Source organism: Amblyomma americanum, chromosome 7, assembly GCF_052857255.1.
Source record: "Amblyomma americanum isolate KBUSLIRL-KWMA chromosome 7, ASM5285725v1, whole genome shotgun sequence".
In the NCBI taxonomy this organism is placed as follows: domain Eukaryota; kingdom Metazoa; phylum Arthropoda; class Arachnida; order Ixodida; family Ixodidae; genus Amblyomma; species Amblyomma americanum.
Window position 1 is genome coordinate 119,228,929 of NC_135503.1, and position 144,179 is coordinate 119,373,107.

At 48.0% G+C, this 144,179-nt stretch overlaps 1 protein-coding gene across 2 annotated transcripts; it reads right to left on the bottom strand.

Moving 5' to 3' along the window:
- Positions 1–13,801: 13,801 nt before the first annotated feature.
- Positions 13,802–93,680, bottom strand: LOC144099514 (uncharacterized). 2 transcript variants are annotated; one of them, XM_077632870.1, is made up of 3 exons: positions 93,134–93,680; positions 39,392–41,746; positions 13,802–17,265 (listed from the first exon to the last, which is right to left on the bottom strand). In XM_077632870.1, the coding sequence occupies exons 2-3, from the start codon at positions 41,531–41,533 to the stop codon at positions 17,215–17,217; spliced, it is 2,193 nt and encodes a 730-aa protein (XP_077488996.1). In that variant the 5' UTR covers positions 41,534–41,746; positions 93,134–93,680; the 3' UTR covers positions 13,802–17,214. The 2 variants fall into 2 exon arrangements, with proteins under 2 accessions (XP_077488996.1, XP_077488995.1); XM_077632869.1 differs by having other exon boundaries at positions 13,803–17,265; positions 39,392–41,749; positions 93,134–93,473.
- Between the last annotated feature and the right edge of the window lie 50,499 nt (positions 93,681–144,179).

Consider the following 144,179-nt stretch of genomic DNA (forward strand, 5'->3'; position numbering starts at 1 on the left):
AAGAAATGCAATAACAGCAGGCTAGAGAACTCTCAAGGCACTCAAAGCAGCAGTGACTGCAAGAGAAATAAAACCAGATTCCCAAAACTTGTCTGTGCACTAACCTGCAAGGTGTAGATTTGAAGTTAGCTTCTGCGTGCGGCACTGTCACTGCTGCCAGTGAGCAGATCGTTGTCGATGTCCGGGCTATATAGATGTCGGTCGTATGTCACGGGGTCCATATTGTCACGTGGTCCGGCTAAGAGCGCTTGACACGATGATCACACCAAGTATGCAGGATGTCTAGCTGATGACACGATGATGATTCCCGTGCTTGATAGCATTGCTTTGCTATCAAGTGAAAAACTCCTCCGGATTTCCTGCAAGGTGTAGATTTGAAGTTATTTTCTGCGTGCGGCGCTGTCACTGCTGCCAGTGACTGTATTTGTGGAGGAGAGTCTGTCAATCTGAACCGTGCGATGAGCTTCAGTTAGTTTTTGTAGTGTATTGTGTACTCCCATGCGTAGGCGATGGGTGGTGGGAGCTCGTTGTGGGAGATTTAAGGCTGACTTGTATGCCTATCTTATTAGTGCATCTACCTTCTCCTCTTCCGCCTTTGTGAGGTAGAGGTAGAGAAGGGAGTAAACCATCCGACTAATCACGAATGCCTGCACCAGCCGCCTCAGGTCATGTTCACGCACGCCTCGGTGCTTGCTGGCTATTCTTGTAATCAGTCGGAAGGTTTGAAATTTAGTTATTGTTAGTTTGGATATGGTCTCCGTGTTGCGTACATTGTTTTGTAAGAACATGCCTAGGATGCGTATCTTATCAACCTCTGGCACTGGTATACCATTGACCTCGACGTGTATGGAGGGGTTTTCCTTCCTGTTGCGGTTCGGGGTCGGGTGTAGTAGCAAGAGTTCAGACTTAGCAGAGGAGCATGCGAGGTCTATAGTGGCTCCGCACTCCTCTACCGCGTCCGCACCTGCTTGAAGGGTTTCTTCCATGGTCCCATCATTGCCCATGGTGGTCCATAAGGCAATGTCGTCTGCATAGAAGAAGTGGGAGAGGTTTGGGATGCGCTGTAGCTTGCGAGCCATGAGAATGAGAGTGATGTTGTAAAGTAGGGGAGATAAGACTGACCCCTGGGGCGTCCCCCTGCTGCCCAGAGGGAAGGAGGAGGACTCTATAGGGCCTAGTTTGATTTCCGCTGTGCGGTCTCGTAGAAAAGCTGCTATGTAGGTGTGTGTTCGAGTCCGGACTCCTAAATTGGATAAGGCGTCTAGTATGGCAGTGTGTTGGACATTGTCAAACGCCGTAGTGAGGTATAAAGCTAGCATGCTCGTGTGCGTTTGCACTGTCCGGGATGTAGGATTTCTTCTGAGATCTGAAGCATTACGTCTTGTGTTGATAGATGGCTTCGGAATCCTAGCATTGCGTGGTGAACGAGTTCCTTTGTTTGCATGTAATTTTGCAGTATGTTTAGGATTACATGCTCAAATAGCTTTCCCAAGCATGAGGTGAAGAAGATTGGCCTGAGGTTAAACAGGCCCAGCGGTTTTCCGGGCTTGGGGATGAAAGTGACCCTCACGTGGGTCCACTCGGAAGGAAGAGTACCTTCCTTCCAGTGCTTGTTGAAAAGTTCTGTTAGGGCTTGGATGGAGTTCTCGTCCAAATTTCGTATCGCTTTGTGATCCTGTCTGCTCCTGGCGCAGACGTGGTGCGAAGTTTGAACATTGCGTCTCTAACCTCTCAAGTTATGTCCGCGTCGAGCTCGGGGTTTTCTACGCCCAAGTAGGAAGGGAGGGGTAATTTGGAAGTTGTTGTGAGGTACGTGTCTTTGAGATTCTGGATCTGGACATCATCATCCATACCTATTCTGTGAATGAGGCGCGTTATATTACGCTGTTGCGTGCTCTTCGTGTTGTGGGGTTCAAAGAAGCAGCGCAGAAATTTCCATGTGTCTCTTAGGCCCAGGCTGCCCTCCATGCGGTTGCAGAGCTGACCCCATTGCTGACGGGTTAGTTGTGCCGCGTGTGCCTCTATTTCCTTGATAAAGGCTGATATCCTTAACTTGAGTGATCTGTTGTGTTTGTTACGAAGCCATCGTTTCTGCAGGCCAGAGTGAGCCTCCCACATGTGGAGTCTGCTGTAGACCGCGTCCGATTCGCGATTGTCCGGGATCTCAGATGTCGCTGTAGCGACGTCCTTTGTGAGTTCTGCCACCCACCTCGCAAGGTGTTTGATTTGTGTGGGGGCGTCGTTCCGGAGGTTCCGAAACTTAATTGTCCCAGTCTGTGCTCTGCAGCTTCTTTTTCATGAAGGGGGTGATTGAGTTTATCGATAGTGAGGTTTCAATTATGTAGTGGTCGCTGCCTAGGGAGGTCTGCGTGTGCGACCACTGACATTGTGTGACGTTCTTTGTGAGTGTGAGATCGAGAGTGGTGTTTTGTTGCACGCTGTTACCGATGCGCGTATGTTGTTGCAGATTATTGACGAGTGTGAGCCTCGTTCTGAATTAGTGTCCAGAGCTGTGCTCCTTTCCTGCAGATCAATTTGTACTCCCAGCTTACGTGTCTGGTACTAAATTCACCAAGCATTATAAGCGGGTGTTTAGCGCTTATATGGAGCGCTTTGCGTATGGCTGCGAGGAGGGGGGCTGCTTTGCCTTTCGGGCTGCTGTATGTGTTGAGTATGCATAGGCTAGTGCTATTTCTAGTTTTGGGAAGGAGCTCTATTAGGTGACAATCTATGTCTTCAAACTCTATGGGGTGATCTGTAGCGGTGTATGCTCTGTGAACTAGGGTTGCTACCCTTTGAGTGGGTTTGTTCATTGACGTGTGGGGAGTGTAGTTGACTAATCTGACAGGAGCTTGAGCCACCTGTAGTGCGATGATTGTGGGGACTTCTGTGTCGGAGAGAGATTGAATGTGAAGTTGCAGATTTCTTCGCTTGGAGCGATATCCTCTGCAATTCCACTGCCACACTCTAAGTTCCTTGTGGTTTGCTGCCATCATTCAATGGTCTTAAAGCAAATGGGTTGAATTTGATTTATGTGGGCGGAAACACTTGGTCTATTTTTCTCTGCACCTGAGCAGCGATGGCGTCGTGGGCGCTAGGTCTCTGCTCGAGCGTCGTCATTCTGTTGGCTGAGATTGCTCGTCCACGTGCTCATGCCTTTGATCATGGCTTCGAATTTCTTTTCCGTTTTCTGTTCAAGAATAGTGATCGCGCTAATCAGGGTTCCTGACGTTGTGACGTCCTCAGTGGTAGTGTTTTCTTTTTCTCTGCGCTTGGCAGGTGTGCTTTGGGTGGGTGAGTTCGATGGGCTAGCTACCGGGGTGAGAGAGGGTATATCTTGAGGGATATCCATTTTTCTGTTGGCTGGATTCTTTGAAGTAGCAATTGAAGTTGCTTGCTAAGGCTATCGATTTGTTGAATCTGATGTCGGATTTGCTTGTTCTGCTGTTCGAGCTGTGCGTTAGTTGATTATTCTCACGGACACGGGAAGGAGATCGCGGACCCCAGCTCACCTGTTTGTCAGATATGGACTCTCCGGTCTTTCCTTGTTTCTCAGACGTGGGCTGTCTGGTCAGGGGTGGGAAGGACTCGGACCGGGACCGGGACCGGTGACGGGAGTTGGCGTGGCTTCTCGAGCTTGATCGCTGCCTGCGGCGGGATTCCCGGAGGGTTGAGTTCTTTGCCGTATAATCTTTCGGTGTCGGCCTTTTGTTGCTCGGTCGGTTGAAACGCAGCTTGCAGTCCTTGGAGCCCGTGAAGTGAGATTCATCGCAGATGATGCATTTGGCAGCGCATGTGGGTGGCTCGACTGGGGAATGAGGCTCTCCACAGCGCTGGCAGAGATTTTGCTTGGGTTGGATACATACGTCGCTCTGTGACCGGCTTTCGGGCAGTTGAAGCATGCCTAGGCTTTCGCCACGAAGGGATAGCGGTTATATACGGCTCCGTAAAAACGTAGTTGCTTAGGAACCGACTTTGCGTTGTCGAAAGTGACGAGTATGGACTTGATCTTGGCCAAACGTCTGGTGTCCGTAATGTCATACGAACTACTTTTGTTGAAAGCCTGAAGTTCCTGAACTATCTCTTCAGGCGTCTGGTCGTAGATAGCGTTGTAGAAACCGCCTCGAATGGCGTTGTCTGGTGGGGCGATGTAGGCCTTTAATGAGTAGGTCATGTTGGAGATTTGAAGAGACTAGCCTAACGTAGCGTTCCGCTCTGTTCTCTGATGGGGTACTGATGGTGAAGGAGTTATTTCGAGGATTTATGCGCATGGCGTCTTCTTGACGTACTGCCTCTATGGGGAGTTTCAGGGCGGTGCATACGAGGGATAGGATGTAGCCCTCATTTTGTTTGCGGAGATCTAGGCCCCCACTCGGGCGGTAGATGATTTCCAGGTCTGAGGCGGGTAGCTTGGGTAGCGGAGCCTGACGCATTATAGTTGGGGGCGGAGACTTGCCTTGCTTGGGCTGGGCCGGTGTGGCGGGTCCGTTCGGTGGCTTGAGAGGCGAGCTCGAGGTGGCGGGCTCGTGGAGCGGTGCTGAGTGCGCCAGTTTAAGGGCTGTGAGGGCCCTGGTCTATCTAGGATCCGTAGCGAATTCTTCAGGCGAGATTGCTTCTCCGCCAACTTGGTATACCCTGCTGCTGCAGGCAGGCTCGGCGTTTGGTGGAGCCATGTGCGCACTGTGAGGCTAGGCCTAGCCTAGCCTAGGCGCGGCAGGTTCCAGCTAGGTCCACTGCGAGACCCAGCGAAGCGTCTGTCGCTCTGTGTCAAGCACAAAATTCGGACTCCGTAGTCCCGAAAAGTGAACGAAAATGGTGCACAACACCTTCACGAATCGTTTGCAGCACTTTCAGTTCATGAACAGTCGAAAAAACGCACAAAACAGTAGAAAACTCCGGAGCCGACGTAAGACGCGTCCATCTGCTCCGGCAGCCACCTGGCGGTTTCGTAATAATAATAACAATAATCATTGGTTTTGGGGGAAAGGAAATGGCGCAGTATCTGTCTCATATATTGTTGGACACCTGAACCGCGCCGTAAGGGAAGGGGTAAAGGAGGGAGTGAAAGAAAAAAGGAGAGAGAGGTGCCGTTGTGGAGGGCTCCGGAATAATTTCGACCACTTGGGGATCTTTAACATGCACTGACATCGCAAACCAAACTCCTTTGCGTTGCGCTTCCATTGAATCGCGGCCGCCGCGGTTGGGTTCGAACCTGGGTACTCCGGCTCAGTTGACGAGCGCCTTAAACATTGAGCCACCGCTGCGGGTGCCGGAGGCCTGGTTGGATTCCCACCTGCAGCACATTTTTTTGTTTGTTTATTAATTGAGGCCGCCTCAGGGTCATATCTGCGATGTTCAAGGTCATTCTCACAGTGAAATCGGTTCTTTTAAGCTAGTAAAGCTTTCGCTTTAAAAGCGAAGATTTCTGCGTTTATGAAAGGAGAAGAAAGGGTCAGGAGACGCGAAGAGAAAAGTTCGTGGTTCATTTTGCACGGCGCCATGAATGCCTCGAGGAAGCAGCAGCGAGCCAGACTGCTGCGGTTAAAACACAGCAGGATCATCCTCGCAAGCAGCAGGCCACAGCCAAAAAGCGACAAAAATATAATGGACGCCTGCAGCATCAGTCAGCTGAGCTGTCAAATAGCCTTGGCCATTCGGCCGCGGAGGAAGCTCGATTGTGCTTTGTTTGAAGTCGTTTTTGATCACTTGGGCGCGGTTTTGCGCTACGGGCCCGAAGACCAACCGAGAAAACGAGTGCATAAAGGTGTTTACTTACAACGCTTGGCGTGCATGCATTGCAAAAAAAGCACACACATACACGCGTAAGAGGCGTACACGTATACACGCATAAACATACAATATAAGACGACAGTGGTCCTATAATGTCCTAGTAATTATTACGCAATTACCGGACCACATTACTCAGCTCGGACAACAGTGAATGTGTCCGCCTGCGTGCTGCCGTCGCAGGAAGTCGCCGCGTGCAACATACCAGCAAAGGCCAGGTAGTCTTGGAGAGGTAACACTTCGCTCTGTTTGCGCCCAGAGACAACTGGAGCTCCCCGGATTTGTCCCTAAGTACTATTAGTTCCCGCCGCGATGCCGTGCCACTAAGTTCGTCATGAAGTCAACATGTTTATTCCAACAAAGAGTGTTAGCCCTAATGGTGAGGCTAAAAATGAAATTGATTTGATACTATGCGCTCACTCTGGTATCGTGCAGGATGTGGAGGTCCTCGCAAAGGTGCGTTGTAGCGACCACAGAATGGTAAGGTCTCGATTTAGCTTAGACTTGAAGAGGGAACGGAAGAAGCTAGTAAAGAGGAAGTCCATTAAAGAGCTAGCAGTAAGAGGGAAAAGAGAGGAATTCAAGATATCGGTGCACAACCGATATACAGCTTTAACTGAGGAAGACTATCTTAATGTTGATACAATTAGCGATAATCTGACACTATCAATAAGGAGAGCGCAGTAGAAGTCGGCGGTAGGATGGTTCGACAGGATACCGGCAAGCTATTTCAGGAGACCAATGATCTGATTGAGAAACGCCAAAGCATGATGGCGTCTAACCCTACGGACAGAATAGAACTAGCAGAGCTATCGAAGTTATTAAATAAGCGCAAGGTAGCCGACATAAGGAAGTTTAATATGGAGAGAATCAAGTATGCTCTTAAGAACGGAAATTAGGCCTACATAAAAACCAGATATATGCGTTAAGAGAAAAGGAGGGCAATGTCATTAGCAATATGGATAAGGTAGTTAAAGTAGCCGAAGAGTTCTACACAAATCTATGCAGTAGCCAATGCAATCAGAACATTAATGATGGAGACAGTAGCGCACAGCAATGCGTCATCCCGCCAGTAACGAAAGAGGGAATAAAGTCTTAGGGGCAATGCAAAGGGGAAAAGCAGCTGGTGAGGATCAGGTAATAGCAGATCTCTTGAAAGACGGAGGGGGGATTCTGCTAGAAATACTAGACGCCCTGTATACGCAATGCCTTATTACCTCGATCGTACCAGAAGCTTGGAAGAACGCAAATATATAAGAACGGAGACGCCAAAGACCTGAAAAATTGCAGACCGATCAGCTTACTGTCCATTGCTTACAAGGTATTTACTAAGGTAATCGGTAATAGAGTCAGGGCAACTTTAGACTTTAATGAACCAAATGATCAGGCAGGCTTCCGTAAATGATATTCCGCAATGGATCATAGCCACAATGTAAATCATATGATAGAGAAATGCGCAGAATATAACCAACCCCTATATATAGCCTTTGTGGATGTTGAGAAAGCATTTGACTCAGTGGAAACCAGAGCAGTCACACAGGCAATGCGTAATCAGAGTGTAGAGGAGCCTTATGTAAAAATACTGGAAGATATATATATATATATATATATATATATATATATATATATATATATATATATATATATATATATATATATATATATAGTAACTGCATAGCTACCATAGTCCTCCATAAAGTCAGCAATAAAATTCCAATAAGCAAGGGCGTCACGCAAAGAGACATAATCTCGCCAGTGCTATTCACCGCTTGTTTGCAGGAGGTGTTCCTAGGCCTGCATTGGGAACAGTTGGGAATAAGAGTTAATGAAGAATACCTAAATAATCTGCAATTCCCTGAGGACATTGCCTTCCTGAGTCACTCAGGAGGTGAACTGCAAATCTTGATCAATGAGATAGACAGGCAGAGCAGAATGCTGGGTCTAAAAATTAACATGCAGAAAACCAAAGTAATGTTCAACAGCCTAGCAAGGTAACAGCAGTTCACAAATGGAAGCGAGGTGCTGAAAGTGGTAAAGGTCTACTTAGGGTAGGTAGTGACAGCTGATCCGGATCGTGAGAGGGAGATAACTAGAAGGATAAGAATGGGGTGCTGCGCATATGGCAGATTCTTTCAGATCATGAATGGCAGTTTACCAGTATCCCTCAAGAGAAAAGTGTACAACAGCTGTATCTTACAGGTACTCACCTACTGGGCAGAAACGTGGAGGCTAAAAAAAGGGGTTCAGCTCATGTTAAGGGCAACACAGCGCGCCGTGGAAACGAAAATGATAGGTGCAACGTTAAGGGACCGGAAGCGGGCAGTGTGGGTGAGGGAACAAACGCGTGTTAATGACATCCTAGTCGAAATCAAGAGGAAGAAATGGGCTTGGGCACGGCATGTACTGCGAAGGCAAGATAACCGCTGGTCCTTAAGGGTAACGGAGTGGATTCCAAGAGAAGGCAAGCGTAGCAGAGGGCGGCAGAAGTTTGGGTGGGCGGATGAGATTAGGAAGTTTGCAGGCATAAGATGGGCGCCGCTGGCAAATACAGGGTTAATTGGAGAGAACTAGGAGAGGCCTTTGCGCTGTAGTGGGTGTAGTCAGGCTGATGATGATGGTGATGATGAGGAGGAGGAGGAGTGTCAGTGACCCAGAGCCCTAGATATTTATATTTTGTTACTTCTGGCAGTGTCATGCCGTTAATACAATAATCGAAATGTAATTTAGACTTTCTTTTTGTGAGTGATTCTCATTAGTGCAGTTTTTTCAAAGTTAATGGATATTTACCATGTTTCCCACCATGCGAAAAATGTTTTCAACGCGCTATTAAGTAGTAGTTGATCGGAGACAATTCTTACTTCTGTATAAATAGCACAATCATCAGCGTAAAGTCTAATTTGCACAGTAATGTTAGCGACAATATCATTAATACATATTAAAAACAACTGGGGCCCAAGAACAGAGCCCTGAGGGACGCCAGAGTGAACTGTAAGCCTGCCAGAAGAATATTCATTAAAAACAACGAATTTTTCTTTCTGTTAAAGGTAGGCTTAATTTCATTTTACTAATTGTTCGTTATCAAAGACTGTGTCCAATTTATAAATTAACTCTTCGTGAGTAACTTTATGAAAAGCTTTCGAGGAGTCTATAAACACGGCATCAATCTGCGTTCCATTGTTAATTGACGAGAAAAAATCATCTAGAGTTTCGACTAGTTGTCTACAAGTTGAGTAACTCCTCCTGAATCCATGCTGATACTTAGAAAAAAAATTATTAGCTTCGAGAAAGTTTTATATGTGACTGTGAATTATATGTTCAAGTAGTTTATAAGCAGTCGATGTGAGTGAAAAAGGGCGGTAGTTCTTGATCAATCGCTTGTCTCCACTTTTATGAAGCGGTAGCGGTTTCACTCTAGCGGTCCCCCAGTCTCTCGGAATTTGGCCTTCATTTAAGGACCTTGTAAATAAAACAAACAAATAGATGCCCATTGTGCATATCTTTTTAAAAATACATTAGGTATGTTCTCTGGTCCAGGTGATTTTCTTATATCAAGGTGAAGCAACATGTTTAAAATGCCATGCTCACTAATTACCAAGTCATCCAGAGGCGGCAGTTAAGCTTCAAATTTTGGAAAGATATTATTGTCATCAGTAAATACGGACCTAAAATGTTCATTGAATACATTAGACATCAGTAAAGCGCTAGAAGATCTGAAGTGGGAACGGAGAGCTGACCTTAGAACGTTGAAAGACAGCGTGAAAAACTGCAATGACATCTGTGATGACGTGAATGAAATCAAGAATGAGATAAAAGAGCTGCGAAAAGAAGTTCAGGTGCTGACGAAAAAAAAAACGATGAGTTGACAGCAGAAAATAAAGCTAAGTCAAAGGATAGAAGCGCTGGAACAGTACCAGAGAGATAATAATCTTGAAATCAAAGATGTGCCCGATGCCGGCGACCCATGCGACGCTGTCAAGAGAATTGGAGCTTTCCCAGATGAACCAGTAACTGACTCCGACATTGATGTTTGCCACCGCGTCCCAACATTCAAGCGAACAGAAAACGCATTGTTGTTCGTTTTGTACAACGCACTAAACGTAACAAGATTCCTCAGAAATTCCGGAAAAAGGGGCCAACAACTAAAGATATTGACTTCGGCGGGGAAAGCTGCCTTGTGTTCGCAAATGAGCACTTAACTGGCTCGAACAAAAAACTCCTGGGTGCTGCGGTCGCCCGGAAGAAAGTAGTAGGATGGAAGTTCGTGTGGACCTCCCGTGGAAAAATTTATGAGACTGCAGATGTCATTAGAATTGCCAATGTGTCTAATCTGGAGAAAATAGGAACCTAAGCGAATCCTACAGCAATGCTCCAAACGCTCACTGAACATTTCCAATGGACATGACCGAGTGTTTCTATTATGACTCTGAAGCTTTCAACAAAGCATATAAAGCAAGAGCACGACAGCTTACAACCACTCATTTATGTGCAGCATAAAAAAGCAAGACAGATGATCTAGAAATATTCCTGCAGTCCCTGACCATTAAATTTGAAGTAATAGTTTTAACGGAAATCTGGTTAACAAATGACGACATCCCGCGTTACTTTCCAGGTTGTACGTGCGAAAGCATATGTAGGGAAGAAAAAAGGGGAGCTGGAGTAGCTGTGTATACTGAGGAAAGTATGCGGTATGAAGTTCCAGATAACTTGACCAGAAGTGACCAAAACACAGGAAGATTGTTAAAATATCTGATACAGCGCTTGGAGCCGTATACAGACCGCCGTCTAGTATCGTGTCCGATTTTTGTGACTTTTTTGAAAGTGCATTGAGTTTTGTAGGAGCTTCCACAAAATCGTTTATTATTCTAAGAGATCTGAATATTGATACAATATCGGACAGCACGAATGCAAACGAATTCCGTGACATTATGCATCTGTATGATTGCGCACACGATGTAACAATTCCGACAAGGGTGACTATTGATAGCGCAACATCCCTTGATATCTGTGTTACCAACATGAGTCGTGAGGATATTTCTGCGGGTGTCATGATATGCGTCCTCAGTGACCACCTTCCAGTATTCGGCTTGGGCCCCCCGGTAACTGGCAAACAGAAGCAAAAAAGAAAGGAGCTGGCATCACACAATTAATAAACAAAGCCTGCGGCATTTTTGCAGCCTAACCGAGAAAGTAAGCTGGGATGATGTGTACAAGGAAACCAATGCTACAACCACCGACAAGATAATCCGGAGTAGTATGCTGCACTGCTATGATGCAGCTTTCCCCTTGTGCGAACATAAAACAAAACGAAAAAGAATGCGGAAACTTTGGATGACTGTGGACTTGCACAAACGAACAAGAGAAAAAGAAAAATCAGGAGTTTCATGCTTTTCTTACATGTCGAGTTTAAATCCTACAGAAACAAATTGAACTCAGACCTGAAGAAAGTGAAGATCGAATACTTTCAGGTTCAAATTCTTCGTCCTCGCAATGACCATAAAAGGTTATGGGAGATAGTTAACGATGGTAGTGAACAAAAGACGCCCAAGCCAGTGTGTAACAGATATCACAGTCGATGGTGAACGTCTCTCTGGTGATCAGCTTCCAGAAGAAATTAATCTTAGGTTCATTAGCACAGGGAAGTACACGGCCCCCTTGCTAGCATGCACGACCATACACATACAAACAGTCCGGTGAGCTCTATCTCGCTTTTTCCTAGCAATCCAACTGAAATTTGCAAAATAATTGGAAGCTTGAAAAGTGACATAGCGCCTGGAGGTGACGCTATAAAGGCTTTGCCAATTAAGCATGCCGCAAATCATATTAGTTAGGTGTTGTCCAATATCCGAACAATCAACCTAATGCTTCTCACTGGGGAGTTTCCGGATGACCTAAGGATAGCTAAAGTAGCTCCCGTGTATAAGGGTGCGGTGCAGCAAATATGATTAACTACCTGCCAATATCTGTTCTAACTGTATTCTATAAAATATTTGAGCGCGTCATTAATGATAGACTCACCAGCTTTTTTCAGAAACATTATATAATAGCTGATGCGCAATATGGTTTTCAACAAATAACTCTACGTAACAGGCCCTTACACATATAAAAGACAAAATTATTGAAAACACTGAAAAAAAAACTCTTAACCCTTCGTTTATTTATAGATCTTAAGAAAGCGTTCGATATTGTGCAACATGATATTTTGACAAAAAAAAAGCTGGAGATCTGCGTTATTCGGGGCATTGCGCTGGGGCTACTGCGAACGTACCTGAAAGACAGATCACGATATGTAGTCATGAATGATCGCACTTCGAGCAAAATGGAGATACAACACGGCGTCCCTCAAGCATCAATTTTGGGGATTTTACTATTTATTATATATGTGAATGATATAACTATGATACCAGGATCCCTCAGTTAATCATTTATGCTGACGACACGAATATATTTTTTACAGGAACAACAAGATGCCTTAAAAAATCGGTTAATGATTACTTATTAAAACTTTCTAGGTGGCTACAAGCCAATCGCATTACTCTAAATACAACAAAATCAAACTACGTAATTTTTAAGCCCACAAGCGTCAGGTATCACAGCCCTATTAGCATCAGATATGAAAACGTCCTGTTGGGCGAAGTCACTGAGCAAAAATTCCTGGGTGTATGGTTTAGTAGTGATCTGTTCTGGAATGTCCACGTTAGTTGCCTTAACTCTGACTTATCACCTGTTATTGGTTGTCTCTACAGAACCGAACACTTAATTCCATCTTGGATGAAGCAGACGCTATATTACTCTCTATTCTATTCCAGAATAAGCTTTAGTATTTTAATCTTGGGTACAACTGCTTCCAATTACAAAAAAAATACTTTACAGAAGAATTTATTACGCATATGCGAAAATTATCATGGCAAGTAAAGGGGACTAAGAACGCATCTACTTTTTACAAAGTACACTATGCTGAGGGCAGATAAGGTATACCACTTTAAGTTGCTACAATGGATACATAAAAATCATTTGTATGTCACATCCATAGACAGAGTAAGCTAGTACGCTATCAGTGACCTCAAAATAAGGATGCCGAGAGTAAGAAAAAATTATGGTCTTGAAGTATTGTCTTTTCAAGTTAACAAATTTCTCAAGAGAAGAGAAATTACTATAAATTACAATAAACACTTTTTCACTTTCAAAAATAAATGTAAGAGAGTTCTTTTCTGTAGCGATGTCGCCTTTACCGATCACTAAAATTCCTCATGCAAGCATGTCATAGCCCATTTTTTTCACCCTTAGCGATTTTGTGTTCGCGTCATTGTATTCTTGTCAGATCTGTTTATGTTTATATGTCCATATTGCCTTGTTTTTCAGTAGGCTATAGAATAGGCTCTAAGTAGAACCTCATTGTTGATATAGTGTTTCATGTATATGTATTGCTCTCCTTATTTATTTATATTCTCATCGTCGTAAATTTACGATGTAAATTGTCGTCAAGCGCTTCGGTTTTTTGCTAAGTGTGTATGTATTTTTGCTATGTGTAATGCTTACTTACTTTTCTTTGATTTCGTTTTATGTCCTTATCTACGATACCGACCTGTCGGACTTTTGTATTTTACATGTTTGTTTGTCATGTAGCAGGGGGCTGAGGCTCTGTCAGGCAACATTGCGTATTTAGCCTCAGCCGCCTCTTAGGCTAAAGTCTACGCAAGAAATAAATAAAAGAAACAATATTCAGTGCCCATCTATTTGTCAGTCTGAATGCAAACAAAGCGCCTCCCCTTGCGGCGATACTTGATTTTTTTCCCCGCAAATGTTATTTCCCCTGTCTGGTGTGCGGCAGTATGAAAGATGCCTCAGAATTAGAAGAGCAAAAAATATATACAGCGCAAAATGAATTGACCACTTTGGCGATCATGCTCCAAATGGGAATAATCTTGCTCGGTCCTACTAATATCATTGTTTCAGAGAAATTAGGAGAAGGCTCCCTTGCCTGGTTTCCGAGTGGGTCGACGAAGTGACACGCGGAAACGTTCGCAAAATTTATTTAAATTCGTCCATCCATCGACTGATGACAGTTGCAGGCCTCACAAGGCAGGACCTTACACGGCGGTCTTACACGAGCGAAACATGAAAATGCGATCATTGTTCAGGTGACCGCGTTTTATTGTGGATGCACACGCTAAGCAGTGCCACTACAGGCCTGTTTCTTCATGCGCTGAGCCTTAGAAAATAACCTATTTTCCATTTTCAGCAACTAGTTCTTTATTTCATAAAACTCAATACAAATGCACTCTAGAAACAAAAACGGCAGAACAAACAACATAATAGCGCTCGTTTTTTTCACAATATTAAAGGAGCTTCGTGAACGTCTACGACCGCTAGTTCACTCTCATTTCAACAATGTTCATTAGCAGCACCAAAGCTCCAAGCCCCCGTCAGACTGTACAGTTACTTCGAGTGCTAGAGCGAATAAGCGTTTTGTTGCGCTCAGCACGGTCTCATTCGTATAATAATCAAGTTCCCACTTCTGCGTGCCACAGACGCTATAGTCTTGCAGTTCTGTAAACAGGATATTACTCCTACAATGACCTTCGAGCGGCCATCGCATCAAACTGACCATCTTCTACTAGTGAGGTTAATATGTACTTTGTACCGGTTAGATCATTTCAGGGGCCCGGTTTGTGATGATGCTTGCTTTTCTGTGCAGCGCGCAGAACGAAATTTAAAAAGTGACCGGCCGAGCGCACTCCCAAGCGACATCATGTGAAGCGTACAGAACAGGAGTGCCTCGCGTGCCTTCATTGGTTTGTGGATGATAACGGAGCACACGCTTCACAAACACGTTTGATCCGTCGCAAGAGGCTTTCATAGGTGACTTTTGGATTCATGCTCAGGGATAAAAACATGAACCAAGTCCCTGCGAGATGCCGCGCTTGGTATCTCAAAGGCGCAAACTGCGCGGTCTCTGATAATGACTGAGATGGAGCACAAACCCGGAGCCGCACAGATATGGTTGCGTGGGAAGGTCTCGCCTGCAGAAGTGTCTATCCCGACGAAGTCTTCGCGTAAAATGTGGATTGGCGAACGGCAAGTATTTTAATAGAAACCACAGGAGTGATTGAGGGTTATTTGTGCGTGTACCTCCTGTCGCAAACATTGGTGTCCTGCTAAAATGGGCTTGTGTTTTGCAAGCTGGAACGCACACCAATCACTCGGGTTTGCAATGCTTACTATTTTCGGGACACGTGACTAGTCCGTGGCTGTCGAGAACTGTCACTGTACTGACAGGTGAGTGAGTGCGTATGATATGTAACACCTTTATCGCAGAATTGGCATAGCAGAGTGCAACCGCATTTTCCTCGCTTCCCCCCTAACAATACAAATATTTAGCTCTCATATAAAGTGGAACAAGTATTGCGTTATTGGTACAGGAAATGTCTCGTCAGTACCGGATTGCAGGCAATTCCAGGTCCTAAACAGATACCTGACTTCTCTGCTGTTGAACCATTCGTCGTTACATTGTTTCTCTTTCCAGCTTGATTACTGATGTGACCTGCAGTCCCACGATATAACACATATGCTCGCTGAAGTGGCCGCAATGAATGCAAAGCAGCCCTTGGAATGATTTTCTCGATGCCAGCGTATGCCAATTTTCGGCTTGTATACACATACCTACACCATATACACACGGCTGCCTGTCTTCTCGGAAGGTTAGCATACTAAGCGCTCCTAGTGCAGTTTGCCTTGAAGTTGGAATGAAGCTATGTTCACACAGTGTCAGCGCAGTGAACAGGAAGGCCACCGGCAAGATCTCCTCCAAGCTCGCATGGTTTTCGTATGCTTGATATAGGAAAATTGATAAGAATGTCCGGCGAAAAGTAACGCTCAATGTCAATGCGATAAAACCTTGAACTTTAGAAATTTACAAAAAGATTTGTCATGAGCGGCAGCACGGTAGAGTGCGGTGTCTGGAAATGTCCCGAGTGTGTTTATGCTATAAGCAGGGTTCGGCTGGTCAGCCAACAGCTTTTCAATTCAGCACAATTTTACTGTCAGAGCCTCCCTTAACGCTTTATCTCCTCAGAAAGAGAGAGAGGTTTCAGAAGTCCTTTGCTCAGCCCATAAACGTTGCATAAAACAGTTGGTTCAGTCCTTGTCTTTTGCATCGATCAGCCAGCGAGGTTTGAACTTCCGCGCTCTAAGCTCCCCCTCCCCCTTCCCCGCTACTCCTCGCCCTCACCAAGACTCGTTGAGAAGGGGACGACCACCGCAATGAGTGAATTTGCTTTATTTTTATCAGAGGGAGCTAATGGTGCTTACGCTGGTCTGCTGGCCGTAGCTTCTAGGAAACGTTGCTTGACAGGGTAACAAAGCTTTCCTTTTTTTTTACGCACGACGAGTGGAGCTCATGCAAGGAAAACATTGTGAACTGCTCACGTCCCGTTCCCGCACAGAGGGATAATTTATGCTCGGTTTCGTTGATTGCGTCATCAGGCTATGTCCTATGCTTTCAGATACTGGCTGTCAATACACGGTCTGACAACGTTTCAGGAGGCCACAGTGGTCTGGACAGCCTGTTCTGACATGCATTCTGTAAAACCAAAGTGGTTTGTGCAACTTCTGCGCATTGAGCAGCCACAGCTGGGCCTATTCAGTGATTTGTGAAACAGCGCATGCGCTTCCTGAGGGCGCGAAGTATTGAATATGACTGCTAAGTCAAGTGAGTTACGATGTTCCATGCAGCAAATTCAAGAAAACGCTGGAGAGAGGCAAGCACCGGCATCAGGTGCCAGGGTATGCCGGCCGAAGTGCCGCAGGAGCTGCGAGTCGCCGTGCACCGAGCAAGAGCTCGTTAATGGTGCGCGAAACTCCCGCTCGCTGAGCGTGAAAATGTGACGAGACGGTTTTCCGCTACGCCTACCGAGTCGCTTGACATCACTTGTGGGATGCGGTGACGACATGACCCGCATCGCAATGACCTCGCGTTTTCTGGAATATAGGAACATTTGGCAACTTGCCTAGCTCCAGTTGTCCGCCATAACCAGAGAGATTTATTAACCAGAGGTGCGCCGCTATTAAGGTCACACCGGGCGAAACAAACACAAGGATAACGCGCAATGGGATAAGCAAAAAGGGCATGTCCATAGCAGCACTGTTAAAAATATCTGCATAGCCCGGCAGAGTTCATGGCTGTAAACACTTCATTAGCACGTGTCCAGGCCCCGAGACACTTTAATGCAACCAAGGTCGTCGCTGTACACAGCTCGCAATGCACGATTCCATCGAGTATGTACACAATTTTGCCGGGACTGCCTTCTCGATTATTAGAATGTGCAGACGCTGTCCCCGGCACCGCAAGTCTGCACGTGCAGGAAAAGGCGCAGGCATCCGTTTCCAGCCCGGCCATTTTTCGGGGAAGCACTCGCCGCCCGGGAGTCGTCAGCCATCGTCCTGCGAAGCCATGTTGAACGTCGGCTCGGAGTCCGTCGTCTGCGCAGAGAGAAAGAAAGAACACAAGAGAGTTCACTGCCGGAACTCCTAAGCTGCAGTAAAGTGCGTTTTTGGTGCAGCATTTAAATACTTAACAGAGGCCCCTATTTCGCATGCCTTATGCGTTAGCAACGCGATAGCATTAAAAGCTGTTGGTGCCTTTAACCGATGTCACGTCCCTTGCCTTCAGCTTAATTATTCGCTCTGGTCACGCCACTTCCCTCAAGGAAATGGGAATTACCACTCTGGTGACGTCACTTATCTCCCGCCAGTGCAAACTATCCGCTCTGGTGACGTCACTTTCTTGCAGCCAATGGGCGAATTTTATAAACGACGGCACATTTTGGCATTTCCCCTCTGAGGCGACCTTGTCCGACTGCTTCGACATGGAGTCCCAGAGGGCCCTGGTTCAGAGAGCAAGGGCAGCGGCTATTGCCAATGGTGTCCCGGAATGAGGACTACCACACAGGCAAGGAGCGGTGGAACCCTCCACTCTCCTCTAATACCCACCACAGTGCATCCAATAAAGTTTTACCACCACCGCTGAGGCTTGCAGTGCCGTCGCATTATTAAGTGCTAAGCGAAGTACTATGAATCTTTTAAATACAGAATCACAGCGTGCACTGAACCCCCACACTTGCCAGTGTGACCAGCGGTCAGTCAGTAGCGCATCCTCTCGAACATTTTCGACAATCTCGCGAAAGACCTAGCAGTCTACACCTGGCACGTCATTGCAAACGGCAGGCTCCGACCTTGTGGCCCAGAGCGGTATGCACCAGGCTGAAACCAGCGCCGGCGTCAGTGTACACCCCAGAGGCAGTTTCGCATGCGCTCTCACAGCAAAACAAACAAATAAACACATTCGTTTTCTAATACGTTGGCACAAAGAAAGTAACTGAGGCTACAGAGCATGTATCAAGATCGTTGGTTCCAAAGATATTACGAGTAAAACCACGATTAGAAGTGGCCTAAATGCTCTTTCTGGGAAATAAAGAATTTAACTAGATGGGACTGAAACGGACTACAAAAAAAAAACAATGCCTCCGATGGTCTGTCCTTCGCTGTAACACAAAGTGCACAGAAAAAAACGTGCTTCTTCGAAGTCCGAAGAAAGGAGTTCCGGGGCCCAATTTTTGTGAAGCCTAGCGGACTGCACAGCATAACAAAAACAAAACAAAGGCGCTTTTTCAAAATCTAAACAAGATAGTCCCAGGATCCTATTTTTGTCAAGTTTAGCGAGGCGCATAGGTAAAATCAGTAGAAGTAAATGCGTCTTTTCCAAGCCCAAACAAGAGTTTCGGGGTCCTATCGTTATAAAATTGAGGGAATTGGATAAAAACAAAAACAAACGTGTTTCCAAACAAACGTGTTTCAAAGAAAAGTATCCCGGGGTACTACTTTCGTGAAGTTTTGTTTCGTCTTCCTTTCTCTGGGTCCGCTATCTTTCGTTGCGGCTTCCCGCTGATTTGGGCCACGGCGGACGACACCAATGACAAAGGGCAAAGGGAATTGGAAACTGAAAGAAATGTTAAATAGTACGCGACCCCTGGTGATCATCTCTCCTGCTTGACCAGAAGGTTCCTCGGTTGTATGGGTTCTTTCTTTTATTCATCCAGATGCTCACTACATAATGGCCGCGAAGGCACCGCCGCAAACCGGTCCGCTGCCTCACCAGACTGCTTTGCTTTCTTTCACAGCTGGCACTTCTGCCTGCGGTACAAAGAGTCCACTTCGAGAGCAGGAGGTCGCGACGCTGTTCAGCTTCCCAATGCTTCGGGCTTCCACGATATATTTCCTGAATCATGCGTTTTCGTGGATCAATAATTTTCCTCCAAGACTGCTTCTGCGCCTCCCGTTCATACGATCGCCTCTCGAGGCTCTGATATCGACCTGTTTTCCTCGTCAGCGGCGGAACCGTACCGACGTTTCAAGGTTAATAAGGCTGCTTGAGGCTTAAGAGATTAGGAACCGCGGCGCCAAGGCGCCAAGAGGGTCAAACAGGCCGGCAGCCGACAGTATAAGCGAGGATGATCCCAGTTTTGCTCCACATTTTCTGCAAGCACACAAGCACGCTGCTGGCACCGGTTCACGGGCCAACAGAGGTCACACACTCGCCGATTGGCCCTCAGAAGCACGTGTGAGGCCACCTGGGCTAAACATCACGCATTTCGAACGGAAATGACACATTGCGAGCCCGACTCCGACCGCAGTGATGCACGCTATCATCTCACGCAACGAACCCTTGAACTCCAAGCATATACTTGATAATGTCAGTTAGAAGTTAATGTTGGGGTAATGATCGCGCAGGTAGATGCTTTTCGTGATATTACATGAATATTCTGAAAAGAGAGGCCAAATGGCTTAATCGGTACAAAGACGATACACAAACGGACACAGAAAAATATTTTTGATTAAATAATTTGGAATTAGCTAGAAAAGGGAGAAGAAAATGTCGGTGGTGTAGATGAAATCGCACCAAGGCCTTAAATCTAAAGAGAACGCGCTAAATATCCACTAATTCCGGTAACCAATCCCATTTTTGTATCGCAGTCGTAAAGATTGGTTCATTAAATGCATTAAAGGAACAACGATGTCGTTGAACACTCATGATTCAAAGCTTGAAGTTGCTGGCATTAGTAAGGACTAACGTGGGCTATAAATGCGATATGCATATTCGAACCTACTAGAAGAAAGTTCCATGCGCCAATTATCAGACTGCAGAAAGGGAGTGAACAGGGAACATTGAATAAGGCCGAAATGTCGTTCCCTAATAAAAAATAAAGTGCACATACTATCTGCGGAAGCGCCTTGCGTTGATAATGGCAGTGGGTTTTTTATTGCGTTGTTCTTAAACAAGGGCACACAAAGAGCCAATCTTTTGGCAGTAAAGATAAAACGCAAATAAGAGCTGAATCATCATGAATCATTGTTAGCGGCATGGCGTTGCGTTGTAGAAATGGGAACTCCTCGTTTTGTATCCGGAAGTCTGATTATTAAGTTTCTCCTCTTGCTATACAGCGGTACGGCGGTTAACTTGCCAAGATCGCACCCAATTCTAGACTGGTAACGGTCCACACACGCACGGAACGGAATAAAAATGCGCAGAGAGTGAAGACAGAATGCCGTAAAACCTTGCGGGTGAAATCTTCACGAACACACGCCTGACAGCGAAGTGACCAAGCAATGCAGTGGTGATTCTGAATGAAACTCAGTTCGTGTGAGCACACAATGCTTTTCACAGGAGCCGGCTACCAAACTGGCTCACTAAGGTACTTTAATAGCCTACCTGGATCATAGCAGTTCCTAGAAGCGCCAGTGTCGTGTTAAGTGATACTTTCCTTCGTCCTGTTGTGTTTGCGCTAAACTTTCAAAAACATTTATTTAGATGTACGCTCTGTGTGATATGTTAAATAATACGACATTTATATGCGACAGCAATTACGACTGCTGTTATTGTGATTTCTTTTAATCTTATCTCAGAAAAGACGCTTTTACTTATGTTATCTCTAGTAAACATTCCATCTGTAATAGCTAGTATCACGTAGTTTACTTCATTACGCGCCTTGATCACACACTGTTATAGTTATGAAATACTACTTTGGCAAAGAATTTAGATTTATGTGACTTCAAGGGAAATTTATTGAGATCAAGTGGTTCTGTATACAGTTCCCAAACTCATAATTAGGTTGCATAAACCTATTCTAGGCTCTGAGCAAGGACCATGATGAATATAAATATTTTTGCTTATATTATGTTTCAAAAACTTTTTACAGAGGGCGTACTTGCGTATGCCTGCCGTTGTGCAGATGGCAATAGAGCTCACAGCGGCCCCTAGTCAATTTCCGCGAATGACGACAAATAGACTTACTACGAGCATATCACCGCATCTGTATGTTTAGTTGCAGTTGAATGGTTTAAAAACAAAGTCGCTTTTATTAATGCGACAACTTCATTTCTACAGAATAATAAAAAGAAGGCTCGTATGAGGAGTCTGAATTGTTCTACGCAAGAAAAAGCGATTTAAACTGAGTGCGAGCTGTGCAGTACAATAGAATGAACTGTTGAACACATTCCGAAAATGGGCAAGTTATAAGTAGCTAACTTAGATAAATATCGCAGTCGCATTGAAGTCACAAATCTCCTAGAAAAGTTACAAATAACAAAGAATCCCGAGCCCCTAAAGCCACAGTGATCATCTGTGAAAAATGGAAGATGACGTTAAAATATTATATTTAAGACTGAATCAAAGTAGTTCTTTTATGTTATTTTAATACCATGAAATTTTCAGTGTGCTAAAAGAAGATGCTAGCGTTTTAAGAAATGGAGTAGAAATAGGCAGTCTCTGTCGCATAGTTAGTGCGTCCCAGTGCTTAGAGTAAAATAAACATGTCTGTTAGTGCTTTCTGTTGAAAAATCTACAAGTTTTAAATAACAATCTTTTTCTGCTTGGAAATTTTTGAATTTTACAATCCACTGGTTACTTCATTTGTTCGTTAAGGAGCTTATTCTGTATTCTCCCGATTTTATCGCTTTGTCCAAACATTTCTTACTAAAATAACGCATGCCCAGATTACATGGGTGGAAGTTAGGGGCGTCCTCTTTGTAGCCGGGTGGTGGCTAGTACCACCACGCTCAGTATTTCCTTTTCTTTATATATTTTGCTAATTAATCTGTCAAATATAGCGGTATTGACATTAAACTCGGGATTTTTTTTTGGACTATATTACGTTTGCCGAATTTTTAGTCCTGAACTAGCATTCTTACGTAACCGCCCTGCTTCTGAGCCACCAATGTTCCAATTGCTTTTCGCTAACGTGCACCTCTCATTAATTCACGTTAGATTAGTTATCTCTAAACTCAAGGGCCTCAGAAAGTCGACTGTGCTTGTACGGGCATCTCGATGAATGCTGCCACATTGTAATAAAGATCGTTCCATTGTTGTTGCGGATTTACCATACACTGCATAATGTGTGGTATTTGTTAAATTTATTTTTGTAGCTTAACGTTGTAAGACACTCCGATCTCGCTTCGAAGAGCAGGGCGTTACATGCTGAGTGATCGCAGATAGATTCCTTCCTGACTTGCCTTATCCATTTTTCTATATAGTTCTACAGTAAGCTTTTTCTCCATTGGAGTAATCCAGTTTTTACCCTCTGCGTTTTCGACCTGTCGTTTAAAGTTTAGTACTCCGACCTGGTTTCTTGCATTCTAGCTGGACGTCATCAGCTAGCGCCGTCTGTCGCCCGCCAATGGCTAACACTGCGTAACTCAACGGGAACAGTTTGATTTGTAATTGACCGACAACTAAAGAACGCAGTGAGATGGTGTGCGAAGATATTGATAATGATGGGTTTGCTCTCCCTACGCGCTGCAGAATCTGATTTATAAAACGCTTTCTGCACTCGCACGCAGTGGGTCTGAAGGCCGTAGGAAATCAATCGGTTGGTCCAAACTCTCAAGATTCCCGCAGCGATTTTTGATGGTTAGTGCCATGCAGCACGTGGCGAGAGTCGCGCAAAGTAGGTGCGTTTGTCCAGATTTCCTCGGCTTGTTTAGTTCACTTAAGTTTTGCTTATTCTTAGTATCCCTGTAATATCCTTTCATAAGCTCAGCTCTAAAAATTCTCTGCACAACGCTTGTAAATAATGTTTATTTTTTTTGTTGGAAGGTTTCATTCTTTCATACAGGATAATTATTCGGATCCAATATAAAAAAAAATAATCTAAAGAACGAATAAATACGGGCTGATTGAGTTACTATGCATCAATGCCATTTCTATCTTAGCTTTGGCGCAAGCGTTTTACAGTGTACCAAGTAATTCATACATTTCTTTGTACTTTAAAGGGCTACTGAATCCTTAAATTTTAATTAGTGTGTACAATTTAAGAGTGCACTTTTTGGGGGGGAGTCGGTCGTACACACCTAAGCAAGGGAAATGCGCTAACAAAGAGTATGCGCCCGTCCTTGTGCTCTTCTCGCCCGAGTCTTCTTTTTTGCGCATTTCCCTCGCTTAAGTGTGTCCACAATGGCGCCACTGTTTTTCATGTTGTCTGCGGCTTAAAACTTGTTTCCTTAACTTCTACCTAGTAGGATATATTTGTTCCACCTGCGGCCGAAATTGAAAAGTACAAAGTTGAACTTTCAATCTTTTTTGAAATTGTTTTCACATGAAAGTGGCTGCACATTCGACCAATGTGCAGCAAAGTAGTGGAATATTGTTTAATATGCGAAAAAAGCCCCTGTTTGACGTTCGCGTTTGCATTAGCTGGCATGCAAGAGGTAGGCCTATTTATTACCGGTTGATATCCTTCTGTGCAAAATTAGCGATACTTATTATACTGTACGTTATTGGAGTCACTAGAATCATGCGCTGTATATTTTGAGTCGCATCGCATTAACACTGCGATTTTGCTATTCCTTTTTTTCATAACAGTCGAATTCGTCCGGTTTTACTTCGAGATTGCGCACACTGCCAAATTCGCTTTTAAAAATTTGATTTGTATCACAAGTAATTACTGCGCTGTTGAAAAAAAAATGACGAAATATCACTGACGTCCGAGAGAGTGTGACAACTTTAAGCATCCTACGAGATTACTGAGACAGCAAAGTATCACATGATTGCTTTGACGGATCCTTAAGTGTTGTCCGGCAAGTTGAAGTGTGTCGTTAATAAGGCGGACGACTAAAAATACATGCAGGAAACACCCGAGCGTTGACTTCCAACTTTACTTCGCAAACTACGAGAAGGCAAATCTGCAGCATTCCGGAACACATCACGCTGAGGAAAAATCTAATCATAAGACACTTGTCGCATTAGACTAACGATATATACCGGAAGCACGAAGCAAGCCAAGAAAAAGGCAAGCGCCAGCGACTGAATTTTTGCCGGAAAACGCAGGATGAAAACCAAACAGGATGACTTATATAAAACTGTCAGAAAAGAGGGAAAACGTTTCACCGAAAACTTCATCAGGCTTCACTAACGTAAAGGTCACCTTAAGGTGGGCACAGCAACTGTCCACAACAGCACTGAAAGAGCAAAAGAAAAGAACACAAAAATTGTCAAAAGCTCAAATTAGGTTTAAAACGATAACGAAGCCCATACAAGTAGCAGGCGTGCACGCCCAAAATCACGCATCAGCTCGAGGAGGCTTCAACAGAGAAGCCATCACAAAGTGAATAGGTCCAAAAACCCAGAGCTTGGCCTAAACAAGAATCAGCAACGTCTTGGTTAGAACCGAACTAGAGCAAAACAAAAGAAACTGAAACCATTTAACGAAAACACCCGCTGTGACATAAAAGCCATACAGCGGTAGAATTAAACACCAAGCAACGGCCTTGAAAACTGAAAAAAAAAAAACATTGCAGCATCAAAACTAAGCACTTTTCCCTCATTACTATGAAGTTTTGTTTGGAACTTTAAAAATGCCGTGGGCGCAGTAGCGTGTTTCCTGCTTTTCTTCACTGTGGTTACAAGCAAGTAACCGAAAAAAGCACTTTGTAAACGGCGGCTTCCTTTTAAGCAAAGAATGTCGGCGAATCCTTTCTGCCCTTTTTTTTTTTTGTGAACGCTTCTCCCTGTATTTTTTTAAAGCCGATTTTAGGACCGGGTGTGTTGTAGAACAAAACACCGCAAGAGCAGCACACGTTATGGAGGAGTGCTTTTCGCAAACTTTTTAGTCGCAAGACTTAGTTTGTTTTGTTACTTATTTATTTCATGTTTAATTTATGTATCAATTCTTATCTTTTGTTTATATTTGTTCTTATCTTGCTCTGTTGAAAGGCGTATATCTTCATGCACATATAACCTGAATTGATACAGGCAGCTTTAAAAATGCACACAAAGAGTTATCATCGACTGCATTAAAAAAGATTAATAACAGGGTGAAGTTTGGGTCACTGACCAAGTCAAAAACAGGAATCAAGGCTCCCTTCATCATATCTACGCAAAAAGATTAGGAACAATCCTGAAGACTATATAATCCCGCCTTCTTCTTCGACAGTCTTATTGTGAACAAGGGTCCCGTACGGGACCCGAAACGTCATTTTCGTTTGTTTTTGACTTGGTCAGTGACCCAAACTTCACCCTGTTATTATGCTTCATCCTGACCAGACGGTATTCCGTCGAACGTTAGACTACATTAAAAAAGATTGTGCATGGTCTGCTTCAATTCTGCTAATCATGCTCATGAACAGGGGGTCAGACAGTCATGCGATTTCTGTTTGGACATGATTGGTTTAAGTTACTTGAACGAAATGTTTTACGTCTGGCTATGAAACCAACAAGCCCGGCTCCATTCACGGTGCGTTACATTAAAAAAGTCATAGAACTGAAGCTCTTGTCAGAAATCTGATCTGTGCGAAAGCAAGTGGACACTGGGAAGATTGGTCGAAGGAGGGTATAGGGGGGGGGGGGGGGGGGCGCTGTCCCCTCTGGAGAAACATGGGGGGGGGGGGGAAGACCGCCTCCTTTCTATCGCCTGTTTTGGGGTCACCTGTCGAAAATAATGACCCGGTATAGTTACACTAAGACGAAGTTCCACTGTCCCTTCAGTGAATCCTTCAGCCGTGCTAGCGGTCACTGCTTTAACAGAACTCGTGATTCCTAATACACAAACTTCCGTGGAAGGAATAACTGTCCGCGCGAATCAGCTGTAACTCCCACGTTCTGATTCCTGTATCTAAAAATAAACAACTAGCAATCGTTCGCCAACACTAGTTTATAACTGGGCAAAATAGGACGTCTTAGTGAAAAGTAGTAAATTTACCGCGGAACTGTAAAAACGTTTTAGAGATTGGCGCTTTGCGCGGCTGCGGAGGTGGAAAGAAAGAAGAAAGAGACGAGAGACAGAAACCTGACACCAGTGAGCAGAAATTTCACCCCAGGCCAGTGCAGCACTGGGCGGCTTGGACATCGCTCATCGCCTTGTTCCAGCGAGACAGCACAAGTGACACGCACAACGACACAAAGTGACAGCGACACGGGCGTTGTCGTCTTTCTTTCTTCCGTGCCGTCTCTTTTTGTTTCTACATGTCACATGACTTCGTCGCCGTGGAACCTGTACATGCGTTCCGTAGATGCGTCGCTAAACACGAGCGGTGAAGGGGCACTAGCTGGGATTAAGGCTGGTTGATTGGCTTGTGCGGCTGAGCGCCACAAAGCGACTCAGGCTATGAGGGACGCCGTAGTGAAGGGCTCCGGAAGTTTCGACCACCTGGTGCTCTTTAACGTGCACTGACATCGCACAGCACACGGGCCTCTAGAATTTCGCCTCCATCCAAATCCGCGTCTTTCGGGTCAGCAGCCGTGCGCCATAACCACTGAGCTACCGCGGGAGCTGTGAAAAAGTGAATAATTCCGAGGTGGTCGAAATTATTTCAGAGCCCTCCTCTACGGCACCTGTCTCTACCTTTCTGCTTTCCCTACCTCCTTTATCCCTTCCCTTACGGCGTGGTTCAGGTGTCCAACGATATATGAGACAGATACTGCGCCATTTCCTTTCGCCCAAAACCAATCATTATTATTATTATTAATTTATTAATATTAATTTTGCAATCTTCTGATGGGTACTAAGATCTTTTTTTTTGAAGTTTGTACTGCACTAGCACCCAGTAGTTTAAACTGCCACTGAAAGCTAATGGGGTGAGATTTTTACAATAAATAGCAGAAACTGCAAGCGTCGCGAGGAGGGACCTGCGCATATATTAATCGTTACGATGCAGGTTTACGATGTGAGCAACAATTGCGCTAACAAACAATTTTGCGTTGAAAAATGTCCTAGTCCATAATTTCTGCAGGTATGATTCTCTCAGATCAGATAACGAAAATTAGACTTGACTAAGTAGCATTCCTGCGAGAAGTCTTTCAAGACATAAGGCTAATAAAGGCGATTACCTTTTTCGTTCAGATTCTGTAATTCCTACAATTCTTGAGCTCTCTAAGGCTTAGGACCCACTTGGTCCCAGAACACTTCCCGAAGCCAAAATATGCTCGTGTAGCAGCTTTGCCACGCCCTTAGTCCAGCCCATGGAAACGTCAGCATGGAGCGTTCATAAAATGGTTCAGCTAAGGTGCAAGCGGCTACAGTGCACGCCGAAGTTGAGAACGCTGGATTAATTTCTGCCAGGTGGAGTTGTTTACCGTGCACAGAAATCTGAGGACAGAACCCTACTTCTGTTTTCTTCTACCTGAATCAAATTCCTGCACGATGCCGCAGCTGCTGAGCTAGCGCGGCCCATACATTTACGGCACTAACCCTACAGCCCAGCGACAGGGTTTCTGTATATAAGCGCGCACGCACAGCTACAGACGGACGAGACTGTTCCTGTGCCACTCTGTGCATTGACTGACTGCACTGCACTAGGGCTCCAAAATTTATCAGGAGAACAAGAGAAATTGTTAGGCCTAGTCACCACACCCATTAAGGTAGCCGAGCTCATAAGTTCAAGTGCGCGATAAGCAACATAATCATGCCCAACCCAGCCACCCCGCGTAGGGAGGAGAGAACTGCCACGAAGGACCTTGCACGCCCCCGAGTTTCGGTGCGGAAGCCTGCATATCTAAGTGGGCATCAATGAACACTGGGAGGGCTTGTGTCGTTCTCTTTAGTACGCCCCATCGGAAGAAAACGCGCTGCGTACTGTGTGGCTTTGACTGGACTGCGTCGCAGTGCCATGTTTTCGGGTAACTAACCTTGCAGTGCACATCAGCGTGACAGCCACACCAGCAAGGCGTGCCCAAGGTAAGTGCTGCTAGCGTAGCGTACAGAGCCAGCGGGCCTGGCTCTGCGTTGCTGTCTGAGCTGCCGGGTACACCGCACTGGCTCAGCAATGTTTCGCCAAGTTGCAATTTTTTATGGACCGAAGCGTGTTAGAGACGACGAATGTCGATTAAATTGGTACAGAAGGTGGTCCCAAAAGCGAAGATGGCAGGGGGACCTCCCATTGCAGAACGCTAAATACAAATACGAAAAGCTGGAAGAAATACGGGGGTTCAAAAACAGCTGATGGAGTCTTGTAGCAACGTACCTCCGATGTGGTATTTCTGTTTTCCGCCATTGAAAGGATCTTTACGAAATATAAAAATGTCAGCGGATTTGGGTAATTATGCGAAATGCGGATATGTGCGCTAGCATGACGTCAATTGTCGGCGGGAGCTACCACTTACTAGGTAATACCAGGCTACCACCCAATTACCACCCCAACTTCTTATTCCGTTTAGCTACTGTATACAAGCATCATTCGAATCACGTTCTCCTCCTAACCGCGGCTCCTCATTCCGCTTAGCTCGGCGCGCTCAGGGGCGGTGCCGCCTAATTAGCGCCCCAGGTTCTCGCCTGGTTACCACCGGCTACACATTGGTAATTAAGCCACCGGTGGGCAGGTGTGCAGTGGCACAAGGCAAGTGCTATGACAGATGGTGCCATCGGTGTGACTTGGGTTGCTTGGGTTGGGCTGCGACCCAGGTTGCTCTTCTCGAGCAGCCTTTCACGATTAAATGGACTGCCGCCTGACACGATGGAAGGGTTCCCACCCTCCGGTGGGCAGGTGAGCAGCCTGCCAGAAAACCGGCTTCAGACAGACAGACGGACGGACGGGCGGGCGGGCGGACAGACAGACAGACAGACAGACAGACAGACAGACAGACAGACAGACAGACAGACAGACAGACGGACGGACGGACGGACGGACGGACGGACGGACGGACAGACAGACGGACGGACGGACGGACGGACGGACGGACGGACGGACAGACAGACAGACAGACAGACAGACAGACAGACAGACAGACAGACAGACGGACGGACGGACGGATGGACGGACAGACAGGCAGGCAAGACAAGCACACAACGCCCAGATGCGGGCAATGGCCACAATATATGCGCTAGAGCACTAAAAGCCATTTTACCGTGTTCTCGCGGCACCGTACTGTAATGCTACCAAGCGTGTTTTGAACGAAGAAAGCGGGGGTGCTGACCGTGTTCAAGTGAGAGGCAGCCGTTCACGTCGACGGGATGCACAATGATAAACACACACACACACACACACACACACACACACACACACACACACACACACACACACACACACACACACACACACACACACACACACACACACACACACACACACACACACACACACACACACACACACACACACACACACACACACACACACACACACACACACACACACACACACACACACACACACACACACACACACACACACACACACACACACACACACACACACACACACACACACACACACACACACACACACACAACGGTGACTAGCTTGAACCACCTGACTTTATCGCTTTCCCTACCTCTTTCTGTGTTTGTTTTCTGCGCGATGACCAAATAAAAGCTTCGTCTCAGCTGCTTTCGGTGGCCTGCCTGTTACTTATCTAAGACGGCGGCGCGCGCCTTCCGTGTTGAAGGTGCTTCGGTCCGATGCCACTAACTGCCACACGGTCAGCGCGCAGGCTTTGTTCGTTCAGTGCACGGTTGAGGGCGCTACAATACGATAGCGCAAGAGCGCAATCAAGTGTTGTTTTTCCTTTTTCATATTTCGAGGACGTTCTTCAAATGCCGAGATGAGGTACGGTGCCGGCAAAAACTAGATCGTCTGCTCCTGAACCCTGTCTATAGGTTAGCTAAACTTATTCATGGCACTCATATAAGTACTAAAATGATTGCATAGTTAGTTCACTCTAGTTAAATTATCAGGCGAAATTTGAAAAATATCAGTTGCGCCACACGACGGCAAACGGTATGTCGTTGTATTCACACAGCTCCGTTGTTCCAATTTAATTTAAACCTTTGCTCAAGTTACGTGAAACAGCCTGTCTGTACTTTCCTGCAGGCTACTGACTAAGTGCTATTTTTTTTTCGCAACAGGTGAGTACACGCCACAGTTGACATCCTAGTTATTTCTCTCATGCGGTCCTCATCTTAAGTCCCTGGTAAGCGTAAACAGAGGCACTTTGCTACTTTGTTTCCTTGTCAGATGATTGAAGGGTGGTTTAGCTTCCTTCCTATAAATTTTAAAAGCCACCATTATACGTATATTAGTGTTAAGGTCGTCAGTCATGGGCTGCAATTAATACCCTGTACCCTGTAATACGCGGTACTCTCATCCGTCATGGAAGCACGAAGACGGCATCGAGACACAGATAGGGCGCATCTTAAATCGCATGCACGGAAGAGATCCTAGACCGCCCGAAGGCTGCGCCTTGTATAGGGGCGCTGCTGCACCCGGCTCTGCCCCCCGAGAGACAAGGCATCGCGTAAGGCCCCCAGAAAAACTGGCTGCGCGCGACCTCGGTGAGCGGTGAGCGAAAGCTCGAGCTGGGGCAGGTTGTGTGACACGTTCCCCCCCTCGGGGCGCACACGCGAAACAAAGCGAGCCTCTCCCGCCCGGCGATAAAATCAGCAGGGCGGCGAAAGAGGGGGCCAGCGCACAACTCTCCAAGTGCGGGCACTTGCTTTCCCTCGACACCAGGAAGAAAGGTCCGTATCGTCGGCGCTCGAAGTGATACCGCAGTGCTGCACTGCTTTGCGTCCGGGGGCGAAACTGTCCCGTCGTAAGCGGCGCGTATCTTATTTTAAAGCAGGTCACGGCGAGCGGTTGCGCGAAATACGTAACGTGGTCGACGCGCGCATTTTTCGAACGGAAGTTGTTTACGAATGCTCGAGATGGGAGAGCGAAATCTGAAAAGGCAGCCACTCACGCCAAGTAAGCGCAGTTTGAGGCGCACAATGCAGACTAGCGGTTCATTACGTCTGTTGGCCCACAAGTGTAAGCGACAAGATCAAGGCCCTGTTTTTCGAACGTTATAAATTAGTGCACTACTTGGTCGTAGCTGATTGCACTTACCCAGGTTGCATCGAACACTAGAATAATGCTATAAACATGGTATGTAAGTTGCAGTAATCGTATATGTTGCATTGTAAAGTTATAGTTAAAAATCAACGCGTAACGTTAGAAGTTACATAAAAAGATGACTTCAACGTTCCAAATAAACATTGTTTAAATATGGCCTTCAAAAATTTATTATAATGTTAGAGTGATAACTACAAACCAACATTACAAATATATTTCAAGCACTGGTTCCTAGAACTTTTCCCACTTGTTACGTAAAGATATTTCTCGAATAGCAGTGTATTGTAACCACATTTCTTAGTACTCGCCATAGACTGCATACACAGCCATATTTTTTCAAAGCGGTGGCGTTAAGGGTCCCGTGTCGTAGAAAAGCCGATGCGTCCCCGGCGGCGTTGGCAGTTAGCGGAAATTCCCAGTAGCATGAATAATTAAAATCGAGTAGGAAATTGGTCGAGTTGGGAAATCGAGCCTCGGCCTCCGAAGCGCGAGACGAGCACGCTAACCGCTCCGCCACGCCAGCTCGCTTGTTTAGAATGAACAAAGGCGCGTGTAGTGAATACGGTGTTGTCTTAGAAGGGTGCTTTAGAGACATGTACTGCGGTGTATAGTAGTAATTATGAGCATTGAAATTACAGCAGTCGCAGTTGAGCGAGTAGCAGAGTACGCTTCAGCTACTTTTCCTCTTCGCTTGGCGCGCACGTAGCGCCTTCAGACGGCGCCCACTAAAACCACTTCCTCCTCCTCGTCCTCGCAACGTACGCCACTCTCCCAACAGATTGCGCGCGACGGCAGCGCCTCCTAGTGTTCCTGTATATGCTTCCGCAGGGTGCTCCCTGCGGAAGCATATAAAGGAACACTAGTGCCTCCTAAAGCCCCTTGATTAAATATATAGTGCGACACTCTCCTCCGCGCGGCGCTCTCCTCCTCGTTTCTCCTCGCGCGCAGGGTCCCAACGCTGCACACGAACACGCTTTTTCGCCCAGGCGCCCGTAGGCCACCCGCAGCATTGAATGCTGGCGCGTGTTTTGGGGCTGGCTGGGGGCCTCAATGATTTAGCAAATCTTCATAGATGCTGCTAAAAAGCGTTGGTAACGCTGGAAGTTACTATGTGGGTACTTTCGGTTTCTGATTATGCCCTCTGCATATGACGTTCTTATGCGAAACAAGTTGTTCCGTAAATTTGAAGCTTCATGAACATTCTGTGCCACGAAATAAGATGTTGAATTGTGTGTATCGAACTTAGTATTGCCATGTATTTTTATTTTTGTTTTTAATTTATTTTAATTTACTCATTTTTTGATTTTGTTCTCATATTTTATTTTTCTGGTTTATTTCATTATGTATTCATTGTTTAAGAACGGTTCCTTCATCAACTTTTGCGTCTTTGTTTTATTTACCACATTGACAGTTCGTGCGGACAACTTCAGCCTGCATGCACCTTCCGTCCACTCCACTTATTAGCCAAGAAAGGCTTTCGCCTTAATAATAGTAGTTGGCACACATGAAATGCTGAATTTTATTGTGGAATCGTTTCATGGACCATTCAGTGGAAAAACCGGCGCCGTGCGTTTGATGGCGTTGGTTGAGTGTGGTGACACCATGGCGAGTGTGATGTGATGCACAGAGAGAAGCATAAAAGCAGTATGGAATAAAAATGCTTAGATAATGAGTGAATGAGTAGTGACTGCTAATTAGTGGCTTTTAATTTCTTAAGTTTAAATGGCGAATGAAACCGGCCAGAACGCCAATGCACTGAATGGAAATGAAATTGGTAGTTTTGAGTAGAAGTCAAAGTTGTGACCCCTGATTAGTGAACAAAACAGCTAAAAATGCTCCGTAATAAAGCGTGCACCAAATGGTAGTACCTAATTACAGACCCCTAATTAGTGGGAAGAAATTAGTCAAATAAATGTCCAAAATGCTCCGACTGTAATAAAATGAACAGTACCTGAGCTGGAGGTAGTAAAACACTAAATAGTAACACTTAATTACAGACCCCTAGTTAGAAGTAATTAGTGAATGAAACTTCTAAAAGTGCTCCAAATGTAGTCAATTGGGCAGTACCTGAACTGGAGATAGTAAAGGACTAAATAGTGACACCTAAATACCGACCCCCTAATTAATGAGAAGTAATTAGAGAATAAAATTACCGCTATGCTTCAGGTGTAGTCAAAATTAACAGTGCTTGAGCTCGACGTAATAAATGACCAAATAATAGTGCCTAATTAGGGGCCGCTAAATAGTTAATAGTAATTACTGACTTAAACAAAAATTTCCGAATGTAATCAAATTAACAGTACTTGAACTGGTGGCAGTGAAGGACTAAATAGTGACACCTAATTACCGACCCCTTATTATTGAATAGTAACTAATGAATGAGCTGACTTATACTGCAGGCCACTGTGGACTGATGACAGAATATTGGGAGTGGCCAGGCCCAAATTTGTGTGCGACCATCGAACTGGGCGTGGTCCATTATACTTCGATATCATTTTTCAGGTGACCGGTGCCAAATTCTGGGGATGGCCCGGTTCTAATTTCGGCGCAACCAATTAAACCGAGCGTGTTTTATTATACGTGTATATCAATCCTGGCACAATTTGGTCGAGGTCAATTTTTGGGTGAACCGTGCCGAGTTTTAGGGATGGCCCGGGCCACTAAAGTCTAAGTTCAAGTCATGGCCGGGTCATGACTGACACTGGTTGTGTCTATCATGAATAGGCAGTGTCATGACTATACTTGGCTAAATGTTATAGTGTTCCTGTGCAACTGTTGCTATGCAGCTGCTTCACAATTACCATGACTTGAACTTAGACTTTAGTGGTCCGGGACATCCCTAAAACTCGGCACGGTTCACCGAAAAATTGACCTCGACCAAACTGGGCCAGAATTGATATACACGTATAATAAAACACGCTCAGTTTATTTGGTTGCGCCGAAATTAGACAAGATTATGCTCCGTGTAGCAACCTCCGAAATAGTGCTTTCGCACCAAAAAAAAAAAAAACGGAAAGAAATCCTTTCACAACCGGAGTGGAAGGCTCACTTCGCGACTCTGTCAACAGAATAAAGTAACTCAGCCAAACGCAAACTGCAATCACCGCCCGCTAATGCGTAGCCGCGGTATTCCAAGCAGATGTAACAATACGAGAAGTACAACGTGGAATAGCTAGCGCTAATCATCCCTTCATGTAAGGGATGCAGATATCGGAGAACAAGCTTGAAATGACTCCTCTGTAAGGCACTGTTTGGGTTTCAGAAAACGAGTTCTACCATGTTCAGGAAAGGTGTGCTCAAGCTCATCTATTCAAATGCATGCTATTCACAGTACAATTCAGTATCTACGGTGCTGTTATGAAGTTCTTATCTGAACGAAGTCTCTGCGAGCGTTATCTGCGAGTGCTGTGAAGCCACTGCTTCTTCTGCAAGCGATCGCGCTTTCCTTGCGGGATCATAAAAACGGCGAAGCCGTCCTCACGCCTATTACTGCAGATTAATGCACAGCAGGGCGGCATAACGCGAGAGCACAGCACCGAAACCAATGCGCGCTACGTCCGCTGCGCCCAGGTTAGGCGAAAAATGGCGCGATCCGGAAAGACAATCACAAGCAAAAACACCAGCTGCGAGCGTTTCCATGGGCAACGGCAGGGAGACCAATGGGCGTGAAGCAGAGCTCGGCGTGCAGCCAATGCCTGCGGCCCGGCAGCGCGGAGACGAGGAGGAAGCGAGGAGGTCGCGAGGCGGCGGCGAAGTTCTAAGAGTGGCGGTACTTTCAAATTATCAAGGGACTTCAGCGCCTCCCGCTCGTCTCGTTCGGGCGCAGTGGGGCCGTGCGGGGACGCAAGAACCACGTAGTGAGCGGCGAGCAACGCAGTGCCCATCCAAGGCGCGTTCACCACGAAGCTTGCGTGCGGCTGGCTGCCCGTTCGTTCGGCGCGAAAGCTACGCTGGCGTTCGTGGCATCAGGTTTGTCGAGAACGATGTGCCGACGAACTACGACTGCAACTTGAGTCCCGCGCGTTTCGGCGGAGGCATCGATGAATGTAGAGAATGACCTTCTGCATATATGGGAGTTAACCCATTACGCTATCGCGTCATACCCTCAAGGCGCAGCTTGAGTGTCCGCTGCAATTGTATTTTGTTAAAGAACGTTGGTCATTACCCATTTACCACTATCAATTACGGGACACCCCTCAGCAACGGATATATAAGCTTGTGTCCATGGTATCTGTCCGGATGTGAGTGAATACGAGCGGCATGTTGTGCTGTATTGTGTAGCTCAAGTGTCAGTGTCATTGTTGGTCCTTGAAAAGGTGTGCCGTGGCAACTGGCGGGTTTTCAATCTTGTGCAAGGCTGCTTCTCTATTTTCGGAAATGCAATATTTATATCACATATATGGTGTTTCAAATGTTTCATTAATGTTTGGGGAAGGTTATTCTAACGTCTGTCTCTAAGTTTACAAAAATTTTAGAGAAAATGAAATTCTGCTAATTTTCTTCTGTATGCTCGTTAATGCAGCGAAGCCCACATAAACGATAACATTGTGTAAACGGACACTGTACAGATGCGTATGTAAGTTAACTAGTCTTGTTTCTGACCAAATTTCTGAGCTGGAATATATTACAGTAGGAAGGCGGAATGCTAGACCGGTTGATTTTCACCGGAGGCGTAAAGAGCGCTCTTGGAAAGTCTTAACAGACCCCACCTGTATTTGCTCTCCAACCGACAATATTTTTTATTGCTTCTGCTCGTGTTTCATTCGACAGTGACGGCATCGCGAAGCTATTCTCACTAATTATCTTACTTGGGACTTATAAATCTCTGCTATCTGTACATCACCATTGAAGACGTTGCGGATTATTAAAAGAAAACTGAGAAATGTTCCGCTGAGCAACGGAATCGTTAAGTATAATGCATGTTTAAGTCTATGCTTGAATATGCTGCAGCGATGTGGGACCCGTCTAGTAAAAAATTACGGACCGCACTTGAGACTACACACGTGCTATGAATGCGAAAGCCTTCTTATTTTATTTTATTCCCTTTATAATCAATTTTCCCTCATCCTTCCTATGACACACTGACTTTTTAAGGTCGTTATCGAGCCATGTCATACTAAAACCTTTCTGTACTCTATTTTAACTGGAACTTCCAATATCTCCAAACGTTTCTGCCACATTGCATGAAACTAGTTGGCACTTGGAGAACGCGGCTTGTAAGTGAGCAATATTTAGCCCCAGTTTTTGCACGAACAAATTGGTTCGAGCACAGTTTCTATAATGCAAAATCATTATATGACTCATCGACTACAAAACCTGGCTTTGTTTTGTTTTTCTCATTTGTTTATGGAGCCCCTCCTGCCTGGGTCATAGCTGTTGCTCGCAGAGTATGGAAATACATAAATACTTGCAAAGCCGAAAGGTGGCGACCATTCTCAAATTGTTTCCATATACCACGCCGTTCATGATTAAAGGTTTCGTTTATGAGGGTTTAACGTCCCAAAGCGACTCAGGCTATGAGGGACGCCGTAGAGAAGGGCTCCGGAAATTTCGACCACCTGGGGTTCTTTAACGTGCCCTGACATCGCACAGTACACGGGCCTCTAGAATTCCGCCTCCTTCGAAATTCGACCGCCGCGGCCGGGATCGAACCCGCGTCTTTCGGGCCAACAGCCGAGCGCCATAACCACTCAGCTACCGCGGCGGCCTCATGATTAAAGGAGCTGTACATATATTGGCGTACTCTGGCAATTTAAGCTCAAATTACACAAGCTGTGATTGCTTTTTATCATTCACTTCTTCATGATTCGCAGATTGTTTTCCTTACATACAGGAGCTAAAAAGGAACAGGTGGTGATACCGGTTCATCTCTCAATCGGGGGTGGGGGGGGGGGTGGGGGGGGGTGGGGGGGGTGAAAGGACGAGAGGAGGATACTCCAGCAAAACTCACTGTTGGTCCATCACTGCCAGTAAATAAGAGTGCTACACAAGGCGAGGATGCAAGAGGACGCCCGTACCATTAGTCAATTTTTTTCGTTCTCGTCTTGTATCGCGCGTTCATGTTTAGTGTGCTAGCACTTATAGTGGCCATTCCCCGCATTTAGCCGTCCGTCCCTCCGTCCGTCCGTCCGTCCGTCCGTCCGTCCGTCCGTCCGTCCGTCCGTCCGTCCGTCCGTCCGTCCGTCCGTCCGTCCGTCCGTCCGTCCGTCCGTCCATCCATCCATCCATCCATCCATCCATCCATCCATCCATCCATCCATCCATCCATCCATCCATCCATCCATCCATCCATCCATCCATCCATCCATCCATCCATCCATCCATCCATCCATCCATCCATCCATCCATCCATCCATCCATCCATCCATCCATCCATCCGTCCGTCCGTCCGTCCGTCCGTCCGTCCGTCCGTCCGTCCGTCCGTCCGTCCGTCCGTCCGTCCGTCTGTCTGAAGCCAGTTTTGTGACAGCCTGCTCATCGTCCCACCGTGTCACAGGGCGGTTCAATTAATCGTGACAAGTGGCTAGGGAAGAGCAATCTGGATCTCAACCCAACCCATGCAACCGAAGTCCCACCGATACCAGCACCTGCCATAAAAGCGCAGTGGCGCATCGCTTAACCACTGCGTCAGGAGCAGTAGAAAGGCTTGTAGCAATCTGCGAATGTAGCGAATGACCGATTCCGCATATGGGGACACTAACCCATTATCGCTACCCGAACAACTGCTATCCATGAACACTGGATCCGAACCCCTGAACCTAACGGAAAACCGAACTGCTAGCGCACCTGATTCACATTCGGCCTAACTACGCAAACCGAGAGTCTTTCTACCTGCGGTAAAGGAGGTAGTGCTAACCCCCTCGCGGCGCCATCTAGGCTTCATCCCTGTCTCCTGCAGGGGTTCTGACAACACAGTTTTTAATGTGTGCAGAAAAAAAGAGGAAATAAATGACTCGGAGCTTAAGAAAACGTTAAAATCGGCTTGAAGAGAATCCACATTGTTCCACGGCTAGGCGCCGTGCTCGCGAAAAAGAAAACAGAAATCCTGGACAAGTCGAATTGTTCAAGCGAAAATTGTTTATGAATGCCACTGCTTTGAATATCGTAAGCTAGCGCCATAACAATCAATTTATGCACAGATCCTTTGGAGGCTTTTAGTTTTGTGCTATTTATTGGCAAAAACTCACCCCACCGGATTCCGACGACACTGTTCACTACTCGCTGCAAGTGTAGAACAAACCTTAAAAGCAAGATTTTGCTACGATCGGAAGGCTATAGGCTATTCTCATTATTTTGTTTATAACAGTATGTTATAATATGGCAGTTTCCTCACTATTATTGTCAAAAACGTAGCCCACTGCTTTTCATGGCAGTCTTAGCTATACTTGAGCGAGCGGAGGACAAGTTTTAAAAGCGATATTTTTACACATGGCAAGGTTAGAAAATTGCCATCAATGCGTTCATAACAACAATTTACGGTACTCCACAGTTGCCACAGAATTAAATGTGATGTCCAAGAAGGCAGGACTTGAAGTGAAGAAAGCGCTTGCTGTAAGTTTCACTTCTGTGCTGATACTGTCAGCATGCTATCGGCTAGAATCTGGGACAGTCGATCTTATCAGATCACTTTCTATGCCATGGATCTGGTCCACTTAGCAAGGGCAGGTCAACAAGAAGTGCGCCATAAAGAACGCGGCAACGGTTAGCAAAACTGTGCACAGGGTGTGTCCGCGTCTTCAGCTCTGATGTCGAAAGGTCGAAAGAGGAGCGCGGCGCGCGGAAAGCTGCTCCGCGTTGCTTGCATCGGCGCTGCCGAAGAACGGATGGCGAGGGCGCATGGAGGCGAAGCTGAGCCATTAACAGCGCCGTTGTTGTATGAGTGCGGTGGTAGGTGCCCTTAATAGTCGCCAAGCGTTATACATCTGGCCACTTCCCTTCTTTCTGGGCGATAATATTTGGACGTGTGCGGCTGACTCTAGGCGCAACTTTAGCATGTCGAAACTTCAGTTTTAGTGAAGCGCATAAAAGTATTCGAACTTCAATAAGACTAAAGCTTGCCGCACAAAGGGACATATGTAGGGTATCTCGTAATGCCTTCATTTTTCAAAAAGCTTTCATTCTTCCTGATCGCCACAGTAAAATTGCGCCAACTTCGCGGCCCGGTTGCCGGAAGCGCTGTCCGACAACGGTTGTCGAAAATCTAGTTACGCACATCAAAAGAACTGGCTCTCACCTTTGGGTATCGAGAGAACTTGATCTCCCTGCTGTTCTTGCTGGTGAGAATGTTGAGCGCGTTGCCGTCCACGGTGCCGGGGCCAAGACGCGGGACATGCGTGCGGCAGTAGACGTCCGTGTCGCGGGTGTCCCGCTGGTTCGTGAAGAAGGTCTGCAGCGTGAGCTTCACTCCGCACTCGCGACACTTGAAGCAGCCGCTGTGCAGGAGCACCCCGGGCTTTGGCGTCACCATCTCCTTGGGGTAGACGCGGTCCCCGCACCGCGTGCAGCCCTGCGGCCGCGCGCTCTCGGGGGCCGCGTGGCCCTCCCTGCGCTGCTGTCGCCCGTCCTCCCACTCGTCGCGATCCTTGTTCTTCTCCCGTGCGTCGTCCCTGAAACTGTGCCTGTCGTTGTTCGCGCGATCCCGGTCAGTTTGCTGCCGGCTCTTGTGCGAGTTCGAGTCAAGGCGGCCGTTCGATCTCTCGAACGGACCGTAGTCTCGAAGGCGCCCCAGCGGTTCTTCCCTGGGAATGTTCTCCACGTCGTCTGGTCGCCTCATCCGGCGTTCGCTGGAGTGCGCGGAATGGACGAGCTGCTCGACCCGACCGTCGTCGACTTCCTGACGGTACGGCGACGGCTCCCGACGGTGCATGGCATTCGCTCGATCGGCCTCCCTCGGCGGACGGTGCGGCTCGGCCTCAGCGGGAGGCCTCGTTTGCGAGTGTCCCCTCGGAACTTGCTCTCTGCGGTAACCAGCTTTGTCGGCTTCTCTGCACGGCCGATGGGGACCGGACTCGGCGGCTGGCCTCGCGAGTGGCCGCTCGACCGGTGCTTCTACGTCTTCGCGGCGGTAGCGATCAACCTCCCTGGACGGCCGGTGCGGCTCAGCGTCGGCGACGGGCCTTGTCAGGGAGTGTCCTCTCGCGGCTTCCCTTTCTTCGCGACGGCAGTTTGCCCGCTCGGCCTCCCTGGAAGGACGATGGGGCTCGACATCGCCATTCGGCCTCGTCAGCGAGTGCCCTCTGCGAGGTTCTCCGTCGCGGCGGTAGTTTGCTCTGTCGACTTCTCTGGACTGCCGATATGGTTCAGACTCAGATACTGGCCTCATGAGTGATTGCCTAGTAAGCGGCTCAGCAGGCTCTCGCCGATAGACTATGCGGTCAATTTCTCTTGCTGGCCGATGGGGTTCTGAATCGTCGACGAGCTTGGCCGAAGACTGTTCAGTGACAGTCTCACTGTCCTCCGGCCGGTAAGGAGGCTCATTCATGCTGTACCGCTGCCTGAGAGGTCGCTCTTTGTGTACTTGTTCGTTTTGGCGACGCTGGGGGTCTCGGAGACTGAAGTTTTCGTCGTACCTTTCGTCACTGAAGAAGTCTCTGAATGAGTGTTTCCGGTGCCTCCTGTAGATATCAACGTCCTTCTCGCGAGTCGGGCTTTCTCGCTTTTGACCTCTCGGAGTTCTCACCGGCGCTCGCGCATTCTTTCTCTCATTCTGGTCGTCGGCAGCCTTGAGTCCCCAGTGCCCGTTATCAACCGGCGACGCTTGCCGCCTCTTGCCGCCATTGGGGACCTCTTCACTGGGGCTCCCCGTGTCGCCATTGTTACGAAACTCCTCTAAAGAAAGCATTTCGTCGGAGTCAAAGCTTTCTGACACGCGCGAGAAAGACTTTGGGCTTTGGGACTTCTGGCGTGGTGTATCGGGCACGCCTTCACCTCCTTTCTCAGCGTTCCTTTCAGTTCCTTTCTCAGAGGACAGCGTCCTGGCGAACAAAGCGGGCAGCTCTTTACGAGCAGGCCTTTTGAGAGAGAAGTCTTCCATCGGCTGCTCCGACTTGGATGAACTGTCCTCTTCCGAAGATGGGTCCTTCGACTTCCTCTCTGGAGACTTGGAGGCTCTTTTGCCTTTCTTCTTACCCTCCTTCTTCCTCGTGATGAGTCCTATCAGGCCCGCCCTGGACTTGCTCTTCGACACCGCCTTCTCCTCGCTGCCGTCGTCCGAGCGGGCACCTGGGATTGGCTGCGGGAGCTCGTCCTGCTTGACGGGTCCGTACAGTTGCTGCTGCACCTTTAGGGCTTCCTGCAGCCGTGTCCAGCTTGAGCCGTAGTCCCTCAGCCCCAGCTCGAACATAGCCACGTCACGTTGCTGAGGCATGGCGGACATAGCACTCGCGCATCCGCACTGCGCCACAGCACGAGCCCGCACACGCACCACACGCACGGACGGCTTCCTGCACGTCTCACGTTCTCACCGGAGGAGCAGCGCAGCCGCGCAGCGCCGGTGCCAGGCGGACTGCGCGGAGCGTTCCCGGCTTGCGTGCTCCAGATTCCTTATCGGTGGTGGCGAGCCATCTTCTCCCGCAGTCTCCGTCCGGGGCTGCTGCGAGCGAGAAAGGAAATGGAGTCAGGGCAAAAGTGGCGCGCCGAGGGAAAATGTGCGACCAGCTGGAACGCGCGTTACATAACAATGAGCTTGGCCCCGCGCGCGCCCCCGTGGAAAAGCGAGCGGGCGGAAGCGCCGCAGCCGCCAGAGGACGCGTGTTTGGACGGTGCACGTTCACCGCCGCTCGGCAGGTGTGCCGGCTGACGCCGCAACGGAAAGCGCGCCGGACGAGGTGGCGGGCCAGGGGGGAAGCTGCGCAGGCTTTCTCGGCTTGCCGATGCCTCTCGGCCAGCGCCAGGCTACTTTCCGTTTCAATGCGATATTAATTAGCGAAGGACGCCAGAAGCTTCCGGCGTTAGGCCTGCAAAGTACCCACAATCCCACTGGACTGCTTTAAGAGCTCAGGCGCGTTCTTAGAAGTGCAGCTTTTCTAGTGACCGGACCCAGAGCAGTGTGCACCAGTGTATAATACCGATTTTTGAGTGTGCGCAAGGAGGGACTAGTCGTGGGTTCTAGATACAACGGGCGCTCCGTGTGGCTTTGCTCGAACATTGACTTCTCCGGTACAGACCGGTGTTTCTCTTACCGATTCTCCGATTAGAAAGAAATCGAGGAGGTCATTAGGAATCTCACTCTCGATGTCGCAACAAGGGCCATTTGCGCTGGATAGTTTCTCCCGTGAAAGATTTATTTTCTCTTTATTCTCTGACTCTTATACAGCGTGCAAGTGCTTGCTGGTCGTTGTACAACGCAATAATCGTTAAGACTATTTATATAATGGTAGAAGAAAAAAACTGGCAGTGGCTTAGCTCGGCTATCTCAGGATATACGTAGTGAGAGGTACGCGTTCTTGGCTGAGCTTGTTGCGGTAACTGTATATTGAGCAATGAGAGACATTGGGCTCCATCCCAGCGGCTATGCGCCGTCTATTACGCTCGGAAGTCTGGCACCTCCGTTCGGCAAGCCGTTCCACTTTCTGTTCTTGCGCCTCCGCTGCTCTTTTCGCTTTCTTACGCTCACTCTCTATTTGTTGATTAGCCAAGTGCCAGGCGACAACCTCAGGATCGAAAGAGCTAATCTTTAGCTCTTTAGCGTTTAGCAGCGGCTGGGCTCTCCTTCTCTGCATCCATGTCAAATGCTGTGATACAGCCGCCCACTACATGTCCGCCTTTTACACGCAATGCTGCGCATGCGACGCGCGGTTCGGGTGATAGAGGGGCGTGCGGCCGGGCGGCGACTAAGCACGCGGCGCACCTGCTGCTCCTCTCCAGTTGCCATGGCAAGGACACATGCGCACAACTGGCCTCTCCCAGCCCCCGCGAAAGGCTCGACTGGTAGCCCAGTGTAGCTCACGCTTCAGGCAGACGCAACGAAGCACTTTTCAAACTCTTTGTGCAGCCTTCAATTAACTCAGAGCGTCGAACTCTTATGTGGGAGACTGACTGTCGTAATTTCCTTTACATAGCGCACCATGGCAGATGTAGATCTTTACTTTAAAGACAGCAAAATGTCGATGGAAAGTTTCTTACTGGGAATGACGCAAAAGCTTACCCTCTTGTACAGGTTCGCCCTTGTGCGTGCTTACATGTTTATTACCGTTTACCCTGTCTACGCCATCGCACGGATACTTTAATGACTCTCAATTATTTAACACCTTAGTTACGGGCACCAATCAAAGGAAACCTTAGTGACGGACAGCAGCTGCGGTGCACCGCTCGTCTGTAGCGGTCCACTGACACCGCGGCTGGCATTTGTGGTGGATGGCAACGGCTTCGTTGTATTGTGTTGGGTTTAGTGGCGCATAAGCATCTAAGGCTATCATGCGTCAAACTAAAGGTGTAAGGCTTCGTGGTATCACTGTGCAAGAATGCTAGCACTTTTCACCTGATCAAAATGCCGAGAATTCCTCAAAGATCCCGGGAAGTAGTTCGTACCGATAGTTTACGATAGCGCATGCTCTCAATTGTTGTCTGTGTTTTTTCCTTTGTGCGTCTAGTCGTGTGGGTTGTTCTAAGATTTGAAGGTTGTAAACAAGAGGGTTAAAGGCAACGGATAACATCGTTTTCTCTTTATGCATATTTTCCTAAAGAGCGCTATTCGCTTCAACGTCAGTGAATGCACTGCCTAGTAAATTTTGAAGCGCGTTAATAATTCTCTTTTTCAAGCGGCGTTTTCCAGATCCCATCAGCGCCGATTTCCGATGCACATCTGAGACGGCATTCTTTTGCTACGTTAGAAACGTGCATGACAGCTTAATCGTTGCTGTACCGTTATGTGGCTTGCTGCCCCCGTCATAGTTAGCCCGGCAAGACTATTCAGCCGGTCCCCTGTGCGGCTCAAAACATGCGTACCGAAGCAATGCTCTTTCCCGGAAGACGGGCCCGAAAAAAGCGCAAGTGAATCAAGTATTCATGTGCAGGCCGGATATCTTGTTCGGAGGTTTTGTCTGTGGGAAGTCGGTAATTAGAGCTGACCTTTTTATTTTTGAAATTTCATATCCGTAGGGGTTACTCGTGATAGCATCGCGATGTATAAACCGGCCGCATTCCACATGGCAGGTGGCCTTCGGAAGTTGTTCATGCATACATGTTCTGTATTATATATTTGACTTACTTAAAAAGTAGTGGTAGAACTCTCAAAGTGCGATGCGAGAGCTAATGTTTTGGTGTTGAACTGCGCTAGCGTTAAACATTCTTCCTTAGCACTCCGTTCACTGCTAGCTGATTTTTTCACACCACGCGATTATCTGTGCCACAGCTAAGGCACCGCCTGTTATTACAAAAAGAAAACATTCTTTTTTTATTGTCTATATGGCTCCCCGCGGTACATCAGTGGAGCGGGAGAGGTTCCTCCTTTAAACTCACAATATATTCTGTCTACGTGGCTTTCTTTCTGACCAAATCGCAGCGCTGTAATAACATGTGTTTTCGTTCGTCACCGCCGGGGCATTGTTACGGGCGCTGCTGGTGAACTAGCATTGGAAGACATCGACTGTCAGCAGGAGTTTACAGACTAAAAACTGTCAAAACGGTTCCTGTATGGAAAAACCAAAAACACAAAAGGCACCCGTGTGCTGACCCGCCGCGGTGGCTCAGTGGTTAGTGCGCTTGGCTACTGATCCGGAGTTCCCGGGTTCGAACTCGACCGCGGCAGCCGCGTTTCGACGGAGGCGAAACGCTAAGGCGTCTGTCTGCTGTGCGATGTCAGTGCACGTTAAAGATCTCCAGGCGGTCGAATTTATTCCGGAGCCCTCCACTACGGCACCTGTTTCTTCCTTTCTTCTTTCATTTGCCCCTTTATCGCTTCACTTACGGCGCGGTTCAGGTGTCCGACAATATGCGAGACAGATACTGCGCCATTTCTATCCGCAAAAACCAATTTTCATTTTCATTTCCGTGTGCTGTGCGATGTCGGTACAAGTTGAAGATTCACAGGTGGTAGAAATTATTCCGGAGACCTCCACCACGCCACCTCTTTCTTCCTTTGTTATTTTACTCCCTGCATTATCACTTCCCTTACGGCGCGGTTCAGGTGTCCGCCGAGATACGTGAGACAGCAGAAAGTTTTAGTCTAGCGTACGCAGACATACGCAATGGCATAGCGTACGCCATAAAATACGTGCTTCGTGCTGTGCATGCGTCAAACTCTATTCCAAATCGAGGTTTAACGTACGTGCACGTTACCTATGCTATTTCTCGAAGTTAGCGTGCGTGCTCTTGCGTACGCTAGGAAAAATAGCGTTTTCAAAATGGCGGCGCCCACGTCACCCGCTTCGGAGAGAATTCGTCGATGTTATTGGGCTTTTAGGCATATTCATTGCCTTTAAATGGCACACGTGATATTCGCTTTGCCTCCCCTCGCCAACAGCATAACGAATGAGGGATAATCTTGCCAAATTTTCGATTCAGTGTAACGATTCCGCCGTTCTTAACCCTAACAAGACACCGCCGACTGTGTATTGGCTTGGTTTGGAATTTTACGACAAGGTAGCCTTGCCAAACGCAATCGTTTCGGCGATAGGCTGAAGGGTCCGAAAGACCTCAACATGACGTTTTTAAAGCCTTGCTCGGTTCAATTACCTAAAATAAATTAGCCCTGACTTTATTGAACTGGTGATGAACTGGCTATCTGCGCGCTATGACTTGGATAACCTTGGCTAAGTGCGAAAAATGTGTCACAAAATATTTTCACGTTTTAACACCAGACGGCGCCACTGCGGCCAGCGCTATCGTTGCGTTGGGTTTGGCATACGATAAACTAAATGTGCTCATGCGAATTCCAGTGTAATCTCCCGCTAAATGCTTGCGTATAACGTGCGTAAGCGCTCATACAATATACTAATTGTGTCTAGTTACTGCGCCAAATCCTTTCCTCAAAACCAAATTTAAATTTTCACTTCTCGAGCCTGTTTTAACCGATATCCTCTTTAACCGATAGCCTCTTTTAACCAAACTTTTCCACTACCTTTGGGAATGTCCTTCCCCACAGGCAGTAACCCCTATCCCAAATCCCACTCATTCTTCCTGGGGGGCTACTTTACGGACCGCTCAGCCCACCGGCCAGAAATGGCGAGTGGATCGGGCTTTATGTGAAGCACAAGCCCATGGACTCCTGGACTAGTAGGGCACCACCCTGGAAGATTTCTTTAAGAGAGCAAGCTCTTACTGATCACGTTTCTCGATTTCTTGGGGTCTGCTACCACCTCCCTTCGGCGTGAAATTTTTTAGGTCCGAGGAATTCAATTTTTCAATTCAATTCAATTCTTTTATTTTTCAAGAAGTAAAGGATCCTGGAAAGGGTCAAGAGCTAAAAGCTGTCTCGACAGCTTGACTAGGCCATGACCCCTTCTACAAGGCAGTAGTGGTTTACAGCAACAGGTAGTGTCCATATTAATTAACATCAATTAAGAAATGCAAAGAACAATGAGTTATACAATAGCAGAAATGCAATTTAATTATTAACTAAACAGCATATGGTTTCAAAATGTGTCTACAAAAATTGTACTTATAGTTTTGAACACAGCACAATACCAACAAGAGAAGTTAAGCAGACAGAAATATAAAGAAAAATAGAATACATACATGTTCTTGAAAAACAGCACTTGCAAATGAAAAGGTAAACACGCATAGCCATTCATTCTTTGACTCGAAAAAAACATTCTCAGTTCTTTTACGCCGCAACTCATCACACATTTGTGCTCATTTAGAATAAATGGCAGATTATGCTGTAGTGACTGAAATTTATAATTATTTCGAAATTTCGGGCGCACCCAGACATCTTCATTACGCGTAGATAGTGTAACATGTCTTCTTTTTAGAGATCCTAGATTCATTAAAAAATCCTGAAAAGCTACAGTGGAAAAATAAAAAGACCGGAGCAGGCGATATGGATACATATATTCAGCACTAATGATGTTGTAGCTTATAAAAGCACTTCGCGTGGGAGACAGGTAATCAAGGTTTGGAATATGTCGCATGATTCTCTTTTGAAGTACAACTATCTTTGCAACGTTTCCTTTTGTCGTTGTAGCCCATACTAGACCACCGTAGACGATATGTGAAGCAAACAGTGCGTGATAAATTTGGATTTTGGCCTGTGTTGGAAGAAGATGTCGGCAGCGAGATAAGATTCCCGTCACTGCGGCTAGTTTTCTACAAACATCTTCTACGTGTTTATCCCAACTTAAGTTCGAAGAAAACGTAACCGCGAGAATTCTATGTTAATTCACTACTTGAACTTCGTCTTCTTAGGCCCCCCATAGTAAATCGATATAGGAACGGAATTGGTAATTGATTGGTGATGCCACTGATATATTTAATTTGTGACTGATTGGTGACGGCACTTCTTTATCCAAGATTTCGGTCGATAATGCTAATCAGCTGATGACGTCATTAATCAATCCAAGATGGCGGCCGGCTTAGGCCATCATTTGACTGTCATAATCTAAGGTTGCGGCCAAATTCGGGTGCCAATGATAACGCCAAGGTCCAATGTGCCGGATATAACCACGGGATTATGACGTCATAATAAAGGATGGCGGCATAGTTTCGGAATCTCAAATCAAATATGGCCGCCATATTCGCTTGTAAATGATGCCATCAGGGTCCACTATGGCGGTTAGAAGAGGATCCGTATGATTATGATGTCAGGGGACGAATTGGCGGCATAGTTTCGGTATACAAAATTGAAGAGTGCACCTTTCAATGTGACGTCATAACCAAAATGGCGGCCACTTCGGACATACCCGGATACTTCCAGCGATGCCGGGCACCCTAAATCGAAGAGGAACGAAAGACGAGACAGCAGAGGGACCGCGAATGCAAGCGAGCTCGCATAGCTGAAGAAACCAAACAATGCGGTGGCTCAGTGGTGAGGGCACTCGGCTACTGATTCGGAGTACTCGGGTTTGAACCCGACCGCGGCGGCTGCGTTTCGATGAAAGCGAAACTCAAAAGGCGCCCGTGTGCTGAGCGGTGACAGCGCACGTCAAAGATAATATATAATAATTAATAATTGGTTTTTTGGGAAGGAAATGGCGCAGTATGTCTCATTTATCGTTGGACACCTGAACCGCGCCGTAAGGGAAGGGACAAAAGAGGGAGTGAAAGAAGAAAGGAAGATAGAGGTGCCGTAGTGGTGGGCTCCGGAATAATTTCGACCACCTGGGTATCTTTAACGTGCACTGACATCGCACAGCACACGGGAGCCTTAGCGATTTGCCTCCATAAAAAAGCAGCCGCCACGGTCTGGCTCGAACCGGCAACTCCGAATCAGTAACCGAGCGCCGCCTTACCCGCCACGGTGGCTCAGTGGGTAGGGCGCTCTGCTACTGATCCGGAGTTACCGAGTTCGAACCCGTCCACGGGGGCTGCTGTTTTTATGGAGGCAAAACGCTAAGGCGCCCGTGTGCTGTGCGATGTCAGTGCACGTTAAAGATCCTCAGGTGGTCGAAATTATCCGGAGCCCTTCACTATTGCACCTCTTACTTCCTTTCTTCTCTCAGTCCTTCCTTTATCCCTTCCCTTAAGGCGTGGTTTAGGTTTCCGCCGATATGTGAAACAGATAATAGAGAGTTTTGGTTTTACGTACGTAGAGGGTTCACGCGCGCAAATGTGAGGTCTACGTAGCCTGCACGCAGGTCGTTTGAAACCCTTATAGTTGCACGTACGCGACGCACGCCGCGCGTTACTCCTAGCGCCAACTACTAACAAACAGAGACACTGGTTGTAGCCTAAATCATCCAAGACAACTCTTTAAGCCAAGCCATTGAGTCTGTCCTCGTGTTTGGCGGTTTGGGTATGTTTGGCTGGTTTGGGGCTCTCTCAGTTCGAGATCTCGCGAGACCGTTGCTATGACGACGACCAACGCTACTTCGTCAGGCTTAACAGCTGAAAAATCGCCCTTCTGTCTGAAAAACAAAAGCTATTTGTCGCTTGAAACCTTATGCGAGGGTAAGAATGGGCAAATCGATGGCGAATGCAGCAGTTTAGAACACGATATCGCGTCGAGGGATTAGCGACGAAGCTGTTATCGCTGTGAAGCGGGCGCACAGGGCGCTGCCATGTTTGTCAACGCTACGTACGCAAGCAACGCAAAGACCGCAACGTAAAAATCCGGATCTCACGTACGTACGTGAGACTCGCGCATACCCTTTGCGTTCTGCGCATGCGCACTGGCCACCCGTAAGAGCTCTACGTACGTGAAGCCTCTACGTACGTGAAACTAAAACTCTCTAATGCGCCATTCCCTCTCCCCGAAAACCAATTTCAGTGCGCCGCTCGTCTCGAGAAACGGCGCGAGAAACACCGAAGGAAGAAGGGTCGGAACTCCGTGGCCATCGTATCCAAGTGTGTTTCCAATAATAGAATCTGCCTGCGTTACTCGTCGGTGATTTCAGTCGTAAAGAAAGTAGCTTTAAGCCGAGAATGGCGGACTCGCTCTGGCTGAAACTAGAATCGGACGTTAACGAACCAACCACTTATGCAGCGGGCAGCTGCGTTGGAATTTGTTCTCTCTTACTTCGTTGGAAGGGGGCGAAATTCGTCGCGGACCGAATAACTTCCATGCCTAACTACTTCACTGAACACAGTACGGTGTTTGTGCTAATTAAGAAGAGCCGAGAAGAACAACGGGAATCCACGTATAACAATGAAAGTGTTATGGAAAATGCCAGTTCGTGCAGCCAATCAAGTGAAGGATTCGATGAAGGTGGGAGCGAAGAAGATGTTAAGCAGTGATGTTTGTGACAGTGTGTTGCAATATGTGCAAGTGAAATGTTTCGTGTGTGTTTATCATATGGGGAAATAAACGTACAAATTCGCATTTCCATTGGTGTACCTCACTTTAATATCAGTCATATCAATTATAGTAAACCATACAGCTAACGATTGTTACTTCAACGTCTTCCAGATAGTGGCGGCATCTTTTTTCGTCTAATTGAAGCTATTTGCATCGATTCATCGAACCGATATTCTTTCAATGTAGTGCGATGAATTGTCTGAAATTCCAGAATTAATTAGACGCAATTTCGTACACTCAAGGATTTGGTACACAAATAATGGTTTATAAAATTTATGTCATCGCATGGTAACACGAGAGATAAAATGGGGAGAATTATTGGGAATGGCCGGAAGAGAAAGAAAAAAGCGCTGCGTACAAATAGTGAAGTGAGAGTTCTCCTCGAAAAGCCACTTAAGATCGCACAAGAGAAAAAATTGGCAATGAGGCACTTGTTTACAATTCTCCGCGCCAACGCAGCGCGCTAGGGAGTGTGCCGTTGTCAACCTGGCAGAAAAGCTGCCTGGAACACGGCCAGACGGCCAACCGCCGCAAGTGGTAGCCGAACGGCTCTGTAGAAGGTCGAGGTTTGTGCAAGCATGTCCAGCAGACGCGGCGGATCCGTTTGGCCTCCGCGGGCGATATCAGCTCGAAATGTTCAGGTATGCACACCGGGACATATATACGTGTGAACGTCGCGGCATGGCCTCGCATACAAAGCTCCCTATCGGCGTATACCATCTCGACGCGCATTCCTGATTTTTCTTTTGAGCGTCGAAAGCAGGGGAAAAATGGAGAAAACCATGGGTGCTTCTCGGCAGGACGCTCGGAATGCTCCTATTATATGTGAAATATTAAGTTGAAAGGGCAAGATATGTCTCTTTCTACACGTAAATGAAGGAATTAAGTAAGCTTCGCGCACCGCGCTACCCTAGGGTCTGTCGTTGAACAGGTTGTTTCCCCAGCGGCGGCGTCCGCCAACTGGGCCAGCGGGCTTCCGCGAGTCCGCTATAGACGCCGCCAATGCAGCCCGTCAGCTGGACGAGCAGGTTTTAGCAACGGCCGCCGGCTGCGTGTATAAAAGCACGCCGCATTCCAGCCGACGCGGCGTTCTTTTTTTTTTTTTTCCCCACTGCTCTTCTGCTCACCCCCGGGGTCGCGCGCCTTTCTCGAAGGGCCCGTCTAACCCAATTGGCAAAGTGGGCGGCCTTGGAGCAGCGCGCCTGTCCCGTTCTCGTATTAAAGGCGCCGGCTATTCGAGTCGGACGCCCTCCGGCTGCGGCAGCTGCCGCCGTGGGCCTCGTTTCCTGGCGATAACGCGGCATTTTGCGCGCACCCGATAGAAGCGGGCTCCGCTGCTGTATGTCAAGCCGGGTTTTGTCAGTCAGTCTCGCGCGAATGCTGGTGGGTTGGCCCGGTTGGGTCCAGTGCACTGTGCTGCGGGCTCAGAGAGTCCGTTTGCACCATGCAATAACGACGGTTCCAGTCACTGCTGTTCAATGCGCTCTCATTTCCTGAACGCGCTGTCAAAAACTTACGAGGTCACTTTCGAGTCCTGTTAGGTAAACGTGGCGGCACGCAGCGCAATATGAGGCACCTGTATTTGAGGATAAGTTTGTCGGTTTCTCTGCACCTTGCAGGGCGTTTCATGCACCGCTGACACTAGTGACTATTTTTTTTCCTCACTAGAGCGAAAATCAGAACTAGAATATGTGTGTGTGTGTTTTCCTGGTATACTCTGGATTTTGGGAACACATAACCACCGTAATGACACCCAAGGATTGCTTTGTGGTAGCAGCAGCTACAAATAACTCTATGTCGTTAAAATGAACCCTCGTTGAAACCATACATATCAGTTCCAGGTGAAGAGATAGTGGTGGCGTCCTGCCGTTCACATTAAAAAATGAGTATCAACAGCTTCAATTTCCTCAAGTGCCTCGGCTCTTCAATACCAGCCACATACAGAACCACGGCTCGAAGCATCGCCAATATTTGTGATGAACCTACAAGCCATCACCATCATCATCAGCCTGACTACGCCCACTGCAGGGCAAGGGCCTCTCCCATGTCTCTTAAATTAACCCTTTTCTGTGGCAGCGGCGGCAACCGTGTTCCAGCAACAGGCAGAGCAGAACGGTAGGTCCAAAAATGAATATGCAGAAAACCAAAGTAATGTAGAACAGTTCCGGAAAGGAACAGCAGTTGACAATTAGTACCGAGGTGCTGGGAGCGGTAAGGGAATACTTCTGCTTAGGGCAGATAGTGAGTGATGGCAGATCCGTACCACGAGAGAAATAACTAGTAGAACAAGAATGGGGAGCGGCTGTGGAGCAATTGACGGAAGGTGCGAAGAATATCTGGCTCCGCACAGGCCGCCATTGGAACCTGAAACTGGCGATGCTTAACACTAGAAACCGCAAGCCATTCTTCACCAAAACTTGACTACTCCCTTCCATTCAAGGAAGACCACCAAAACCCTTTAGCAGAGAGTGGGAAAAATGACAGCATTGGCCAAGCCCAAGCCAGCACTTTGAGAAGGTTAGGGCAGAATAAAAGATTTTTGAAGAACAATTCAGCCCTGAGCAGGCATTTTAACACGAAATACATGGTGCTTCCCAGGCGGTTTTTGCCTGTGAGAGCTGTCAGCGCCTTAGGTTGTGGTATTATCTTTGTTTGTGCCACCAACTCTGGCCATATCTTTCGGAGTGTTGAATGACTACAGACCAGAAAGCGAGAGTTTGACACAGTGATCTGTACCGTTCGCCAGGCATTCGATGACTTGCCGGGATGATGGCACTATTGAGACCAAAATTTTCCAGCTGAGAAATCCGGCTTTCCCGATGCATTTGACATCTACAGAACGCTGTCTACCCTTCTAGCCCCTTGTTTTTCACACACGATTTGTTTTGCTTATTAACAGTGTTAAGTATTTCCTCACAACTACATTGTTGCATGCGAAGCTGCTGTATACGCATCACGCGAACAAAAATAGCTGGGTTCCTCGCCCATAGTAGACGCTTCGGTGATTTGGCGAGAGTCGCTGTCGTCCCAAGGGGAATATCGCGGAGCCCACCCGCTATGATGGAATAATCTGGTTCAAAGAACAGAATTCGGTGCTTCCCATGCAGTTTCTGAGCAAAGCGACTCCATTTCATGACTACCTACGAGGTTCCAGCTCTTTTGAAAGCACGAGGGCGGTTCCGACGCAAGCGAAACCTTGCAATTACCCGCGGCTGCCCAAGTTCCACAGGCTTCGTCATGCACTTATTCTCGTGCGGGCCGGAGAGGACATGGGAGCGCACCTGTCTTCATGAGCGTGTTAAGAAAGAGAAAAAGCACACCTGCATACACACGTTCACTCGTATACACAAACACGCAGCCCTTTCATCCTGGAAAGCCGGCCGCCTACTCCGCTCGTCTGTTGTTACTGCTAGGATCGCCGATTTGTGTTCTTTCGCGAGCTTCCCTTCGCTTCGACGACGCAAACTTCTTCCCTTACCGATACCGCCTTGCTCCTGAGCTGATTCGATAATTCGCTCGCTGCCGCGTCAGTCTGCGGTTCCGTCACTCTCGTGTCAACGATCAACGGTCCATCACCCGCAGTCTTCTGCGCCGTGATCGGGAACGGGGGCGGCGGCGTCTCTCGCGTGTAACGCACCGGCCTGTCGTCCAGCCCCGCTGGCCCGAATGTCCACGGCGCCATCGTCATCCGGCGCACGACGTCCACGACCTTGTAGGGTCTGTTTCACGCGTGCGCGGGGAAATTGTTTTCTTTCTTGGCTGCGCACGCAGCTGGTGCAGCGATTTTCCGGGAGCAATGAAAGCTGCAGAAAGTGCCGCGCTTTCCGCGTACTTTCTTCGTCCGAGGTGCGTGTCTACTTTCTCGCTTCCTCGTTGCGGCTTTCTCCGCAGTGCCGCCTGCGCTGTCGCGGGAGACGCTTTTAGCGCAGATGCCCGGCAGGCAGCTCCCTGTTTCATGACCTTTCAGACGGGTCGTTGGGAGTGCAAAAAAAAAAAAACATCCATGGGCCAATACCTCATTCAGCCTAATCATCTGGCGGCTGTCTTCAGATTTATACGCATCTACGATGTTTTAGAATATATTACAAAGCGCTCTACGGTTGTCCGTTTTCCTGTAGTAACTGTGAAATAGTGCGCATCTATTTTCGTCATATGGCAGACTTAAACAAAGACGAGTGACATGGACAGAAATGCATTAAACTATAAAGGGAGTCTTAGGTGAAGTGTGTGAGAGATGAGCTATTCTCAATCACTCCTGTACCCACATGGGATATTTGCGTGTGGTTTGAATACGCGGCTAATTAATGACGCGGTTTTAACACGTTCAAAGCTGTCACCAGAGCCCCAACATTCTTGTTCATGTCGCCTCCAATAGTGCTCAAGTTTTCGAATATAGCGCAATAAATGCACAGGCTTAGCTAGTTCCGTTTTCGTGCGTTTTCTGTTCACTTGTACAGCGTTTGTAAAATATATGTAGCCCAAGGGTTTTGTTTCTGAGCTGTGTACTACTGGACTGTCATGCATCCGTGGGAGCCTTAAGCTTCGGTAAGGTCAGGACAAGAGTCTCCAACGCATTCGAGAGGTTTGGAGTGCTGACGATGCGGAAGGGGCCACACACCGCATTGCCCGTAAGCTAACCTGAGTGAATTGTCCATTTCTGCCGGAACTGCACCGTACATGGTGCCCTTGCTATAGTTTTAACTTTTGCTCCGATGATAAAGTTGATAACGATCGAGACAATGATGCCTTTACTTTTTCTGTGTCTAAATAATCGAAAACCCAGTCATCATCATGTAAACAAGGGGGGTGGGAGCTTGTCAAGCTGCTGTTCAGCAGCTCCCGATGTTTTGAACAAATATGAAAATAAACCGCATTCGTATTCGTATTCATGCTGCGCATGCAAATGAAAAAAGAATGAAAAGTATTACGGAGATAGCAATTACCGTGGCGTGCATAGAATATTTTATTATCCGGAAAATACGAAACAAAAACCGCTATTGAGATCTCTAGGGAGAAGAATACATCCTACAAAATGGCTAATAATTCGCATTAATATCTTTTTAAAACGGTGCTGTAAATTACAGGAATATGCGCAGCTGCTACAAGAATGAATTCAACCCAATAAATACACAATGAAAATAAGCAGCGACTTCGGCTATCCTGCAGAATGCATTTTGTGCTGGTTTCTATACTACCCGCTGTATTGAGCAGCGTTACCTCTAGTTGCTACGCAGTAACGAAACGATTCAATTTTGTCAGCGAGAAATTGCAGGATTGGTAACTAGACACGCGCTTGAAAGTACCCGTATGTTCGCTGCCGATATCCCAGTTCGTCGATGTGGCGCGGTGTAGCCAGGCGCGTTTCTATTCTGCCCGCCAAAATCAAACAAGATTGCGCTCAACGCTTAAGCGCAAAGACACTGGCTGAGGCACAGAAAGCTTTCCACATTCGCCCATCGTGCTCCTTCAAGCAGGCTGCGGTCTCCAAAAGTGGAATCAGGCTGATGGTTTTTTCGTGTTTCCCAAGGCCACGCTCCGCTCGCCAGGCGCATGACGCGACTTGTTTCCTTATTTTTCCGCACTCCAGACGCCATGTGTCGGGTGCGCGCCGAGTTCAACCGCTTTGCTCCCTTTTAACGCATTACACGCCTGTCCTCGACCCGAGAAGACTGCCGTGTTTACGAAGCAACGCGCCGAGGAAAATGCGTGTTGCCACGCTGCTGAGGGTGTTCACAAGCGATGTCGACTTAGATGACGCCCCGAAAGCTGTCTACCTCCATTTTACAGGGGTCTTTCACAGCTGACACGCGTCAAGGATGAGCTAAACGTGCACAAAACTTAAAAGGGCGATACGGGTGTTGGGATATAACTGTGAACACGAACTGTTCCAGTAACATATTAGGTGGTGTGGCTGAGCTTGTGGACCTTCTACGCACCTTGTCGAAGTGCTGAAGACGACAGCGTAAACTGTCCTCAAATTTTTACTACGTTGGTTCGGGTCTGCGGCGCCGCCAAACAGCCTGACTGAGAAGTTGCGCGCAGTAACTCGCCGGGGTCTCCAGCTTGGGGAAAGTCGTGCCGACTACACTTTCCATGGAAACCACGCAAGGCGAAACCTCACCTAACGCGCTCGAACCGCTTCGGGGTAAGACAGAATTGGTCGCCCGGAGAAGTTGTAACTTGTCGTCAGGCCCGAGCAGACAAAATGGTCCATCACCCAAACCAGTGTGCTAGCGCCGCTGTCAAAATACCGGTGAGTTGTGCGCAAAGCTTAGCGCATCTTCGAGACAGACGCTTGGTCTCGCGCAGCAAAAGCACAAAAGTACGCAACAACCTGCACAGAATTTGCATTAAGTGGTTTCAAATGCACTGCGTCGAAATGTGTGCTTCATAAGAGATGCGTGGATTCACTGAACATATTTCACTGTTGACGCGCAGAGCAGCACTGTGGGATAGATTTTGAACGTTGGCTGCGGCAGGCAGAAATGATTGCACATGCTAAGAGGATTCTTTATTGACAAAGATCATGAGCGAAATAGTGTATGAAAGTAGTAGCTGTCAAAGCAACAACACCCCAATGTGCCGTCCTCTTCAAAATGAACAGGCCGGGTTTGCTGCATGGTCCGTGTAACGGAGGTGCGTTAACATTTATCGCACTTAAAAGCTCCGCAGGCGCCGAGTAGAGGCGCCCACGCACCCTGCTTTCGAAAAGGATGATACATATATAATGAATGAAAAGAGAGTACCTCTTGCACTGCACTGCAAAAAATTAACTAAACTGAACTGTGCGTAAAATTTCTTTAGCTGAATTTCGTAGCTACTCAAAATATATACATGTAGATTTGTATGTATGCAGTTCTTTTGAATTAAGTAACAAATGATGGCAGGATTTGAGCGTGCTTTGCCTGGCGGCGCATTGTTGGTGTTTGTCGTTTTTCATGACCACAACGCGGTCGGTCTGTGCAACGTATGCGTCATCACGAGTTTGCCATCTCCGAGTTGATTTATAAGGGGAAAAAAATACAAATGTACGTTGCTGCTGCCTGTCAGCGTAGACCAAGGACCTCCGAAAGTCAGGACCCTCCCAAAGCAGAAAAGGCACGTGCCGATGATGCTGTCAGGTTACAACGCATGCAGTTCAGAGATGCCTGTAGTGGCGCCAACAGTGATGAAAGCAGGAGAGAGCCGCGCGAAACGCAGATGATAATAGAGCACAACGTGTGCACGGGAACTAAAGTGCGCAGTTAAATGCCTGCGCGCTTTGTAGTATGGCCATGATGCCTTAGTGCTTGCGCATACACAGGGATGCGAGTCCTGAACGTTGATGCACTTCAGTTTACGAAACCGTTCAAATCAAATAAGTGCGGAGCATGCTTTTCCGCCGCTCTACTGCGGATACTCTAGAACTGTACAAGGCTGATATTTAGGCTCTATAATCTGGTTCTTACTGCTGTACTGAACGATATGCGCTGGCCAATGGTCGTGGAGAATTCGCATGCCACAGAGGTGCAATGTGGATAGATGAATGGACTGATTGATCGATCGATGCATTAGTGGAACATGCAGAGAAGTGAGACTGATAGATGGACGCTTCGGCCACCAGACTGCAACCTACAGGTTGCCGGACGATTGCCCCTTCGGCCGAAAGGTAGGCGCCTAAGCGTCGGCGAGTTCACACAAACTGCGAGCAATTTGACGCCGCTTACCAGCGCGTGATCTCGTGCGCACGCCCCGACTCTGCTGGGCACGCGTCGTGAGTGGCGGCACAGGTCAACGGGCCACTGGGACAGCCGATCGCGAATGAAAATATCGCCAGGGCGGCTTCGCTTTCGGGCCGCGGTGGAAAAATCAGTGCCCTGACGAGCGCCAGAGCGCTTGACCCGAATGCGGCGACCGAACGCGCGTTCTCCGTAAGCGCCTGTACGGTCCACCTTCTTGTCAATGACGTCAACGCGTTTAGCGAGGTCACCTCACACTACGGGTGACGGATTCGTGCGACTCCCGAACGAAGGGTGGCTCTCTTTACTTTTGCTTCGGTAGGGATGCTCGAGTTGCGAATCCAGCTTGAATTCGCTTTGTACTGCCGACAGCAGAGGGGCTCTCGGTTCACGTGTCCACGCACAATTCTGACTGCGTCCGAACGTTTTCGCTGTTGTTCGTTGTGTTGACCATTCTGCTCGACCCTCGGGCTGCAGTGTATTGCAAATGGAACAAAATTAAATAAATGAAAATGAATTCAGGTGTGCTCTTTCACAGCGTACACTCGAACCAACGAAACGCGCTTGGCCAAAATCAACACTACATCGAAGTGACTAGTAAGACTGAACGCCTAAAATTTTTGCACCGAATAAAACTGATTCGAGAAAGGCTTTTCGCCGTAAGAAGAAACTGAGACAAACTTCCCACGTGCATGCTTCACTAGGAAATTCAAACCGAATTGGAGCCCAGAACGGCCGTTCCCTGTTCTATCGCGCAAGTACTGCATACCTTTCAAGGCGAAAGTGCACAACAGCTGTCCGAATAAAACTGATTCGAGAAAGGCTTTTCGCCGTAAGAAGAAACTGAGACAAACTTCCCACGTGCATGCTTCACTGGGAAATTCAAACCGAATTGGAGCCCAGAACGGCCGTTCCCTGTTCTATCGCGCTAGTACTGCATACCTTTCAAGGGGAAAGTGCACAACAGCTGTCCGAATAAAACTGATTCGAGAAAGGCTTTTCGCCTTAAGAAGAAACTGAGACAAACTTCCCACGTGCATGCTTCGCTGGGAAATTCAAACCGAATTGGAGCCCAGAAAGGCCGTTCCCTGTTCTATCGCGCAAGTACTGCATACCTTTCAAGGGGAAAGTGCACAACAGCTGTCCGAATAAAACTGATTCGAGAAAGGCTTTTCGCCGTAAGAAGAAACTGAGACAAACTTCCCACGTGCATGCTTCACTGGGAAATTTAAACCGAATTGGAGCCCAGAACGGCCGTTCCCTGTTCTATCGCGCAAGTACTGCATACCTTTCAAGGGGAAAGTGCACAACAGCTGTCCGAATAAAACTGATTCGAGAAAGGCTTTTCGCCGTAAGAAGAAACTGAGACAAACTTCCCACGTGCATGCTTCGCTGGGAAATTCAAACCGAATTGGAGCCCAGAACGGCCGTTCCCTGTTCTATCGCGCAAGTACTGCATACCTTTCAAGGGGAAAGTGCACAACAGCTGTGTCTTACCGGTACTCACCTACGGGGCATAAACGTGGAGGCTAACGAAACGGGTAGAGCTCAATTTAAGGACAACGCAGCGCGCCATGTAAAGAAAAATGCTAGGTGTAACGTTAAGAGACGGGAAGCGGGCAGAGTGGGTGAGGGAACAAACGCGGGTTAATGACACCCTAGTCGAAATCAAGAGAAAGAAATGGGCTTGGGCAGGGCATGTACTGCGAAGGGAAGATAAACGCTGGCCCTTAAGGGTAACGGAGTGGATTCCAAAAGAAGGCAAGCGTAGCAGGGGGCGGCAGAAGGTTAAGTGGGAGGATGAGATAGGAAGTTTGCAGGCATACGGTGGCCGCAGCTGGCAAAGGACAGGGTTAATTTGAGATACATGGGAGAGACATTTTCCCTGCAATGGGCGTAGTCAGGCTGATGATGATGATGACTCGGATTTTCCGTGGAGTCGCAAGATGTGAGCGGGATAATGAAAACGACACGCCTCACACTCGTAATCCCTGAGAGGTAAGCTGTACACACGTTTGACATTTCGTATTAGGAACTTCAGTTAGCAGCTAGAGGACTGTGTGAACAAGCAGAAAGGACGCCAAGATCTTATGTGCAATATGTATGTGCCTTGAACAAACAGCGCGAACAAAGACGAGCACAAAAGACAAGAAAGCGAACGACACGGCTCTTCGGGGTATCTTCTTGACCCGCTTCGTGTTATCCCACTTGTGGCTTCAGCAACATGAAAAAAAAAAAAAACAGCGCCGTGTCGTTCGCTTTCTTGTCTTTTGTGCTCGTCTTTGTTCGCGCTGTTTGTTCAAGATGCTTAACCAACTAGCCCGCCAAAACGTGTTAATGTATGTGCCGTGGGATATACAAAAGAGGCGTCATGCGAAAACGACCAAGAACGAAACAACACTTTACAGTATTATGCATTGGAAAGTAAGGTGTTTATGGCAAAATATGCCTACAGTAAAGACTTATAGGTGGTTTGTTGTTTATTTGACGTTTTCAAAACTGCGTCGCACACTGGGGCATTACCATACTAAGAATTCTAACTTCTCACAGCTAGTCCGTGTTTCCTGTTTCTCTGCATGTACCGCACAATAACTCACAATTAAACATGTCCAATCACTGCACCAGTAAAGACAGTTACGCACTGTTCGCGTAAGTACGGGAATGGTACGACGCTTATTGAGCACAAGCGCTCTGGAGTCATCACCCCAGCGTGCTCCCGCAGCGCTATCTTCATTGCTGTAGAGACGAATCTCATTAAAACATCTTTCTTGGCGAGTTGGTACATCCTGATTCTAGAAAAAAACAACAGCGCTCCCATCCCCGCTTCCATCATTTTCCCATCGATTCCTCGCCTTTATAAGGTGTTCGCCTTCTATTAATGAAATTCGGTTGCCAGTCAGCGCTTGCCGCCACGGTGGCTGCTGACCCGAAAGACGCGAACCGATCCCGACCGTGGTGATCACATTTCGATGGAGGCAGAATGGTAGAGGTCAGTGTACTGTGCGATGTCAGTGCACGCCATAGAGCCCAAGGTAGTTTAAATTATCCAGAGCCCTCCACTGCGGCGTCCCTCGTAGCCTGAGTCGCTTTGGGACGTTAAGCCTCCACACACCAAACCAGTCAGCGCTTGTGTCTAGAATTTCGTCTTTCGTTCTCTGGTTGCTTATTTTAGCGCCATTAGCTTTCTAGAATCATTTTCTAGAATCAGAGACAAAATCCTGGCCGAAGTTCGCGCTGTGCGTCGTATACTGTGGAATTCAAGCCGCGAGAATTCTCGCCTTTAAGAGCTGGCAGGTTCCGGCAGTGCTACGATATTCCAAAGAACTTAGAGGAGGGCTCGTAAAGACGCTGAACGTCAGTGAAGTTTAGCTAAGTCTCCACGTAGTTCAGTGGGAAAACCGCCATCTGGCGTAATCCCATCACGACATTAGCCCTTTATGTCACGCCAGCCGACCGAGAACATGAATCGCACTGCTGTCGTCAGACAACACTTCAACGCAACACAGGTCGGTCGTCCGTTGAATAACCGTGTCCAACATCTTTTGCAACATGAACTGCGAACAGTCAGCGATGCGCTTCCCGTTAATGCTGTGCATAAAAGCCGCCTAAAGTGACCTTGGATGGCCCCCACGAAAATCAGGGCTTACAAACGAACCGCAACTTAGGGGGATGTATGTGAATGCTAAGCAAATGGACGTGCAGTACTCGTCAGAAAATTTAAGCGTGGCACCGTTTCGCTGTACATTAACCGCAGGGCAAACGCAAGACAGCTGAGTGACGGGCAATTAACGCGACAGAGTTAGAGCGGACGTTCGGAGCAAAAGCCGCGGGCTTTCAGGACTAACTCAGGACTGGTCAAGAGGGTTGTGACGTCAAACGCCTAGCTGTTGGATGAAAATGTTTAAAAGTCAAGTTAAATTGGGACTGTGATGTCGTAGCACGATTCAAATGTCATTGTGGCATATAAGGATGTAAAGTAAACTACTTTGAAAAGAAAATTGGGGTAATCAGATGGGAATCAAGCCTGTGGCCCTTGGGTTGCGACTCAGACACGGCCATTGAGGCAATCGAACACTAGGAATCGAACCCGTTTCCGTTTTATTGCTGCCTGCAGCTTAATTTGCGCGCGACGCAAGCAAGGAACGAATAACGTCATTGCCTCGTATGCTTTGTACGCTTAATTATCACCATGTCTAAGCTTACGTACATGTGCGCTGTCGCCAGCACGCGGCTGGCGGTTGTCACCGGCGTTGAGCACTGATCACCTTGTAGGATTTATTTACTTTCGGATACGCAAAATTTAATTAATATTCCACGCCAACACACCGTACTAGGCAGCTAACAAAATATGCGGTTTTTCTTAGCACCGCGACGGGCACGCGAAAATGTCCATCATTCAGTTCTCGGCGTGTTGAAACCTTTCTTTGTCATTACTTTCAAAAGAATGAAGTCGCTAAGTGAGGTAAGGGCAGAGCAATGTATACTTGGTTAAAGTTGTAAAATAACCAAGATTTTCGCACACAAGTATAGGTAACTGTTCAAAACGTAGTGCTTCGTATTATGTTTTGCAAGGATAAGATTAGCTTCTGTTACTACGTTCAAGGGTTAGTAAATGTTGCTACCCCGCTTTCTTATTCTCCTGTTGCATTAAAGTCCCCCTCCTCCTCCTCCTCTTTTCGTATCTCCAGTTCTAAATAATTTGGTAAAATATATCACAAGTAGTTACTACCTGTATTACTCAGTGCGATTCCCTTTATTGTTTGCTTAAGAATGCATCGTTAGAGAGAAAAGAGGAATGTGAAGCTCTAATGTCAACCTCAAAATGGTCTATTTTCATCGGCACCCTACAGAATAGCTGCGATACCAGGCGCAAATCAGTCAGCGTCGTAGGAAATGCTGAAGGTATTTTCTTCTGCGGACGAAACGACGCACAGTCATACACATGCGCGAGATTTCAGATGTGCTGCTGGGACGTATTACTTAGCTGACTAATAGTAATGCGCGCCCCAAAACGTCGTAAAGCTTCCAGCGAGCCACTTCCGGATTTACAACTTTCTAAAAATATCCCAGAATAACACAAGTTGTTGTTTCTAACGCATATATAGTCTGACTAAGGAATAAACTCTATTAATATGGACTTCCTTAATGGTTCATTTCATAGAGAAATCTCACGCCTGTACTTATTTCATTAGATCTGCCATTTTAATTCACCCGTTAGTTCCTCCTTCTCAAAGCGACCATCAAAGCTGAATGCTGCCGCATCCAGTCACCGGGATGATTTAGATTTCAAAACTTTCATTCCAAACAGCAGCGTGGAACGACCTGCCGGCTTCGTTGTCTCTATTACTGGCGCCTGTTTGTTCCAAGCGATAATTGCTAGTACTGCATAATATCTTGCACCCTTATTATTTTGTTTTTTGTTCTTCCTAAGTAATCCAGTGCTTCTGCAGCGCCTTGACCATAGAGATACAGCTTTGGACGAAAGTTTATAGCCCAGGGGGTTTGCTTGTAAGTCGTGTAGCGGGGCTTCTGCAACATTCTTGAAAGCCCTTACCCGTCGGAGAGGGCAGACCAAAAATGCATTACCAGCCACACGGTGTGCCTCGGAAGCAAACCCCCTGGGCTCTAAACTTTCGGCAAAGTCGCACATAAATAAAAAAAAATTTCAGCCACAAATACAATGTTTTTATGGCCACCCAGTATACAAAATGATTTTCAAAACACATTTAACCAAATGTCACTTTCCACGAGTTGCAGAGGACAAGTTGCTGTCGCACAATCAAACACAAATTTCAGAATGGTCATAAATCAGATCTCTCTTCGGTAAACCGCTGTCCATGCTAGCATGGTCCCCCACCGTGTGTACTTTGGGACCGCTACTAAGCGAGCAGGCGGGCATCCGGAATCGCAGGGCGTGGCCCTCAAAACGTAATTTTTATTACTGCCATCCCGGTTGTGTCCCACGAAGGCCAAACGTCTCTCTCTAATCTCCAATCAGCCCTGTCTCTGGGAGCTGAGGTGGTCCCGCAATCCCACCCAATTTTCTCATCTCGTCTCTCCAGATGACAACATGCTGCCGCCAGCTACGTCTTCCTTCCCTTCCAATCCAATGTGTTATCCCAGCGATATTAACCGTTCTCATTGGTTGCGCCGCCCATGTCAATTTCCTCTTATTGATCTCAGATACAATATCACTATATCGAGTTTGTCTTTCTAACCCCCTCTTCTCAATTCTTCCCTCTTAACGTTGCCCCTTTCATTTCCCTTTCCACAGCCCGTTGCACTGTCTTATTCAGTTCCGAGGCTTTTGCCTCCACGTTTCCGCCTCGCATGGTATGCAGCGTCAAGATATTTATAGTACGCACTTTTCTCTTGAGGGATAACAACAAGCATATCGTTATAGCGTGAAAATGCCAACCGAATGCGCTCGGTTGCGCTCGTCCTGCACCCTGTATTGTGTGTGTGTTCTTTTCGCGGAACTTTACCATGTCAGAAGAAGCACGTTAACTGACCTTACAGCACGTAACGCCAAGTAAGTTCGCTGGATTCACGCTCAATGGTGCGGACCTCCGTTCGATATTTGGGCCAGAAAGATGTACTCTCATACAGCAAAAGCGTTAACTGTAAGACTGGCCAGCTATGCGTGGCTGTATTCATATCTCTAGCGTAAATAGGACGAGGACGGCAGAGAGACGACGGATTGGGGTGCTCGTGTTCGTCTTTTTGGCGATATTAACATGGAAATAACTCCCGTAGAACTGGTGATATCCTGCCGCTTGTAAACTGTGGCATTCTGACACTGCTGAGGAATAATTTTGTTAATAGCGGTTTTGAGTAAACTTTTTAATACATTTTTCTTTTAATTTGTTAGTTGAGTAATAGCAGCAAGATTGAATGGCCCTTGCCTGAAAGACGGATTTGTCGAAAGAAACGCGGAGCGCAAAGACGCCGGAGTCACTGCCTTCAGCTGCTATGTGGTTGTCCATGTCGCGAAACAAATAGGAAACTTAACGTTGGCGCCATGAAAACAATTATGCAAAGACGCACGGGGGCTAAGAAACAGATTGATTAACTTACTCTCTATTCTTGACTACCTCTCTTCTCGTCTGCCTGTCGTAACCAGCAACAAACTAATAAAATCGAAACGACCAAGAACACAAGAAGAAGCAAGTGCCGTCAAACCCGTCATACTCACCCACTTGAAATTGTTGCAGCCGGTTTTGATAACTGCCTGAAATCTCCATCCTTGACCCGGAATAACTTCCAATAGTGCCAGGTTTCCGGATCTGAGACTTCGCTGCAAGCCCGATCGACTGTGTTGGATTATGAGCCTCGGGAGAAATAACCGCTGTTACCATATTGTTCCTCACGTCAGCCATCCTCAGAGTCAGCAGAGTCAGTACGCGCAGTATTCTCGTTGGCTGAATCCGCTCAGACATTAGTCGTTTAATCCTGTAATGTACGCAGTGTTTCGATATCTGGTCGTTGTAAATCCAAAGCATTGTGCCGCCAACCCTTGGAATTTAGCCATGTCTCACGAACCCTCGACAGAATACAATGGTGCCTACAGAAGGAGAGGAAAAGGGAGGGGTAGAAAAGTAAAATAACATAGAACTTACATGGGCCTCGAAGCACGTGCAGCATTCTCGCGCAGAATTTTCGAAAATTGGAGAATTGTAAGACATTGTTGCGGAAATATTGAAGGTAATGGTCCATTCTTCCGATATGTAGGAAACTCTTTCTTTTCAAGTGTTTCCAGTGATCGCGTCGAACAGCTAAGAGTGGAATAGAAGGCCAGTGGGGAACGCTTTCGACGACAGTAAAAACATTCCCCCTTGGTCTCTATGGGACGACAGCGAAAAACGTTCATAGAAAAAAGAAAAGAATACAAGCTGCCGTAGGATCATCTGCATATATTTTGATTGTTGCAGTGACGTCTTACTTTATATGAAAATATTGCGTTCATAAAAGGTTTTTCGCCCAAAAATGCTTCTTTACAGAATTTCTGGGTATGGCAAATCATGATGATGAACATAGAATAAATTGGGGAGGACCGCCCGGGACAGCCGAATAAAATTAGCGGACCGACGACATAGACGACGTGGTCAGTGTGGGCTCAAGCCGGCACCTGGAATAAGCATGTTTTCGCAGATAAGGTAATGACCATCGCGCAGTCTTAGTCACGGAGGATCTAACAAAGTTGAGAATTTCGAGCGCCGCTGGGGCAGTCACTCGTTATCGTTTCGCCCGGTTGCGCAAGTACGGGCTAAGCAACGGCGGGCAACCACTCGCTTTTATCTCACTTCACCAGCAGCGGCGCCAACGGCGTCGACAAAACGCTTCCTCTCGCCGCCGCGCGTTTAATACTTCCGGTGTGCTGGGTCCGTCCGGTCGCACGCAAAAGCCGCGCGCGTACGGGCGCTTCGGCCGCCGGGCCACATTCCTGGGGCCACCCGGACCAATCCGCGCCTCCCAAGTATAGGTCGGCCACGTACATGCGGCCCGGGCGGGTGTTTGCGCGCGCTGGCGGAGAAGGCGCGCTTTCCGCCTCTTCTTTTATTATTATTATTTCGACAGCCGGTCGTTCCTAACTCGGCGGGAGCTGAATGGAAGAGCAAAGGCGCCAGTAAAGGGTCGTCGAAAGAAAAACGCGCCTCGCGAACTCGCCGTGTTCCGAGGCGTCCGCGCGCCAGTCTATATTTCGACTGGTTCTCCGCGTACACGTTTCCGGGGCCAGGGGCTCGCGGTCGTTTTTACCTGCTCAAACACTCTGAGCGGAGGTGAAAGTGTTTCCGCCTTTCAAAGCGGGAAGAGAGCGCGGGAGCGAGAACGGCACATTGTGCGACTCCTACCCGGCGGTTAAAAGTCGGACAAAGAGGGCACTTTTTTATGTCGTGTTTGAGCGTGGCCCGGCGTTCATAACCACAATGTGCAGAGCGCTTATAACTTGTCGACACTGCTTTAGCACCTTGCTTTCTGCGCTCATGGGTGGCTCAAGAGCGCACAGGTGCGAGAAAGAATGAAGTTTGTGGGATTTTATATCTGGAGCTAGAGCGAGTGTCGAGAAAAATAAAGCAGTAAAAACGACAACAGAGGCGCCAGGCTTTGTGGTAAAGTTACTTTAAGAGATTTCTGACAAACGTACAAATTGAATAGCCAAGAACATAAATCGTAAGCCAAGAAAGTACCAGATCTGCGATGGACCCTTGAAAACAAACGTGAAGTATAAAACCCGCGCTGAAACCGGAGGCAAGAATTCCGCAGACCGAGCGTGTTATTAGTAAAGCAGCAATTTGGGCGAGTAGGAACTGGCTCATGATTGAAAGAACGCTACTGCGCTACAACAGAGACAAGGACTAACCACCTAAGGAATAAAAGACATGCGAATACTGACAACTAAATGCTCTTGGGGAAAAACAGAAGGAATATATACAGAAAAAAGCCAACGTACCACACAAACAAAAGGACCTACGCGAGCTGCAAGCAAGACAATGACACTGACTTTAAATTTCACGTGTTGTCCAGATATGAAAATTTTCACCCACATTTACTTTCACTTGAAAGGTGTGTTTACAGGAGGTATCCAATGTTTCGCGTTTACAGAAGGTGAAGTAGCTGGACCATTGAGTAAATAATTATATGCATGGAAGCTCTCCCACGAAACAGTGTAATTTTCGGGCTTGATTCGCACACAAATTTCAGTCACACCCAGTTTCGGAACGTTTACGCCTTATACGAGTATATCATGGTAACGGATGCGACTATGTTCAAGCTGCTCTTCTTTCCGCCGCCTGCTGCATCAGCGAACTCGCACTTACAGGGTAGATATTGGCGAGGACTCCGTGCGAAACAACGGGGTGAATTTCGGGAAAGGCTGGGGCTGAAAGTACTCTTCGCTTGAAAGGACGCCAACAGCGTTGCTGCCAGCCGAGCACAGGTTAGCCCTGCCGCCCCAGTGAGCAGCTGAAGCACAGCTGGGATGCACCGGCCAGCACGCTACGTAGCCGGCTATCCAAGACCCATACCTGGCTGCCTCCGCGTATGAGTCGGCGCCCGCGGTATCGCCCCGCGGGTGTCGTTGCGGAAGTCTCCGATCGCTCGGCGTGCAACGCAACACTGCTTCGCGGCGCTGTTTCCGCCGGCTGTGCCCCCGCGGCTTCTCCGGGCGTATTGGCTGTGGCAGCCGCTTCGGATCTTCCCTTGATACTGGAGTAGGAAAATTCGACTCAGGAGAAGCACGGGCCACTGAACCAGATGATAATCTTCGGTCTTATGAAGGCGTCGAAGATACTTTTCAAACGCTGTGTCAAGCGCCCACTCTGAATGTGCGCGCTTGTGCGTATTGCGTATGCATGCATCGGGAGGTTAGTACACTCGCGAAAAAAAGTAGGCGATATAAATGCCAGAGAAACTATTTGACTTTTCTATCAGCCAAGGTACGAAGTCTCGTGCTGACGGATGCACTGAGATGTATGTAGGCGGATGAGACCGTACTGCTGAATTTGAGGATATATGCCCACTACCCGAATGTTGTTTTACCTTTAAACAATATCTGTGGCCACCAAAATTCTGTCGTCACTTCCAGTATTTACGCGTATAAATGGAATGAATGAATGGATGAATGAATGAATGAATGAATGAGCAAGGGTAGCCTGAGTGTGGGTGTTGCATTGCGTGAATGAAGCGCGAAAAACCTCGGGCACAGACTTATCTCCTCTGTGTCCATCTTTAGTTTGTACTTGATTTAGATATTGAATGAATGAATGAATGAATTAATGAATGAATTTTTTGCAAGCAAGCTCATGGAAGCTAATGGTTTTCAGGTACAAGATCGCTATGCTTCATAACTGGTGCTCAGTCTGCGATGCTACCAGCAACTGCACAACACGACAACTGGCCAGTATGCATGGTGATCAAAATGAACATTTTCAAACCAACGACTGTGATCGCGGAACAATAACGCATGCTCTCTTCTAAGTCGTGTTAATACCGCTGTTTCTGTCATGTGTGGTTTTTGTTTTTCATTGCGTTCTGAAGAGTCCAATGCAGTACAAATGTGCAGTCGAGAAACAGGGCAGGTCGGAATGGAGCGTCTTCCGCAGCGTGAAAGTGACTGTCCCAGAGTGACCCGCTGGGAGCGGCAGACCGGAACAGACTACGCGGCGCACTGTAGGGCGCGGCGGGAAACGGTTCGCTCGGCCAGGTACGCAACCTGCGGCGGCGGGCACGATATGCAGCGGGCAGCGACTGGGATCCCACTTCCGAACATGCCGGCGTGCAGGGCGCGTCTCCAGCAGAGTTTTCCTTGTTTCAGTTTTAACGCATGCTCGAGGAGGTGTTTGCTTTCTTGAGTGGTGCTCCCTCGGCGTGTCCGCAAGGGGCGCGGGACATCACACGACGTGCCCCTAGTTTAGACCGAAGATCGCGTGCAGGCGTCGAATTTCCGGCTCCTTTCAGCAACAGCCGCGCAGCCAGAATATTTGAGCTTCGAGAGCCACACGCTCTAAATAGAAAGAAGTACAAAACAGAGTATAAGCTATGCTTCTATAGTGGACAACCATTTGTAAAAGACAGTGCACCAGAGGAATCAGCGTATTCTTGTTTAGAGTGGAGGGCAGAAGCGGCGAGTAGCGTTCTGGAACTCTGGTTGCGCATTCTCTTAATGCGGGAGTTAATTGGTTTGTTCATATAGGAGCCCGTGGCCGAGTACTACACCAGGGTGGCCAAATCCTGTTCTGGTGAGGGAGTGCGTTGCCGGTTCTGGTCACCTAGATCAGGCCGCACCCGAGGCCTGGATATGCAATTCCATCACCACACGGTCTTTTCTTTTTGTCAAACCCGTGGAGAAATCGTGGAGGCGGATGCTCGACATCTACGCCATCTCTGCGCTATAGAGAAATGCGCAGAATATAGCCAACTCATATGTATATATAGACAGCCTTCACAGATTACGGGAAAGCATTTGGCTCTCCTACGGGGCAGAGACGTTGAAGCTAACGAAAAGTGTTCAGCTTGAGTTAAGGACAACCAACGGGAAGAAAAATGATGAGTGTACCGTTAGGAGACCGGAAGCGGGCAGAGTGGGTGAGGGAACAAACGCGGGTTAATGACATCCTAGTCGGAATAAAGAGGAAGAAATGGGATTGGGCAGGGCATGTACTGCGAAGGCAGGATGACTTATGGTCCTTAAGGATAACAGAGTGGATTCCAAGAGTAAGGCAAGCGTAGCAGGGGGCGGCAGAAAGTTAGGTGGGCGGATGGGTTAAGTAGTCTGCGGGGATACGGTGGCGCAGCTGGCAAATGACAGGGTCAATTAGAGAGGCATGGGAGACGCCTTTGCCTTGCATTGGGCGTAGTCAAGCTAATAATGATGGTGATTCATGTGGGAGACATTCGGTACTAAAAAGTGAAATTCGCGACTATGAGCTAAATAAATTATAACGAAGTTTCCTTTTCTTACGCTATTTATATTTTGAAAACCAAACGTTGGCTACGACGCCCAAAACTTCTGTACAGGTCACGGGAGGAATATAAATGCAGTAAAAGTGGTCCATCGTCGTTTTTGTTTAGTACAACGCTTAATAATCAGCGTAAGCATGAAATAATAAGCAGCAATTATACCAAAATATTTTTTTGCCTCATGTTACTTGCCGTGAACTTTTACGCCACAGCCACTGTCTGGTTGTTCCACCAATGTCACACACAAAAGATCAGATAACCGGAACATGAGGGAAGAAATTCAATTACAATTTATTTACAGGTTTCAGGTTTTATCGAAAAAGGCACAAGTATAGGGTACATAAATTAATTGAAAGTGAATTCGCCACGGTGATCCATGTTTACTAATTAATGTCTTGCCAATCAATGCGAAAAAACGATGACAATCAAAATTTTATGCATTTCCTGCTTTATAGCCCCTCAGCAACATCTAGTCTCTACGTACAAATTTACAGACTTCAGCAAACAGCCCATTTATATCAGTGCGCTGCTGCAGTAGCTTTCGCGTTCAGTTGGTTAATGGTTTGCTTTGACATTGTAATTACGTAATCTACCACACTGTACCAACGCCCAGGCTTCTGCTATTTGCTGGGGTCACCTAACGAGTTAAGTCAGCTCGGATGACAAGCGGGCGTCCGCCATAGCAGCGACAAACGGCCGGCCGAAGTAAGCACGGTTCCGGCTACCCCCGTATTATCGCGTCGCTCATCGTGGGTCCCGGAGGGCGGCCTTCAAGGAAAGGCCGGCGGCATCGAATCGCGATCAGCCTTCTCTCCCACTCACAGTTTTTCGGGCTTTAGGAAGCAGCTCTGTCGCCTCAACCAGCGCGCAGAACGGGCACGTAATTTACCCTGGAAATCGCATTTAGCTCATTACTACTGTGGCCGCAGGGCAGTGCGCGCACCCGTGAGCGAACAATGGTGAGCCTCTGTGCATTTCTCGAACAGACGGGCTTGACGTCCGGTCTGTTCTGCGCCAGGTAGTGATGCGCTGTGACTGAACGCTCCCCGTGCACTACCTCGGACGCTTAACAGCTGGGCGCCCCACCCCAGCTGTTGTGTGCAAAGTGCTGTGCGCGTGTGTTCTTGTTTTTATTTTTATCATTTTGTCTACACGCGCACGACCTGGACAACTTTATTTTGACTCTTTGTAAATAGTGTATATATGATCTCTCCCTATGTCCTTTCTTGCTGTCCCCTCACCTCTTTCATTTCCCTTCTTCATTCTGCCTTCTATCCTTTATTTCCGCTGCCCCAGCTCAGGTGCCGCCGATACAGAGATGGCAGATGCCGGGGTGAGCAAAAATCTTTTCACTTCCTTTTTATTATATTTTTGATTAAGTACTTACTACTACTACTACTACTCAGGAAAGCAGTCGCACTGCTTGCGGAAGAACAGGAAGTTTTGCTGGAAGCGCTTGTTTCGAACGGCTTGACCGTGGTCAGGTCGTTTCACGGTTGAGTCAAGGCGTGTTTGTGGCTTTCTGCTTCTACACATGTTGATGGTTTTGTTTTTTCATCAGCCCCCTCTTGCCCGCCAAAGTAATGTTCAGTTTGGCCTTCAGGACAGCTGCTCAAAAAATAATAATAAAAAAGCGTGCACGGTCGTTCCACTGTTCGTAATGAGGGCAGTCGCCTCGTGCCTTCGGCGTCCTGGGTGCAACAGAAATGGTAACGCCGCGATACCACTGCGTTCGGCGCAGTTTACTATCGCCGTGGAGCTCGATTAGCCTGAAATTGCGTTTGCAGCCTCCGATGTACAATTATGTACGGCTCAGGGTAATTAAAGGCTTAACTGCGTCCGGGCTCAATTATAAGTCGTGCACAACGCTATTGCGCAATAATTAAACGAAGCTGTCTGAAGGCTGTACCCTGGCTGCCTTTTCTCGGAAGTGCGGTTAGGACGGAACGAAAACTGCATTGCCAAATCCTCCCAGGTGCAGGAAGCAACAACTCAAAGTTGCCCATTTATATATACGAGATGAAGTGGATTCGCTACTGCAGCCGACATCTGTTAGCGCCACAGGGTTCGGCAGCTTATGGACCAAGTGAGTGGAGCAAGAGATAACTGTTGTAAGCGATCTGTAGAACTCATAGGAATTAATCTGTCCTGCCCCATTGCAAGAGTGAGTAGGTGAAAATTTGGTTTGGTTTATTGGTGCTTATCACCCCAAAGCGACTCAGGCTGTCAAGGGTGCCGTAGTTGAGGGCCCCGGGTATTTTCTAATACCTGGGGTGCTTTAATCTGCTCTGACATCGCACAGTACACGGGTATTCAGCATTTCACCACCACTGAAATGCGAACGCCACTGCCGGGATCAAACCCGCGTCTTTCGGGTCAGCAGCGTATAGCCATAAACATTGAGCCACCGCGGCGGCGTATGTGAAAGCGCTTGACTACTGTTTGATAACAAATCTTCGAAACAATTGTTTCGGACATCGCAGAATTTACAATATGCTAAAGAGTAATCGAAATGAGGAGCAAAACGTTCCAAATTATTATTGCTAACAGGAAAAAAAATGTTTCCAATGATGTTTCTCCTCAACTACAAGTGCGACTGCAATGTGCCTTCTTAGAGAATATAAAGAGCAGATATTTGCATTTTATTACTCTTTCAACGGTTTTGTTTGTGGAAGCAAATCTTTTGGGCCTGTTTGACACGTTCCCTGCTGGCGTGTGCATGTAGGCTTGCCACCAGCTTGCAGTCGGAGGACCTCGAAGGTTGCCCTGAGCATCAGGAGATGGAGATACGCAGAGGCGAAGAAGGGGTCAACTTCGCAGCCGCCGTGTGAGAACTGTTACACAAGGGCACTGACGCAAATGGGAAGACACGCCACTCTTTCCAAGTGCCTCTGTTTTGTTTCATCAGGGCCAGGTCACGCCTGAGATTTTGGAAGCCTTTTATATTAGGAAAAGCGCTAACCGCTGCGCCAGCCATCCTTCAGTGGACCTGTAGGATAAGGAATTCTCGTACTTGGACGAGCGTTTACCCTTTTGTCCCGTTTAGCAACATTTTACTGTGTAACCTATGTCAAAAACATCCGAATTTGTCGTCTGGCGAGACATCGCTGATGAACAAATAGGTTTTCGTTGTGCAGGCTGCATTTGATTCGTGGCTCCTTTCACCCTGTACACGGAGAAAATATTTTTGATTGCCTCTCCAGTGGCCTTGGTATCCGACCTATGAAAACATTTCTGGGATAGGAAGGAAACTAACGTCTGCTTAACGAACCACTGCAAACTCAGGGTCAACTTTCGAGGAGATAACAGGGTTTGAGGTTGGGACCACGGCGCAGGGGAAGCCGATACGCGCTTTTTGGAAGCAGTCGCGTAGGTAGAGAGGACCGGTTGCCCGGATGTGCCAAACCCTGTCGCCCGATGGACACTTTTAATTCAGAGACCGACGGTCGGGCTTAGAAGTTATGTCACAAAGGACCCCCAGGACATGAAGTTCACTACTAAAAAGTACACTCTATACGTGACCGCTGAAGTGCAGTAAGCTCTTAGGACATACAACCCTACCATCAACTGCCACCAACGTATTCCAGCCTCTGCATTTGGGGTGTATTGACGACCACAGTGACTGACGTTGAAGTGGCAGCTTTTGGAGTTCGGCCGGTAGGAGTGTCAGGGGATGCTGCGGAAAACTGCAGTATCTTTAAGCAATACGTTGTTTTTCTCGAGAACCAGCTCTTGTCAATGGAATAATATATACGTTCCTATCTCGGGCGCTTATACATTACAAGGTAGCGAAAACTTACCAGGCCGCTTCATTGGCTCGATGCAATTACAGTGCCGATGCATGTATGCCAAGGATTTTTCAGTGTCTTCATGTCCTGACCTTTTCCAACTCCACTGAGAGCAAAGACAGCAAAACAAGCACTCAGCATACTCTTAAAGTACTGTTTCGCAGTATCCAGCTACATTCGTGCAATCGCCGTCATCTTCTTTGCTTCCTCGCGACTCGTGACTTTTCGCAACTAGTCCACACTTCCGCGCCGCTTGTTGACAGTCTGCCTCAGTCACTACGGTCGGGAATTACCGCGCTATGTCGCGCACAAAGGTGGGAGGTGCAGTGCGCGCAGTGCATAATCGCAACAGCGTAGCTTGAATCAGCAGTCTGTCCAGCATAATACCGCTTCGTGCAAAGCATTTCTCAAGTCTTGCCTTGAGCGCAGAAACCGATTCTCTCCGGCGAGGCACCCAACTTTACAGTGCGCGTGCTGTCGGCCGCTTTCGCCACAGTCTCGGCTCGTCTGCCGTATTTCACCGTAAAATGGTCCCTCCTCCCTATTCTTTCTCTCTCTCCCTCTCGGTGTGTCGACGTCATCATCGCCGCTGCCGTTGCGCGCAGTAAGGCCTTGAGCGGGCCTTCGCGACGGCTTTGCGGTGCGCCGGAGAGGGTATCACGGCTTCCTGGTTCGCTTTTTCTAGGCCGCCCTCCTGCTCATGTTGCCTGCCGCGCAGCTCTTTCCGCCAGCCGTTGCCCCCCGCGTGTATCCGGATCCGGCGGCGACGCGTTTTGCTGCTTCTGCCCTCGTGCACGGCTCGGCCACGCTGCCCCCAAATAGCGCCCGGACACGCGGAAACCGCCGAGCGCCTCAGCGCTGCTCGGCAGCTTTCGCTCGATTGCGTGACGAGGGAGGACGAAAAAAAAGATAAAACTCTCGATTCGTTTCTTTCCGTCGCCTGTGGCAGCTCCATCGTCCCAGCGTGCACGCGTTTAATAGCGGATATAACGGGGAAGCGACCCATCGCCTATACAAGCGGCAGGCCTGCACGAATAAGTGGCCGGCGGCGTTATTCTGGCCGCCGCAAAAAAGAGCCGCTGAACTCTGGGACCCCGCTGTCATTGCCTTTCGAGCCAACCCTTCGACACAAGGCAGAGAAAAGAAGACCCGTCTGAACAGGGAGGACCCCAAAAAATGATAATAAAAAAACTTACGTCGTCTGCGGGAGATACTCCGGCGGACAGGACGATTCGCCACGTCAGGCCGTCTATAAAAGCGGGAATGCAAACCTCGGGCCAATGATACGCGCTGCCAACTTCTCTCAGGCGCTCGCGCTGGGAGGTGACGGTCTCCCACTGGCGCGCCAGTGTTTCCGGTCAAGAAAACCAAGCTCTTTGCGGCAAGACTCAGCGCATCGCATTTTAAACGGTTGCGGGCGCTCACCTCTTGTGTTTACGCGCCAAGGATCCCTGCCAGCCTAATTATGAAGGCAGCCAACGGCTACGGTAGGATGCGCACAAGCATGCAAGCGATGAAAGCCTCCTACGACGCGACTGTTGAGGCTTTTAAGTTGCCAAGTTCACAAAAACAGAGGGGCCACGGGCATCCGGAATAGCGCAAAGCCTCTCACCGCTTTCTCGCAGTAGTAATGTGCGCCACATATCAAAGCTGCAAGCACTACAGGTGCGTGCTTTTAGCCGTTACTGTCCCGCACTGCCGTGTCCGTATCGTTGTTGTCATCGGGAAGAGCTTATAGAGCCGTCTTCTCCAAGCCCCATAGCATACTTCACACATGTTCATGCTATCCCTTTCTGCACTCGGCATTCCCTCTACCAGCGACTTGCCATTCGAGGAGAAGGATTTGGGAGAGAGGGGTGGGTGACATAGACATGAGGAGCTTCTATGCTGCGTCGTCTGCCGTCACTCATCGCTGCGCTAGCCGAAACTGGGGTGGCAGACGTGTAAATGAAGAATCGCCAGGTCCCACTGTCGACTTCAAACGAGACCAGGCGGCCGGCTCTTTGTGCTCGCTGGTTAGGGGTAACTATGGCGAGATCACTGCCGGCCATTTCCGAGAAGAAATGAATTTGGTCTGTCAAAAAATCACCAACCAATAAATATTTCAGCAGGCAATGTGTGGTACTCTTGACTCCCGCTGGCAGTGCCTCGGTTGCGCGATGTTTTGGCCCTGTGATACTGCATCAATCGATTTGCGTTGCTGGGCAAGTTCGTGGTTGCCTGTCACCACCTCGACGTGGCTATAGTAATACTAGCCACTCGCGAGACGATATCACTCCCAGGACAACACAGAGCTATATCTTAGAGGGCTTTATAAAAATATCGTGTCCTTTCCTTCGCAGCACGATGTATGCAAGGATTTTGTGCTTCACACAAACGGCTTTGATGGAAATACCAGAGACCCCTACTAAATCACTAAGGGTAGACAGCTGGGCTAGTTGGTTGTTTGAATCATTATAGAACATGGAACCAGTGCAAGAAACAAGGACGAAGGGAGAAGACAACACGAACGCCGGTTTACTAGAAAGTATGTCACTAAAGGTAGACAGCTGGGCTAGTTGGTTGTTTGCATTATTGCGGAACATGGTACCAGCGCAAGAAACAAGGACGAAGGGAGAAGACAACACGAACGCCGGTTTTCTAAAAAGTACGACACTAAGGGTAGACAGCTGGGCTAGTTGTTTGTTTGCATTATTACGGAACATGGTACCAGCGCAAGAAATAAGGACGAAGGGAGAAGACAACACGAACGCCGGTTTACTAGAAAGTATGTCACTAAGGGTAGACAGCTGGGCTAGTTGGTTGTTTGCATTATTGCGGAACATGGTACCAGCGCAAGAAATAAGGACGAAGGGAAAAGACAACACGAACGCCGGTTTACTAAAAAGTATGTCACTAAAGGTAGACAGCTGGGCTAGTTGGTTGTTTTCATCATTGCGGAACATGGTGCCAGCGCAAGAAACAAGGACGAAGAGAGAAGACAACACGAACGCCGGTTTACTAGACAGTATGTCACTAAGGGTGGACAGCTGGGCTAGTTGGTTGTTTGTATTATTATGGAACATGGTACCAGCGCAAGAAACAAGGACGAAGGGCGAAAACAACACGAACGCCGGTTTACTAGAAATTATGTCACTAAGGGTAGACAGCTGGGCTAGTTGCATGTTTGCATTATTATGCAACATGACGTTCGTGTTGTCTTTTCCCTTCATCCCTGTTTCCTGCGCTGGTATATATATATATATATATATATATATATATATATATATATATATATATATATATATATATATATATATATATATATATATATATATATATATATATATATATATATATATATATGCCCACACACATCGAAGTATACGCTTGGTTAAAGTAAACATTATGTGACTCGACGTTTCGATCGGAGGGCCGATCTTTCGCAAGAGTAATTTGTCTTCGCTGATATTTCCCCTTTAATACGGCTGGACACAAGTGGTGAGTGAAAAACGGATTGCGAGTAGAGAAATATGCGGATATAAGTAAAAATATACAAGTAAAAATAAAGAAATAACCATGGATAGGAAAAAGGGAGTGGGACACGCAAGAAAAAATGAAGAGTGCACAGAACTTTTAACAATATATGTATGTATGTATGTATATGTATGTATTTTTGTATGTATGTATGTATGTATGTATGTATGTATGTATGTATGTATGTATGTATGTATGTATGTATGTATGTATGTATGTATGTATGTATGTATGTATGTATGTATGTATGTATGTATGTATGTATGTATGTATGTGTACTTATGTATGTGTGCATGCATGTATGTATGTATGAATGTATGTATGAACAACCTTTGTCCGTATAGTTCCGAGACTGAGTTCATTAAACGAAATGCGTTTAACAATGAAATAATTTGTGCAGCACCCCTCCGAAATAGTCTCCCTTGCAGTCTATACACAGCTTCCAACGTTTCTTGAGGTCTTGGAAAGATTTGGAAAACGCTTCTTTGGCAGGGCTGTCAGCCCCTTTGCCGTGGCGTCTTTGTTGGCCTCCACGCTCCCCATCCAGCGACTTTTTAGGGCTCTCTTCACACGAGGAAACAGGAAAAACTCTCATGGGGAGAGGTCAGGCGAGTAGGGCGGATGGAGAAGTACAGCAATGCCGTGCTTGGCGAGAAATTTTGTCACGTTGAGAGCAGTGTGCGGCCTTGCGTTACCTTGGGGAAGGCTCCATTGTCCAGATGCCCATCAGTCAGGGCGACGGCGTCGCCGCGCATCATGCGTGTGTTGGAGCACGCGGATATAAAACTCCTGATTCGCCATTTGCCCTTGTGCGACGAACTCGTGGTGTATGACACCCCTAGCATGGAAAAAAACTATTCACATCATCTTTGTTTTGGTCTTCTGCCGCCGTACTTTTCTCGACGCCGGAGAGCTTGTCGACCGCCATTCGGCGCTCTGCCTCTTTGTTTGAGGATCGTATTGAAAACACCATGCTTCGTCTTCAACAATGATGCCGTCGACGAATGCAGCATCGTTCTCTGTCTTGCAGAGCAAATCAGCGCTCGCTGATGCTCGCGTGTCCTTCTAGTCCTGTTTGAGGGAGTGCGGCACAAGTCTGGCAGTCAGCTTTTGTTTCCTCAAGTCCTCTCGTGAAATTTGGTGGCATGCTGTCTTAATAATGTCGAGAACATCTAATAGCGCGCGGACTATAATGGTGCGGTCTTGCTGTACTATTTCCCTGATCCGAGCCACGTTGCTTTCAGTCCGTGAGGTTGAAGGGCGCCCCTGCCTTGTGTCGTCTTTCACCGACATTCTTGCCGAAACGAAAATCTTGCGCCACTTGAAAACTCGCACCCGCGATAATGTCTCGTTGCCGTAAAACGTCACGAAGGAGCTCATACGTCTGTGTGGCTGTCTTGCCAAGCTTCAGACAGAATTTTATGTTTACACGCTTTTCGAGGTGGACGTCCATCTCCCCACATTCACCCACAGTAAAATGCGCAAAAGACTAGTGACAATGTATTTTTCTACATCTAGCGCCACGTAGCAGCTGCCACAGGAATTAACATAAATAGCTCAGGTTAGCCCGAAAATATGGCGCTATACATACGCACCAACATTTGTTTTGGGGAATCATTCCTAGAGAAAAAAATAAATCAGTCTCGAAACTTTACGGACAAAGGTTGTTTGTATACACGCACACGTGTCTGTATAAAATACACACACGTTGTGTGTGTATTTTATTTTTCTATGCCATTTCGCTGCTGTATGACTACAGAATTTTCAGCTGTTTGTGTTACAAGCTGGAATTACTACAGAAAATAATGTCATAACTTGTCCTCATTCTGGTTTCTATTGACTGAATTTCTGGTCAATTTTTAGTACGTGGTAAATTCTAACTACGCATCAATATTTTTGGATTTATATGTTCCATGAGAATTTAAGAAAAATAAAAGTCTTCTTTCGTTCCTTTCAAACTTCTTTCCCACGGGAGCCTTTTCCACAAAACGTGTGGACAAGGCTTCCGTGTTGTAGCCGAAGCGTCAAAACATTACTTCATTGTCCGCCGTTTTACTTTCATCTCCGTCCCAAGCCAGATAGGTTTCAAGTCAAACGAAATCACATCAAATTTATTTCGACATCACAACGTAAATTGCAACGCTGCGGGTGTATGTCTTCTGCGGGCTTGACGAGACCTACACCCGTCAAGCCCTCCACTTCATTGTTCAACATTCAACTCTTATAAATTGGACTTTATTTGAGGACAAGTGCTAAAAAGGGGACGCTCTGTCTTGCGATAATGTGGACCGATACATATATTCAGCCCATAATTATGTTAATTTTAATTCATATCATTGTATTTACAAAATACTAGCTTATTTAACAATTAAATATCTCATCTTTTTACTGTATACTCTTACTTCCATGCAGAAAAACTTCTTACTCACTCTGTAATAAGGGCAAGTCGTTGACTGATCCAGCCAGAACTAAAATCAAAACTTTTCTATAAATTACAATACCCTAATGAGTTCCAATTTTTTAAACACTTGGCTACTGTTACTTTGCTGTTTTCTGTTCTGCATGCTTTCTTTGCATGATTTAGGTATGTATATTCACTTTTATTGCCACGTGAACTATCTCAAATTCGCTGTTCATTTTATCGCTGTGACTTCATTTAATTCCAGGCCTTCCTATGCCTTTTTACCATTGCGTTTCTTTTCACGCTCCTTATTATTTTGCACTGACCAATCAGTGGCATACAGTGTTATCTGTATAAGCAACTTTCTTGGTGGTGATTCCGGTCGGCGTGGTACGTCATTTTCGTCATTCCCATAGCCCAGCGGCCAAATAACGAAGACGACGAAAACACAATATCCGGAGTTGTAGCCCTAACAGCTGTTGCTGTATATAGAGGTGCCTTATTTTTACCCTACACGTACATTAAGCGTATTGGTGGCTATTGATAACCTGTGTTCTCTTTCGTTTCTTCGTGGCATCAGCATCGGGACAGCTTCGTGGCATCAGCCACTGCCGCTAAGCATAGCGGCTTATCTCGTTCTATTCGGCAGCCACTGGATCGTTCTCTTTCTTTATTGCGTCACGGATGACGTCAACACGCAATTTTCGAATGTTCACAGCCATGCGGCATGTGATGGCAGCCAAGGGGCCTAGAAGCGCTAGTTCGGGATTCCTGGTAAAGAGCGAGTCACAAGGCATCAAAGGAAGAAGAAAAAGATGGAGGTTAAAAATCAATAAAAGGAATATGCAAAGACGGAGGGAGTAGAAAGACAATGAGCGGATTGGAGGTAGGCATGTAAGCCTGTTTTGTGCAGGTATGGTGCAGGTAAAGAAAAACTACTACAGTAGGCGCCGACCACCGCACACATGGTATGAAATCTTGCACCTGAGCAAACCAGTCGTATACGGAAAAGGAGGGTACACACAGCTTAGGTCAAACGGCAGGTCAGCGATAGGTGCCTCTAGCAAAATGTGCCATGTTGGTCATGTGATCTAAGTGAATACATATAAAAGCGATAAAAAGGAATGTGGAGAGCAAAGCCATTGCCGTCGCTGCTTTGTGTGGAACGCGAGAAGTGCGGGATTTTTCCACCTTTGCCTACTCATTTTGAAGCGGGCTTGTTATTAACCGGTGGTACCCCGCCGTCGAGGGTCCCATTACAGTCTTTCTGCTCTGTGTACTTCATCTGTATATCATCACGACTGTCAGTGCTGGTGAGTACTGGTTCGTTTTCATTTTAACTGAGTGGATGCTTTCACTAAACCGCTAATAAACAATGAAGGAACAACATAATGAAAGGGCTGACTTCGTGCAACAGAATGCGTCACAAAACAGTCTCCTACGCACTGCCCGATTCTTGCTTCTTTCTTTACCGAGGGCAACACTTTATTGTTATGCGGCGATGATAATATCGCATTGTAACAGGACGTTAGATAATAGTGTTGATCGATAATTGGTTATGTCTAAGATTAATGAAGTTTGTCATGTTTTAGAACGTAGCACCGAAACTGCACCAAACAAATGAGACGGAGTGCCATTCGTCAGGACTTTTTTATCAGAAGATGCGCGTGATGCAGCTGACAGATGATGGAAGAGGACACGCCATATCATACCTGTTCATGAAAGTGATGTGCGTAAAGATCATGTCGAAACAAAAGAGGAAGAGCTTCGGATGAAGTGAGAGCTGACAAGACCGTGGCAATTGTTCTCAGGGATGTTGAAAATAGTCACTTCAAGGAAAGATACCGACTGTTGAGCCAGCAGAGGAGGATGATAGCCGGACCGCACAACAGCAGACTCGAGCGCTTTGCGCGGTACGTGGGAAAGCAAAAGCGTCGGACGCTCGCTCTGTCCACGCCTCTCGACGCGAGCGGGCCTCGTATCGTTAGCGATCAGTTGCGGCGGCCACTTAGCGAAGGCAGCGCCAGAGGAGCCGGCCTCGCGTGTCCGTCTTGGAGATGGAAGCGCGGGTTGGCTGCGGCGGGCCTGCTTAAGGAGGCAGCGAGCGGCTGCCAGCACCGAATGGAATGAAGACAGGCTGCGATGGGGTGAAAGCAAGGACCCCCCCCCCCCTGACGGATAGCAAAATATTCGTAGCAGACGAGCGAGCGAGTCCGCAAGTGCGCATTTTGGACTACGGTATACGCCTGCCGTTCCTTACGAGCGAGCCACATTCCTGACGCGGGAGATCTTCTCTGGAGCTTGACGAATTGTCCTGGTGGTGCAAGAACTGGAATAATGGCGGGACTTCGAGTGGCATTTAAGCGTCAGTTAAGCGTCAAGGCGCACGTCATGCTTGCACACATGTGGTTCTAATCAGGCGGTCGGTATCAATATTGATTTGCTTCGAATCAGTGCGGAATGACACGTAGTCCTTAATAAGAATAAATGTACATGAACAAGCAGCATAATATCACCAGGATCCATTTGTGCAATGCAATGAAAGTTTTTCGACTAATGTCACGTTTTCGCTGAATATTCATTGGTTGAAAACGCTGATTTCGTAACGACGACGCAAACGGTATACTTTCCGGATATAACTAATCTGACCAGCACTGGAAAAGCTGCTGTCTCCTTAAGAGCTTTATTATACGAGTATTGCAAGACAGGCTGGCCATACAATGCAATACTGCTTATATATGTGCTCTAAAACCCCATTATGTAGCTCGTGATAACCACAATCTGGAGGGTGGCCGTAATTTCTGTTTGGGGCCTGCCGATGTGATAGGTCCGTAGAGAAAGCGACCATCGTAAACACCAACGGAAACAAGGAGCGAATCACTGCGTCGGTAAGAACCAAGCTTCTGGCTTAATTCAGGTAGCTTTTTTGGTGCGATACCCAAACTCCAGACTATCAAGCTGGTTAGACGAAGATAGAAGAAAAATTTACTCTCAGATTCCATTACGCAGGCCACGGCTGACTGAGAGTGTTCCGTATGGGTGAGAGGGGCATGACTGAGGCAGTGGAAAGCAGTTAATGAGGCAAACAACCACAACAACTGCGGGTGGCGGAGACTGTAGTTCAGGCAGTCTATATTTTGCCCATTCCCTGCATTAGGGCAAGATCATAACGCCGTATTATCTCTTTCAGCTTTTGTAGCATATGGTGTGTTGTATCGATCATTGTCCATTGCGAGAACTGCACGCAACATCAGCCGCACTACGAGCATAGCCACGAAAATATAAACTCCAGCAATCAGAAAAAGTAAAGTCGCACGTCCTCTTGCAAAGGGCCAGAACTGTTATCGAAAGTTGTTACGCCACTCCCAAACACTGCTCACGGCATCTACTCGCAGTTAGGCTCACGTGGCCTCTGATGACTAGTAATCGTTGGCTACGGCTCTCATTTCACAGACCGCAGACCTGAGGCCGTTGTCCTTTCCCAACCAGTTGGCTCCGGTTGGCGCGATTGGTTGGCGCAGTGGTTCTATGACTACTGCCGGCGCCACGGCCAATCGCGAGAGCCGAAGCCAGCTCGTCGGGGAACGTCACCTACGCGAGATTCCCCCTCCCCCGTGGGCTCGTATATTAAAACCTTTTGTCAGGTTTTCTTTCCTTTCAGTCCACCACCATTGGTGCCATCCGCACTGGCTAACCTCATCGCGAAGCCGGAGCATTGACAGAGGAGCAAAATAATGGAAACCTAAGTGTTATAAAGTGCGACCCCTGGCTCACGTTCACTGTGCTCAGGGATGACGTCAGTGAGCATTCGGTTGCGACTAGGACGGCAACTGCACGCCACAAACCTCGCAAGACTTCCGTGATACAGCAATTGCGGTTAAAGGAAAACAAGTTGGCGCGTGGCATCAACAATGGCTGCGCGAGGCATTCAGCAGAAGGGCGTCTGTCTCCGCGTTCCGCTCGCGTGACGACTGCGAGTCGGAAAGTGCGAACTGCGTTTCGCGATGGTTTGCCTGCGTGCACCGGTCACTGTTGCCGCACAACCGCTGAGCGCGCTTTACATTTGCCACGTCACGCGATGCAGGGTATATAGACGGGCTCGCTGGGACTTTCGCAGTGCAGATTCCTTTGGGCCATAAATGCGATGTATAGTAAAAGCAGCTTAATTCCACACCACCACAATGGCAGATGAAAAGCAGTCGGTGGCGTGGGCCTAGTGGGAGAAAACATAGGGAGGGAAAGAGTTAGAACGTAAAGGACCTCTTCCTTTGTGATATACATTTCTCAAGACACAGGAATGAACTTCTACCACCGAAAATTAGCATATCAGACGCGCGCACGCACGCACGCACGCACGCACGCACGCACGCACGCACGCACGCACGCACGCACGCACGCACGCACGCACGCACGCACGCACGCACGCACACACACACACACACACACACACACACACACACACACACACACACACACACACACACACACACACACACACACACACACACACACACACACACACACACACACACACACACACACACACACACACACACACACACACACACACACACACACACACACACACACACACACACACACACAGACACGAGACACCTTTCTTCGCATTTCTTCAACATTTACATGGAAAACGTTCTTAGTGTTATCTATCAATAACTCATAATCCATGTCGTTTTACAAACCGCGAAAACGCGCTCATAGCAAGCCCCCAGTTGTCGAAACTCTTCATAGGTTGGGACAATCTCAACAAATGCATCATTTCAGCACCTACCATTGTTTGTTTATCCCCTTCAGATCGTTTTTTCACTGTCGAGAGCGCTGTCGGCCGCTCTAACTTTACAGGAAGCAAAATCGTCTCCAACGGCAAAGCTGTACGCGTAGACGCTTGAAATCCAAATTCTTACCATAATGCGAATGCCAAGGCGCTATTACTCTGTGCAGCCGCTTGCCAAGGAAGCGCTAACCAATCTGCATTGGTGACCATGGTCATCCGGTGCCATGGAACGTTACGGAAGGTGTTTGCATAATTTTAAATTTACTATTCCGCTAACCTTTTTGTGCGCTTTTTCCTGTGATCTTACTGCCACGCACTGCCAGTCCAGCTCTTTTAGGCTTATCTAAGCCTACACCTGTATATTTTAGCGTTACGAACCACAAAAATCAATATTTCATTGTTGACAGAAAGGAACATGTAAATCAATGTACGTTGCGAGAATTGCACACAATGCAGTTTCCAGCATAGTCACGAAAATTTTTGCAAGACTCTTTGCAGCGTGGGCACCGGGTACGCGAATGATCCACGAAAAAGTGCTATCGGCGTCCTGCGGAGCGGCTCACTGTACTTCTCTACGCGTTCTGTCTTTCTTAAAAATTAGTACCACGCCGAATAATAGATCACATTCACGGATCTCTCCGGAGAACACTCGGACCGAAAGAATGGACTAGGCGACGGGTGTACCAACACAAACGCACATTTAATACACCCTACGTGACATACACACTAGAACATAAAACTAACAAAACTAACACACAACACAAAGGCTATAAATGCACACGACACGGGCACACTACTAACAGTGTCTACTACTAGCGTTCTACTATTAGCGGTCGGCGTTCGTGCTCACGGTTGGTTCGGTGCGGCTGCGGCGTTATATGGATTCCGTAGCCGGCGTCGAGGTGGCGTTCGGAGTTGCTGGCGTTGCTGGCGGCGTCGCTGGCTGCGTCGTACAAGTTGTCGGTCCAAGCGCCCGTGGAGGTGAAGCCGGTGTCGTTGGCGTGGGGGCACCACACGGATGGGTGGCAACAGCGCTGGAGACACCCCTGGCCGTAGCAGGTAGTAGAGTCCTCCGTTCACCCCCCGGAACGGGCTCAGGCACGGCAGGCAGTCCACGATGCGATGCCGTAGAACGCGAGCTCACCGGAGCAGTAGCCGGCGTCGCTCTCTTCCAGCCGATGTGTCTCTGACCCTCCGTAGCCTCCGCTTCTCTGCTGTTCCCCCCTGTGCCTCGCTCTCACTCGCCCTTTTATAGCCTCGGTGTTAGTCCACGTAAGCCTTGTCGTCGTCTACTTCTCTTCTCCACCAATTATCTCTCTCCACCTCACCGAATGCTTCTTCTTCCTCTTCTTTATTCTTCGGTTAATCTACGTCGTCTTCTTCACACCTCTTTCCTTTAAAATTTAATTTAGGCTCCTTAATATCTGTGACAATCACCCGCGTTCGCATCCTCGAGATTCTACCTTCCTTTTCGTGGAGATTTATAGTTTAAAGATAACCATTAAAAAAGTTGGACAGTGAAAATCAGTTTCTCAGTAAAGCACACAAAAAAAATCATGCCACGAGTTGAACTGAGATTGTAAACATTCATCTCAAGTGAGTGAATCGGAAAAAAAAGGTAGCATCTTGTGCTCCGCTTTCCAGCCACAAGTCTCTTCGCAATGTTTCTTTCTATACATAATTGGATTGGTTGATATTTTCGTTGAAATATCCTGCCTCTTGCGCGTGATACCTGGGTAAAATGTCTTTTCCACATACTCTTCTTCTAAATTCGCCCCCCGTTAACCTTTGCGACAAATGTTAAGAAAGGAAACACACCGGCCCACACGTCTTTTCTTTTGGTGGCATTCGTTCAATGCGGTAGTATTGGAAGCCCCATCGAGGCGGCAAAAAAAAGGGCGTCACATAATTACCAAGCCGCAGGCGATACACGGGAAGGACTCGCCAAGAACATTGCGCGAGAACAGCAACCTGGGTTTCACCAGCCCAGTCACGTCTCACAAAGGCATCCACAGCTTCGAATGCTATTGCATTTCCAACACAGAATGCAAATAGGTGAGACTGTAAACTTTTTATAGACGGTCTGTGCCATCTCACAGCGGGGAAAACTACCCAAACGTACTCATAATCCTGTGTACTAAATGAATCAGTCCTTAGACGAATGCGTTGTTGCCAAAAAAGGTCAGCAAGGTGATGTCTTGCAGCTTCTAAACGTTTTGTCATGAGTGAAATTTAATGTCGCACTAATACCCTTTGACCAAAATACGAAATTTAGGCAACACGATTTTCCAGTATTCGTTGTGACCGCTTGGCTACCCACAGAGCGCACTACTTGTCTTCTCCGCGGAAGGAGTCGAAAATTGGAGAACGTTTAAGCTTCGCCTTTAAGAGTCGAACGCGACAGCGTGTTGCAGCGCTGCCAGGGAGTCCACTAACGCCAACGCCCGTTCGGTGTGATGCCTTGCCCGCTAGGAACACCTTTGAACGCATTGTTCATTTTTTAATTATTTACATCCATTAATTGATCAATTAAACCCTCCAAATGTTCTTAGTTACTATTATCAAGCCTTGGTTTTCTCATTCTGAGAATTTTGACACCTTTGAACCCCCTTTTACAATTTGTCATTTCTTTTATCAGCGAATTACAATGACACCATTTATTCGTCATCGCCTATCACACACCACCAATCATCATCACTAAAATCGCAATTTACAGTCGTACGACTTTTACACAGCCCCGATTATTTCCGACACGCGGTGCCGACTACTAGTACGCCGACGGCTTTTCGGCCGAAGGAGCTGTACACGCTGTCGTGCGAAAATATTACCTCCCTCTGCAGAAGCAGTGGCACAGGTGCGGAGCTTCCGAGGCGTCCGCAAGAAACAAATCAAAACTCCTTTCGGCAGTAGCGCGTAGATACGCCACAGAGCAACCCTCGCACATAACTGCGCGAACACAAAGCAAAATGTGCGCAAGCGGGTTAAGACTGCGCAGCGTGCAGACCAAGGAAGTTAGCAATGGTCACGACCAGCTGAGGAGAACCGCAAGGCAATTTTGGCCGTAGAAAAACTGCGTTGTGGTGAAGAAGCATCAGAAGAAGAGTGGATTCCCGCAAGTGCGAGAGGACGCGGTCGCTGGTCCCGGCGCACAGGCAGAAGGGCTGTCGCCTACTCAATTTCACCGTTCCTCGACCGCGCCAGACACGTGCTCTCGGTGTTTGCTGCAGGCATCAACAGACTGGCCTTTGAGGCCAGTTCACTGCAATTTTTTTTAGATGAAATAAGAACCGGGAGAGGTATGCGGAAGGGGGCAAGAGCTTACTTCATCTGCCCATGCTCAGGCTGTACTTTTTTTATTATCAAAGCAGCATGAGTATTGCACTGTGGTATAACCCAAACTACCTGCGGTAATTTTCACTTATATGTATATCACCAGAAATGAAAAACATAGCGGCTATTACACGACGTCAGGAGCACTATTCACAATTCAAGAGTATTGTTAGTAAGAGTAGTTAATCTTTTATATCCACACTATTTGCCTCGCACGCGTTCACAATTGCGACGTCCAAATGTTGCTGATTACCATATGCGGGTGCAATGTCCGAGCGTTTGTCACAACGCGTGAACGATGTCTACACTGTTAGTAATCTCCTGGTTAACATCGTGGATATAAGAAGCACACACAGGCGGGCTGCTCAGTGCCCTGCTCAGAATACACGCAGCACTCCGTGACGCGCTGTTCAAAATTGTCATAGTTCTTTACTATAACCGCACTATTTGTCGTCGCGGTAATGCGAGTTGTAAAGAGAGCCATCGGGAGTGCGCGCATGGGATTCTTTTGCCTCGGCACGTTTCTATACTCGGCAATGAGCATTCGTGCAAAACTCGCTAGGCAAGTGTTTTCCTTGCTGAAGTTTTGCGACCCTCCAAATGAAACGGGCGGGCTGACTGCTGCCATCTGGCCTCCGACGAAGCCAGCCCGGGGGCAAATACATCGTTGCGAGCTGCGTAATCGCATCGCTCAGCTGCAAACAAGGCCGTAAAGAAAATTAATGCCACGTACAGCCCTGAGCGGCGCCGAACATCGCAACAAAGGGGAAGTTGTGCCAGGCAGTTTATGTGCTGAAGTAAAATTATATATATATATATATGTATATATATATATATATATATATATATATATATATATATATATATATATATATATATATATATATATATATATATATATATATATATGTATATATATATATATGTATGTATATATATATATATATATATATATATATATATATATATATATATATATATATATATATATATATATATATATATATATATATATATATATATATATATATATATATATATATATATATATATATACACAGAGCTGCGTTAGCAGAGTAAACTATGACAAAATAGTGGGAAACGTGCTCATCATCCGAAAAAAAGAAGCATTGTGAACAAGGGAAGGTGCCAGAAGGGTTAACCTTCGCGTGACATCATCCGGCTGAGAATATTTCGACCTGGAGCGCTGCGCAAACAGGCGAGGAGTAAAAGCTTCCGTTCAGAGGAAAGAGAAAAAAGAAAAAAAGATTACAAGTGGGAAGAGCTTTGCGACACGAATTTCCGCATACGCTACTCCTCCTCCTACAGAGTGAGGGAGAAATACTGTTATTTTACCGCGTCCCCGCTACCGTCAGTTGAGATATTTTGTGCTGATAGAGGGAAAATGAAGGGAGTGAAATATGGACAAGAAGAATGGTAGGAGATGCGTGGTTGTGGCTCCCTAGATTCAATGCTCCCAGAGCCATTCATTTAACGAGACAGTCGTTCACTTCCCTTGGTTGACTTCCAAGGAAGACGAAGAGGAGTTCTGATAGCGTCTCGTCGGTTTTAATAAAGCGAAAATTACGGCGACTTTTCTTGTCTCTAGAAATGAGGATGATAAATGTTCTGCGGCTCGCCTTCCTTCGACGGGCCTTCGAACCCTCTGATTGGGGCGCAGTGGCCCTCACGAACAACTGGGGCGGGAGGAAATCGGTGGGAGTGCCCTGACATTTTCTCCTCCCGGCGGCCGACCCTGGGCGCAGCAGCGCGGCGGGCAGTGGACGCGTGGTAGCTGTTTATATGCTTCCTTATTGCCAACGGCTCCGATTATCGGTTTGATCGCTCCCCACAAAGACTCCTCAGAGCAAACAAAAGGAAGCACCGATACATGAGCTCGGATGGCGTGCCATTTCTGTACCAGGTTGTGTGCTTCGGACAGCGATCCTTTAATCCGAAAGCTTTATACGGCTCATCGACTACGAAACCCGGCGTAGTCATTGACAAGCGGCAGGGGTCTCAAAAATCCAGATGACGTCATTGTGGTATAAGAAAATAAAATTTCTCATAAACTTGGGGGGAATCGAAACCAGGAATTTCAGATTCCGAGGCGACCACGCAACCCCGCGTTGGTTCTCGACGAATGAAGGTGAACCTAGTGTATGCGTTCTCTTATGACTGTGTGCTAATGAGTAGACTTGTGATTAGAAGGAAGGACAAAAAACTGAAGCATAAATTAAAATAAAGCCCAATGTTTTCACATTGGAAGCATTTAAGTAGTCTTAAGTGACCGCTGTACTTTTTTTTTTCTCTCGCTCTCTCTTCCTCGTCATTGTCTGTACTCGCTTGCTTGCAGAGATGTATTTGTCACGTCGAAAACAAGCCACTGTCGCCATGCCTTAGTAGCGTTGGAGCTCGGCAGCAGAACCCAACATCGCGGGACTGAATACACGTCGCAGTGGCGGCCGCATTTCGAACCGATGCGAAATGTCAAAATGCCCGCGTATTGAAATTTCAGCGTACGTTAAAGAATTCTAGGAGTTGGAAAATTGAATCGGAGCTCTCCACTACGCCGTTCCTTACAGACCACGTGCGGGTTCACGGAGGTGAACCCACATCAAATAGTGTTTAATTTAAATGGTTCAGGTAACAAAAATGCTAGCCTTCGCTTGCTTCGCATCACGCTTTGCTTCGAGGTTGTGTCTGAGCACTGCGCAAGTGCCGCGGCATGCAGCATGAAATATTGCGAAGTACAACAATACGGGTACAGAGTTTCATAGGTTTTTCCTCGAGAGAAGCCCCTTATTATGAAAATGTCCGGTTTGCTCCAACTAGTCCTGTACACGACGGCCTGCAGTGTACAAAGGAATGAAGGACGATAACTGAGGCATAGGCAGTGAGGCATGCTCTTTCAGCATAATGACTTCGCGTGAGGTTTCTACTAAACGTCTTCGTATTCGGGGGGCACCATTACGCTATTAAACTGCGCGGTCAAGCTCAAATAAATGAACAAATTGTACATCGGAGGTGTGGATTCATATGTAACACTGCTAGAGCGTTTGCGTTGCAACACGTCGGCGGGCGAATGACTCATTTTGAGGTTCTTGCAAATTCAGGCTCCTCTATAGCACACCTCACCCTCTACGGCTGCTATATCGGCCACTGGAATCAGCCAACAAGGGCGACCAGCGCGAAAACATATCGAGAAAAAGAAACACTTCTGCTTGCGGCTCCCGAGACTAAAGCTGCCTAACTAGCCAGACGACTTCTTGCTGCGCAAACAACGTACGCGTAGATAAACCGCGCACAGCAGGCGTACCCTGGGGAAGTGCTGCCAGTGCAGCAAAATTGGAACCAGTCAGCGAGAGCACTGCGGGTAACGAGTGCACGCTGAAATGATACGTTGTGTGGCAGCTGCTTTCTCTTAACCGACTATTCGACGCCCAGCCGACTCGGCCTTAGGTGCATGGAAGACATTTGTCGGGGAAGGGCTACCATATTCGCTCCTTCAAACAGCGCCATAATATTTAGCCCGCAGCGAACGGTATTAATTGACTGTGACGCGTTAATCGACAGAAGGCCTGCGGAAAGTAAGGACGATATAACCAAATCGGCACGCCTGCTTCTTGAGCATTGGAATACGTATCGGCCTATGGTTTATGGGGATTTAACGTCCCAAAGCGGCTCAGGCTATGAGGGACGCCGTAGTGAAGGGCTCCGGAAATTTCGGCCACCTGGGGTTCTTTAACGTGCACTGAAATCGGAAGGCACACGGGCCTCTAGAATTTCGTCTCCCTCGAAATTTGACCGTCGTCTTTCGGGTCAGCAGCCGAGCGTGTAACAACTGAGCCACTGCAACGGCGTGGAATATGTATCGTGCAGAGATCCTTCCATAGGTTTTGCTCTTGCCATTAATGATAGGTAGGCGCTGCCTACGATGTTTTAGGGCTGATATCTAGCAAGAAATGTAAGTGGCCAGCCCTGGTATGAAAAACGGCGCTGACCTAAGACACGGAGGCAACACGATGAACCTGGATAGGAATTGCCACGAAATAGGGCAGTTGATTAATTGATTTACTGACTGTCAATTTAACATGTGGACCGTTAAATATCTGCACCAGCGTAACGGTGTCAGGAATCTAAAGGCAACAAAAACATTATCCGAGGACTTACTTTACCAATATTATTTGCCCTGTGGCCTGTTCGTTACGTCGAGGCATTCACCGACACTGCATAATAGATCAATCAGCTGTGATGTCAGAGGTGACAGCGAGCAATGAAAATGGTGCAAACTAATGATTTGGGATAAGATTAATTGATAGCAAGATACGGCTCCCGGGTAATCTGACCATTATTAAAGGCCTGCACGAAGTCAAAAGCATCGCCAGCCCAGCGTTTTCAGCTTAACACAAACACGATAACTCCGCGTTTCTTCGCCGTCCTTGCCTCATTAGAGACAAGGCCGGATACCCACACGGTGCGCTGACCGAAGAAGGACACTGCATTGCAAGCACTGTCAAGATTTCGGCGAGAAGACAAGCTAGTTGGTTTTCACACAGAAACTTATCTGCACCAACCCGAACGTATCGCCAGTGAAAGGTGCGCCGAGAGTTGTGCACTTTCACAATTCCACTTTGCACTTTGGGAACACTACCAAGCCAGAAAGGCGGTATCCCCTCTAGCGACGAGCCTTTTCTGACCCATCCCGAGAATTCGATGGAAAGGAAATACAGTGGTTCGCGAAAGGTTTGTGCTGAGTGTCGACCCGTTTCAAGCATTGTTCAAAAAAGGCGTGTCCTTGTAAGCGACCCACTACTTTGGGGGATGCATAGTTTCGTATAATGGGATAAATTCTTATCTCCCAAATTAACAGCTCTCAAGGCCCGTCATGTTTCCTGGCCGGAAAGATCGGTAATAAACAGGAACATAATCAGTCTCCGTGGCCTGTTCTAATTGTGCCTTGGTAATTAGCGCGCATAGAACCTCCTTCTCTCGACCACACGTTAACGAGAAGTTGAACATTCGCCTCACATGCCGTTCTGAAAGTTTACAGCTAACCATGTAAAAAGTACTCACGTGATATTCTCGGCGATCTTTGCAGGCAAGCGAAATATCCCAGGAGGGAGACTTATATCAGCGGCGTCGCGCAGAGCGCGTGCACAAGCTCCGCACGCGCGCGTGCGTGTGTGCTGGTCGACCGGGGATCCTCGCAGCGCCGTCGTAGTCGCGCACGACCACAGCTCGAGAAACTCAACTGGCGGCGCAGCGCCTTTCGCCGTTGGAGCGGCCTTAGTTGGTGGGGAGGAGGCCGACTGGCCAGCTGGCCGAGATAACGGTGTGCGAGGGGAACCAAACGGCCTCTTGCGTCGCTGCGCGAGCGAAAGTGCGCGCCGTGGAACGCAGCCACGAACCCGTTGAGCAGTCCTGCATGGAGGGGAGTGGAGGGGGACGGGCCTGCCCTCGCTCAATAAACGGCAAGAACAGCAGGAATGACGGCGGAATGTTGGGCCGCGTTCCACGGGCGACTACATACTACGTGCGAGCAGCTTCTGCCGCCCACGGCAACGATGTCTCGGAGGGTCGAGAGGGGGACTCGCCTAGGTCTCCTCCCTGTCGTAACTGCGCATATTGTCTCGCATATGTCTCCTTGAGCGTATGCATTTTGTTTTTACCCTATGTAGGGCGTCGCTGGCGCACCCGTGCGCTAAAACGAGCAGCCTAATGTCGCCATGGCGCTATGCGTATTTCGCTATGGCTCCGTTGTGATGCTCGTGCCAGGAGGAAAGCTCTAAGCACGCGGCGAGTCCAGGATCTGGCGAGGCCATTGCCGAGGGGCAAGGACGTCAACGCGGCATGGCCTCGTGACACTGATGGGACACTACAAAAGGAATATCTAGCCGTATGAGTAGTTTACAATACAGAGCTGCAGGAGGAGATTCTTGACGCAGTACCCTGTGAATACACAGTTCGTGACACGATGCAGATGTATGGGTCCGCGAGGAATTCTGCGAGACATGTTGTACAGAGCTCAGCAGTAACCACACTTAGCTTTACTGCACTTGTCCGGCCAAATGCACTGTCTTAAAAACTCCGGTTGAGTTTCTATTTTGGTACACTTACGTTCTACGACAGGAAGAGAACTGGGTGCATGGGTCAGGGAAGAATCCACATTTAATAGGATTCTAGATGAAATCGAGAACTAATGGGCAACAGCAAGATATGTAATGCGAATGATAGATAGCCGATGGTCCTTAAGAGCAAGAGACTGGATTCCAAGGGAAGGCAGGAGGCTGCAGAAAGGTGGACGGATGGGAAGAGGAAGCTTACGGGTATACGGTGGCCGCAGCTGGCGCAGGACAAGGTTAATGGGCCTTTGCCCTGCAGTGGCCGTAGTCAGACTGATGACGGATGGCGTTCTATTCCGTCCTCCCGTCGACGTGGTCGTCGCCCCGTCCGCATGCATCCCAGCGAAACAGTGCGCCAACGTCGGAATATTGAGAGCAATATAATTGGTGGAGCTAACTTCAGCAGCATAGCACATTAATAAGCGAGAGCCGATTGTCATTAGTGGCCGGTAGAACTGGGATGATACAAGACATCGGTACGGCCTCCTCACGGTTGTCCGCCGCTAGGTCGGGAACGCAGGGCGCGGATTTGCTCTCCTTGTAGCATGCCGTCTTCAGAGAAAAGCGCTCACAGCAATGACGCGGCGCGCTCCGCAAAGCCGTATACGCGGCCGCAGCGCGACACGGCTGCCAAAGCGACTCCGGCTACGGGCTCGGTCGATTAATTACAATCCCCGACTGCCGTCCCTTCCTTACCCGCAAAGGTCTATACAGCCTCTAATTGCGGCCCCTATTCTCAGGTGGCCCTTTCCCGGTCTCCGGCCTTCGGAATACGCGTGCTCTTCCGATTACGCGTGGTGACCGAGACAGGACGGACGGACGACTGCGAGAGCGCCGTGACTACGTCAAGTGGATGAGTTATTTCATTTTATATTTTGGGGGGTTTAGATTTAGTCTAGTTTTTCCTTTTCTAGGTGATCGCCTTTTGCAGTAGGCGGAATTTTATTTGAGCACGTGTTTGCAAGTGTTTTTTTTCTAGCATTTCTTTACAATATTTTGTGATAGTAATAATATAGTGCTGCTAATATGGTCAAGAAAATGAATGTTAAATGCAAGGAGTGTGAGGCGTCGGTGAATTTGAAAGAAACGCGGTTAGAATCTGTAGAGGAGGCCGAAGGCGCGGATTTTATGTGCAAATGCAGCGTATTAAGTGCACGCCTGGACACAGCAGACGAAGCGAACACCAACCTAGCGTAACGTATGGATACTCTAGAAAAAGAGCTAGAGGTAGAGAGGGCAGAGAAGTGCAAACTCCGAGAGCAGCTGAGTCAATTGTTGGACGCAGAAATGGCTGACACCGCCATGCGAGGTCACATTGAGGGACATTCCAGCGCCAGCCAGGTGGATGGGGCCTGCACGGTCATGGACAGCAATAGGAATGTAAGCCAGGCTGGTTCAGACAGGAACAGCTAAGCATATGTGGCAGCTAGGAAGTCTGAAGGCAGTGGAGAGAAGAGGAACAAGCAAACCATAAGGAATGAGGTTATAGTCACTTATAAGAGGCAGTAAAATCTAGAAGTTAGGAGGGAGAGAATACCCTAGTGCTTATCGGTGGTGACTCAAATATGTGTAGGTGAAAAAGCACTATAATGGAGCGTGTAAAAAGTGATATGCGGGTAGCAGTCGGGGAATTGCCAGGCAAGACAATGGACTCAGTACTGAGAGGGACAAAAAGCGAACTTTCTCGCAATGTTGCAGAGCGCAATTTGGTAGTGGTAGCGGCGAGGCTGAACGATGTCCTGAATGGTGAAGCCGCACAAGCAGTGGAAAGATTAGAGGAGGGAGTTGACGATATAACGCGACAGCACAGCACGTGCAGATCATGGTGTGGACAGTGCCGGAGCTGCAAGGACGAAACGGAGATGTTGCCAATTACGTTGTGGCTGTTAACCGAGAGATACGGAAGCTAAGCCACGAGAAGGGCTTTGAAGTGGCAGACATAAACTGGGAAGTGCATAGAGCAGGCTTTGGCAGAGGCTTTACACGGGATGACATCAATTTTAGTGGGAGGCTAGGAGCAGAGATCGGCTGGCGCCTGGCAGGCCGAGCAGTAGCTTTTTTAGTAGATAGAAGAGATATAGAAAGTGCAACAATAGCGGCTGAGCTCAACAAAATGATAACTAGGAGGTCCAAGAAGAAAACTACTAAAAAGAAATTTAACACCAGGATCAGGTACATAAACATGCAAGGCAGTAGAAAGAGAGTGAAATGGTTGGAAATAGAACAACAGTTAAAGGACGAAGAAGTAGTTGAATACGCGCTATGCGATACACATCTCAGGGATCTAGAAGACCCACCGTTTATTGATGGCTACGTCTGGGAAGGAAGCAATAGGACAACAACGGAGAGGAAGGGAGGAGTGGGTATGCTGATACATCAAGAAACAAAGTGGCAAAGAATAAAGTCAACTTGCAAAGAGCATATCTGGGTATCAGGTACAATTTCCGGTGGAAGGACATGGCTGGAGGTAAGTTATTCAGTGACAGAGGACAAATGCAGGCAAAAAAACAAGGATCTAGTTATGTGTCTTAATGACGGTATAAAGCAGTTTGACGACGGTGCCGATATTATTCTGCTGGGTGGCATGAATGGCCACATCGATAATCTGGCTGGATACACAGATTGTAACGGAAAGTTAATGCTAGACTTCTGTGAGCTACACAACCTAGTTATTGTAAACAGAGAAAATAAGTGTGAGGGACAAATCACGTGGGAATCCCGTAACAGGCAGATGACCACTTACTGCTGCTTAATGTTGCAAGGGATGCATAGCAAGGTCGCAATAATGGAAATAGACGAAGATGGAAAGTACAGCCTGGGAAGTGATCATAAGCGTATTATTCTGCAGTTGGGGGCCCTGGTCGAAAGCGAAATGCAGAGAAGTGAAAACGATAACGCAAAATTAAATAACGAACAAATAGCGCAAATTGCGGCCGGCATAGAGGAAGCAATAGAGAAACGCCCCATGGAAAGGTGGATTATAATCAGAACTACTCATTAGAACATGATGATGATGATGGGTTTTTATGGCGCAAGGGCATTTATGGCCAAAGAGCGCCATGACACAAAGTATTTTCGCCTTCTCAAGGTGGGGTCAAAGACCCATTTCCCAAGCATTTCACCCTAAATTGGCCGAGCACCAGACCAGGAGAAAGCTTGTGCCCATTGTATCACCGGTGGGTACCCGGTGGCACTGGGGATATAACCCCGCACCTCCCGCATGCGAAGCGGATGCTCAACCACTTGGCCGCCGCTGCGGTTTACTCATTAGTACAAAAATAAACCAGCAAAATGAGTAAATCGCTGGAGAGGAAAGAGGAAGCCACGAAGTTTGTGAAATAAGGAAATTAGGGAGGCCTTCGAACAACGACGGTTGGCTTCAAGGGAACACAGAGAAGCAAAGAGGGCGCAGTTATCTGAAGAGGAAATAGGCCAAAAATGGGAATCTTATCGACAAAAGAGAGAGAAAGTGCAGGTCCTCGTCCAGGCTAAAATAAAACAGTCCTCTGATCGCTGGCTGGCTGAAGCTCGCGATGCAACTAAAGCTGGACCAGGAAAATTCTGGAAACATATAGGGTGGCTGGTTAAAACGAATCAAAGAATGCATGTACAGATTCAAGATGCCGAGGGAAAATGTTTAGAGGAAGACGATGCTGTGAAATACATTGCATCAGTTATAGCTGGGTCATTTAGGAGCGATGATAGGGTAATCTCCCCAAATGAGAGAGCAACACAAGACAGCACAATAGAAATCAGCTTAGAACTGACCAGTCTTAACTGGAAAAGTCGGAAGCAAATATTCCAAAATGCACATCCGCAGTGATCAACGAAATTCCAATCAAGCTGATTAATTGACGCAAGACGCATGCAAACGCCGATAAAAGCATTGGAGGCAGCCATACCAAATAAGCAAATTCGGCACAGCTGGTGACACAGTAAAATGGATTTGATTTATAAAGGAAAAGGGGATAAGTGGAACGCAAAATCCTTCCGACCGATTACGGCTGGCGATGCAGGCGGTGAAAATAAAAAAGCAGTCATGGGGAAAAAGTAATAGAATACTCGGAGAACTTCAGAATGGGTTCTGAAAGGCTAAGCACTTAGATGATAGCCTGTTCGGGCTTACGTAATGCGTAGAAATAACTAGGGCAGAAAACAGACCTCTGCATTTAGCCTTCCTGGACATAAGCGGTGCATGCGACATGTGAACAGGGAGCTTCTCTAGAACATGTTAAAAGGTGAAGGTATCGGTCATGGGGTAACTGATTTCCTACAGCAGTTATACCGAGAAAATAAAGTTGAAACAACACGGGACGGAATTAAAACTACAACTGTCGAGGTACACAAAGGATTAAGGCAAGGTTGTCCTCCGGTGCTGTTCACGCTTTATATGATAAGTATGGAAAGAAGGCTACAAGGAAGCAATCTAGGTTATAATCTGTCGTACAGATTAGGTGGAAGGGTTGTTGAGCAACGACTACCAGGTTTAATGTAGGCGGACGATATTGTACTCTTAGTAGACAGCCAGGAATATTTGCAAACTCTGGTTAATTGCTGTGGAGACGAAGAAGACAGTCTAGGTTTCAATTTTAACGCAGCGAAGTCCGGTGTGATGATATTCAACGATACAACTGATCAGGCGCTTACAATACAAGGCCATGAAATACCCCGAGTGGCCGAATAGAAATATCTCGGGGTATGGGTAAACAAAGGGACGATGTACACGGAAAAGCACGCACAGTCTCTCATAGCAAAAGGGCGAAGAGATGCCGGGATGATGAAACATAGGGCATTGTGGGGACAACAGGTGTGAAGTACTGAGAGGTATTTGGAAAGGAATAATGATACCGGAGCTTACTTTCGGGAATGTGGTTCTGTGCTTAAGGGCAGAAGTTCAGTCGAGATTATAAGTAAATCAGAGAGTTGTTCGAAGATTAGCACTAGGTGACCACGGGAAAACTACAAACGACGCAGTACAGGAGGATATGGGCTGGTCATCGTTCGAAGCCGGGGAAGCTCAGAGTAAAATTCTATATGAAGAACGCCTGAGGAAATTGGACAACAAATGGTCAGCTAAGGTATTTAAATACTCATGCAGAAAGAGCATTGACTCACAATGGCGAAAAAGAACTAGGAAGCTAACCAGTAAGTATGCCAGACACGAGGACGGAGAAGGAAAAAGCATTAAGTGACAGATTCATAACGCGGAATGTAAAACTATGAGAAATTCAATGGGAAAGAAGCATAGTGTTGAACTATATTGATATTGGAAAAGGCAGATCAGGAAGGAAGCGTTTTATGATAACTCAAGAGGCAGTGCCTTACTGTTTGAAGCTAGGTCACGGTGTCTTAGAACACGCAGGTACAAAAAAAATTTAACAAAGGGGTCGCTGGTGATACCGGCCAGATCCATGTTCATGAAAGTAAAGACGACCTATCCAACATCTTCAACTGGTGCGGAACTTGCAGCCTTACGGGCTGCGGTAGAGTTCATCAGTCAAGAACCTCCACATGACTGGACGGTTTTCACCGACTCTAAAGCAGCCCTTCAAGCCCTGCAAGCTGCGCTACGCCGCGGGTCGCAGGAGCAACTTGTTGCTGAGATCCGTCTACTGTACCACGACACCGTTTCCAAAGGTCATGACATCATTTTTCAATGGCTGCCAGGACACTGTGTTATTAACGGTAATCACCAGGCCGATGCAGCTGCGCGTTCTGCTTACAACGACGGACTTCCAGTGAGGTTCCCAATATCTGGACCTGACGCTGCGTGTGGGCTTCGCCCTTTGGCGCTGGAGCTCACACTTTCAGCGTGGAACACGGGAGAGTTTTGCAACCTGCGCCTCAAGGCACTGGACCCTGAACTGCGCCTTCGTCTTCCACGTAACTTAGAACGTCGCGACGCAACACTGTTATGCCGTTTATGGATCGGTGTTGCATTTACCAATTACTATGCTTTCCGGATGGGGATGGCCGACAGCCCTGCCTGTGAGAGCTGTGGTTGTGAGGAGACCATCGCTCATCTTCTCTGTGAGTGCCCTGCATTTGCAAGTGCAAGACATAGACTGTGTTGTGCCCTGGACCGCCTCGATCCTCGCCCATTAACAGAGCAAAAGATCCTCGGTCCGTGCCACAGCAGTCGACTGCCCTCAAGGCATACAAGGCACTCTTTGCCTACTTGAGAGCGACTGGATTGAGTGACAAATTGTGACAGCGTTGTGCGTGTGTGTGTTATGCCTTTTTCCCTTCTCTCTTACTCCTTTTAGTCCCCTAATCCCTCTTCCCCTGTGCAAGGTAGCCAACCGGAAACCCTTGCTGGTTAACATCCCTGCCTTTTTCTCCTCCTCTTTATATGTCTATCTTAACGAAGATGATGACACATGTGCTGTGTGTGGTAAATCTGTAGACATAGCAGAACACCTATTCAAATGTGAGGGTATCCATCCCAATGTCGAGGCAGACACAGTCACTCTTCCTGAGGCCCTAGGGTTTAGAGGTAGAAAAAGTCATGTAAATAAATCTGCGGTGGATAGCAATAAGCGATTGGAAGATTGGCGGCTAAAAAGCAGAGAGGTGACATAAGGTTAGAAGTGTAGGAAGACGTATTTAAAGCAAATGACGAATTTTTTTTATTAACAACTGACAGCACAGTTAAACAAAAATACAGGAAAAAAATGTGGCATGGTGACAACTGCCATCATCCCGTTTCAAAGGGGACGCTGCTACCTTCCATCCATCCATCCATCCATCCATCCATCCATCCATCCATCCATCCATCCATCCATCCATCCATCCATCCATCCATCCATCCATCCATCCATCCATCCATCCATCCATCCATCCATCCATCCATCCATCCATCCATCCATCCATCCATCCATCCATCCATCCATCCATCCATCCATCCATCCATCCATCCATCCATCCATCCATCCATCCATCCATCCATCCATCCATCCATCCATCCATCCATCCATCCATCCATCCATCCATCCATCCATCCATCCATCCATCCAGCCTACTCCGGTAATGCCCAAGCGGGCAGTCGCCTGTGAGACACTCAAATAGGCCTCTGAGATGCCCAAAAGGGTCTGTGAGGCACTAAACCAGCCAGCCGCCTGTGAAAAACAAAAGAGGCTTCTGAGATGTTCTACCGGGACGCCTTGCTGTGAAATGCCCGAACGCCTGTGAGGCACCAAACCGGGCTGTTGAGATGCTCAATCCGATAGTCGCCTGTCAGACACCAGAGAGACGCCCTCCCGGGCAGTCAGTCACCTCTGAGACGCCGAAACGTGTCTGAGACGGCACCGCTGACCCGACTGGCGATACGCTCGGCACAACAGCGGGGAGGCTACGTTACCTCATGTGATTAAGAAAAACGACAAGAAAGGCACAGTAGTCGCGCATAACTCGCGTTTAATTATTGAACTGATTTCGGTGATGACTGCGGAGAAAGAAGTCTTGTAAAATAACTTCACAGTTAGTTGATGTTATTTATTCGCAATTTTATGAGTAAGCAACGTAACCCCAAGACCGACGCGTGCGCGCTCCGGCCGCCGGCGCAGGCTGTCCAGGGAAGCGTTACGGTCGGGAGAAAAAGCCAAGCGCACAACCGACCCGAGCGTCAGAAACCTAAGTGTAGAAGCTGTCGCGGTAAAAAATGGAATGCCCTCTAGTCTCTACTCAAGTTAGCAACGGCCAACTTGGCGAGCGGAATCCGAACTGGACGCTCCGGCCCAGACCGTGATGAGGATCACACTCCCCATCAACCACGAATCTGCACAACCATTCATCGGCTACAGCGCCTATTTGTGTTTAAATGGTCGTGAGTGGTGTAGCGGGGCATTGCGGCATCATTCCTTTAAGCATCTAGAGAATAAGCTGTCGATGATCGTCGCACCCAAGGGGTAAGCAGGTGTCATGTCTTTCTTTCGGAACCTCATTTCTTGAAGAAGTTACTTTGAGCACACAAGCGAAAGAAGATGAGTTTAAACTTGTGTCAGTTTAATCTTCAGTTTAATCTTGTATCCAATCGATTAAACAACTGATTCACCATTCTAATCGACACCACCTAAAAATAAGTAAGGATACATTCCTCTAAGTTTGTTTTGATTGGCTTCAGTGACTGTTGGCTTCTTTCGTATCCTCAACTCCAGTATTGGAGTGCAGAGAGAGCAGTCTTCGGTTTCCATTACCGCAGTTAGCTCATCCCAGAGCCCTGCATACCGATCAGACTAGCTGGTATGGGGATGACGCGAGGCACCAGCCACAACTGAAATAAAGCGCAGAATACGCACTGCACATTTCGTATTCAGTGAGGCCAAAGACGCTTGCCTGTCAGAAGCAAAACATCGAGGCAGCGGCCATCGCGTTTTACAGTGTGCAGCCACACTGCATGTATCCGATTTCTTTCAAATTTTGCTACCCGCTGCATTGAGTGATCGAGAGGTGCTGGCCTAGATCGCCTCCGAGGGCCCTTCTGAGACGTTTTGGTAAGGTTGCGCCTATCGACACCTAGCTACTGGAGCAGTTCGTGACCAAGGCTGACGCATGCGACGCGCTAATACCGCAACCCTGCTAACTTCATCTTCTCTGCCTTAACCTCCACTATTTTCTCTTTTAGGAGGTGAAAAATCAATCCTCAAAGCCAGGAGGTAGTTGGACATTCACGAAATTGAAGCCGGCCAAGTTCTACACGGACGGGCTTAAACAACGTTTAAAGGCAGTATTTAACTTAAGAGTCTAGAGGACCCTGCAATGACCATTCCTTTTTTTGAAAAACAAAGAAACATCTGCAAAAGATAAACTGAATGTCTGTGTTAGTTCAATTCTCAATGTAAACTTTGCAAGCCTTAGAACTGAAGTGAAGGTGACTTCCGTTTGCCCATATATGCGGTAACGCAAGCTACGCATGCACTGGAAGAGACGAAGCCAGTGGCAACAAAGGAGATAGAGGCAGCTTAAATCAACCAGAGTTGCCGGGTTCGCTCTGCTGGCGTAATGCGCGACGCAGGTGGCAAGAAGAGTCAGTGGGACGAAAAGGAAGGAAGGTGAGAGAAAAGAGAAAATATCCCATCTCGTGGTCACAAGAAGACGTCAGAATTAAACAGCTACTGGTAACGCCACGCGTCGGCACCCATATTTGCGAGCGCGCCACTGCTGTTGTCTATGACATGGAACGATGGCTGCGGAAGCACCATACATAATCTTCTTTTCCAGTGCCTGCTGGCGCCTCTGCATTGATGGGTAGAGAATCTGTCCAGGTATCGAGAGGGACACGTTTTGATGCCTGACTCCACTTCCTTCCGTCTGCTTAATATATTACCTATGGTTAAACTCAGCTCCGCTGTTGTAGCACGTTAAATCATTAGTATGCTTAACCAAACAGACTCTTATCGCCGACTTTTTTTGATAACGTTATTTATTGACTGAGGCCATAAGGGCCGTTTGGAAGGTAGAAAGAGAAAGAAAATAGTGGGTGGGTGTTAAATGAAGGAGAAAAGGTGGGCCGATCTAATGAAGGCGAGGAGGGAGCGGTGATGTGGCTCTTGCGTGCATGCAATATATGAGGACGGGTTGTCCGGTGGGAGACCCGCTGCTGCCAGGTGGCGAATTCTCGTTGGCTTCAGCGCCGGACAAACCCACGACAAGTGGTGAATATCAGCCTCAGTATTTTGCGAGTTGCGGACGGGACACCCTGGGTGGGGATATAAGTGGCAAAAGTGAGGCCACATCCGAGTGGCGGCAGGAGTGAGGGCAACCCCGACCCGGATCCTCCGAAGCACAACCTCCTCTGCACGGGCAAGACCGCAGGGGAGGGTTACCGCACACAGAGGGACGAGAGCACGTGGGCGGCGCCGAAGGTGTTCCTTTCTTGTGAAAAGGAGGCTAGCATCATCCATACTGAAGAATTGAGGCATTAATATGGGTAGGGCCGCCAGCGGGTTGCAGAATATGCAGAGCTTTGTGAGCAGGCCATGTGGGACCCACTAAATTCAAATGGCTTGCGGGATGCGAGCTGCCACATGATCTGGCAGATTTCTGGGCTGCGGCTGGCGCGTCGGAGTAGACGTGTTGCTTGAAGGGTGTCAGCGCGGATGATAGTGTGCGCTGTAGGAAGCAAGGTAACTGCAGCCATAGAGCGAAGCCGAAGCGCATCTTGTATAGCAACCAACTCATCACAGACGGAAGAAGGAGGTTTCGCAAATCGAAACCTGGCCGTCTTGTTAAGTGCAGGCTTGCAGGCCAGTAAACTGCAGTCGTTGTTTCACAGCCCTGGATGCTGGCGTTTACATATATAATAATTGAGCTGCGGGGTAGGTGGATATCTTTTTCCGCGATTCGCTCGCGAAGGAATGATGCCGCATAAGATGAGGTTGGACGACAAAGAAAGGTAGGTTTGCTGTCGCTCAGCTGGACTAAGTCCCATGGAGGAAGAACTAAGGGTGGCGGCGACAGTATGGTGTGTGATGAAGCTTAAGTCCCGATCGCTCGCGGTGAGTGCAACAAGGTAGCCTTAAGGCTACGAGCATCACTGTGCTGCTGCACAAGTTCATCAAAGGTGTTAAGCTTAGCGTTCTCTTGAAGTGCCACGATCGGTATGATGCGTAAAAGGGAAGTGATAGTTCTCATTGCCGCTCCATTGACGGCTTCCAGACGATCCCACTGAGCTCTGGTTAAGCCTTGGAACTGTGCTTTGTAAATGAGGCGCGGTAACCAAAGCCGCTTTCACCAAATGTCATGCGACATGGAAGTGAGCGCCACGGATTTTGGGAGCAATACGTCTGATTAGGCCCAAAGTCTGCAACCCCTGCTTAGCCTGAGGAAGCCAAGCAGTGCTCGTTCCGGACTAATTGATAGACAAATTGAGAATTTTCAATGTTGAATATTCTTGAAGTGGGCTTCCGGATAGCTGGAGACGGATTGGCACGCCAGCGAGCTTACGGCGTCCCCAACGGTTGGCCACCGACGTGAACGTAGCTTTGCTCACGCAAAGCCGTAAGGCGACAGACATAGCATAATTGGGAGTAATATCTAAGGCTGACTGTAAGGCTTCCTTAGACTTATATCACGACGTCCGGAGGAGACGCAGCCTTTTTGGGCGAGAATCTGAGAGACCCGAATGACCGGAGTCAGCCATGTTTAAACGTATTCCACTGTGGGCATAATAAGCACTCCATGCTTCAGAGTAATGAGCATAACTTTGCACTCACACAACCCTCTTCTCCACATACACACTAGCGTCAAGAAATCAAAGCGCAGATTCATTGACGTCCTCACTGGCCGCGGTTTCGAGGAACAATGGCGCGGTTGACGCGACAGCATTAAATACCTCGTTATGCAGAAAATTTGGAGTCGGCGTTGTGAGCGATGAATAGGATGGTCCAGGCAGCCAACCCCGGAGAAGTAGCCCGTGCTGGCAACTAATGTCACGTGACCTCGTGGCGTCATTACAACCTACCCGCCGGATTATGAGCAAACTACCTCGGCAGGTAGCGTTTAAGTAAATAGTTGATCGCGAGAGCTTGCTCGGTAGAACAACTTGGGTCGCACAAGACCAACCGATGGCCACATGGATTTTGCCACATGCAAGCACAGTTACTGTACTTGTGCATTCTTTGGGGTGACGATATTTGTTGCTGTGCAGTTATTACAGCCTCAGAATCCTTCCGCCTTTAAATAAACGTTGTGAGTAACTAGATCACTTATCATGATCATCACATTGACTACACCCACTTCAGGGCGAATGGCTCTCCCATGACTCTCCAATTAACCCCGTCCTTTGCCAGCTGCGCCGACAATATGCCAGCAAAGTTCTTAATCTCATCCCCCCGCCTAACTTTCTGCCGCCTCCTGCTACGCTTGCCTTCTCTTGGAATCCACTCCGTTACCCTTAAAGACCAGCGGTTGTCTCGCCTTCGCATTACATGCCCTGCTCAAGCCCATTTCTTCCTCTTGATTTCGACTAAGATGTCATTAACCCGTGTTTGTTCCCTCACCCAGTCTGCCCGCTTCCGGTCTCTTAATGTTTCAACAATTATTTTTCTTTCCATAGCTCGCTGCGTTGTCCTTAACTTAGGCTGAACCCTCTTCATTAACCTCCACGTTTCTGCCCCGTAGGTGAGTACCGGTAGGATACAGCTGTTGTACACTTTTCTCTTGAGTTCTCTTGAGGGATATTGGTAAGCTGCCATTCATGATCTGAGAGAACCTGCCATATGCGCTCCACCCCATTCTTATTCTTCTAGTTATTTCCCTATCATGGTCCGGATCAGCGGTCACTACCTGCCCTAAGTAGACATATTCCTTTACGATTTCGAGCACCTCACTACGAATTGTGAACTGCTGTTCCCTTGCTAGACTGTTGACCATTTTTTTGGTTTTCTGCACGTCAATTTTTAGACCCACCGTTCTGCTCTGCTCAACCATTTACAACAGCGAAACCTTCACGTATCTTTTTTCCCCAGCTCTAAAGACAGCCCGCGAAATACAAAAATAAACTACTTGACTAACGCATTTGTGCGTCACCATCGTGCTGCTCTGAAACGTGGTTTGAGCAAACGAAATCACCTTCAGCCTCGACTTGACGGCACCACACCAGCGGCAGGCCGATATGTTGGCGGTGGGTTCTCGTCTGCGACAGCCAGTTGGCACACTTAACGGTGAGCCTGTCTCTAATAATTCATTTTTTGGCCCTTGGCTCAAGTTAGCTTGGACACCAAGTATATATTCCTGTATTATGGCACAAGGCTCTCCTACACCCTGATCCCGCAATGCCTGTATGACTGGTGAGGTTTCCGCTCAGTCAAATGCTTTCTCGTAATCAGTGAAGGCTTTATATAGGGGTTGGTTATATTCTGCGCATTTCTCTTTCATCTGATTGATTGTGCGAATATGATCTATTGTGGAGTATCCTTTCCGAAAGCCTGCCTGAACATTTGGCTGATAGAAGTCTAAGGTTACCCTGACTCTATTAGCGAGTTTACCTTAGAAAATACATTGTAAGCAACGGGCAGAAAGCTGATCGGTCTGTGATTTTTCAAGTCCTGGCGTCTGCTTTCTTATGAATTAAGATAATTTTAGCGTTCTTCTATGCTTCTGGCACAGTGGAGGTCATAAGGCATTGCGCCTTATGCATTGTGCATTGTGGCATATCTTACCACATGAGTAATAAGGCTACTAGAGTTGTTTCTAGAGCGCATGTGTTGAAACCTTGATCCTTCTTGCAATGCTTGCTTGTAATGTTTTACATACGCACTATTTGAAGTAACTCGGGACGCATATATAGTGCGTTTGGTCTACGAAATAACAGACACATCAGTACGTTTCTTTCCATAAACAATATACATATTATCAGTAGACCGAAGCATGTAATATTCAATCTATTAATACAACTTAATGAGTTTTCGATAGTGAAGAATGGGTGAAGGAGTCCCCAGTGGGGTTAAGGGGCGCGTGTACTATGCCACGGTCTCCAGAATTGCCGCATGCGTTGCACCGCTCAATTAAAAAAAAAAGTTCTGCGCGCCTCTTGCGGAACAACGTTTGAGAACTTCAAACTTGAAGGATAATTCCACCCTGGTCTGGTGATTGTCTTCCTTATGGTGAAATGCTTGGGAAATGGGTCTTTGACCCCACCTTGAGAAATTGAAAATACCTTGTGCCGTGGCGCTCTTTGGCCAACTATGTCCTTGTGCCTTAAAAATTCACAATCATCGTAATCATCATAATTCCATCCAACTTTTACATCACTTTTAAGTGTGAGCAAACCGTTAGGTATTGTAAGCTACTGCTATGAACATATTGATGGGAATGATGTAGTCTTCCTATGCGTAGTAAAATCTTGCTTTTAAAGGCTGTCCTGTGCTCTCACCGCGCAGTTAAGATCGTCATACAAAACTAAGAGGTGCGTTTTTGACAATAAACAGCAGATAACTACTCGCGTCCCGAGGTGAGGGATATACGGGTATATTGATCGTTATGGCGCCGTCTGATGATACGCAAAAGAATAGCTTTCTTTGACAACTTTTCGTTGGAACAATGCGCTTGCCCAAAATTTCTGGGTATGGTACCCAGCGAGGAACAGGCTCATGGCAATAATTCAGTAGAAACGCCTAAATAAAAGACAACCGCTCTTGGTTAGTAATCATTGGTTTTATGCGAATCAGGCCTATCTATCAGTATTGCTTCAAAAAAGATGTAGCGCAAAAGAGACGAGCACGGGAGGGAGACACAAGGAAGAGCGTTCGTCCTTGTCGTGTCTCCCTCCCGTGCTCGTCTCTTTTGCGCTACATCTTTTTTCAAGTATGTGTCACCAACTCGCCCAGCAACAAGTTTTATTGAACTATCAATATTGATTTGCAAATGCCTCAGTACTGAGAAGATGCAAAAGTTCCTTTCTTACTGCTTAATGATACAAAGTTGTCAGCCTCCAGGCGTGGCCCACGGAGCGGATTCTTGGAACGCCGCACCTAAGCCGCCAGAATGACGGTGGGACGCTGGCGTTTCAGGCACTGCGAGTGTGGATATGGAGTCCCCCTGAGCAGAGCCGCCAGCGAGTCATCTAGCCTTGTCCAGCCCAAACGCCAATGAAGTCAGGGAGTCCTTCGGAGCTAGGCTGATGAACGGCATTATCGAAAACGTAAAAAAAGAACCCGGCAGTACTGTTAAAATAGCGACGGGCGCGGCGGCCGGAATGTTATGTGCCCTCGACATTCCGCGGCTTCCTCCGAACGTGACATGACGGTCACGTTTACAGGTGGCGGCGTTTTTGCGCGTTCTGAAACAGCTGCTCTGTGGCATTGCTAATTGGTTGAGACGACGAACGTTGTAACCTGAAAGCTGTGAAGAAAATAAGCGAAAATATACATCCCCGGGTTTTAAAGCCGTGTTTTGGGCGGTTTAGGTACGCACAGTCTTGGTAAAAAGTCTCTGGGTTACACGGTGTGCTGGAGTCTCTTAGCGGAATGGCACCTTGAACGAAGAAAGGACTTTTAAAGGCTAGGACAAGGCTTTTCCTTCTATTACAGAAGTTTACAGCTTGACGGGTACCTAGAATATTCCACTTCAGTGCTGAAAAGCAAATGAACTCTCTGGACTGAAGAGTTTGTCAGGCGATGTACGTGCTTCAGCTGACGAAGGTGAGAAGGTAGTTCAAAGAAACATCGTCTAAAGTAGTACACTGCATTGCAGCGCGCAGGTGTCTGTTTTTAAAGACGGTGCCTAACAGGGAAACACTAAAAGGCGAAAGTAAGGTACACCTGTCCCACACGAATTGTTCTTGAAGAGAACGGCTGATTATTGATTAGGCATCGGCGCCGACTGCACCGCTGTCCGATTCTCATCAGAAGTCCAGGAAGTGGGGGCTAAATCACCGGACCTTTGCAATCAGTCTACCGTTAGCCTCCAACCGGGGTCTCCAGCTGGCACAGGAAGCGCATCTTCTTTCGGGACTGAATCACTCACAGCGCGGCGGCCTCGATTAGCAAAGCTTGAAACAAGCCTTCCAGGAATGACACACTTATTCAGTTTGAGTCCACGACGCGCTAACCATGTCTGTCGCCCGCAACCAGAGGAAAAGCTGCAGCTGACAGCTCGCACTCTACCCTTCTCCCGAGAAGTCAATCCTGCGCTTTTTCAGCCTTTCAGCCTGCTTCTTGGCATGCCGAGAATAATCGGGAGGCCGTCGACTCCGAGCTCGCTCTGGAGTACATAAGGCCCGGGCCATTTGGTGAATCATGCATGGGCGAAGCCGCAGCCTACGAAAGAGCAGCCCGCCTCGTAGTGTTCGCTTTCTCTGGCCGAGAAGAGAACGGCGGGCGGAGGAGCGCGCTGATGCGCTCAGCCAGCGGTGGCAGCCGCGCCCCGAGGACGCGCGGCCGCCCAAGCGCCGGGGCTTAGCGGGGCTTCTGCAGCTACTCCTAATGCGGCGGCCACGCAATGGGGTCGCGCGGGGTCAGTGTCGCCTCGGCCGCCTTTCGGATGGCAGCACCGCCCGGAAGGTGGCTCCCGCCGAACACGCCGCCACGAGAGAAGACTCCCCGTTGGAACGCAACAGCCGCAGCACGAGCGCCGGCGTGCGCAGTGAAACCTCGGAGAAATGCGGCGTGTCGCGGGCGAGAAACTCCGAAAGTGTCGCCTAGCTCGTGCGGAGCGCCCTTACCCGCTCTCGTTTAGTAGGGCAGCGCAGTGAAATCGCGGATTCCCAAAAGAACTTTGCAGTTTTAAGTGCAACTGTTGCTTGGACGCTTCGCGGTGTCAGGTTAGGCGGAGTGAGTTGTAGTTTCGAGGGTTGGGTGTAAGCATGGCCTTGCTCAGAAGTCTGGGTTGTTGACGGTAGTGCAGGCACCGAGAGACGCTAGTGTGGAAATTGTGTACTACGACAGTTCCGCCTGTGAAAGTGTCTACAGGGCCATGCGGCGAAACGCGTGTCAGCAATTGAGGGTGGCGTGTACACTGCGAGAGAAAGTTTATGTACGCACTGAGAGCGACAGTTCGCTAATAGTGACGAAAACTGGTGGCACACAATGATGCTGACTTGCCGCCTACGTTACAGTTATTAATTAAACGGGAATTTCCTCGTGCGTAAATGAAAAAAAAAAACATGGTTTTTGAACACGACACAGCACTAACTTCTACGAGTGCGGTATTAAGACACAACAGGCACAGCGTAAATCAGTTAGATTAATCTACCTATTTATGACTATCAGTTCTCATCCTCATTTACCCTTGCCTCGTTGAACATGTCACGCCCGGTATATAACCTTTGGTACAGAGCGCAACATATGAATAATTGTCTCTTTTCCTCGCAGGAATACATTCCTACTAACATAATTGAAGAAAGCCTTTTCAAAGATATTTACCCACAGCAAGGTGAAAGCGTAGCTGCCAGATATCCTAGAGGTCTGCCCAAAGATTGGTTCATGCAAAAGCTAACCATAACAGCCAAACCAGCTAGAACTTCATAATCGTCATAATCATGATCACCAGCCACTGCAGGAAAAAGGCCTCTCCCATATCTATCCACTTAACCCTCTCCAGTGTCAACGGCGGCCACCTTATCCTGGAAAACATGCTGACCTCATCAGCCCACCCGGATTCCTGCCGCCTTCTGCTACCCTTGCCTTCTCTTGGAATCAACTCCGTTACCCTTAACGACCATCCGTCATATTGCCTTCTCATTACATGCCCTGCCCATCCCCTCTTGTTCTTGATACCGACTAGGACATCATTAACACCCATTTGTTCCCTGGCCTATTCTGCTCTTTTCCGGTCTCTTAACGTTGCGCCTATCATTTTCCCTCCCATAGCTCGCGGCGTTGCCCTTAACTTAAGCTGAACCTTTTTCGTTATCCGCCAAGTTTCTGCCCCATAGGTGAGTACCGTTAAGATGCAGCGGTTGCATGCTTTTCTCGTGAGGGATATTGGTAAACTGCCATTCATGACCTGAGAGAACCTGAAATATGCGATTCACCATATTCTTATCCTGCTAGCTATTTCACTCTTGTGGCCAGATCTGCGGCCATTACCTGCCCTAAGTAGACTTGCATTGCCACTTCCACTGTCTTGCTACCAATCGTAAATTGCTGTTGTCTTCCAAGACTGTTGAACATTACTTTTGTTTTTATATTACTTTTTAGACTCACTGCTGTGCTTCGCCTGTCTCGGTCATTTATCATGCTTTGCAATTCGTACCCTGAGTTGCTTAGCAAGGCATCAGTGAGCCACCGATTGATATGGTGTTCTACTTTAACTTTTATCGCAAGCTGTTCCCAATCCACATATCTGAAAACCTCTTTTTAGTACACGCTGGATAGTACTGGAGAGATCACGTCACTCTGCGTATAAGGCATGAGTATAAGGCAAAAAAAATAAATTCCATCCGTCACCGAGGAAATCATGGTATGAGTAAAAATAAAAGGATACTTTGACGCTGAAGTTCACCTACCATTTTTTTACTTAGCTCTACTAGACATGCTGTCGTGCTAAGGGTATCCATGGAATTATAGTTCATTCAGTGCTTTTTTTATTGCAGTATATAGAAATCAAATATTGGCCATTTAAATTCATGTGGAGCTGACATGACAATTACAAGGGTTTCCCGTAGATGAAGTGCACGTAGCAGTTTTATTTTAGAACAGCGTGCAGGGAATCAGGAGCCCATGCAATACAAGTGGCCAGGGCGGAGGTCAACTAGGCTGTATAGGTCACCAGTCAGCATCCCTTGTTTAGCAGCTGCCTGCGGCGCCTCCGTCAGGAAAAGCTGCACTCTGTCGTGAAGACACAAACCATACCCTTAATGTCCATTTAAAACATTTCCTTTGCTGGCGAATGTGCACAAGAGCTCAGCAGTACACGTGCGATTACAACATGCAAACAAGAATTAAAATATGTATTAGACTATCACAATATCTTTTCTTCTTAATAATCCGCATCAGATACACTTTCGAGCAAAGATAAAAAACGTAGCATAATCGTGATAAGCATCAGCCCAGCTTTGAAGCAACACGTATCTGTGCGTGTTCACAGATTTCTTGCACAAATGATGACATAAAGGACCTCACATTGGGTCAGGTAGGACATTTTCTATATCGGGAACGTACTGGCAGAATTATTCTGCTGCGCAGGTGTGACTTCTTGATGGTGATCAGAATTAGCAAGATGGAGCACTGATAACTTTAATATGTCCGCTTTGTCGGCATACAGAGTTTAGGTTAGGTCATGTGGTAGAGATTGGCCCAGATTTTTCTGCACAAGCGACCGTCTATCAGGTCGCTACTGGGTTTCACGCTGTTTTCTAAGATGCTTTCAAGCTGGCCTAAAAGGGAGTTAGACACAGTTTTATCAGCGAGCATAGAGCTCAGCCGCAGCTCCAGGGCAGCGTTCAGAAGAAATGGGCGAATTTAAGTACGTTTCTGCCGCTCTAGGGTTTTCCACTTACTGCGCAGCACCCTTGAATGCTGTTGCTTTATGAAAGGTGTCAAGAAGCTTATTAGAATAGCGTCATTAATTCTGCGCATAAAAAATAAAACCGTGCTGCTTGTACCCCAGCAGCGACGCACGTTTTGAAATAATATTTCGCTTTAGACAGGTTCAACCTCTCAAGGATGTGTGCGATGAGAATTTGAAGCGCTTCGCACCTTTCTTGGGCAGCCCGATTTGAATCGCAAAACTGAGCGTTAACGTTAGCATGTCGTGCTGTGAAAAGGCGGTTACTCAAGCACCACCTTCATTAGTTGTAGATGTTTCACCAGAAACGCCACCGTACTGAACAGGCTCTACGTATTGATTAAGCAGCGCTGCTGTCGGGCATTGCTGGGGAGGGCGAAAATGTTGTGTGTTGTTGTTGGAGCTGTGTTTGATTGTCACGTGGTAGCTTTGTGGTAGGGGACCGAAGGCGCGGCTTGTAGCTACCCGACTGCTCAGGAAATTGCCGGCCACAGAGGTTACTACCGCTTCTGCTAGAGTGTCAGCGCTTCACCACTGCAGTCGAGGCAACTTTTTTTTTGCGTTTACATCATTCTCAAAAAGTTAGCAATAAATCAGAGATACAAGTGTGCAAACAAGGAAGAAAATTAAATTCATGCAGCTTTGAACAAAGCGTCAGCGATGACTACATGCCTCCACTACTACTGCGGATATTCTAAAGCTGATGATCAACGTATAACCGTGCCAAAACACCAAAAGAGCACACAAAAAACAAGCAGAAAAATGTGAGTCGATTTGGGCATTTAGGTTAAATGCGGATATGGGCTTTAGCACGATGTAATTCGGTGCAGAGCGGCTGCGCTAAATTAAGATGGTTGTTGGAGTGTGTGTTCTTTCATGGAAAAGTGAAATGAGGACATGATAGCAGAAACTTTGTTTTTAATAAAAGAACAAAGGGTCCTCAAGGGTGGGCTCCTACTTGTCCAAGAGTCCACGGACCCGGGCCTCACGGAGAGCTCTGTCCAATATCCATGCTTGAACAACTGGTTGGGCAGCTCGCAGAGCGGCCTCTTATGAGGAGCGGGATGAGTTGGATACGGGGGGAACTGCCACAGGTTGAGGGCATTCCCACAGGCGGTGCTTGAGAGTTTGGTCCCGAGAAGTGTCAGCACATCGTGGGAACTGATTATGCAATTGTATGCTAACTCAATTCAATCGGCGTTTCATGTATTAGCAAGGACAGTGATTACCATTGCGTGATAGTGGCTTGCTTTCACGTGTTTACGTAAATATTAAATAATTTTTTTTGCAAATATCTATAATTGTACGCTACATCATGCATTCATTAAATTGCGTGTCCTCACTGTGCACGGAATGATCCTCCTGCATTGCGTGCACAGTATGCATGGAATGATCGCACATGTCCTGCGTGAATGGTGCACGAATCAATGTGCTGAAAATGTTATCTTCGCCGTTTCAGAAAAACTTAACACCCCTGATTTGTCCACACACATTATCTGTAGTGTACGGAAAGCTGTAACATATGCATATAATATATATTGAGAAATATCTCTTGTTAAATTGAAAGTAACGGGATGGGTATACGTGTCAATGAAACCATGAAAAATATGTTCCGTGTTCTATCTGCATCGGCATAGCGCTGCGGTTATTATCGTTGATCAGAAGCGATTTTAACATCCGGCAACAGCAAAGGTATAGTGTACGAAAACCCAACTAAAGAGCAGCGCGCGGCCGCGCGAACACTATACGCTCCCGCGCATTTCGGTGGTCCGTTGTCATGGAGATTAATAAGCCGTTATTATGTCCACGACTGCTATGAACGTCTTTGAAGAAGGAACGGCAGGTAGAGAAGCTTTCACAGCAGTGCTCTATCCACTCGGTGCGACGCAGCTGAAACCAGAAAACAGTAATGATCGCTTGTGCTAAGCCCAACCAAAAGTAAGGTCAAGCTCTCTAGTGGCCAACAGGCCGCGCGCGTATCAGTTAGAGTCTCTAGCTCACCATTGGATACACCTATTGTCTTTCGCATTCTTGTTTAGTTGTTTTACACTTTATAGCTGTTACAAACTTGGTCCGTGAATTTCCGAGACTGATTTATTACTGGGAAGGCATTATATGGCTCATGTTGCGGAAAATCCGGCATTGTTGTTCACTCGAGACGGTCTGAAAACCCACGTGTTCTCACGACCCTATCGGCAGTGCCTATATCGTCACGAATGAACGGAATAAAATTTTCCCGTAATGGGTTTCGAATCCAGGTCGGCGCGAACAGATTAGCTTCGCTGGCCACTTGATCAGAGTACTGCGCCATCACCGCAGCGCAACACCACGCGCACTAAACTGCCAGTCTGTCCCGATCGGCATCGTCGTCTACATCAACTTCCATTCTGGTGGTGCGTGCTGATCGCTGGTCACTGCATTAGAGAAGTTCGGCATCACGACTACAGAACACCCCACGCGCCATCGCAGCAGCCGAATGCCCCATGTACATGCTTTCGCAGGCAAAGCTTTGGTTACAGCACGTAAGCAGTCTTAATTGCCCTCCCGGATTTTACAGCGGAGCTCTTACACGCCCGTTCGTGGGTTGAGCCGCGTCGACGTCGGTGTAACCGTGTGGGAGAGGAGGGGAGGAGAGCGAAAAGAGCGCGAGCACGCCGTCCCCGAGACTGGCACTGCTGAGCGAACGAAAGTACCACCGTTGGCTCACAGGCGGCGCCAGAGTGGTGCGGGCACTGCGCGCGCGTTTGTGCTAGGCGTCGTCCATCACCACTGTATGTGCGGATGTACGGTGGATAAGTCGGGAGTCCTGTCTCGGCAGCGCGCGCCCCCACGCGCCGCCTCCTCGCAGTCGCGCCACGCTCCGCTCCGTTGGCGGGAATGAGCTTCACGCGATAGATTGTTCGTGTCGGCCACGTCATTCACAACGTTGCCGCCCTAGTATAAACAGTCTGCCTATGAACCGTGCATTGGTGCAGCAGGTTGGCCATATCTCCATACATTTTTCCAAACGCAAAGCCAGTTACATGACAATCAAAGACTGGGAAAGGAGTGATACTGGAATAAGGGGTGCGTGTGGAGAATAAAGAGTGATTTGTAACTGTACATCGATGCAAGAATGTCGATTTTTTTTCCTCAGTATATCGGAAAATCAAGCCACCTCCAGAGCTGCGCTTCAATTTCGCATTAGGAAGTACTATAATCGTCCTTAGAATTTTTTGGAAAAGGGAGTGGAGCTTGCTTTGAGGAAGAGAGCATGAAACTTGGAGCCCGCGAAGCTTCTTTGTATTGTGTAGACCACAGGTGGGCAAATGCCCTCATTTTTATTTTTCCTCCCTCACCCTCACTTTTGAATCCATGGCCGTCACTTCGAAAAATTTCCTCACTCGCCCTCGCCCTCACATCGCGGACCTCCCTCACCCTCACCAATAGTCGTTTTAAAACTCGAGTTATTTTCTGTGGTCGTCAGCTTGTGGCAATATCACTGAGTAATAAACATATAAGACAAGCCCTCAAGGCACTATTGGACGAGAAGCTAGATGCTTATATTGCTCTGTGCGTGCGCGTACGTGTGTGTGTTGTTTGAGCTAATGCGTGAGACAAACCCGAGACATTTTCGCTCTCAGCGCAACACGAACGGGACACAAGACGAAGGACTAGCACAAACGGGCGCTGACTATCAACTGGTTTTTTATTGAAGAACGAAAAGCGTATAAATACAAACAGTGAACTACTTATCAATCAACAAAAGTTATCTGGAAGGCACGTGGGAGGTCAGATAGCTCAATTACCTCTTGAATAACGTTAAGGAAGGGCTGCTGATACATTTTGTGCCGTTGTGGTAAATATAAAAAGCCTCCATTACCTCGCGTGTTATTTATTGTTATGTCGGAACAGGATGCGCGTGTTCTTGTAATCGGGAACACATTGGCACTTTTTGAACTGGAAAGACGCCTGGGCAAGGGGGTCCCTTTAGTTCTCCTTTCTGCATGATCCTTTTCATGCCTGCATTGGCATAGCCTGCTGTGGGAGCCTGTGTGAGACAGGGGGTCATTTTTCTTGGTGTTTTCATGCTCCATCAAGCGCTTGTTAACGCACCTGCCAGTCTGGCCAATGTACATGGCACCGCAGGAGAAGGGGACCTGGTATACCACCCCTACTTCGAAAGGTATAGATGGCGACACATGACGCACCGGACAAGCATCCCTCTTGCTCTTGCCGTAGTGCCTCTGACTGACCTGTTTGCACATTGCGCTAAGTTTTCTAGGTGCAGAAAAGACGACATCAACGTCGTATCTGCCCGCAACTTTTTTCGGCCCATGTGACAAGCAGTGTGCATACGGGACCACAGCCGGCTTTTTCTTCTCTTTGGCTTCTTTCGGCTGAGCCCCATTCTTGAGCTGCCTAAGAAGTTTCTCCGCTGCCCTGGAAATGAGTTGATCTAGGTACCCGTTCATGCGTAACCTGCCTGTTGGCGCCAAAATGCTCTCTCGCGTCCTTTCATATCAAGGTTTCCTGAGAGCTGATTGCAGGCAAGATACGGCAATACCCTCCTTTATGAGCTTGGAATGGCTAGACCGGGAGTTTAGCAATGGTTTGGTAGTCCTCGGGCGATACCACCAACACAAGTGTTTTTCCCCCCCACACAGTGCCAAATCCAAAAACTGCAGTTCTTTGTTGCTGGGAACTTCAGTTGTGAACTCCAGCCCACGTCCGTATTTCTTAAAAGTCTTCAGAACGTCGACCACACTTCTAGGCAAACTGCCTGTTCGGGTGAACACCTAGTAATCGTCGACATACCGAAAAATTCTTACAACTACCCCATCCAATGCCTTTTCAATTTCCCTATCAACCCTGCTTAAAAAGATGTCGGCTAACACAGGTGCCACACTGGAGCCTATGCAAACCCCCGGCGCTTGTACAAAAGCCTTTCCCTCCAAACCTACCACTGTTGCAGATAGATAAAAGGACAAGATTTCTTAAAAACTGCCAACCGAGACACCGCATCTATCGATAAAAGCACTTTCATCATTGTCCTGTGTTATGCACATCTACACAACTTCCATGAGTTCACAATGTGGCAAGGAATAATAAAGGTCCACCACGTCAATGCTGAAAAACATGCAGTTACCGCGTCAGCAGCTCGAAGTCTTTTTCACCGCCAAGACGCACAACCCAGGCTATCCTTTTCGTTCCGTCGTCTCTGAACGGGGCACTTGGCAGCATGTCGTCTCAGGGTATCTTCAGAGGCAACTGGCTTCTTTGTGCGTTCCGGACCCATTTGTGATTCGCAATTCGGACTTGCTGGCCGATTTTCTCAAAACGGATAACCGCGGTAACTGCATGTTTTGCAGTAGGGGTGGTATACCAGGTCCCCTTCTCCTGCGGTGCCATGTACATTGGCCAGACTGGCAGGTGCGTTAACAAACGCTTGATGGGGCATGAAAACACCAGGAAAAATGACCCCCTGTCTCACACACGCTCCCACAGCAGGCAATGCCAATGCAGGCATGAAAATGATCATGCAGAAAGGAGAACTAAAGGGGACCCCGTTGCGCAGGCGTCTTTCCAGTGCAAAAAATGTCTGTGTTCCCGATTACAAGAACACGCGCATCCTGTTCGGACATAACAATAAATTAACACGCGAGGTAATGGAGGCTTTTTATATTCACCACAACGGCACAAAATGTATCAGCAGCCCTTCCATAACGTTATCCGAGAGGAAATTGAGCTATCTGACCTCCCACGTGCCTACCAGATAACTTTTGTTGATTGATAAGTAGTTCACTGTTCGTATTTGTACGCTTTTCGTTCTTCAATAAAAAACCAGTTGATAGTCAGCGCCTGTTTGTGCTAGTCCTTCGTCTTGTGTCCCGTTCGTGTTGCACTGAGAGCGAAAATGAACACTTACCAACTCGCCCAAATTTCCGCCTTGCTAAACCCGAGACAGTTACGAGCAGAGCCCCAAAATATCACTCTGCCTTTACTTCTGGCACTCACTGCACGCATATATATGCCCTGCGCTTATAACATTTCATCGTTATCTATATGCACTGCTAGAATGAGTCAGCGCTTTGTCTTCTGCGTACGAAAAGTAATGTACGTGAAGAATATTTACAAAACATTGCAGTAGCTTTTACCACGACAACCGCAATAAGACGTGGATCTTGAAAAGATGAAAAAATGCGAAAATTTGGATTTTGCAAACGTGGCATGTTCCGGATCAATCCATTCTAAAGTTCCTACCTAAAATGTTTCGGAGTATAAAATCGACCTCCGACCATTAAAGTACCTATATATTTCGTGCTTACGAAGCCCGCAAATGGCGATATTGGAGCGAAATGAGGCATCACTTCGCGCCCGTCGCTTTACAGAACCGCGTCTCCTATGGCCGCCATTTTGGTTTTGTTTGTAAGCTGCGCCCCTTCCCCACTACCTGTTATTACTGACTACTGTGAAATATTTTTGGAACGTCCGCATTGTGCTATCTTTTTAGCCTCTGCAGCGACCTACGAATGGCTGTTGCGCGCACTTCAAATGCGATTTTCTCAGCATTGTTTTTTTGCAAACATGACTAGCGTTACGGAAGTTTTTATAATGTCTTCATGGTGCAATTCCAATTAATCGGTTACCGTTTAATTTAGAAAGGGGCAAACTGTGGAGCTATGTTATTTTTGTTTGACTGAGTGAAGCATTTCAATTTTTATCCACCGTAATGTCACCTAACTATTGTGATGACCCCCATAATGCGCAGGTCCACACGGGACGGAGAGGCAAAGAGACACCGTATGGCTCAGTTTAAACAAACAGATATATTCAATAATCATACATGATTAAGATTCAGAGGCTGGGGCGTCCGAGCTTACGTGCCGACGACTTCATGGGGGCGATGGAGTGGCTCCGGAGTTGGGCTCGAGCGGTTGCTGGCAGAAGCTGCACGCCGTCGGGCTTCGGCGCTGAAGGCCCTCTTGGCGAACGATGTCGTCCTGAGCGAGCCTCTTCCGTACTGCTTCTCGATTTTTATATCCTCTTCTCCACACTCCCTAGGGTGAGGACGCCCACGCCGGAGGGGAAGGAGGGGGGGCTAGGGCTTTCACTTGGGCGCACAAACATACCACCGCACTTATTGTCTCGCCCCCCTCACGTGTTGAGTCCGAGGGAAAGATTGTTGTCTTCGCGGTAGCGCATAGCGTCGGCTGTGGTACGGCGCGCTCTGGATCGCTGACAGTTCCCTTGTCCTGGAATGTGCCCGGGAGGGCCGCCCCTGAAACCGCCACGCCAATTGGGGAGGATAAAGCCTGTTTCCCCGCGGCGGCGGCGGCGGGTCCGGTTGGGTCCGGTTGGGCTTAAACCACTTCGTTCTGGTTGTCACTCTCAACGAGCATGGCTGGGTAATTGATGATGCCTGTCATCTGGGTCTCCGTCTACGCCGCGCCGTCGAACGTGGATCCTCGTAGCACACACAAGGAATGTACCTCGTAGCACACAAGGAATGTCACACTCACTCACCCTCCAGAAGAATGTTCTCCGAACATTTGAGTCCACGCAGCTCCCCTTGTCTTTCTGAATCGCCTCGCACAGTGCGTCCGACAAAACACTTTTCGCTGCACTCAACACCACTGCACAACACCATATGCCTCCGCTGTCATAACTGGCGTCTCCAGGGGCAGCACTGATCTTCTTTTACAGATAAACATGAAACTCAGCACCCAAGCCTCTCCTTTCTAGTCCAAACTGGACGAAATAAATTTACCACAGTTACAAAGGAGCTCCCACTTCTAGCACGATCACGGCACAGACAAAAATATAGATAACGAAAGGAAGTAGGGCAGGTTCTGCATGCGCTCCGCATGCTCTCCTGTGAAGGTGTTACTTAATGACAGAAAGGTTTAACTACCAACTCCGATAACTTAACACATAAGCACATAGCAATGTTATGAGCTGCGGCATTACACAATTCTAACCAGTTCACAACTCCGCTCTGTTTACGCCATTAGTCCGACTTAGCTTTCCGATTTCGCAGCGGATATCGCCCTTCATGAGTCATACTAAGTAAGTCTGTGCCCCTTTGTCTGCTTTGGGACTCGCGAGGGCTCGTGGCAGGAGCCTCTCCTGGCGTTATCTGCGCGGCAACCTCGCGCGCTTCTTCTTCTAGCAATGCATGAAGTAAATCCGGTGGCATTCCGGCCGTCACCTCTGGCGCCTGCCGAAAAAATGCAGGAGAGGGCGTTTCTTGCGAACTATCTGCGCGCTCCGCTTCACTTCTGTCCCCATCAAAATCCGCGCTTTCCCTTTCCTCATTTCGTGAATACTGAACCGGTGCCGACTTGAGGCGATTTGCGTGTATCCTTATCAAACGCCGGTTCACGTCTCGGACTCTGAAGTTTACCGGAGAAAGCTTCTCGACAACCTCGCACGGTCCTCTCCACTTCGTCTGGAACTTACGAGCTAGCCCAATCTGCCTTTGGCAGTTTTCAATGTACACGCTGTCCCCCACATCAAACGGCGCGTCTCTAGCACTACGATCATGCACCTCCTTCCTGCGCTTCGCCGCTTTCTTTAAGGACTCCTTTGCGATGTCCCTCGCCACTTGCAAGCGCGATTCTAGCTCAACCTTATAGTCGTCCAGTGAAGCGTATGGGACACGACGGGGGCCCTCTGGCACTTCACTAGGCTGGTCCGGGTCTCGGCCGTAGAGAAGAAAGAATGGCGATTCGCCCGTGCTCTCGTGTGCTGCGGAATTGTAGGCAAACATTGCATACGGGAGCCACAAGTCCCAGTCCCGCTGGTCGCGCGAAACAAAATGCGACAGGAACCCGGCCACGGTTTGGTTCAGTCGCTCCACCGCGCCGTTGCAAGCCGGATGGTACGTTGTTGTCTGCTTCTTAGCGATCTTAAGCAGCTCGCAAACTTTCCTCATTAGCTGCGACACGAAGTTCGTTCCCCGATCTGTCAAGAGTTGCCTCGGGGGTCCATGTCGGAGCACGATCTGTTCGACAAATGCTCTTGCAACCGTGTCTGCCTTCTGATCTGGGAGTGCTACCGCTTCCGCGTATTTTGAAAGGTGGTCGACAAATACTAAAATGTACTTGTTTCCGGAAGTGGTCGTGGGCAATGGGCCCATTATGTCCATACCTGTCCGCTCGAAGGGAGCCGAAACCTCAGGGAACGGCTGAATTGGAGCTGGTCTTCGTCCCTTGGGTGTTTTTCTTTCGAGACAGGAATGACACTTCGCACAGTAGTCTCTAACATCCTGTCGCATGCCACTCCAAAAGTACAAACGCTCCACACGCCTGCGTGTCTTCGCTACGCCAAAATGACCGGCGCATGGCGCATCGTGAAACGCGCGAAGAACCCTTTCTGTCCACGACCGAGGTATGACGACTCTCTCCCAAGCGGTTTTCTCTGGTCTCCCTTTCCTGGTTGGCCTCGTGCGCCGACACAGGGTGCCGTCTTTGCCAATGAAATAACCTAGCTGTTCGGGGTGAGACGGTGCGCCCTCTAAGCTTTCGATTATTCGCTTCAGGTCAGGATCTTTGCACTGCTCTGTGCGTAATTCGGCGGGGTCGACTACGGGGACAAACTCATCTATAGCTGCCACGGCAGCTGTGCGGCTGAGTGCATCAGCATTCAGATGTGTCTTTCCTGACTTGTGCTCAACTTCAAAGCAGTATTCCTGCAGGTGTAGATTCCATCTAGCGAGTCGCGAGCTAGGGTCCCTGACACTCATCACCCATTTCAGAGGATGGCAGTCTGTGACTAGCTTGAATTTGCGGCCGTAAAGGTAGCATCTGAAGTGCTTTACTGCCCAGACAACGGCGAGGCACTCCCTTTCCGTAGCTCCGTACTTTTGCTCTGTGGGGCTCAGCTGTCGGCTAGCAAAAGCAATGGGATGTTCTTTGCCCTCGATAACCTGAGATAGCACGGCACCAACTGCGAACTTTGACGCATCTGTGGCCATAACGAAGGGCAAATTAAAATCCGGGTGGCGCAACAGCGGTGCACTCATTAGCTTCCTTTTCAGGGCCCCAAAAGCATCCTCCGCGTTTTCGTCCCAGCGAAAGGCGGCATTTTTGGCTGTTAAGGCGGTGAGCGGCTTAGCGAGCTTGGCGAACTCCTCTATGTGCCTTCGGTAGTAACCGATCAGGCCGAGAAACTGCCGGACCTGGCGGACGCTAGTCGGGGATGGAAAATCCGAGACACACCTTAGTTTCTCAGGGTCCGGTCGCACGCCGTCAGCTGAAACAACGTGCCCGAGGTATTTCACCTCGTTTTTGAGGAATTGGCACTTAGAGGGCTTCAGCTTGAGACCCGCTCCTCTTAGTCGCACCAAAACCTGCTCAATATCGCGCAAATGGTTCTCAAAACTGTCACTGTATATGATAATGTCATCCATATACACGAAGCACAGCCTCCCCAGAAGACCTGCCAGGATAACATCAGCGGTTCTCTGCCAGACAGCAGGGCTGTTGGCCAGACCCATCGGCATTCTTTGCCATTCATAGTGCCCTGAGGGCGTGTTGAATGCCGTTTTCTCGGCATCTGCCGGATCCATTGCTATCTGCCAGAATCCCGCCGCCATGTCCACTACCGTGAAGTACATGGAAGAGCCCAGCTGAGAAAGCGTCTCCTGTATATGGGGGATGGGGTATGGATCGATGCGAGTTACGGCATTTAGTTTGCGGTAGTCTACTACCAATCGATACGAGCCATCTGGCTTTTCCACCAATAGTGCTGGTGCTCCCCAGGGTGACTTTGAGTGTTCGACAATGCCGCGATCAATCAGGTCCTGCACCTGCCGCTCAATCTCCTCACGTTGGGAGTAAGGAATCCTGTACGCACGCTGGTAAACGGGCGATGAAGTGCCGGTTTCTATCCTGTGCTTTATAACGCCACAGCAGCCCAAATCCAGGTTGGACGCGGCGAATACTTCCGAGTAGTCGTTCAGCAAACAAGTCAGAGCCTCCCTCTCCCTGGATTTTACGTGAGAAAGATCGAACGACACCTTTGGAGCAGCCGAAGGACTAGCATGCTCTACAGTTGCGAGTACCGTATCGGTGGGCTCACGTTGCTCTATCGCAGAGGTGAAGAAAGCCAATGTTTTGTTCTTGGGAAGGCTCAGTGGCTGCTGGCTACAGTTAACCACCCGTAGGGGCACTCTGTGGGCGTCATTAACTGTCACGAGGCACGCGGCTGCCTTCAGGCCATTGCTGAGAGAGTCGACCGGCTCAAGCACTCCCACGGCGCCGCTCTCTACATCTGAAGGCACAAACGCGTACAAAATGTGCTCCGACCAAGGAAGGACGACCGCCTCCTCGACCAGCCGGACGGCAACCCGCGAATATACCTTCTCCAATGATCCCACTGTTTGACGGGTGCCAATATCGGAAATGCGAATCTCAGCCCCTCTCCTGTTCAAAAACGGAACTTTTGAGCCGCCCGCATTAACCTCTTCCTCAGAGAATGAGACTACTACCTTCCCTTTTCTCAAAAAATCCTGCCCTAATATACCTGACACTCCGTTTGGCAGAGACACCGTGTCCGGGCATACGTAGCAGGGGTGCTCCAATGCAATTCCGCCGAGAGAGAAGTGTAACCGGTAGAGTCCACTTATGCCAAGAGGATCCTCCGTTATGCCTACAAATTTGGTTGCCATACCACCAGACGCTTCCAACACCTCGTGGTCCCCCTTCCTTCGAAGCGTGTTAAAACTGCTCTCCTTAAGCAATGTCACCTTTGACCCCGTATCTATCAACAATTCCATACAACAACCATTTAACTTGCAACGCACAACAGGGCATGCCTCGTCGGCCACACAAACTACCACCACCTCATCATCTACTGCTCCCTCCCCCCGCTCCTCAGGCTGGGGAGGACTAACTAGTTTTTTGTCTCGGTATCTGGAGCCCCGCTGTAGGCTTGCTTAGGGCGTGTCTCGCCTGCTTCTCTTTGTGGCTCCCCACGGCGCACGTTTTGGCAGAACCTGGCGATGTGTCCGCGACCCTGGCAAGCGAAGCATACGATTTCTTCAAAATCTCGCATACCGCGCCTGTAGCTTTGTGGCAGTCTCCGGTTTCCAGCGAATGGGCGCTGTTGAGCGCGCGCTTCAACCTGGCATTCTACCTGCTGAGATAGCAGCTGTTCTAAGCGATCTAACCGCTCTGTCAAGAGAGCAACCTCAGGGTTGAGCACCGCTCTCTCTATGACGCGTACTCTCGCTGCGGCTGTCGTTAACGCCTCATTTTGTTCCTCATCCAATGCGGCCTCCACGGCTTGGTCGAAATTGCTCGGCTTGCGCGAGAGCACGAACCGGCGCACGGGGTCTTGCAGACCAGCCACGAACAAAGCGGTCATTTCCTCTTTAAGTAGATCCTCCGCGTATTTCTTCCTTAGCTGGTCTCCTTCCTCCTCCCTGCTTAACGTATCGCGCGCTAAGCGCTGAAGCCGCGACGCAAACGTTCGCACGTCCTCCCCTATCATCTGTCCGGCGTCACGGAACCTCTGTACTCGCACGTGACGTGGTTCAGTGTCAAAATGCTCAAACGCGAGCTTCTTAAATTCCGCAAATGATTTTGTGGATTTTACTTTTTCGTCTCGCCATGCAAAATCATGAGCAGCTCCTGCCATCTTACACCTCGCCATTCCCAGCATTTGAGCATCGGACCATCCCCCCATTTTCCCAATCTCTTCTAGCATGGAAAAGAAATCGCAGATTGGAACCCCTCTCTTATCTCCCGTAAACGTCGGAATGACGCTTCCTAATGCCAGCATGCTTGCTCCGAGCGACGGCTGTGGAGTGGGAGCTCCCTCAGATAAAGACATTTTTTTTTCAAGCCCTCCGGTGCCTCAAGCCTCTCAAATGGGGGTAAAAGTCCCACAATCAGTCCCGTGATTCCCTTTTGATTACAATTTTGAAGTCATGAATCTCGCAGCATTCAGAGGACATTTGCTTTTGAGACCCCACTTCTGACACCAGTGTGATGACCCCCATAATGCGCAGGTCCACACGGGACGGAGAGGCAAAGAGACACCGTATGGCTCAGTTTAAACAAACAGATATATTCAATAATCATACATGATTAAGATTCAGAGGCTGGGGCGTCCGAGCTTACGTGCCGACGACTTCATGGGGGCGATGGAGTGGCTCCGGAGTTGGGCTCGAGCGGTTGCTGGCAGAAGCTGCACGCCGTCGGGCTTCGGCGCTGAAGGCCCTCTTGGCGAACGATGTCGTCCTGAGCGAGCCTCTTCCGTACTGCTTCTCGATTTTTATATCCTCTTCTCCACACTCCCTAGGGTGAGGACGCCCACGCCGGAGGGGAAGGAGGGGGGGGCTAGGGCTTTCACTTGGGCGCACAAACATACCACCGCACTTATTGTCTCGCCCCCCTCACGTGTTGAGTCCGAGGGAAAGAATGTTGTCTTCGCGGTAGCGCATAGCGTCGGCTGTGGTACGGCGCGCTCTGGATCGCTGACAGTTCCCTTGTCCTGGAATGTGCCCGGGAGGGCCGCCCCTGAAACCGCCACGCCAATTGGGGAGGATAAAGCCTGTTTCCCCGCGGCGGCGGCGGCGGGTCCGGTTGGGTCCGGTTGGGCTTAAACCACTTCGTTCTGGTTGTCACTCTCAACGAGCATGGCTGGGTAATTGATGATGCCTGTCATCTGGGTCTCCGTCTACGCCGCGCCGTCGAACGTGGATCCTCGTAGCACACACAAGGAATGTACCTCGTAGCACACAAGGAATGTCACACTATAGTTCATAATTATAGTGCTTGGAAAAAATTTACCATTTTTATATTATGATGCGCTTCAACAACAATGTAATTAGCATAGCTCCTGATGGCAGGCCATGTGCTGTAGCATCATTTCAATCGAAACCAAGCAATATAGAAAGTGTCTTAACGACCTGTAAGGATTATACGCATCTAATTTCATTGCGATATCTTTAATAATAATTAATGTTTACTTCAAGACCCGCGTCTCCGCTTAATTACCATTATCTGATGACACTGCGATAGCACTGGGTGTTCTGAATTTGACTGCTTCTAATCTACCGCCATTTCGTGCGGTTTGTTGCATGCTCAACGTGTGGAAGTCGAACGTGGCAGCGTGTGGAAGTCGAAACGTCCTTCCATCTTGACAACACCTTTTGGTCGGCGCTTCATTATTTTCGCCATTGTTGCATGCTCGTCTGATGACGCTTCCACGCGCACGGATTGAAGATGCAGACGGCCACGCTTTCAAACTACAGCGTGAGAGACTGGCAGTTTAACACGCGTGAACGCGGGTACTTGATGTAGACGACGACACTGCAAGCACACCTCTAGAGCTTCGCAATTCGTACAGGTAAGATGTAAGATTTCTCCCAACTGGTTGCTCATCTGAGGGAAGTGTGTGAATCGACCGACTTTAAAGTGCAGTGGCACTCCCTCTTTGTGATGTGCTCAGCCATATATCACGCGTCTAGTGCTCTGCTGCACTGTCTTTTTGTGATTTGTTTCGTGCCGTTTCCTAAAATATTTGTAAATAGGTTAGTTAAAGTAAATATAATAGATTGTAACATTATTAAATACCATGCATTTAGAAAAAGCCGTGCGATGGCCTAGTAATCTGAAGCAACGGCTGGTGGACTGATTCTTTAGCGTCGCCACGGGGTCTGATCCCCCTCCCCCAGCTGTGAAGTTTTTTATTTCTTTGGTATCTTCCCCCAGTGCGATGCCGGCTTTCTGCTGCAGTGATGCTCTTATGCTGTCACTCAAAATAAAACATTATTGAGGCCACTTGAAATTCAACGGGCTCGCTAAAATGCAGCATTTGGGCTGAATTATAGTAATCACTAACTCCCCGAGCCTGAAGTAAACGATTCTTGTGGTTGCCAGTTTGGTGTTCTAGCACTTCTAATCTGCCGAAAAGTGGTTGTCTGTTTGTCCTAAGCCTCCTTCTAGCAAGTGGGGCACCTTGACCACGTAACGTTGTGACGTCACCACAAGGTGCATACCGGACCGTGAGCAAGCTGCCCACTGTGACAGTCGAATTAATGATTATTCGCTAGAGATTCCACCGGAACAAAATGGGTTTAACAAGCTCCATCGATGGCAACACCTGCCATCGCAGGGCAGCGGCGCGTATACCTCAACCACTACACCTCTGCGCCAGGAGCGGAATCAGGACTCCCGGGTATATGTGAATGTAGAAAATGACCAGTTCTACCGCAGTATAAGTCTAAAATGGTGCAATATCATCCAAAGTTGCTTCGTATGACCTATGAACCAACGTAAGCCAGTTCAGGTCAAGTAAAATCATAGAAAGTAAGGATAAACCATGCAAAGCCAGGGCTAATGGTGCTAGCGCACGATAATTCGTGTTTAACCCCAAGCTAAATCACCCGTGATTTTTTTTTGCTTGCACGTCTACGCATTACCCATACGCTGATAGTCAATTCCCTACCATGGTGAAAAAATTTCGTTCATAAAATCAGGCGCGCGATTACGTGGTCACACGTCTCACCAGGGATATAAATAGACAGAGAAGTTCCTGTTATTTGGAGAACAGTGCAACTTTTTCATTTTTATCACATCGTAGAATGCAAGGCGGAGCGAGCGATGAATCAGACCCAAGTGATTAAGCTGCGGGTTTATTTCCATGCTAAGCCTACAGTGGTTGGCTTTGCCAACTACATTGCGGCACCGCTTTCCTAATCGCAATTCCAGCGCAAATAGAAAATATAAAGGCGATAAGACTGTACTGAACTATTCACAGTGTGCAGAAAAAATTCCACACCAACGCTGCCAACAAGCTTTGACTTGACAATGGAATTCCGTAGAAGCCATTTTTTTTTGCGCTGCAGCCAGTTCTTTGAAACCTCACTGAGCTGAAATCGGACTTAGTTTTGGTAAAAAAGGCGTAGAACTTGGAAATTAAACAGCCTTACTAGGTATTATTTCTACATGTTTTACTCTACGCTCTGATCATCTGAGAGCGTCGGGGTTCGTAATAAAAATGTTGACGGAGGTATCACGGTTCCCGTTGGACCGGCGGCCACCCGCACGGCCCGGCCAGTGCCCCGTTCTTAGCGTGTTATACAGGGTGCTTCACCTAAGACTTCACACAATTTTTAAGTATAGGCATTTTAGGATAGAAGAGTGCTTTTTTCGGCATAGCACTGTCAGCTGTGTAGTACATCGCGGCGGCGCAGAAGGCGTGCGGCTCCCCGTCTATCGTGTTCGCCTCGTGCACCTCCCGACTGCAGAAACTATACGTCCTACCCGCGAACATTGACCCTAAGAACTAGCGCATTAAAACGAGAATCCATAACGGGCTGCACAGACGAAAAAAGTGTTAGCTAGGAGTGTGCAAAGCCCCTCAGGAGTACGGTGGCCCTCGGGCCACCACCCTTGCCTTCAGACTATGCATTTTGCCCTCCATCACACTCATGTCTTCCCTCACTCACCCTATCCTAATCGTGCCTTCCCTCCCTCGCCTTCTCCTCATCAGTCTTTTCTCCCTCCCCTCGTCCACCCTCACGATTTTTTATACGCCTATACTCTCTCACCCTCACCTCAGCGAGTGAAATCCCCATGAGGGCTCGCAGGGCTCGCCCTCGTCAGGATGCCCGTCTCTGCTCTTGACGCTTAGTCGCGAAAAAAAAAATCTTGGTGCGGTTGTGTGGCTCTATTTTTTAGTGCTGACGTTAATTATGTTTGCTAGTTTTTGTGGCAGTCAGTAGATGGCGCTACACGTAGGAAAACGCTCTATATGGTAACTCTAGACGACGCTAGTGTTACTATCTAGGCTTTTCGGAAAACGCCGCCGTCTGTAGTCATGGGGACGGGAATTTTAGAGAGGCCCTGAGAAATCCTGACGGTATATATGGTGCTTAGATGACTCGTCTAGTCGCCGTACGGCATATTTTGTAGTGTGGATGTGGCAAAGGAACTCGGCGCCATCTTGTGCGGTCTCGCTCTTCGCCCTTAACCCTTTCTTGCTTACTTTTCTCCGCTCCTCCGTTCGCGCGTTTCAAACCCATCGAAGGAGATGGCCTAAAGAGACGCGATCGAGTGCGAATGGCGCTTGGTTTCTGGCCAGCAGTGCTGTAAAGGGGGCTAGTTGGTCGTTCATAATTACGTAGCAATGCGCTAACTTTGGAACAGACAACACAAGAAATCACCGCGACGCACAGTGACATATAAGCACCGTTGTTCGTCTACAGGAGACTGTAACAACCCGGAAATACTCGTGCGAGACATTGGGCTGCTTCCAGTTATTGCTCTGGGCCGCGTCATCTCCGCGTTATCCTCGCTCTCTTGTTCGAACGAAACAGCTCAGCTTTGGTAATAATCAAGTAGCATCCGGTGAGGTCTCTTTTCTCAGCTGCGGTAAGTGAGGGAAGGAACCTTTGCTTTCAGTTATTGAGACATCCCAACATGCTATGCAGTTCCCTTCACCACTTTTTCCTGCGTCGTTTTGCGGCGGTGCAGGTCTGCGTCCTTGGGCGCCTTGCATGTTGGATTTGGCGGAGTATACCGAAATACTTACATGCTGTTGATTGTAGCCTCAGATTTATAGAAGGGCTAAAAGGTTACCATCACCACATGAGGTGAAAGGCAGAAAAATTTAACTTCAGTTAAGTTAGTATAAAGAGCTGCCACCACAATATTGCTACGAATCCTTGTTCTGTTGGTCGCTTCACAGTAAAAGACGCCTGCGCGCGGCTCTATCATTCTTTTCTTTACGCCAGATGTGGCCATGGTTATCTCCATTGATCGCGGCCGCCCGCAACCACTGCCACATTTTTCGAGATTGTTGCACTTGCTTTGTATTAATTATCTCGAAGGTTTCTTGTGAGCTTTAAAATGAGTGTAGCCACGAACTGCAGGAATTCTATTCGACGACCGCCGAACGCGCTTATTGCTACGCCGCCGCCGAGTAATTCTGTTATTTCTGCCCGAAGGTTTTCCCAAATAACAGTTTCGCTTAGAAGCCCTTTTGCTGTCTTTTGGACTGCCGTCACCAATACGTGACACCTGGTGGAGGTGCTGGGTCCCGGATGCGCTTGTCGACCTCTCGGCTTAGCAGCCCCGCAAGCAGCCCGATCCACCCCATAGCAGACACCGGGAAAACCAGCGAAGCCTGAACAACTAAGACGAACTGCGAAGCAGGCGACGTCTCCAAAGTATGTCAGCCGAAAAAGTACTACTACCGAACCGCACGCTAGAGCAGAAGGGTTCCTCAGAGTCAAAGTCCACCATGGCTACAACACCGGTGTCTATTATTCTGCACCAGCCCCTGGTGGCAGTGACTGCTACAACCAGGTCGAAATAACGCAAGCGTTATTTCAACCCATAATAATAATAATAATAATTGGTTTTTGGGGAAAGGAAATGGCGCAGTATCTGTCTCATATATCTTTGGACACCTGAACCGCACGGTAAGGGAAGGGATAAAGGAGGGAGTGAAAGAAGAAAGGAAGAATAGGTGCCGTAGTGGAGTGCTCCGGAATAATTTCGACCACCTGGGGATCTTTAACGTGCACTGACATCGCACAGCACACGGGCGCCCCTTAGCGTTTTTCCTCCATAAAAACGCAGCCGCCGCGGTCGGGTTCGAACCCGTCAACCCATGACTTCGCATCCGGTTTGAAGAAAAGACGTCACGTCCGCGATTTTTTTGCTGTTTGAGCCATGTTTGAGTCGAGCCGAGCATTGCTTTCAGTACCACTATGACCGGTCGGCGGGACGGGCGTGCGATCGTGTTGCACGTGAGTAATTTGTTCTTTCTATCTTTTGGTATGCACATACTGAGCGATTGCCTGTTATCTGACGCTCGGCATTCCGTTTTCAACTTCCTTGCGCCCGAATATTTTATGTTAGCAGATAACCCCGGACTAGCACGGAGCCCGCTTGCCCGCCAGTGGACCCAAAGGCCCAGAGGGAAAGACTCATTGGTTTTATCGTAAGTTCTGCTCAAAAGCTCTGTGCAGGTCTACGGAAAAGAGCAAGCGCTGAGCGTGTTTTTATATCTTTTGTCAACCGAGCCCAGCGTAACCCATGGTCATGTAAAACACGCATAATTACCAGCTTTTGCGTGCTCCCGAAAAAAGGCTGGAAACTTTTGACAACAGTCCAGTTGAACCACTAATAAAGCGGGTCGTGAGTTGAACTAACCGTTTGTGCGATGAGTTTTGTACGCGGTCCGATTTTTTGTGGCCCCGCGGCTGGGAAAGTCTGTTGGGTGTTGACTAAATTACACTTTACAATTGTGTGCTCTTGTTACAATTCGCATTCTAAAACATGTGCAGAAATTGCGGCGAGATAAGCGATTACACTTTGGTGTCTGCAGAGCGAAGCATGTTCTTTTAAATTCATATTTATTCCAGACAACAGCACTTGAAAAACTGGCAGGCAGTTTTCTGGTATGCACGGGCCTTCCCGATTCCTGCTTCGAGTCCGGCGTTCACTTGCTGGCGCAGAGGCTGAACAAATGGGACGTTAAAATGCTGAGGCAGCAAAGGCTTTAATGGAAATGTACAGAGCAAATGCAGACAACGACACAAGAAAGAATGACAGCGCTCGTGTGTTCCATGTCATTCTTTCTTGTGTCCTTGTCTGTATTTGCGCTGTACATTTCCATTATGAATCACCAACATGCCCAGTCTGCCACCTTAGTAAAGGCTATAAGGCGCCACAAGGTGAGCTCTCCACCTTCTGCGATAATTTCAAAATGAGTGCTGTGCCACCTGCACCGAACATCTGTTTTACGTGGGGAAGGTGTTTGGACTTAGGTGGCCAACTAGCATGGAGCGCATGAGGCAACTGGAAAAGCAAGCTTCCTTTTAAGGCCTCTAATCTTAAGACCTTTTTACAGCTGATGATGTAAAGAGGCCTTAAAGATGTGAACGCTGTGGACAATGTGAATGATTTCCTTTGGCTGTTTGGAAGCTTGTGAGGTGCATAAAGCTCACAAGCGACTGTTGTAGTGTGTGACAGGTAATTGTGGTGATATTAGAAAAATACATAGTACAGCAGAATGGGACAGAGAAAAGGAGCACACAGGATAAGCACTCGTCCTGTGTGCTCCTTTTCTTTGTCCCGTTGTGCTGCGCTATGTCTTTTAATATGCTATACCAACAAGCCCAAGCTACCACTTTGTTAAGATTGTGGTCATGATAGGTTTCTTTGATTTGGCTGCACTGTCTGCACTAGTTCTGTGAAGTTCCGCGGGGGTGCCGGCAGCATGCAGCGTCAGTTCAGAGTTCAAATGGAGCTTGGCACTAGCCGCTTCCAAAACGAATGGTCGAGTGCAGGTCCGATTGTCTTATAGTCTTGCTGTCGTCACGAAATTGCAGCCGACTGCATGCCGCCGACACCAACGACCACCAAAATTCTGAAACACTTAGAAGAATTTTCAAGCAGCAAATCACAAAGAAGTCTTACCATCTACCTGCTCTAGGAAATCGTCGTTTCACAGAAAAAAAAAATTGTTGCATGTATACACATGCGACTTACGAATTAGCGCTGAAATGCTGCCCATGCGACTCGACGGCTGCTAAATAATTTATAACTGAATTTCTTTCTCCTGCTGCTTCAGTTTCAACAGCTGAGCGATGACTGTGACCTTAAAGAGAGGTTGTAGGTCATGTGAGGCGTGAAAAACTGCAATATAATTGGTGCTTATACATTTGTTTTCATTCCTCCTCTTGAGGAAGGCATGCTTCAGCAGTGCTGTAAATAAGAACGATAAATCAGCAATTATATCGCAGTTTTTCTATGCATTTAATGACCTAAAACCTCTCCTTGTCACAGCTCTCATTCGGCTGTTTAAACCAAAACAGCATCACAGAAAAATTTGATTATAAATTACTTAGCGATCGTAGGCGAATACCACATCGTGATTCATGCATTGTAGTGTCTTCCGCTTCATTATAAGGAAGAATATACGCCACCAAAATTAGGTCTCTATGCTGCCTTAACGTGCACTGACATCGCACAGTACACGGGCCCCTAGAATTTTGCCTCCATCAAAATTCTAGAGGCCCGTGTACTGTGATGTCAGTGCATGGTAAATAACCCTAGGTGGTCGAAATTTCCAGAGCCCTTCACTATGGCATCCCTAATAGCTTGAATCACTTTGGGACGTTAAACCCCCATAGACGTTTCAACAAAGAGCTGTCATCCTTTCATTAAATAACTACTGTCATACCTTCTTCGCTTCTTCAACCTACACATGGACACCGCCATACTTCTGCACCGCAGCTGCGTTTTCATTTCGGCGAGTGCAAGCCAGCCTAGAACTCGTGCCGCACTTCTTGAACTAGTGCAGAAAGTGCAGCTAAATGGAAGAGACCTTATGGTTATGTGGCTACTTCCTTTGAACTGGGTGGGCAACAGTTTTTTGTACTAGCCATTGCATAGAAAGGAGAAAAAAAGGAAACGTGGGAACATTCACTGTTAAGACAACAGCTTTCACCTGCAGACCCCAAATGGGCAAAGCCTGCCTGTATACTGAACATAGCAACTAGGCTGTCACGGATCTAGCAAATTATAATTTTGAAAGTGGGCCTCCTGCTGTGAAACTTGGCACGTTTGTGCCCCTAGAGACAAGCAGTGGCGAGAGGCGAGAAATCACTGAAGAATGTAGGTAGGACAGGTAGTTGAACGAGGAAGGAGTTCCCATAATTGAAGAATACAAGGAAAGACAAGGACGAGACTTGTTTATGTTCTTCCTTCTATGTTTGTCGTTTTGTTTTCACAAGTTAGGAGTAGATGTTTGTTGTATTTTCACTTTTTGAGGAAAATGGGGAAGGGGTTGTTCATCTTGAGACATGCAGCCCAAAAGACAGAGCACAGGAGTGACTCACACAACATTAGTGTTTGCGTTTTATTCCTACTGTTCTGTGTGCTTGCACCCCTTGTCCCCAAATGGGGCACTGGCATGATGTTACGTGGTGGTATGCTGGTAAAGGATGTGTGTTGCATGCATATGGGTGTGTGGTATTCAGATTCAAGCACCAACACACGGCTTCTAGTGCAGTAGGAATTATGGGAGCAAAAAAACCTCGAGGATGTGGATGAATAGTTTAGCTCTTCAACACGATAGCAAGGCGGGCGAGTTGGTGATACACATTTTAAAAAATTAACAGCGCGGAAAACGTGGACTTCAAGGGTAGAAAACAGAGGAAAAGCGCGGGCGAGTTGGTGATAAATATTTAAAAAGTTAACAGCGCGGAAAACGGGGACTTCAAGGGTAGAAAACACAGGACAAGCGCTTGTACTGTTTTTTACCCTTGAAGTCCCCGTTTTTCGCGCTGTTATGCTTTTAACTCTTCAGTTTGCCTTTTCTGAAAAATTTCTGTGGCAGGAGGTTTTAATACATGTCAGACCACCCCTCATGTAATACTCCCTTGTGGCCCTTTGAGGTACAAATAAATAAAAAAGTAGTGCCTTTTCAAACTGTATGATTTGCAACTTTGGTGCAAGATTTTCGGTGGCCCTTTCAGGGAGTGTTTTTCCAGACCTTGTAGTGATTGCTTAATGTCACTTGGTCCCAAGAACCAGACAGTCAACCAACTGCCCTTGTGCCTCTTGATGAGAAAATCTGAGAGGTAAAAATGACAATTTATCATAGCAGCGAACAGTAATGAGCTAGATGTATTGCCGAAAAGAATCGAGGTCATCTACTAGACAGTGGTAAGAAATTTGGGTTGGTTAGAGCATAGATGGCTTAAAATCATCTTCCGTATCTTAATAGATGTGGCATTGTTTACATATGTAATTAAAAATTTGTTTCGATGTGTGTGGCTGGTGAGCTGTCAGCTCGGGCATGACAAAGTTGTAAGCTCAACCAGAAGCACCTGGGCTATTTGAGCTCAAGGAAAGAGCTTTGAGCGAGGCCACTGCACTATGTCCTTGTACATTTGGCTTTCGTGGTGCTCCAACTTTCTCTTTCCCCCACCTCTGTTAGAAATGTCTCCATGGGGCCGAGCTAAAGTGGCGTGGTGTAATTAGAGCAGTGGCATGGCCATAAGGTCCATCCGAACAGCACTGCGTAAAGCTTGTTTGCTGTATTGGCCCCGCAGTCAGAACTGAGGTGAGTTATGAGTTGGCCACTGTGGAAAAAGACAGTAGAGCAGCGGAAAACATGCCATGAATCGTGGAGACCTATAGTTTGGAGGCAACCTTCGATGCCTGTGTTGCCATTGTGGTCAAAGTTATTTGTGAGACCATCAAGGGTAGCACCTGTTCTGAACGCATCGCATAGCAATAGATCAGAACTTCAATTATATCATTGGATCATGGGCCTTACTGCAGGAGGTGTATGAATTGGTTCAGATTTCACATTGAGTCGCCTCAAATTCAGCAACCTTAGTACTCACAGGTACAGTAAAACCTCGTTAAGACGTACCTCGTGGCACTGCGGAAAAACTGTGTGCAAAACGGCAATATTGTCGCGAAGACGACGAAGCTGGCATTGGGGCGGGAACGGAAAGGTCGCGTTATAGGCGAGTGGCCATTAAAATCATCTCACTGCCACCATTCATCGCCGCTTATGATTCGGCTGGTCGCTACGTAACATTTGGTGTGAGATGCGGGGTATCATCCCCATCCTGGTCCTGGAGCTTCGGAGTCCTCCACCGGCCGTGTGCACCTCGTTCGCCCCACCCGGCTGTGCCCCAGCCCGCCGGACCTGAACCGTCCTCGCTGCTCACCCCAGCCCCGTCCCCTGACCACAAGACATGTTGACATGACTACACTGCGGCGACCCGAGACGCCGCCCACACCTGAGGACACCACCACCCTGCCCATGCCATTCGATGCGTCCAAGGGCTTCGGCCGTCGGCTCCTGGCGACCTGTGACCTGGAAGCTTCGTGCACCAGGATTCATTCACACATATCTTTCATCGTGGCGGCCAGCACTTCCCCCCATGCCATTTCTGTGGTACTGTCCACTGAGCGCATCTCTCCATCAGTGTCTTCTTCTATTCACTATCGGGACGATTTCTCGGCAGCCCGGGCTAGTGTCACGAAAACTACAAAGCTGGCAGTGGCGCGGGAACAGAAAGGTTGCGCTATAGGCGAGCGGCCATTAAAATCATATCACTGCCATCGTTCATCGCCGCTTATTATTCGGCTGGTCGCCACGTAACAATATGGCCAAACTGAAAGCAGCCTGAGTATATCCATCGACCTGGTAAAAGATGATACCTTAGGCATTTCAAAGAATGCGCAGGTGAAACCTTTTTTTCACATGGCTACTAGCGTAGCCTCGAAGGCATATAAGCCAGGTCCCTCGTCCCAGCTGCTCTATTAATAATGCGCAGGCGAAACTTTAATCTCATAGCTACCAGTGCAGCCTCGAAGGCATGTAAACCAGGTTCCGTGTCCCAGCTGCTCTATTAGGCCCTATTTTAGTTAACAAGCAAGTGTCTAGCACGCATGCAGTTTTTTCCAACAGTACGGGCTTAGGTGTCTTCAGCTTACATGTAGGCGCTACTTTCATTAGATGACGTTTTGCCAATGATGGAAGCAACAGTGTCAATACCAAACTGTGCTGCAGAAGTCTTGGACTGCAGTGTCTAATACATCACCAATCATGCAAAAAAATGAGTCTCCACAATCCCTCGTCTGCAACAGAATTCCTCCTGTAAACAGGAGGTATTTAGGAATACCTGCTCTATTCCGAGGCCTGGATGGGGAACAGTTGGGAATAAGAGTTAATGGAGAACACGTTAGTTATCTGCGATTCAAAGGCGATATCGCTAAGTCGTTCAGGAGATGAACTGCAAAGCAAGATCAGTGAGCAGAATGGTGGGTCTAAAGAATTAAAGGAGTATAGACACCGAACTTTCGTGTGCTTGTTTTTTGTTTGTAATGATGCGTAAGGCATTGTTAAACATGAATTACCACCAGGTATGCTTCTATAACCATTAAATAATTTATAATCTCTTTTCTTTCTCGTTCTGTTTCGGTCTCACTTTCAAGAGCCGAATGAGGACTGTGGCGCAACGTGTGCCTACAGGTCACGTGAGGCATGAAAAAACTGCAATATAATCGCTGCTTCCACATTAGTTGTCATTCCGGCTCTTGAGGAAGGCTGGCTTCAGCACTGCAGTAAATTATAACGATGAAGCAGCGATTATATGGGCGCTTTTTCATGCCTCACGTGACACAAAAGCACTCTTTGACGTCGCCGCCATTGTTCGGCTGTTGAAACCAAAACAGATGACAGAAAAAAATATAAATTATTTAGCGGCCGTGGGAAAATGTTACATGGTGATTCATGTGTTGTAGTATTTTCCACATCATTGTAGAGAAGAAAACATGCCACCACAATTACGTGCCTATACTACTTTAACATGAAGAAAACCAAATGGAAAATGCTCTTGGCCATTCCCTCCATGCAAATGCTGTGTGGTGTATAATATTGTTACGTGGTGGCTGGTCAAAGAGTGAGGCGCGATGAACGATGGCAGAGATATGATTTGCATGCAGGGAATGGCCGAGTGCTCTGTACCGCACCACTGCCAGCTTTGTCGTCTTCGTCGCAATATGCCCTTTTCTCATGAACATGGTCACATGTAGGAAACTGGGTGGCGTATCATCGTTTGCGTAAGGACACTGACAAGTTCCCTAGGCAGCCGCTGACCACACACCATTCATGGGAAAATTACTTTTGAAAAGTAATTAAATTTTATTACTAATTACTCTCCTAGAAATATCCCAACAGTAATTAAATTACATTAAAAATTACTGCTATCAAAAACTAAGGACATTACAATTACCTGTCTTAAGAAATGAAAATTACTTTTTAGTTTTGATGCTAAAATGTTGCGCATTGGTCGTAGTTTGTGCAAAATTGCTAGTTTTTGTTGCACCTCACTGAGCTTGAAAATGGGCGGTGAAAATTGCCCTTCTTTAGCCATTTTGAGCAGCCGCTTTGCTGATGTATATGAGGTCTTTGTCGTACCACACTTCAATCAGAAGTACATCGTTCAATGTGTAATATGGTCCCACCATCCTGATTTCGAAGAATTTGTCATCCGCGTAAACAGCGGGAGTACATTGACATCTTATCCACGCATCATCCCAGCAGTGCACAGGGGCGCAGAGAAGCTGCCAATTCTGCTGATGTTCATTTGATTTGTTCTGTATGCAAGTTGGTGGAAGTAAATCGCATGTCGCTGGGACGCTGTTGCCTTTGTTGCCCTTGAGTTAGAAACAGGGCCTCAAATGAGGCCACAAAAAACCGACAACTCATGACCAACTTTCTTAGACGTGTCAGTTGAGACTTCATGTCAGTGTGGCAACGTCAAAGTACTTGCTCAAGTACTCGCAGTGCGTCTGCGTGAAGGCGCCGTATGGCATGCCTTGGTCATGGAGCTCTTCTGGCGGCCATGCAGTGCAGGAACATGCGTAGCAGTCCTGTGACTGATATGCAGACTTTTCACTAAGGCAGTGCTGACGCCTGCGCGCACATCACCCCTCGTCCGCGTGCGCCACTTCCATGGGGTGCTGGCTATTACTGGTTGCGCGCTTTTAAGGCGTGCCTTAAGTGGCACATTAACGTCGATACCCGTGTCGTTGTCGATGCCCACGAAAAGTGGTCCACTTCCCCAGTGACATAATCAGCAAAGAGAAAAATTTCTTCCGAGGGTGCAGAAAATTGAACCAAGGGCCTTCAGATTGCGATGCGATCGCGCAATCCATGGGCCACAAAACCGCGTTGCTTCGTGGCGAGTAATGATTCATTTAATGTATGTGTTGCCCTATGACTATGCTATTGAGTAGGTTCGTCACTAGAAAGGAAGGAAACAATATTGCCACATGCAAGAAGACGCCAAAGATGAAGACTTTGTCTACGAGCGCGAGGCAAGAAGAAGAAGCTGAAGTGCGCAGGGACTTTTTCTTGTTAACCAGTAAACCGTTTTACCTTCAGCTCTCCTCGGGGTTCTACCGAGTCCTGACACTGGTGGAGGTGCTGGGTATGCACAGGACTCCTTCTGGCAGTCCACAGCGAGTCCCGGACATCGACACGCCTGTCCATCGCGCTAGCCGCCGACGTCTAGGCCTTTCCCCGGAGTACAACCATCTACCGGGCGACTCTTCAAACGTCAAAGTTCGCCGGGTCTTCCAAGCCATGGCACCTCCAACCCCTACGTCGGTGACTCTTCACAACACCAAGGTACCGGAGTGCTTCCGCGGGAACGCGTTTGAAGATGTGGAAGACTGGCTCGACCAGTTTAAACAAGTGGCCAAGTTCAACCAGTGGAACGTGGACCAGAAGCTTTGCAATGTTTATTTTGCACTTCAGGATACTGCTAGAACGTTATATGAAAACCACGAGGCCAGCTTGTCCACATGGAATGACTTCCGCCGCCAGCTGGCGGACACTTTTGCCACTACTGATCGACGAGAGAATGCGCTGCGCCTGCTTGAAGTGCGCGTCCAGAAGCCAAATGAAAGCGTAGCTATGTTTGCGGAAGACATGGCTCGACGTTTTCGCCGTGCCGACCCCGATATGACTGAGCAAAGGAAGCTACGGCATCTCATGCATGGCGCCAAGGAGCAGGTGTTTGCCGGCTTGGTGCGCAACCCACCTCAAACCGACAGTGAGTTCGTCAAGGACGCTACAGCTATAGAGCGAGCCCTCCAAGAACGGTTCCGCCAGTACGACCGACTCTTCACCGGTGTTCCACCGACTGCGGCGGCACTCACTGCAACCGATGGGAACACTCTTCGAGACCTCATTTAAGACATTGTCCTTGAGGAGCTGCAGCGAATTACTGCTACGAGCGTTCAGTCACCAGAGGCCGTCGCGGCAGCCGCTGGGAAAGAGCTCCGGCATGCTCTGTCACCGTCTGCACCATACCCCGAGTCTCATCCAGTTGACAGCGCGGCAGCCGTTTGCGAACCATACCACGTGCCCCAACCCAACAGCAACACGGCCGTCAACACGGCACCTTACTATGAGCCGGAGCCGCAACCCGCGAGCTATGCGGAAGTCCTTCGTCGTCCGCCGCCAGACCACGCCCCACCGAGCTGAGCGAGCCGTCAGCAGACGCGGTTCTTCCAGGAGCCTCAGTGGGCACGTCCCGGCCGCCCTCAGCCGCGCCGAACTGACCAGTGGCCATCTTATGACAGCCGACCACTCTGCTTCTGCGGACAACCTGGCCATGTGTATCGGAACTGCCGCTACCGCCAAGAGGGGCAGGCCTTTCCGCCTGGTTCTGCTCGACGCCATTTCGACGCTGGCCGTGCCCAACTCGAGGACCCGCCGCTCAGCAGGGAAGCCGACTCACCGGGCTTCCGCCGCCGCTCCCCATCTCCACGGCGTTATCCTTCACCGACGCGTCGTAGAGATGCGGACGTTAGCGGACGGCGGACCCCAAGCCCTCGCCGGGGAAACTAACCGCCGCAACCTCGCGAGAGGAGGTTGCAACCAGTCGAAAAGTTTCAAAGCCCCCACTACCGCCGCAGCTGCCGACCGCAACCCATGACTGTGACGCCTCTGTTCACATTGACGTTGCCGCACTACCACCGAAAATGCCGCCTACATTAGCGCCGAACATGCCGAACCAGATAAGCAGCCCCGACGACGAAAATAACAGCGCCGATCTTACCGCACTTCCGCCGCAAATGCCGAGAGAGACGAGCAACCCAGACGACGTTGTTAGCGCTGACCTCGCCGTTGGCATTGATGGGCTGGAGGTACACGCTCTGGTGTATACCGGGACGGATTTTTCAATCATTATTCAAAAACTGGCTGACAAGCTGCGCAAAGTAAAAACCGAATGGACTGGGCCAGTAATAAGAAGTGCTGGGGGTCAGCTACTGGCACCGACTGGGAAGTGCACTGCCCGCATAGGAATTGGAAACTCAGTGTTCGTTGGCAGCTTCGTTATCCTCTCAGACTGTTGCAAAGACCTCATCTGGGGTATGGACTTTCTGCGCCTTCATGGGGCTGGGATCAGCTTTCGGGACAACGTCGTTGCCTTCACCAAAAATCTTGGAGACCTTGGTTATGCGCAAGTACCACTGATGCCCTTACGAGTTGCCAATGAGGGGGTGACATTACCTCCGCGATCGTGCTCTCTTGTTGAAGTGAAGTGCGACGTGGCGCATACCGGCGATGGCGTCGCCGAACGGGCCGTCACCCTGATACTCAGGCGAGGTGTTTCTATAGCTCGAGGACTAGTCAGTTTGGCCAATGGGCACGCCGAAGTGCTGCTGACAAACTTCAGCGACGAGCGTCGGCAAATTCCGAAAGGCACAACTGTGGCCTTCTTCGATAGCGTCCCAAGTAATCAAGACTATTTCGTGCTACAACTGGAAGGATCAGTGAGCAAGGCGCCCGCACCCATAGTCGATGTGAGCGCAAATCGGTCGTCTTCAGAACGGGAACGTCTTTTGGATCTCATAGATCACTTTCGAGACTGTTTTGCTTCAGAATCGCGGGTCGGCCAAACACCTTTGACCAAACATCGAATTATCATGGATGACGCGATTCGCCCGATTCGACAAAATCTTTACCGTGTGGCTCCGAAAGAGCGCGAGACTATTCAGCGTCAGGTGGCCGAAATGCTTCGAGACGACGTTATCCAGCCGTCACAGAGTCCCTGGGCTTCCCCCGTAGTACTTGTTAAAAAAAAGGATGACAGCTTACGATTTTGCATTGACTACTGCAAGCTCAATCAAGTGACCAAAAAAGACGTGTGCCCCCTCCCACGCATCGATGATTCCCTTGATCGGCTACGAAATGCACGTTACTTCTCTTCAATGGATTTGAAAAGAAGATATTGGCAAATTGAAGTAGATTAGAGGGATCGGGAAAAGACAGCATTCATCACTCCTGACGGATTGTATGAGTTTAAGGTTCTTCCATTCGGTTTATGCTCGGCACCAGCAACATTTCAGAGGCTGATGGACACTGTGCTCTCAGGACTCAAGTGGCAAACATGCCTGGTGTATCTTGACGACGTGATAGTGTTTTCGGCAACCTTCGAGGAGCATCTGCGCCGTTTGGTAGCTGTTTTTCAGGCCATACGATCTGCGGGCCTCACACTAAAACCCGAGAAGTGCCACTTTGGTTACTAGGAGCTGCAATTCTTAGGACACGTTGTTAGCCAAGAAGGTGTCCGGCCTGACCCCGAAAAGCTCTCCGCAGTCGCCAAGTTCCCAACACCTACGGACAAAAAGACGCTTAGGCGCTTCCTGGGGCTTTGCGCCTATTACCGTCGATTTATTGCTGGCTTCTCACGAGTTGCCTGGCGATTAACTTCACTGACACGCGACAACGCTGTCTTTCGCTGGGGTGAAGAAGAGCACCAAGCTTTTAATGAACTCCGGAGACGCCTACAGACGCCACCTGTCCTGGCGCACTTTGATGACGACGCCCCTACCCTGCTTCATACCGATGCAAGCAATGTGGGTTTAGGTGCTGTATTGGTGCAGCGCCAGGATGGTATGGAAAAAGTGATTGCTTATGCCAGCAGGACTCTGTCTAAGGCTGAAGCGAACTACTCGACAACAGAAAAGGAATGCCTTGCAGTTGTATGGGCGGTTATGAAATTCCGCCCTTACTTGTACGCCTACCCCTTTCAAGTCGTTAGCGACCATCACTCTCTCTGTTGGCTGACGAACTTAAAGGACCCTTCAGGGAGACTCGCGCGTTGGAGCCTTCGATTACAAGAGTTCGACATGACGGTTATTTACAAATCCGGAAAGAAGCATGCGGATGCTGACTGCCTTTCGCGAGCACCAGTCGGACCCTCCACAATGACCGATGAAGACGCTGCTTTTTTAGGAGTCATAGATGACACAACTCTTGCCCAACAGCAGAGAGAGGACCAGGAATTGCTCCCTCTTATTGGTTTCTTGGAGAAGCGAACTACGGATGTGCCTAAGATTTTCGCCCGCAGCCTCTCGTCATTCTTTCTTCGCAACGACGTAATTTACAAGAACTTCCGTCCTGGGGGGAACAGTCATTACTCGTCGTCCGAACAGCTCTTCGCACGGAAGTCTTGCAAGCGTGTCACGACGAGCCAACCGCCGGCCACCTAG

What these genes read in the sequence shown, in the direction of transcription:
- LOC144099514 (XM_077632870.1), bottom strand. Translation starts at nt 41,533, where the DNA reads ATGTCCGCCATGCCTCAGCAACGTGACGTGGCTATGTTCGAGCTGGGG. An exon ending in AGTTCTCTCGATACCCAAAG is followed by an intron (nt 17,266 to 39,391) that starts GTGAGAGCCAGT and finishes CTCTCTGCGCAG; the next exon opens with ACGACGGACTCCGAGCCGAC.